Source organism: Ctenopharyngodon idella, chromosome 1 (assembly GCF_019924925.1).
Source record: "Ctenopharyngodon idella isolate HZGC_01 chromosome 1, HZGC01, whole genome shotgun sequence".
NCBI lineage: Eukaryota > Metazoa > Chordata > Actinopteri > Cypriniformes > Xenocyprididae > Ctenopharyngodon > Ctenopharyngodon idella.
Window position 1 is genome coordinate 25,980,371 of NC_067220.1, and position 125,168 is coordinate 26,105,538.

Sequence of the window (125,168 nt, forward strand, 5' to 3'; positions counted from 1 at the left end):
GTAGCTAAACAAATGCAATAAAACAGTAATAAACCTCACTTATAGCAATTTCTAGACTGTGTGTCTCTGGAGACACACCAATATATTGGGTGAGGTCATTTAACCTAAAAACCTGGTTCATTTAAAGTTATGTTTTAAGTTAGTGATTATAACGTTTTTATACATTAATAATTTACGATAAATACAAATATATTACATATACTGCTTTATATGTATGTATGACTCAAATTTATTGACATTCCTTTGAAAGATTTGTGAATTTTTATCCATTTTTTATTCATTTCTATTCAATTCATTCAAAATGAAAATTATCATAACATCAATGTTCAATATAAGGTAAAATATAATGTAATATAATGTAAATGTAACATTGTGTATAAAAAAATGAATATAAATATATATTTTATATATATAGTATGAAAAAATTATTTTTCTGAGACATATGAGAGCCATTTTCCATTACAGATTTCAGTTCGCTGCAGAAAGGCACACCTTTCTCTTAGCTGTATGGATAAGTTTCAGTCCAGCTAAACCTTTCTGCCCTTTCAAAATGAAAGTACGTCCATTCCTTACTTCTCCTTCAGTGTCTAATTTTGTACAAGATGAAACTTGCTCTCTGCTAACTTCTAAGAACTGTTCTGATCTGCAGAGGTGAAATGTTCCTGTAAATAAGACACTCTAAGCACAGTGATGGCCCTAAGAAATCACCCTCAAAACATTTCCCTTCATTAAACTATGCTTTTATTGTTGCCTTTGAAGCAGGAAATGTGCTTGGATTGAATTGATTGCACTTCCTGTTTTGCTCAGCTTTCTTTGGCAGCTGAACAGTGTGCAGTTCTTATTTCCTTTCCTGCTAAGTTGTATATCAAAGGTGAGGCTGAGATAAAAAGTGGAGTGTGTAGCATTTTTAACCATTAAATTGTGTGAGAGTGTGAGGGTTTAATTAAGACACATCTAACACATATTTTGTGAGTTGGTAATTTGTTCCCCTTACATTTAAAAAAAAAAAAAAACTACAATATATTTGCAGGTTCATTTTTTAATTTAGAATACACACACACACACACACACATATATATATATATATATATATATATATATATATACACACACACACACACACACACACACATATATATATATGAATGAATATATGAATATATATGAATGAATGAATGATATAAGTTAAGTTCCATTTTGCAGCTGGTTTATGAATAGAATCTAATGAAAAACTAACCACCAATAGCAGCTGCTCACCCACTGAGAGAACTACGTTTCTGGCAAACCTTTCTGGAGTGATGAGGACACAGCTCTGCCTTGTGTCCTCTTTTGTCCATTGTTCGTTTTCCACAAAGTAGAGCCCCTTAACCGCACGTGTGTCTGTCTGAATGCTCAAAGCAAATATGAAAAGAAGTACACACACACACCATTGCTTTCAGTCTTGCTTGGCTCTTTGCCCAGTTCTTTGCCCATTCCTGCCTTCTTTCTGCCATTGACACATGCCCAGCTCTGGCATCTAAGACCTGCTGTGTGCCCACTCATCTATTATGCTTTCATCAAGTGAAGGATGACTGATATATATGTTCTGTGCTTAAATACCAGAGTCTAACTGTTATCTTAATGGGCTGTTTGTAATTGATTTAACATTAATGTTACATTACTTTTTTGTTTCATCTTAAAAAATTATTTATGTATTACTTATTAAAAGGTCGATCTAAAAATAATGACAAAGTAAGCATTAAACTACTTTTATTTGGTTTGACCTATAACAATGGAAAGTTCTGAAAGCACAGAACTGCTTTAAGGAAGTTTGAAATCTGTTTTGCTACTGTATAACATTTTGTCCTTTGCATATTTAGGTGGTATATATGGATCAATTTTGAAATGAATAAAATACCAAAACAACTGAAATTAAAGTCTTTTGTTTGTTTGTTTGTTTTAACTATAGCTGCAAAAGCATGGAGTGATTCCAGAATCTTGAATTTGCAATTACTTTTTGTCATAAACATAACTGAGTACATTTAAAACAAAAATAGATAAAAATAGAGACATGCACACAGGTAATTTATTTCAGTGTTTATGTATTCTGTCAGGAAATTTTAATACAAGATAAAATTACTTTTGTGATATATTAAATGGACTTTTGACGACAGAGTGCGAGTACTTTTTACTCAGACAGAAACTCTGAAAGGAAATACCAATGGATTATGAGAGAATGAAAGTGTGAGGGAGGGAGATGGTGGACCCTCTCCAAATTCTCTACAGCCTTCCTTTCTTGCCTTCAGGCATGGGTCAAATTGAAGGCTATTTTCTGGAGGCCAGAGCATTTACACACAGAGTTTCAAAACAAAGCTTTATAAACATCTAGCTACTGTTGGACATTTGTCAACTTGACATCTGTTTTGGTTTATATCCTTACATGACTTATACTTTATCTTGATGAGCAAAGTATCAAAATATTATTATATTGCCTGTAATTCAGGTCAACTAAAATCAGGTCAAAAAAGTTACACCCAAACAATGTTCAAGGAAGGGTTGACAATTCCGTGCTTGACAGTTTTGAAGAGTTTTATAGCTTTGTTTGTTTGTCTGATTTTGTGTGAATTTGTTTTTTTTTTTTTCTAGAGTGCACTAAAATGACCCGGAAAAACTGGTGGGGGTGGTGTGAGGTCAAATTCCCATGATCACTTATGACTTAATGGGTAGAATTGTTAACCTCTTCCCTGGCCTTGTTTGAGATTATAGGAGTATTTGCAGTTTTATTCTAAAAATACATCTATTTAAAGACAATTTTGTGGCATTACGATGCTTTAGCAAGTTATTTAGGAGATTCTTTTTTTTATCCTAAAACAACTTACGATATATTATACAGACACTGTCCTTCAGGAGCAACCAGTTTCGGTGCCATGCTAAAGTGGATCATTTGAATAAGGGATTTCATCCAATCAATGAATTTTCCCTTCTGGGTAATTTCTGACCTATAGATGTTCAGCCACACCCTAAATCTTTAACCACATGAGTATATAAATAACATTAAAACATTAATTCATATACATAGCTTGAAGTGGGGTGACCTTTTCAATACCAATTTGTGTCTGTGAATTTTTACAATAACTGGTATTTCACGAGTTCACATGTACATATAATTCAATAGAATAAAAGTTGTGCGTATTTGGCTTGCTGTCTGGGGGGAGGGCTCCGAGCTTGGAATATTTGGCCCGAACCCAGAGTTCTCCCCCCGGTGTGGTAAAAATAGATAGAACTAGAAGTGAGAAGATGGGGTGGAGGAGGGATGCTGATAAACTCTCAGATGAACAGAGGTAAGTCTGCTGTATTTATACCTCTTGTTATTGGTTGAGTTGATTAACTGAATGCTCTCCACCTGTGCTAATTAGGTTAATTATCTGAACCTGCTCCTCCCGAATTTTGTTAATAAAACATCGTTTCATACTGAAAGCTGAGGCTCCATCTCTGGAAATGACTCACCACATCTTCATGACTTCATCGTAATGTACCAAGATCTTTAAATCACTTTGTTATGGTAGTATATGAACAGGCAGATCAGTATGTTACAGCTCTATCTTTAAAAAAATATTAAGTGCAAAGTAAAAACCTCTGCCAAATCGATGTGTGGATAATTCTGCTGTGGCCCCCTAATGGGAGCAGTTGAAAGAAAGAGCCGTATATATATATATATATATATATATATATATACCTCTTGTTAAATGAGAGATGACATGCTTACTTGCATCTTGGAGAACAAGTTCACTTTTCTGGTGCCCTGCTCCCTGATTATCTTAATCCCCACTTGCCCATGTGATAGGTAGCCCCTGCATGAGCTGTAGTGTTGTAGATAACACAGGATAGAAATATCAAGTTAGATTAAACAAAAAGCTTTTTCACATCTGCCTTCAAATTGATATCGGAAATGTGATCAGTCAGTGTCACATTCTAAGAGCTTAACCTCTTGATCCGCACTGTCCCGACTTCGGGATTGACGTCACTTTGTGTACTATGGTAGCCTATACATTTACTATATAGAATACTGTCTAAAAATATTGAGAATGATAAAACACTCAAAAACAAATAAACCCGCCTCCAAAGTTTATTTTTTTCAAAATAGTGTAGCAGTTTTACTTATAATATCCTAACAGTACAATCTGATTTTGTGGCGTCTTGAGAGGCATATTCTCCAGCCATTGTCGTTGTAGTAAATCTGATGGATAAAACTTTTAGTCAATGGCAATGTAACAGACGTAGGCTAATAAGAGCTGTGTAAATTTCACTCCCCTGATCTCAAGAGATGCTCTAGCGACTTTTGCGTTACTTTTTCTCACCTGAACCGGCCTTGCTTGTTTGTTTTTTAGTAACAACAAAAAAGTTATATTTTTGGCAAATGTTAAGGCCCTTTCATTTGATATTCAACAGTGTTTTGATCTGCCTGCATTGACACCATTGTATGCGAACTGAACTGAGCTGGATGATGACATCACTGTTTATTCCAGTGCTGATATAGATAAATTAACTAAATTAATAACTATTGATTCTTACAACGGAATGAATCAATACTGAATTTACTTAAGATGGATAATGACACCGTTTTCTTTAAGAGCTGCTGTGCAGCCAAAATTTACTGTAAAGCTGCTTTGACACGATCTGCATTGTTAAAAGCGCTATATAAATAAAGATGACTTGACTTGACTTTTACACCAAAAGTGAAATGAATAAGCCTCAGGATGAAAGTAATGCATATTTATGCCTGTACAGTAAAGGGTGCAGTTCAAACAAACCTTTCAGCTGTGCTGCCATTCTGCATTAAAGAAGAATATGATACAGAAGGAAGTTCAACACTTACTTCTAAATCTAATCTAATGTAATTTTTTGCTTATTAGTATTGTTGAATTGAATCATTGAAGGTCAGCAGCAAAGACATTGGTTAATAAAGTGAGATTAAATACATAAAGTATATTTGTGTAATTTAATATATTTAATTATTACAGGTTTGCGTAAAATTCTGAGATGGCATTTCACTGTTTTTATTCATTTTGAGAAATACTGAATGTTTTCGTGCAAGTGAGATGAGTAAATGCATGTTCACATTTAGTCTAGAGCTACAATAACCATCATGTTTACGCACACAACACCTCTGCACTTAACCTGTTTCTCTCACCATGGAGACAGAGCTGTCAGTCAATCAATGTGAAAACGTGTGCGTTACTTATTTGAAAAAGTAACTTAGATATTTTGTTGTAAATTGAAAAAGTAATGCATTACTTTACTAGTTACTTGAAAAAAGTAATCTGATTACGTAACTCAAGTTACTTGTACTGCATTACCCCCAACACTGGTCGCAAGTCACTGTTATTCTTCCGCTTCCAGACCTCGCTGTTTTTCCCTTCATTTGCTTGAAAAACAAATCCTTATCACTCAAAAATGTCTTATTTCCTTCATGATGACTTGTTAGAGAAGAAGCGAGAAGGAGAATGACTTGGAGAGTGAAGTCATCAGCAGAATCATAGTGAAGCTCTTCTGTATGTTGTTAAAATATTAAATATTAAAACTGTTTGAAGGTTGTAAAAAGGTCTCTTTTTTTTCTTTCTTTTGTATACAGCTAGGTTTTGTGTAAATTTAACAATGAAAACACTAAAATCATGAACACCAAATTTTAACATTTTTTTTTTTTTTACAATTATTTATTAATTATTTTACATTTTTTAAAGAATGGTACATGTAAAAATAACTAACAACTTTCTCTAGCCCTCAGATCATTTTTGTTGCCAAGGGGCACTTTGGAGCTCCAAGTGACCATTTTTAAAAAAGGCACTAGTCAGAGAAAAAACTGCAGGAACCTCAATTTTTGTTGTATCATCCTCAAACTTAAAACATAACATCTTAATACTTGTGGCTTTGGGCCCAGTGTATTTCTAGCTTTCGCAGACATCTTTATTATTGTTATTTTTAATGATAAAATTATGTTATGCAAATAACATTTTCATTCCATTCAACTTCAGCTTGTCTACATTTTTAAAAAAATGATATTAATTCTAACTTTGAGAATAAAGCTCAATTGTCTACTTTCAATGATATCACTACTATGCTTATATTTCAAATGGTTTGGGAAAAACAACCATTTGAGTTCAAGCATGTCATTTTCCTGTTTGGGGCTCAAAAAGAAGGGGTGCGCCTCAAGAGGTTAAAATAAACTTTCATATCATCCTTTATCACTGCTAAAGTTAAAGGGGACCTATAATTCCCCTTTTACAGGATGTAATATACATCTCTGGTGTCCCCAGAATGTGTCTGTGAAGCTTCAGCTCAAAATACCCCACAGATAATTTATTATAGCTTGTCAAATTTGCCCCCATTTGGGTGTGAGTAAAAACACGCTGTTTTTGTGTGTCCCTTTAAATGCAAATGAGCTGCTGCTCCCGGACGCTTTGCAGAAGAGGGCGGAGCTTTAACAGCTCATGATTCAGTTGCTCAACAACAACAAAGCTGGAGAATCTCACGCAGCCAAAATGACATTGTCAGTAATGGTGTTCAGCCTTATATTGTTCAAACCAGAGTCAGACACTGATGGAGAGACTCAGGAAGAAGTTACAACTTTTAGAATGCAACTGGACGTTTCTGAATGGTTAGTGGATAAATGTATGTAGTTGCTGTGGAGTTAAGTCAACTCATCAACTAGCATGTGCCGTCATGTTAATCTTTTGTGCAAATCCAGCGTTGAATTGACCCTTATTTGTGAAGCAGTCTGGCATAAAATGACGGCATGGCAGCAAAACTCTGCTACAACAACTCTTCCTCTTCTCTAAAGCAGCCCAACATGGCCTAGCCCCCTTTTGTTGCATGTTCTTAGGGGACACATTTTGTTGTAGTCCTTAAACAGTTAATTCTTTAAAAGAATCTTCCTTTGCATTGAACTTTGAGCATCATAACTTTGCAGATGTTGTTTATGCTCAAACAGAAAAAAAAAAAATCATAATCAGCCACCCCTTTAAATGAAGTTAATCTGTGTGTGTATGAAGAAGGTAATAGCAAAGAATTATTGCCATTTATAGCTTATTGTTATGGTCATGAACGTTATGACCTCACTCCTCAGTACTGCATCTTTATAGATTCACTAACACACACAGTGAGTGCTGCTGATGGGCATCACTGCTTTCTTGCCTCATCCTTATTTGATCCTGTCATCACACGCAGTGAGAATGCAGAAGTGTGTGTGTTGGCGTAATAGTGCTATGCAGAAACATGCAGAGGCAGCTTCCAGGCCCATCATTCCTGTTCTGCAGATTTTGACTAAGGTCGACATGATTTGGTTATGCAATAATCACAACAGATCCAAAAACCTTGCAGGCCCAGCACATGCACACACACACACACGCACGCACGCACACACACACACACACACACACACACACACACACACACACACACACACACACACACACACACACAGGTTTGTTTTTGTGAATTGTGGGGACATTCCGTAGGCATAATGGTTTTTATACTGTACAAACCGTATTTTCTATCGCCCTACACTACCCGTACACCTAAACCTACACATCACAGAAAACTGTGCACATTTTTACTTTCTCAAAAAAACTAATTCTGTATGAATTATAAGCCTTTTGAAAAATGGGGACATGGGGTAATGTCCTCATAAGTCACCCTCTCCTTGTAATACCTATGTCACACCCATGTCATTATACAAATTTGTGTCCTGATATGTCACAAAAACACACACTTCTGGTTCTGTTCTGTTTCTGTTCCCTTCATATATGTTGACCTAAGATGCGTCTTAATCAGCTCCCTAGCTTCCTAGGTCATGAATCAGTATATATCATGTACATGAATTCAGGCACTGGTAAAGACAGTAAGGATCCTGGCTCACTACACATTGGGACACTTGGACACTATTTCCGGCGACATGACAATGTCCTCATTATACAACATCATTACTGGTATTTAACAGAAGGTATTAGGGGTATTTAACATAACAACAGAAGAAGTGATATATTTCCGACATTTTTTGATATATACTTTGCTTGTTACATATACGTGCAACATTTCAGCCCTAAATAAATTATAAATATTATTTTGAATATGTGAATTACCTGTCTATATGCATGTTTATGCTGAAATATAATTAAAAAATGGTTTGTATAAAAAAAAAAAAAAATCTATCTATCTATGTCACTATGTGTAATGAGTTGGCTCATGTGATTTATGTTTCACACTTCAGAACTTCTGTTAAGGAAACATAGTGAGCATCGATGTTCCCTGGTTTTCACAGTGCATTGTGGGACTTTTTATGGAGCGAATGTTTCAGTGCACTGGTAGAATTTTGCAATTGAGACAGCCCTTAAAATGGCCGACTCCCTGATCAGTAACCTGACTATAGGGAGTTGATTGAGACACACCTTATGTTTCCTTGTGTGTGCCAGTTATTCACTAATTAAGTTTACCTGTAGCTCATGTATTTAAGTCCTCAGTTCAGTTGTCTGTTCTATTGCGTGTTATACCAGTTGTTCTGTTTCCTTGTTTTCTGAGTGTTTTGTTTTGTAAACTTTGATTTTGCTGCGATTAGATTAGATCTTTGCTGCAACCTACGTGACAATAACAGACAATAACATTTCTAAGCAAATAAAAACAATACATTTCCTTCATTACAGCACACAGTATTGAAAGTAGCATGAAGCTATGCATTCAAGGATCTAAAATACTACTGAACAACCATCTTTATCAAGCAATTCTGAATTTGTCAGCTAAAAAGTTGACTCTCTTTTTATGCCTAGAGCCCTGAACAATGAGATGATCTATAAATAAGAGCCCTGACATACAAATATATAGCAGATCAAAATGTTGATGTATGTGATAATATATAATATTATAGGGTTATAAATAACAGAGCAAGGTATTTGCTTATTTATCCCATTCCATTGCTTTTAAAATGTAACAACTGATCCAATAAATTAATCTATATTTGATCCTTTATGAATTTAATAAAATGACACCTTATGATTTATGAACCTTTAAACTTTGTTCACACATGGTAAAAAGGCACGTAGAAATTCCACTGTAGTTCTGAGATGAAAAAAAGATAGATAATCTTATCTTGTACAGACTTGAGAATCAGTTTTATGCAGAAGCTTTGGAAATATCGTACATCTGTTGTTAAGCAGCACAACGATCTGTACAGTCTCAGTGGAGGGAGGAGAGTAAAGGTGCTTTAAAAAATGATTTACTTGTTTTTACTAATGGAATGCAGAAACAAACATGTTCCTTAAAGATTTCAATTAGAAACAAAAAGGGTTTTACAGTCTGATGTCACCTTCCCACAAATAACATTTAATCTCTATTAACAAATGTGTGCTTTCAATCACCTATAAATTGTCCTGAAGTATTTACAATGAAACATCAAGTGTGTTTTAAAGAAACCGTTTGAAGAACATTTGTTTTCAAGAGTATAGCCATGGTGGTGCACATGACAAATGAGGCTCTCATTGTCTTCATATTATTGTACATGGAGGAAAACAAGATGATGTCTCCTTGCAAAAGTGCAGAAATAACATTTATATTAATTTAATCTTCCTTCTGTGGTTTAAGTGCCAGATATCTGCACTGCATTATGTAACATAATGTAACAAGATATTGTGGTGCAAAGTGTTTAGTACTTGTCTTGAAAGCTCAGTTGTCATTACTGGAACATTTTAAGTTAGAACAGGGAGGAAATTGCAGTGTGTGATAATGTTCCATTCAAAGATGAACAAAAAACGCTTTTAAAGCCCTACACACTGAAGCTGCGGGCTGCACCCACGAAATCTACGCACAAATATGCTCAGACTTGTCCATTGTAATCTCCCACTTTGTTTTGACATGCAAAAAATGCCAGCAATGCTGAGAGCACTACCAAAGTCTGTCAGAAGGTCAGAGCTGATGATGACATAGACAAGCATAATACAGTATTAGGTGTGTTTATGAGTGGAATAAGATTAATGTAGGTATAGTGGATTGCTATTGGTACAAAGAAACTAGTGCATAGTCTGTGCATAGCAAGCTGAAGATTTCAGATGTTGCTTTTTGTTTTGCTGTCAGTTTTTTCACTGAACGTGCTGTAAGCCACTCGGAATAAACACATCTACCAATTGCACAAATTTAGATGACGGTGTGACCATAAGTATTAAATAAACAGATTTATTTTGAAACCTTACATATTTAGAAAATATGTCCTAATTGTAATTCAATTAAAAATAGTTTTTATTATGTGAAAATTATGTTTCACCCACAATCCACCATAATTAACATAACAGATTCAAAGGAAGGTTCAAAGATCACACTGATCTGAACACAGATACACCCACTGTCCCTGAATAATCACTACTGACCTGACAAGCTGTTACTGCGGCCCTGTAAACAGGGCTTTAAGCCATGGAGCACATGACAGAGAAAAAGAGCAGAAGAGAGACAGCCAAATAGACAGAATGAAAGAGAGAGAAAAACTACATTACTGCACACCAAAACTTTTTTAATCCTTCAAATGAAATTTCATGCATTTCATAATGTTAAATCAACCAACAGAACATTTGCCTCTTAAAAGTGATACGTCTTCCAGTGGGAAAATGTTCTTATTAATTACGCTGGAACAAATTCTTAGAGGAACAACTGACAGCCTTCCAAAATACTCCAAATTCCATTATCACCATCAGTTTGGCCAAAATGATGCTGTCTGACACTTAAAGGCTTGAACAGTCAAAAGTGTGGTTACATAATAGAGGCCCTGAGATATTATCCTATGAAAAACTTTCAAATCCAGAACAGAGCTGCAGACAGAATTGAGGTTAGAGCCAGTGCTGACTATAATTACAAACATTCCTCAAGTGAGTCCTACATATTATAGAGACAGAGCATTCCACTGACGTCAACTCTACCTTCTCTCTTGTTCTCACTCGGTAGTGTGTGAGTGGGCTCTTACAATCCTCAGTGTGGTTATGTCACAAAACTAAATTTCCAACAAAGTGTTATGCATATTTATAGAGATTATGTGCCAGAAATTCTTCCATTACAACAAGTAACACTTCTAGTTTGTTAATTTTAAACAGATATAATGCCGTTTGGACTGTGTGGAGTATGTGAACAATGTTCACGCCCTGTAGTAGATTCTGGGCCCATATGCTTGTCTTTTCAAATGTAAATCAGTTGCCCTGTTTCCATTTGCCTCACGATTTCTATTATTTTCTCTATTTATCTCTTTCTACTTTTCCCTGTTGAAAACTTTACTGTTGAAAACAGTAACATTTTACAATATGGGTTCAATTCATTAGCATTCAGAATCACAAACTTACAGTGAACAATATTAAGAGCATTTATTAATCTAGGTTACTGCTAATTCATTAAAAAATACTATCGTTCACTGTTAATTCACAAGTTCGTTCAACTTAATAGTTGGTATGGTAATGGTAAACAAACTTGGCTTGCTGTCCTCGAAGGATGCTCAAACCCGAGGCTCGGCTCAGCTCGAGCTCCGAGCTAGACCCCCCTATAACAGTACTGCGCAGAGGGAAAATAAGAGAAATAGAGGAGGAGATGGGGAGAAGGAGGGATGCTGGAAGAATTGTCGCTGAGATGACGCAGTGACTGCTGCTTATATACGCTCGCAATGATGACTGACAGGACTGAATGTTTAGGCTCCTCCCGAAACTACATTTAATGTCTTAAAAAATACATATAGAAATTAAAATTAACCTAGATTAATAAATGCTTTAAAAGCAACAAAGTATTATTTGTTTTTGAGTTCATTATACCTGATGCATTGACTACAAATTGCACCTTATTGTAAGTGTATTGTAAGTGTAGCTAATTGCAGAAAACTGGTCACATGTTTATCAATATTAATGTAAGTTAAAGCACTAATCTGTCTGTTTGTGATTTTTAAGGAGAGAGAGAGAGAGAGAGAGAGAGAGAGAGAGAGAGGTGTGAACAAGTGAGAAAACTGACTGAAGAGAGCAGATGTCTATAAATGTCTTGGCAAAAATGCAAAGCCCCTTTTGGCGCCATCCTGGCAAACACAAAGTATGCAACAGATGGGCTATACACACAGAACACAGATTCAGCTTTTCAACGTTCTTTCAGCATTATTGTGGCTCTTCAACAATACTGCTGGGGGCCCAGAGCTAGCTGAATTGTGAGACGTGAAAATAGAAGAGTGGATTTTTGGATTCTTGTCTGTGGGAGGTCCGCTTTGTGCGCTCATAACCTGCATATTCAAAAAAAAAGTGACCCTACATTAGCAATGTCTTTTTCTCACTGCTAGATCAGTGCTATATAAGGATGTGAGAAACCATGAAGGTTTTTTTTTTGTGCAGAAATTTCCCTATTCAGTCTTATCAACCTCACTCACTCAGTAAGCTGATAACAGATCCCTTGTGACAGCTGGACACCAGACACAAGAGTGCATTTGTAGGACTATTTGTGCATGTGTATGTGTGTGTTTTACATTTTTGTGCAGCTCAACAAACGGAATGTTATGTGTTTTGGTTGTGATTACAAAGTGAGATCATGGCTGAATCTAAGTTATAGGCCCCCGAAAAACTACAGAAAATAGTGTTTGTTGTTTGGTCATTAGTTTTGAAGAGGAAGTTTTTTACAACAGATAATTTCACTGATTCATCCAAAACCACTGAATTTGTGTACGTGAAATGGTTTTTTAAAAATCAGTATTATGTCATTTTAAAGAGAAAAAAAAAACACTATATGGCAGACCCCAGCCTTTATCTTACCCCTAGTCTTTTTATTCAAACTGTGATTTCAGTAACAAAGAATGCTGGTCTCATTTAGTTCCTGTAAAGAATCTCTCTGATTTCAGGCAAAACAGGGACATATTATTGCCATAACCTCCAAATATTATTGATTTTTGATATTGAATATTATTGAACATTACAGTATCCATACTGTAACAGTGCAAGCTGAAGCAACAGAAGAGGAAGAAAGATACACAGTACCAAAAGAGTTCTTCTTCTAGTGAGTCAATTTCTCTTCAGTCACAAGGTTTGCTGAGAGTTGTACACTTCTGCTATAATCTCTCGGAAAAGGGAAGTGCAAGCTTATGTATACAATGTGTTTTAGCACTGAAATGAGTTTTAAAGCCTCACTACAATGGTTAAGAAATAGTCCCACTCCCAGGCCAGTGTAAAGTGGGGCCTATTTCATATTCACTGATTCTAAACAAAAGATTCGTAAAGCTTCGAAGCTTCATGAAGCAGTGTTTTGAAATCGGCCATCGCTAGACATTGTTGAAAAGTCATTATTTTGTTTTTTTGGCGCACAAAAAGTATTCTCGTTGCTTTAAAATATTAAGGTAGAACATAAAGCACTGTACTCACATAAAGTGTTTCAAATATGGTTTTTTTTATGGATCTTGAGAGGTTCGGTGGCTTTGCTCTCAATAGAGGCCTTACTGAGCCATCGGATTTCATCAAAAATATCTTAATTTGTGTTCTGAAGATGAACAAAGGTCTTGCGGATGTAGAACGACATAAGTTTGAGTAGTTAATGACAGAATTTTCGTTTTGGGTGAACTAACCCTTTAAATAGCATGTGATGATACTTTGTCTGGTCTCAGAAATGGACTCCTGTTGAATGAATGAATGCACAAATCATTACACAAGTCAAACTCAACAAGTATCTTGTATATCGTCTAGCAATTTTTGTACTTGTGGGACAAATAAAAACCATGTTTTTATTTAACCGTTTCATAGCAGCGTGTGTATGTTTAATAACTGTGTGTGCATGCGCATGGATAGAAATATTTATACTCGACTATCAGAATCTAGCTTTAGTCTAATAATAAATCCAAGTCTAATACTTTTTTTTTTACTCTCTATGAGATATTTTTGGTTATTTAAGACACTTTCACTTTATTTGTATATATCTCTGTTTCTTTAACTTCATACACTCATAAATTCAGACACAGTACAGGTCATGGCTGGTATTCTCATGATTCAGCCTTGGCTTTATAAAAACCTTGTGTGGAATTTGGCCTTACATCCCTTTCCTGCCTAATTTCTGCCACGCTCCCAAATATGGCAAACATCTTGCTACATCAGCTGAAATATAAACCTGACGTGAGGGGTATTACATTTTTTTATATCATAATGTATAGTTACAGTAATTTTGCATGTGCTTCAACATGTTTGAGAAAATGCAAAGTGTTTGATCAAAACTTCAAGAAATGACATCATCTCTCCCTCTTATTTGTTTCTTTCCTTCTTTTTTTTTGTCCTCCCATCCCCCACCTCCATTAACTGAAAAAGAAATTCAGGCAGGTCAAACCAACAGGGAATCATTTACTATGAAGGTGGAAAAAATTTCTTCCTCCACAGCTCTGGAGCCAGCTGTAACATTTAATCTGTGGGCCTTACTATGAATCCTCTTGTGCTGCTACAACACATTAAAACAATAAAGAGGAGTTATGTTATTTAATAACACAATGGTGCTGGATGATATTGTGACAATGACGTACTGAAAATAATCATGAAGACTTCTGATCAGGTCATAAATCCAGCACTGACTGCCTCAGATATACATCAGTGAACTAAAATGACCTGCATATCAGAGGTCATTTTACATGCTGAGTATGTGACTGAATGCCTACCTTTCACTGACAGGCTTTGTTACAAATAGGTTATGAAAATCATTTAGATCTGAATAAACTGTCACTCACTTCCTCTCGTCTCTCTCACACACTAATCAGTCTTTCCTCACCCTCTTTGCTGCTTTTTCTCTCCTTTTCTCTCTCTCTCTCCTTTTCTCCTTATTTCACTCTTCCACTCTCACAGTGAAGTAACTAATTCTGACATGTCTAATAACTCACTGATCAGACAAGATACAGACGAGGGAGGAGAAAAGGAGACGTGCAGACTGTTGTGAAATCTGGAGGAGGAGGGGAGACACCAGTACATTTTGAGAACAAAGTGTCTGAAAGAATGTAAGATTTGACACTTAAAATGAAACATTTAAAACATGCTGAATAAATAAAGGTCCTTAAAGATACCAATTCAGACTGATATAAACAAAATTCTTTTGCAAATACAGCCTCCTTTTCTGAACTTTGCTATATCAGTGCACCTGATCACAATGTTTTACTACCAGGCTAATTAACCCAGTTCCAGAAAAGTAAACAATCCCATCCCCCATGATTTTGTAACTATTTGTTAGTGGAAGACTTTTTTGGATGGAGCACATATACTTAGGTATGCGTAAGTGTGTAATAATTTTACTGTTGTATATGCTCAAAACTCACTTCTCACAGTCTGCACAGTTTAGATGTTGAGTTGACAATGTATGTTATTATGTACGTTAACTATTATTTTCTATTATATAAAAAAAACCCTAAATAAACAATGCACCTACACAGGATGTGATAAACATGAAACAATATGAGGTAACTCTAAAGATTACAGAACCTAAAAATAAGTCGATTTTAGAACGCCAGATGTCAACAAAATAAAGATACTTTTACTGTGCAAAGAGAAATAATGGATAACATGCTGAATAATGACAACAACAGTGGAATTATCATGAAAGATTTGCACCAAATTTCATGATTGCCCAATTCCCTATCAAACCAAACCTAAACAAGACTTTGTCCAGTCAAAACAAACATGCTTTTCCCTTGGTGAGGTTTCAGACCGAATGTTCGTTTGAAAGTATGTGTTTATGTTTTTGGCAGATGGTATGTTTTTCTGCAGAATAAACAGTACAGATACAAGCATGTACAACCAATTGAGACCTTTACAGAGGCAGGAAATGGCATTATAAACCATAGAATTACAAATCTCAGGCTAACAGTAGCCAGCAGTTATAACTATTGTCATTCACTGGGCCCAAAGCCTGAGTAATGAGTTGAGTAACTTTCAGCAATTTTTTTCTCTTACACTCAAGGTCACACTCGCAGCAGCATGGCTTCAGCCCACCCCACTCCCCTGCTCCGCCTGCAGAGAGTAACCCTGTATCATTCTGTCCACTGTGGAGAATCTTACCCTGTCTCACTTTATCTGCCTGCAAAAGTCTAGCCTTGTCTCACTCTGTCTGCCTGCAGGAGCAGAAGCCTGTCTCACTGTATCTGCCAGTGAAGATTTAAACCTCATCGTCTTCCGCCTGGCCCTGTCTTGCTCTAACTTAAAGGGACAGTTAACCCTCCCAAAAAAAAAAAAAAATGATGTCATCATTTACTTACCCTCATGTCATTTAAAACTTTATTAAATGCATTTCTTTCTTCAGTTACACTTTATTTTAAGGTATCCGTGTCACAATGTAATTGCACAAATGAGTACTGAGTAAAATTAATTAACAACATGTACTTACTATTAGGTTAAGGCTTGGTTTAGTGTTATTTGCTTATAATTATGCATAATTTATGTGTTATAACTAAGAACATGTAATTTGTAAAATGAAGTGTTACCCTTTCTAGGTATTTTGAAGAATGTTGGTAACCAAAAAGTTTTTGTGACTATTGGCTTCCATTTTATAGGAAAACAATGAAACAAACAAAACACTGAGACATTTCCCCACATTTTTTTATGTTCCGAAGAAAAAAGAAAGTCGTTTAGGTTTGGAACAACAGGAGGGTGAGTAAATGATAACAGAAATTTCATTTTTGTGAACTATCGCTTTGATGTCACCCTTGTTTCTATTGTTAACTGTGGCTTTCTTCTTCCTTTTATTAATGGTTCAAACGTTTTTTTCTGTTTCGCCAAATCAGGTTAATAATCACCTCAGTGCTTCTTATTAAAGCATTGCTAAGAGATCACATTGATAAAATGGCGAAACATACAAAAGGTGTATTTATTTAAATACACATATAGTGACAGAGATGGAAGAGGAGACAGAAAAATGTGAGAACACTCAATATGTTGGCAGAAGGAATGGAAGCCCCACCTCCTGGTTAAATAAGCCAGTTAGCCAGTCAGAAAAATACAAATTTTCATGTGATTTGAGCTCATTTAATTTAAACAAAATGTACAATTGTTTTGAGATTGAAAGATTGAGATTTCATTACTGATTAACAACTTTTTTGTCATTTTGCTATTTGGAGAAGAGGCGGTGGAACGTCAGATGTTCTAATCTGTGAGACTGTGATTCTAATGGTTAGAGTGGGTATCCATGTTCTCACACTTATCAGCATCATCAACAAAAACAATGGATTTACCCTTGTCTTAATCAGGCACAAAATCTAGGGCTAACTAAGGGATAAACTAGTTAGACTGTCTTATCTCACTTAATAAGGTTAAAGTCCACAGTATTTTTCCACCACATAGATGTGTAAGCACACACTTACAGTCATTTAGAAAACCAATAATCTTAGGATAGAGACATGAAAAACACCTAATCTGTGTAATACAAAACTACTAGTTAGTCTGGCTATTTGGTTAAGTTATATATGGCCTCATTTTTAGAACAATGACAAGACAAGATGAATAAATGTTATAGAATGGATGCTATTTACAATACAATGGAATAAACACAATTTGACAATATATTGATAATGTAAGAAGAATTCAAAGTAGCCAGTGCACAACACATACTATAACAGAATAAATAACAAAAAGGCAGTGTCCTTACATTTCTCATAAATATTTGTGGTTACTTTCTTTAAATATAATCCTGAAATGTACATCAAAGACCCAGATAGCTAGATCCAGGAGGAAATGAGAGTAATGTTAAAATAATCTGCAGGAAATAAATGGTGTGCCACTCTGTGCTCTTTCTGAACATTGCTGCGGAATGTTACTCGAGGGGAAAGGTCATGCAGCTTCATAGCTGTACGAATGTACATTTGTATGTATGTACATGTATGAACTTCTGCAAGTACAGGCATGTCAATACATGCTACTCTTTGTAGTGGAATGTACAACAGCTTTCTTTATCAGCATAGAATTTAGTTTGTAGACATCTGGTCCTAGATCAGCACTTATAAACCAATCTCTGGAATACCACATGAGAGCAAGCAGGAAATGACAGTATTTATTTTTATTTCCTTCTGATTCTGAACACAGAAGCATGGATAAAAACTAAGGCTTGATCCCCCTCTTGTGGCACATGTAAATAACTTTCAGCTCTGTAAATTTCCATTCAGTCTAGAAATTAAAGTTGAGTCTAAGTAAATAAATACCAACAACAGTGAGACCCCATTTTGTAATTTGTTAAGGGACCCCTGACTTGAGAAAACTCTTTCTGTCTCCCTGTAGGCAAATTAGGAATACATGGGAGTTGGTGCAGCCCCACCCAAAACTCTAGATACGAACACTGGGTGGGAAAGTAACAAAGAAAACAAGTTTGAAAGACTTCAGGTTCTTCTTTTTAAAGCTTTGCACTCTCATGTTACACCTGTTGTTAGGAATAATTTGTGGCTATGAACCAAATGTTTGTCTTATTCTATTATGTAAGCACCCAGATCGGAGCCATTCCGGATATCACAAAACCTCCTGTGAGAGTTTTCATTCCATTTTTTTTTTTTTTTTTTGGCCTGTGACCATTTTGTGAAAAGAATAAGCTCAATCATACATAAGGTAAGAAGAGAGAAGAGTTGTAAGGGTGAATGCATTTTAAATGTACACATATTCACAAAATGCATAAAGTGAAGTGCCTTCCACATCTCCTTCAGACAGAGCCACAAGTTAAAATCTTGTTAGTTAATCTATTTTAATAAAATGGGTGAAAATTGCCCTGCTGGGTAAAATCCTTTGTAGCTGTTACATCAGATCTAAGCCGGTCATTACATCTGGATCATAGAAGCTTAAGGTGGTGAGATTGTTTTTTGGAACACCCAACTAATGATAAGCTTTGACTAGAAAATGACCAGACTAAATCAGATAACATATTCATATGAGACACAAATACCAGTGTTTGACCATGCAGTGGATAAGAATAACTGTCACCGTCCGACTAGCGGGATGCTTGGCGCTCTCTTTTTTTTTAATTTATTTTATTTATTTATTTTTGCAGCATTTTTTTAATATAATAGGCCTATTTTATTAATCAACATAAATTGGGTATCATTCGAAAGCTTAAACACTCAAAATTCATCGTTTGAAAGCCGTTTTAAAATTGAAAATTGCATTACCATGGTCCAACTATTTTATAATCAAAACTTTTTATTACCTTGACAAAACACATATCGTCGGAAAGGTTCATATTTGGGGACTGTTTTGTGATAGAAGTAATACTGTGACAGAAATGTATTAATTTGTTACAGGAGAATGCATCAAAAAAAAAAAAAAAAAAAAAAAATCAAAGGAATGTGAATGACACCCTGTGGTTATTTTTAGGATAGCACCTAAACAAAATCTCATAGGAACTTCAATTTTTTTGTGGTATCAACTTCGAATTTGGAACACAACTAAAATATCTATTTTGTATAAAATATAAAATGTTTAGTATGGTATATTTGCTTTACAGTAAATTTAAACTTCTATATTTATTTTACACTTTCAAATTTTACATGTTTTCACTTCAGCAATAATCTGCTGAGTGTCTTCTCTAAAAAGAGACCAACCTTATGTCTGTAGTCCAAAGCATTCATGAATCACAACCATTTAATTTTGGATAGTGCATTTTCACGTCTATGCTCAAAAAAGGGGGGTGACAGTTAAGGGGTTAATAAAATGCTCTCAGTCTCAGGCATTATGCAACTCCCGGAAATTAGAATGAACTTGCAGTCCAAACAGCATCAAAGCCCAGACTATCATTGGGGAACTGCAAGAAATATGTGCATTCATAAATTTGCTATCTCTATAAGGGCCATTTATCAGAAACATAGATAATCTGAGCATATTTGTTTCAATTTCTTGTTTTAACTGTATAGTGGAAAACAGGAGAGGTAGGCCGATTTTTACATTCCCATTTGCTCCACTAGCAGAAAAATAAAAACATAGCATTTACACAACTTTGCAAAAGAGGGAGGAAATCAGACACATAGATTATGGTAGTCAGAAGAGAGAAAGATATATCCATCAAACCCTCAGCCTTGTTTTAGGAACTCCCTCATAGCACTGTTGAGTTTTTTAATTAGGCCTACTTTTGTCATTTAAAACCAATGTAGCCTACGCAATATAATACACAAGTATAGTGTTATATATGGATATTTAACAAATGAAAATATATTTTAAAAGCTTAGATAGACGATGTTGATAACTGTGAAAAAAAGTGTCCACTAAATGCGTTTCATGGCAAAATTTTAAAAGTTGAACAACTACGCCCTCTATAGGACGGTTTTGCTATGTATGTGTAAAATGTTATTGGATTATTTCAGACATGGCGGAAGGACTGCGAATTCTCCCTTTTAAAAGGCTTTTACTGCTGATTTTCTTACCGAGAATATACGTGTTTGTTTGAAGGTGAAGGCGTTGCATTAGTCTGCGATTTAGAAATTGATTATTTTATTCATATTTTGCAGCAGTTTATTCTTATAAACGAATGTAGCATGTAGGCTAAACGCTGTTGAAACCAACAACATTTTTTTGTACTAGATTAAGTACCTTTCTTGCTTTCTTGTCAGTTTAATGTATAAGAGGCCATGAATACTAAAGAGATAATTCATTATGCTATACAAATAGAAAAGTTGCACAGTGATGGCAGCTATGAAGATATTGTACCATTACTGACAGATCTGAATAACATTTCTGTCACATTAGAGCAGATTCAGACTACAGAAATTGTGAAGGTTCTTTATAAATTACTTAAGGTCTGTCCAGTTGTAAGTGCTAAAACAATAGCAAAGAGCTTGCTCTCAAAATGGAAGAAGTTATACAAGTTGTCACCTATGCTGAAAATTAATAACAAGGACACATGGGAAGACAAGGAACTAGAGACACATAACCTGCCAAATGTTGAGGTGTCTTTGGAAATTCCCTCTGTAACCAATGGATCTCAGCACTTAAATGAAAAGGGGAATGCGAATCAAGAATTTACATGCAACACAGAGCAACATGATATAACAAAGGATGTAAAACAGGACAAATGTGAAGACAGTAGTGTGGGCTCAGATAAGTTGTCTTCTGAAAAGCCTTGTCCAGCAAATGACGCTGCAGAATCTGTTCAGCTACAACATGAGGAAGAATGCTTCACTCCAGCCATAACGTCACATAGATCCGATAGAGAGGAAGATCCTCAAAACACAAATCAGCCCAGCACTTCCTCTGACTCCACGGCATTGAGATCCAAATGTATCTTGCTGATTCTCCAGGCTCTTACCCCAAATCAGCAAAAAGACTCAGATCATATGGACAAACACAAAGCCCTTGCTCAGGACATTGAAGCACATGTTCATGCTCTTTACGGAAGAAACCAGCTTAAGTACAAGTCCTGCATCAGGAGCAAGGTGGCCAACCTAAAGAACCCAAAGAACCCTCATCTACGCCAAGGCCTTATGTCAGGACAGCTGACTCCCGAGGCATTTGCCCGGATGTCTGCAGAGGAAATGGCAGGGGCAGAACTTCGACAGCTCAGGGAAGGTTACACCACTTTGGGCATCAGTGAGCATCAGTTACCAGAGGCGGTGGAAGGGACACCCACCAATAAAGTTCGCTGCAGGCACTGTGGCAGTTTGGACTGCAGGGTGACACAGATATCACGAGGGATGCTGTTCTTGCCCTCGTGGGTTCGGAGTGGCAGTGCAGATGATGATTTGATGACTTTTATGACCTGTGCTAATTGTGGAGAGCAGTGGTACCACAGCAGCTGGGTTTGCCTTTGAGCAATGAATTGATAACTGTAATATGATGAATAGCAGTATTGTTCTGTACTATTTGACCTTTCTGTGCAGTTAAATCAAGTAAAGATTTTTCAGTCATATTAACTTTCTTGTGGCTTTCAGTTTGGTGCAATGAACCCTCATAATGCATTCATGTCCGTTTTGAAAAGATTTTTTAGGAGATATTAACCATTAAAAAAAATTACACCTTTTGTGTGCATGTCCATTTTGACCCAGGTTTTACATATCATATGATGTTATGCAGACTTTATTTATCTATGAGTTTCTTTTTTATCAAAAATGCTTGGGTCATTCCATTTCAAATCAACCAGAGGTCCTTGTCTAAAAATTTTTATTTTGATCTTTTTTTTTTTTTTTTTCCTCTGGTGAAAGAAAAACATAAATGAAGAAGAAAGCCAAAATATTAAATGTCATGAGTGTATATTTACTGAGTAATCCAATTGTAGAGGGTGGTCAAAATGTCAATTTTCACATGTCAGTCTGTTGATTTAGCAATCTTTGTTGTATTATATGCCAACGGTGACAGTTCAAAAATTGGAAAAAAGCACTTTTTGCCCAAAGTTTGCATGCCTGTAACTCAAGAAGTATTAAAGATCTCTTAATAGCCTTTTAGATCCTGGTTCTGAATTAACTTTTTTATGGTATCGTAATTAATTTTAAGGTCCAATATGGTTCATTTTCAGAGATATGGGGATATCAATGTGGCTCATGAGTAAATTGTACACATTTTTAGGGGTCAAAAACCAAATGTGGGTCACTTTGCACACAGCTGATACTTATTGTGTTTAAGACGAATGTCTGAAGAATAAATAAAACTGAAACTAGATATGTATCTTGTTTCCTTCTATCAAAACAATTGCATACAACATACCTCTCTGAGTGCAAAAAACAAACAAACAAACAAAAACCTATCTGTAACTCAAGAAGGATTAAAGATATCTTAATATCATTTTAGATTCTTGTTCATGTGAAACTTTTCTTTAGGAATCTTCATTTTTAAGGCCCAACATGGTTCAGTCCCAGAGATGTTGGGATGTCAATGCGGTAACATGTAAATTTAACAATTTCAAAATAGACCCACATTGAGATCCCCAAATCTATGGAATTGAACGATATGGGGCCTTGAAATTATTTAAGATTTCAAAAGAAAAGTTTGCTAATAACCAGAATCTAAAATCACACTGAGAAATCTTTAATACCTTTTGAGTTACAGGCATGCAATATTTGGAAAAATAACAGGTAGGTTCTATGCAGTTGTTTTGATAGAAAAAGTAGACACATTTCTAGTTTAGTTTCTAGTAACATTATTTTCAGCTGTTCCTCTTTGAAAGAAAAAAAAAGCTGTATGAAAAGTGACCCACATTTGGTTTTTGATCACTGAAAATATGTACAATTTAGCAATTTACACTTGTAGCCATATTGAGATCCAAATATATCTGGAATTGAAACATAGGTTTTGAAAATATGGATACTAAAACAAAAGTTTGTTAAAAACTAAAATATAAAAAGATATTAAGAGATCTTAAATACTTGAGTTACAGGCATGCAAACTTCAGGCAAAAAAACACAAAAAGTGCCTTTTCCAATTTTTGAACTGTCGCCGTTGGCATATAATGCAACAAAGATTGCTAAAGTCAACAGATTTACAAATAAACCTACCAATCTCTGTGTAAAAATAAAATAATGATATTGCCATCTTTCTAAAGTCATTTTTACTCCCCTGTAATTTGGCTCAAAATCTCACAGTGAAAACTCATTTTGACCCCCTCTATGAAATAGTGGATTACTCAGTAAGTATAGTAAGCATCCATGACATTTAATATTTTGGCTTTCATCATCACTATTTATGTTTGCTTTTCTTTAGAAATTTTTTTGACAAAATCAGAAATTTGAGCTGGGTAAGTTTCTGAAATTTGGTTGATTTGACATGGAATGATCCTTTTGTAAAATATATTCAACCACTTTCCTATATCTCACACATACTTTTGGGACTATATTTAATTGATAAACATGAATATGCATACCTATTGATGAACCATTGCATAAAAAATATTTTTTTATTTGAAAGTGAAGGTTTATGCAGATAAAATATATTTTGTTTGAAAACATTCTAGAGTAATATTTATGATGTTTTGTTAGAAAAAGTTTTTTCCTCTGTCATCTCTTTCAGAGGTCAGGAGTTTGGTTTTTGCTACTTTATTAATTACTTTGACCACAGTCCTAAACTAAATGAATACATGAGAAACAGTAATTCTAGTTTCAGATCACCAAAAAAAGGAGAAGCACAACCCATGCAGCATGAACTAAATATGTCCTTGTGTCCAAGCTTAACAAACATGTGACAGAAAGTGTGCCACATGCAAAGAGCATGTGACCTGGTAATCTGCCCAAGATAGGGTCCAAAGGCTAGGCTGAATGTTTCAGTCCAATAAATAAATAAATAAAGCAACAGATATCTCACTTAAAAATATTGTTAATCTAAGTGTTGTTTTCTGATTTAAAGCATACACATTTGTAATGAAACAGACATGTCTCGAATGTGGAAAGATTCTTATGGAAAATATATTTTATATATGTATATACATATGTTAACCTGTTGAGACAGGGCTGCCCTTTGACAGCTATTTAGCAACAGGAATTGACTCTTGATATGTAATACAGATTTAACCTCATCTTGAACTTTCTGTTTGGTTTAGTGCTTCAAACAAGTTATACATTTAGCCAAACTCAGGGTAAACTGTTATCAAGGTATATGTAAAGCTGTTCATGGCAACATTCCATGATAAGGCAAACATTGATTGTAATCTTTAAGATTGCATTATGTCCTCTTGCACAAGTTTTAACAAGCTCAAAAGCTCTAAGCTTTGTGATATATGGCATGTTGATTTAATATTGATGTGTTTGTGATCAAGTGACATCATAGAATGTGTGCTGTAGAAATAGCAGGGACAGTATTTAGTTAGTGACTCGCTGATAATGCTGTCGTTAATCAACGACAGTTAATAATTAATATCCTATGCTAAACAAATATTACTGGGAAAATGCACTTCAAAGAGAATATTAAGTTTACACTGAAAGCATTTTGTTGCTGTATCAGGCTGCCCTCAGTTATGAAACTAATTCAGTTCATTTCCGTGTTGTTTTATTAATTGATTTCATGTTACGTATAAATGAGCAACCGGTCATATGAGCTTCAGTACTGAAGTAGCTTGTTTGGCCAGCCTAGGGCGCCATGTCTTGGAGACGCTCCATACAGTGGAGGATGCTGGTTGTACTTTAGGAATGGCGCTGCTAACACAGCACTTCGACACTCAATGCTAAATTCTCAACGGTATGTATTATTCCTGAGCTAATTAAGCGTATGTTCTTTGCGCAACGCATGTTTTTTACCAAGTGTAGAATTTGAGAGGACCTTTAAAGCAACGATGGTGCTGTTAAGAGAGTATCTGCCGGTTTTATCATTCGATTGAATGGAATGCCACCACTTCATTTTTTTTTTTATGTCTTGCCACAATATTACGTTTCCTTTGACTATTTGCTTTACGACGAGAAAACAGTCGCTTGTAACAGTCCTTCAGCTTGCCATTGATTAACTTCGAGTAAAAATGGGCTTGACTTCTTGAACCTACGTCGTATTCTAAAACGTTTTCTGTTGTAAATGCATGAACAGCGTTGTCGGGTTGTTAAATGAGTGCTATTAAAATACGCCACGAGTAGCCTAGGCTGGCGTTTCGTTTAGCTTTACATTGTAAAACTTTTATTTGCTACAGTTCTTCAGACTTGTTCGTTTTCATACTCATGTGATTCCGTAATGAAAAGCATATGGTTATAGCAATGTAATAAGTCAAACTGATACCTTGCATTATGATTTTGATTTTAAAAAAAGGTTTCTTTCATTTATTTTCCATATACTAAGTTATGAAGTGAGGACTATCCGTGAAGATATGTCTCACATGATCAGCGCTTCCGGGGCTCCGATGAATGTAGCTACTCCTGTCACAGGGCTGTACAAAAACTATTTTTATGACGAACAATGTTTTGGGCCAAAGGGTTCATCAGAACTTCATAGTAAAGACACTATTAATTAATTATTTATTAATTTAGGCCAGGCTGCTCTGAAAATGGGGCGTTTTCCAGGACCAGCCTCTACACACCTCACCTCTCACCAAAAAAAAAAAAAAAAAAATCAATTTATACTGAATTTTTATTGGCCTACTACCACTTTTAACAAAAACGTAAGACTGTCAACTTCAAAATGTCACATTTTCTTATATCTTCTATATTTGAATATAGATTTTCTTATATATATATATATATATATATATATTTTTTTTTTAAGCTTGCTAATTCTGGTTTTCATTTCAGGTCTATGAAAGCTCTTGATCATGACCACCAAATCGTCTTTGCTGAAGGTGATTCTGCTGGGGGATGGTGGCGTGGGAAAGTCATCCCTCATGAACCGTTATGTCTCCAACAAGTTTGATTCACATCTATTCCACACAATCGGTGTAGAGTTTCTTAACAAAGAGCTGGAGGTGGACGGTCACACGGTTACCCTACAGATCTGGGACACAGCAGGCCAGGAGAGGTTCAGAAGTCTCCGTACGCCCTTTTACCGTGGCTCTGACTGCTGTCTGCTCACATTTAGCGTGGATGATAATCAAAGTTTCCTGAACCTCAACAACTGGACGAAAGAGTTTGCATACTACGCAGATGTCAGGGACCCAGAGAAATTTCCTTTTGTTGTTCTAGGAAATAAAGTAGATGTGACAGAGCGTCAGGTGTCAATGGAAGAAGCTCAAAGGTGGTGTCAAGAGAATGGTGGATATCCATACTTTGAAACAAGTGCAAAGGATGCCACTAATGTCTCAGCTGCTTTTGAGGAAGCAGTTAGGCGTGTGCTTGCATCTGAAGATCGCACAGAACATCTGCTGCCCACAGACACTGTTGACCTTCGCAGAAAGCCGCGTTCTAACAGCTCGTGCTGTTGATGCTTTTTAATGAAATGAACACAACTGTCTGAAACACTCCTTATGTGCTAGCAAATAAATGCACACTCATCAATACTAAATGGCAGATGCCAGAAATAACATCTTGTGTGCAGTATGCTTACTTTGGTACAGCATTTCTGTCATCGCAGAGCTATATAATCTCGAACACTTGTCCAGCTCTATTAGAATTACATGCCTTGTTTAAACTTTAAAATAATCTCTTTGGTCCACATTCCTTTGTCATCCTTTCAAAGCACTGGATTACCTTCCTGTGTGATTTAGGTTGTCTAAATTATCAATGTTGGTAAACCAAACAGGGATCAGTGAGATCCTCCAGCTGACTAATTCTAATGCTGTTTACAGTTGAGAAATAAACATCAGCTATACTCATGAACACTAGAACATCTTATTATGTGTTTTTGTCTCATTTTTTCAAGTGTATATGTAATGTACATGCGCCGTTACTTTAAGTGCCTTTAGCACAGGTTTGTTTGTCTTATTTAACAATCTTGCATCATAAGACATTTTGGAATGTCTTGAATCATGACGTGTGATTTTGTAGCATATTTGTAAATATATTTTGTATTATCACTTTAGTTTGAATGGGCTAACAATTTATTATTGAATATGCCATAATGTAAAAACTGAATGCTTAACTTATACCATTCCAAGACATTTAGGTGTGAATTTCCTTTTACATGGATCAGATATCTGTGCATAATTTCTGTCACAAAATGATTCTCATTATGATCCTGCAACTGTTACTGAATTAAAAGTATTTGATTATAGATTATCGTTTTCATTATGTTTTTATATATTTTTATTTTTACCAAGATTTGTATTTTATTTTATTACTACTATTATTTGTAATTTTGCAATGAAAAGTTGAGCAATGTCGAGATATTTTTAATAACAAAAATAGGGGCACAGTATTCTTTTTCCCTCACCAGGTGGCGCAATTACGACAAAAATGCACATTTTTAGGCACAAGCTGCAGGACTTAAAATAGAAATGATGGTAGTTTCCTACACCTATGGTGTTTTCTGTGAATTGTTTTTATTAGCCGCTATAGGAAAATAATATCAAAGTGCAGTAAGCCGTAAAACTGTTTGCGCTACAAACCCGCGTGTTTATAATTAAAACAATAGCCTACATTAAAATAATATGGTAATAAATACCTGTTTGCATCATCAAGCAGTATAACGAGCTGTTTTGCCTACAGCTAAAAATAACTGGAAGCGAATGACACCGGAAGCCAGACACAATAAATTTAAAAATGGCCGCGCCCGCTCTTACCTGAAAAATAAGGTGGGTTGGCAGTAGGCGTATAGCAAAGATATGAAGATGATACTCTATATTTTGCACAGTTGCTTTAAAAAAAATAAATAAATAAACACAAAACAGTTCATATAGATCATAGAAAATATTTTACTAGAGAAGGTTACAAAAATCACTATACAGGATTCATAAAACATCTGACATCAAATAAAATGGACTATGAAACATCTAAGACCACAATTTCCATCAACATACAGTGGATTGTTTTGGGGGGAGGGGGGACACTGTCAATTGTAGTTCATTAGAACAATGGACTACACATCACTTAAAGTACTGCAAAACAAAATGAAATATCTTTCCTTCATGCAATAATGAGGGAACAATAGAACACCCAGGCACACATTTTCTTTTTCAAAAACAGGGTAAATAGATTAATGGACACATTCCTGTAAGCTGGCTTTAACAGAATTTAACATACAGCAAGAAATGGAATATTATTGGTAAAACAATTGTATATGTGGACAATAATAACATGCGTATATTTACAGAGACATTACAGAGAATAATTAATTTAGTTAAAAGACAGATCAATAAAAAGAGAGTCATATTGTAAAAGTAGTAATAGAAAGAGAGAGAAACCAGTTAGGAAAAAGATACACTGCAAAAACAAGGCTGCATTATTGACTGTAAATTCAAACCATTTTCAGAGTTCCACGCCCACATAGCAATAACTCACACAGAGGAGTCACAATCATTTCATAAATCTCATGGTAAACATTGATCTTGCCATAATAACAAATTCTAGAAGACTGAAAAATACCTAGATTTAGCAACAAAACTGAAGGAAAACCTGTATGGCTGACGAGGGCAGTTTCTGTTAGACATTATTTGGAAATCATTTTCTTCTTTTTTTTTTCTTTTTTTTTTTTTTTCATAAAACAAAGAGATCTAAATTGTTCTGCCTCACAGATATATATCAGTCAGCTACTGTTTTCTGGATATAATTTTGAGGGTTGAGTACTAGATAATACTCAAGACTGACAGATTTGAGAAAACGTCCTTTGAAGATAAATATTTTTACCTGTGTGTGTGTGTGTTAATATACCTGCTTTCTATTACAATATTAGTGCAATTTGTCAAGAACCTGTATTATTCCCCCACCCCTCAAAAAAAAAAAAAAAAAAAAAAAGAGAGAGAGTTGGAAAAAGAGGTGAATTCAGATATCTAAGATGGATAGAGCCCAGAGAACGATTCTAAATAAACAGACATTTTCAATACACAACCTGGCACTCATAATTAAAAAACAACAACAACAACATTCATTCACTTTCACACATTTATATATATTTATATATGTATAAAACACCAAAAAGGAAGTTCCTGCAAAATGTTTGTGAGGAGTTAGTGCAGACAGTCTATCATGTAAGCAGCGCTTCACCAAGACGATGCATCATAAAACCAAACATAACCCAGTTATAACCATGACTCTACACTTGTACATACACTTTCTACCAATTCAAAAATACTTGCAAAATGACAATACAATACTAGTATACATACACTGTTATACCAGTGGTCTTTTATACCATGAAGTGGATGAGCAAAACACATCATATCACTATTAATTGTATCAGGGATGATTCCATTCATCATTTGTTACAGATGGTAAATAACTTGCCTGGACGTGTTTCATCATGATTATAACCAACTTATAGCACTGTTATGATGTATAGTCAAGATAGCGCACTGCTTAGCAGTGTTAGTTTGCGCAGTGTTTCATCTGAAGGTGGCAGGTAATTGCAGCGGCTGTGTGTGTTTGTGTATGTGTGTGTGGGTGTTTTCTAGAGAGCAGGTTAGGTAGAGGTGGGGTAGAACAGAGCAGAGAGAACTGTTTATGAGTACGAGTTTAGACCCTCCTTGGAGCGCGACTGCACATCCTGCAATTCTTGATCATCCCTGGTCTTGATGTCCTGGTAGGCATGAGTCTGCTGACATGCTCCCTTTAGGTAGGCCCAGTTTGCTGCCAGGATCATCAGGTAGTGGATCTGTGAACAGTAGAGATGGGAAGGAGACAAACAAAATAGACAGAGAGACGGAGAGGGAGAGGGAGAAAGACAGGAAGAAACAGGTGGAGGGAAGGATTAGTCATGAGTGGGTTAGTTAGCCAAAGCCAGCTATAAGAGTTAAGACAGTATTAATTAGTTGCACTAAGAATCGTTTAAGTAACTAAATCTCAGTGAATTATTATAGCTGCACTACACAGAAATCAATATTAGTCCATCAGAATATACTGAAAAAAAAAATACTTTGGACCAACTTCAATTTTTTTTTTTAAATACTCTAATTTTGTTACTGTAATGTGTAGTTCTCTGTCTGTTTTGTTTCATTGTGTTTTGGTTCTGTTTTCCCTGTTATGGTTTGCCTGAGTTCCCTGTGCTTATTAGTTCCCATAGTTCCTAATTTACACACCTTTTCTGTTTTCCGTTGCTTATTCAGTCTGTGCATGTAAGCCTTCGGTTCATTCAGTTCTTTGTTTGGTCTCTTTTACATCTTTATGCGGTTATTATACTATTACTTCTGAAATCTCCTGCGTGTTCTTGTTGGATTATTATTCAAGACTGTTTTTGTTGTATACTCCTTTATCATGCACTTTATTGCAGCCACGTGACCTTTAAAGATACAGCCAAATTGAGTAGTTTTTTCTCAAATTATATTTTGATACAATATTAGAGCTGCATGATTCTGGATAAATTGAGAATCACATTTTTTTATTTTTGTTTGTTTGTTTAAAAGAGAAATCACGATTCTCCCACAATTCTGAATAGGCAACAAAAAAATAGTGTAATTTACTAGAGGTTCTGACAAAATGTTAATTGCTGCATAAAAATAATTAATTTGTAAATTAAATTATTTAATTAATTAAATAGTTTTGAATGAATGATTCAGTGACTCACTCAAAAAGACAGTCACATGTCGCCACCTACTGGTGTACTGATATTTACTGATATGTAATTGCTATAATCTTTATTTGATGCTTCAAGTTACTTTCAAAAGATGATTTACTCTATTTTGATCACTACCGTAGTTTATATTCGAACTATAAACGTTTATCCCAGTACTTCTGTGATAATTTGAATTATTGTAACACAGTCAGAAATAATGATACTGTGTAGTAAACTGTTTTATACTTATACATGACAACTGCTCTGTCTGGGTCAGCGACAGCACCAAAGCAGATTTGAATGTTTTGCTGTGATTGTACTTGTCAAAGGTTTAATAGACAGCTGAATCATCAGCTGATCATGTGGGTGTTTGAATCGAGACTGCGATCTTTTAACAATTAAACATGCAGCTCTATGTATTAATCAAAAATATTTATTTTCCCATAAACATTGATACAAAGTTTGATTTATTATAAAGACCATACCACACTCAGTCAATCCATATATTTTCTTTAAACAAAATGTTGCATTTTACATCATAATTTCACCATAGAAAAAGCTAAATTAGCTACAATATAATATAAAAGTAGAATTAAAATAAAACTTACAACAAAACTAAAAACATTATGTTAGTTCATGATTAATTTAGTTTACTTACTATAAATATAGACAACTTCGAAAGACTTTAATGTTTATTATGTCTTTTTAAAATATGCATCATATTTTCTGTTATGCACCAGAAAAATGAATAAAACCCAAAATAAATTCTGCAGTCAGTAAAGCTACCTAGACACTCTGGTGTCAAGTGAAAATACTATTTGAACAAAATTGTTTCTTTTAATTTTTTCTATGGGAAGTGTTATTTGCTTTTAGACAAACTGGACAAAACAAGCTTAAACCCAGAAACCATTATTTTCAATTAGATCAATATTGAAATGCACATTAAATGACCCAGTTGTTTCACTTTTTTCAGTGTATCCAGCATCACATGAAATACTATTATTTCATGTGTTAGCAGTTAGCAAATAAAAGATGATGTAAGAACTACTGATATCCAAAGATATCACGTCTATCAAATAAAGAGAAATGAACTTCTCAACAATAACTGTTTATTTCTGATTATATCTGAAAACAGGAACTATACTGATTTGAGAATAATATAAAAGGCACAGAAACTATATGCTGTTTGAATTCAATAATAAACAGAATACTAAATTAAGTAGTAGCTGGATGAATCTAACAATAAAGGCTCTAAAAGACAATGGCATTTTTTAGTCATTTCCATGAATGCAAAACATCACATGAGGAGTTAAATGTACAGTCACACCCTTCACAGGTACATGTAGCACAAGTAAAAGTTTCATCTTTTGAGCATTAACACAACATTCATATCTTTCATAACAGCAATAACTACGCTCTTCTCATCTACTGTACTTACCTCGCCTTTTCTATCTGACTAAATTCTGGACTACTGGTGCCTCAGGGCGAATATAATCCAATGGAGAGACATAATTATCAAATACTATGTTTTTTTTCTAGTTTTAATCCTGTCCATTAGGTGTTGTTGGACGGACAGAAGAGTTACATTCTCACTAGGCCTACTTAAATGTCATTTTCTCATAAACTAAATAAGCTACATTATTCTGGATTGGTCATAGGTGCTGTACTTAATAGGTGCTATATGAATTTGGTCCTAGATTAACACAGGTATGGAAATGTATGGAAAACATTAAGTTAGTGAAATGTATTGTCCTTGTTTGTCAAGAGATCACACCTTGTCAAACTAGTACAGACACACAAAGGTAAGCATTATTTTAACATTAGACTATAACAATAATAGGCACTACGTTGTCTATACAATAAATCCAATGCTATCAGAACTAACAATTCTCCATTTATTTCTCTATCTTACCTTTTTCCTGACCTCTTTTGCACTCTATCTCTTTTTCTCTCTATCTCTGAAAGCAACTTTCACAGACTTTGCAGTTGCCCTTGTACAAAAAGCTCAAAATTTAGTGGTGTGACTGTGGTCGTAGCTCTTAAACTTCAACACAGCAAAGTTATATGTTGTGGCCATCACATAGATGAGCTGAATGGAAGAGAGACAAACCAGTGGGTGAGACCAAACTTCCCCATAAAAGCAAGTACGGCTAGTCAATCTGTGCCTAAAGATCCTAAACTGATGACAGAATTTAAGAATATTGCGAAATAGTACCACGGCACTATATTGTACCGTTTTGTCTACACGTCAGAGCAATTCTTTACTAAACAATTATAGAACATTTCAACAATTATTCTACATATAAACAAGTTAGTTAAGAAAAAAATTAAATGAAATCTTACCAGCGCGATCACAGTGGCACCAGCTCCAGCACAGGCAACGATATAAAGATGGTAGGACAGATAGAACTGCAATGAAATGTTATGAAATTCATTACTAACATCACTATAAAACTAACACAAGACTACCTTGCCACACAAAATTTAATTTTACTCATTTAAAATAAAATGACATTGCCTAAGAAATATACCTGTCATACTTTTTTCTTAAAAAAAGTAATTGTCTTTTTTAAAGGTGAAAATTAACATGTTTTACACTGCTTGTCAAGATTAAAACAAGTCAACATTCCTTAAGAAGGCACACGAAAGTAAGTCTTTTACCCTCTACTATAACACTTTATAGTCTCTTTTTGTAAGTAAATGTAATAATAAACAACTTCATGTTAAAAATGTATCAAATATGATACAACAGTCTTCTGAGGAATGTACATTCCTGTACATACACAAACATTCTTGTACATCAATACAATAAAAACACTGTTGTATTGTATTGCATTATATGTTTTGGGCCTACAATAAAAACTACCGAGCTTTGATCATAAAACTAAGCATTTAAATATCATAAGATACATTATTGGAAGATAGAAAGAGATAGAAATGAGATAGAGATAGAAATCTCATTGATTTACATTACATATCTTATCTTATTATATAAATAACAGCAACTGCACCAAATGGCTTTTTTTTTTTTTTTTTTTTTGTAAACTGTACCCTTTTTTTATTGATTTTTCTGACTATTATTTCATGTCAGGCTTTACAGGGTTAAAAAACTTCCTTACAGTGCATATGTGGTGATCTTTAGGGACAAATTAGGTAAATCTTTACCTCACTAGTGTTGCAGATGTCGCTTAGTGTGGACCCACAGGCTTTCCCAGGGGTAGCGTTCCACGGGATTATTCCTGAAAATGATTACATACATTAATCTAAAATGTTATAAGGAATACCAAAGTAATACACTTGAATACTTACAGATTATTAAATGGAATGAAGGATTATATAATTTCCCACTGGAAGGGTTTCAGTAAATACCAGGGATGGAAACGACTGATTGTATTTGTAAAAGGAAGTGTACACTAGTTAACACTGACAGATTTATCTCAACTGCTACATTCTATTACAGTCACTCACTTCTTACATTGTAAATTGATGCTGATTTTGCAAATCAATATAACCAAGCATTATCTAATGATTCACGGTCAAGGTTTTTACCATACTGCCGCACATCGACACAGATGTTGTCCACAGAGGTGAGATTGGCAATAGGAGACTTCATGGCACCACACGTGGTCCACATGTTATAAAAGAGGAAAACAGGCACCGCAGAGAAGCCAAAGATCCCTAGCCATCCCAATCCCAGAATGTAGGTGAGAAACACAAACTTAAAAAATAGAAAAGAAAAAAGAGAAGTCTTGTTCAGGTTTTTGCAGTTAGCCCCTCATGCTAAATATCCACTCAATATCCATATATACCAGAATAATCTCATAGTTTTGATCCTGTTTAAATCCTGCAGGGTATACAGTATGAATGTGACCAGAACGATGACCTATTTACCACTGAATCACCTTGGATGTGCTGCCACTAGATTATCACAATCACTCATGTGAACATACACATGATTCTCAGCTTAAAAAACATCACAAGCGAAGACATACATACAAAGACACATTCATACAGGGCCTAAAGGTTTTAAAGATGGATCTTACTGGACATCTGCAGCAATTATAGGAATTCAGGTATATTGCACTGATCACGCCAGATCTGTCCTCAAGATATTGTTTATGGGGGGGAATAAGTGCATTTGAATGAGCTCGTACTGTATATATTCATGTAAAGCGTATTTGCCAACCCACGCTCATTGGAAAATCATGCCTGTGGCAACATTTCCACCAAATGATATTATGTTGCTTCTTGCACGTTTCATGACACATTACACAAAGTGAAATGATTCAATTTTACAAAGTGAAATGTCTGGTGAGTGGCGCTAAATGTGCATTCAGTTTTATCTGAAACCGATGACGTGAATCCGGCAGCACTGTAATACACTGGTTGTTGTATGCATCACAGCAGTTTGGAAATTTACTGTCTGGTGAGTGGCACTAAAAGGTTAATGCTCTATCATGTTCTACCCTAAGCTATGTAGGGCTGGTTAAAGGGTTAGTTCACCCAAAAATGAAAATTATGTCATTAATTACTCACCCTCATGTCGTTCCACACCCATAAGACCTTTGTTCATCTTCGGAATACAAATTAAGATATTTTTGATAAAATCTGATGCCTCAGTGATGCCTGCATCGCCAGCAATAACACTCCCTTTTTCAATGCCCATAAAGCTACTAAAAACATATTTAAATCAGTTCACGTGACTACAGTTGTTTAACCTTAATATTATAAAGTGACGAGAATACTTTTTGTGCACCAAAAAGAACAAAATAGTGAATTATTCCACAATATCTAGTGATGGGCTATTTCAAAACACTGCTTCATGAAGCTTTGAAGCTTTACGAATCTTTTGTTTCGAATCAGTGGTTCAGGGCGCCAAAATCACATGATTTCAGTAAACGAGGCTTCGTTGCATCATAAGTGTTTTGAAACTTCAATAGTTCACATGACTGGCAGTTTGATACACGCTCCGAACCACTGATTTGAAACAAAAGATTCGTAAAGCTTTGAAGCTTCATGAAGTGTTTTGAAATCGCCCATCACTAGATATTGTTGAATAAAGTTGCTATTTCGTTATTTTTGGTGCACAAAGTATTCTCGTTGCTTTATAATATTAAGGATGAACAACTGTAGTCACATTAACTGTTTTAAATATGTTTTTAGTAGCTTTCTGGGCATTGAAAAAGGGAGCGTTATTGCTGGCGATGCAGGCCTTACTGAGCCATCGGATTTTATCAAAAATATCTTAATTTGTGGTCCGAAGATGAACAAAGGTCTTACGGGTGTGGAACGACATGAGGGTGAGTAATAAATTACATAATTTTCATTTTTGGGTGAACTAACCCTTTAAGTTATGCAAATATCAAAATGTATTAGTTTACATATCATGCACTATGGCAAAAGTGTTTTGAGGTCAAAACATAGTATTGTCCAAGGAACGCTGGAATCTGAAACTCAATTGTATGTATGTCTTTAGAGTTTTGCAACAATGTAGGTAGAAGCATGTTTTTCCAATGTGCCTAGGTTTGTTGTATGTCCATTCTTGTATGTGCGTGCTGGCATTACCATTGCACTGATGCAGCGTCCACACACAGTCGTCTTGAACTCGCTGTGCATCTCTTTGACAGCACTGGTGGTGTAGAAGCCCTCAGCCAACAGGATGATGCCATACAGGAAGAAGAAGCAGGCAATTCCATAGATGATGTACTGCAAAATCTGAACCCTGTATAACAAAGGAAACATTTATCTATAGTGAATGTGCTAATGTGAGAGATCTATGGTGGGCAACAATCCTCTCATTATCAAATATTTATATTTATATGGAGAAACAGAGATTATTCAATTTCAATTCCTTAGTTCTAACTTGCATGCATGACAACAGATCAGTTTAGATAAAATGATACCAAAACATAAAGTCATGGTTTATTTAAGATCTCAATTTCCAGAGTTCCTGCTCTGTAAACAATTTGGCTGTGATTAATTGGATTTTGGTGTGGAGGCTGCAGATGTACTCTTGGCAGATTTTATCAGTGGTACAGTGTATACAGCACAGGGCCACTGACACTGAATATGTATACAGGAAATCAAAGGCCATTTGCTCCCAGTAAAGCTCAAGATGACATGATGGAACAGAAAGTACAGCCAGTTATTTGCTGGCACTCTTGAGGTCATTACTCACCACATACTCACTCTTGAGCATGTCACTGTGTTCATACATATGGACAAGCAGTCATAGACATGAATTCAAACAGGTAGATAATTATAAACTGTAACACTTTACAATAAAGTTGTGCTAGTTAGCGTTGGTTAATGCATTAACCTGTTAACTGTCATCACCCTTTTAGATCTGAACTTAAATGCTTGTGATTCATGAATGCTTTGGGATACAGTCCTAAAGTTTGATCTCTTTTTAAATTAGACACTCAGCAGATTCTTGTAGAAGTTAAATCAAAAATTCAAAAGTGTAAAAAAGCTATATAAATTTACTGTAAAGCAAACGTACTGAACTAAACATTTTTATTTGATATATAAAATACATATTTTACAAAATAATTTGGACTCTAAAATTACTAGAAAATCAAAACCATATTATGTCTAACCAAGTTATGTTCCAAATTTGAAGCTGATACCACAAAAATGGATTCTGCTAAAAACATTTAAAATACCATTTCCATGGTGAAGCAATGTCCAATTTCAAAACGGGTTGCACAGGATGAATTTGGAGTGTTTAAGCTTTCAAATGATCTAATTTATGATGATTACTAAAATCTGTGATAGGGAAAAAAATGCAATAAAAAGCACACCAAGTGTCCCGCTACCGGGACACTGACAGTTAACAGGCTACGTTAACATTTGCAACGTTCCAAACCCTTCGTTCATCTTTGGAACACAAATTAAGATATTTCTGATGAAATCCGAGAGCTCTCTGACTCCTCCATAGACAGCAATTTAATTACCACGCAGTTGACGTAGAAAGCACTGTGCAGTGCTTCTGTGTTTTACGTCAGAATGCAGGCTCAGTATTGGCCAACGCTGTACACGTGAGCAGCACGACGCATGCGTGTAATGCTGACACAAGACACGGCCAATAATTTGTCGCCGTTCTGACGTAGAACATGGAAGCGCTGCACTGTGCTTTCCACGTCAACTGTGTAGGAGACTGACATAGAAGAGAAGAGATTGTTGAATAAAGTTGTTATTTTTGTTTTGTTTTTGCGCACAAAAGTATTCTCGTAGCTTCGTAAAATTAAGGTTGAACTACTGTAGTCATGTGGACTATTTTAACGATTCCTTTAGTACCTTTCTGGGCCTTGACAGTGGTAATTAAATTGCTGTCTATGGAGGGACAGAAAGCTCTTGGATTTCATTAAAAATATCTTCATTTGTGTTCCGAATATGAATGAAGGTCTTACGGGTTTGGAACGACATGAGGGTGAGTAATTAATGACAGAATTTTCATTTTTGGATGAACTAACCCTTTAAAGATTAGAAATACAACTGTTCATTGATAGGTCATGTTAGCTCAGGTCCATTAAATAATATCAAGAATTGCTTTCTTTCATCTCTCTAAATACGCCCTTAATGAAACAATTATAACAGCTCAAGCACCTGACAGTAGCAATCTAAATATATGAACACAGCTATCATTGGGGAGTTACCATTATTTATGGAATTGCATTTTCATGGCCATTTATACAAACACACTTACACATCAACGAGGGTAGCATGGTCGGAGGTGATGCGAGAAAAGTGGTTTTCCACCATGGTCACAGTGCCCGTAAGTGCCACATGCCCACAGCCGCAGAACAGAGCCACGCCTGAAAAGCACAAGATGGTGGCCACCAAAGACGCATAGGGGACACCACCCAGACATTTGATGCAACACTCAAAGCAGCCTGTAGGAGGAGAAAAAGAGATTTTGTCAGTATTCGCTCCAGCAACTGCAACTTCCTAGTATGTTACTTTGAAGTTGTTTTATGTTATTAATCACGCATACATTTTAAGTATTGTTTTTGAACACTGAACATATTGAGAGTGCATTGTATTACTCTTATTGATACAGAATTAGATTTCTGAGACCACATGAAATACTTCAGACAGAGAATATTTTTATTGTTTTAGCGACAAAGCCTTTGACACCAGAGAGGTGTAGTTCATGTATTTGATGTTTTGACACCTCAATGTGACAGAATCATGTCAGTTGAAATCAGATGGCCATCCATGACAAGCTATCTTCACACTCACGTCATATGACATGAGGTGAGACTGTTACTGTAAGATGAAGAGATTAATTACAGCCATTTCCAAATGCATTCCTCTTTTTAAATAGTCAATGATCAGATAAAATTTTGATAATCATTTATTTTATACAAAACTGAATGGAAATTGGAAAATACTAGTATCTGTATCTACAGTGGCACTTTCTGACAAATAGCAAAAACGATCTCTTATAGAACCTTCGAATTACAACATTTAGATGATAATTTTGGAAATACATGGAAAATTGTCATTCTTTTCTATCTTAAGCACTGCCCTTCAGTGGTCGACCAATATCGATTTATTTGATAGCCAACGGCGATATCTTAGAGAGCAGGATGGCCGACATAAATCAAATACATAACAATTACTCAAATGAAATTTACATTAATTTTACTTAATATTTACTAAATTGAAAATAATTTGAAAATGAATTAAAAAATAAATCTGTAAAATAAACAGACTTATAATTTAGATGGCAACTTCTTGATCCTGTATTCCTATTACAGTATTTTTCACAAATAACGAAATTGTTTTAAAAAAAAAGAATAAAAAGGGAGTAAACGTAGTCAAGACCAAGACTGGTGTATGTTGAGACCAAGACAAGACTAAGACTATGAGAGGTTGAGACCAAGACGAAACCAAGGCAGGGCGATCTAAATTATTTATCTAAATTATTAGTCAACACTACTAATAATATAAAAGGAAAAATGCTATAAGACTATAATAACGTATTAGACAGAACTGTTAAACAGAGACGGAGAACAGGAGTGCTGTGTGCTCAGGCGCTGGCGTTCTCAGCACTGTCAAAATAAAAGTCCCGCTGCCGATAATTACAAAATGTTAAATGTCGGCCGATATATTGGCCTTGGCAATGTATCGTTCGACCACTACTGTCCTTTCAATATCTGAACATGTAATGTTCTAATTTCATAATCTATTCATGTCTTCTGAAGTGGATTCTGTGTACAGTGAAGTCACTGCTGATTCATTTTGTTCTCTGTCGATTTATCTTCTTCCAGAGACATTACACAACTCAAACTCCCCCACATGCATGAATAATGCATCGTCTCATGCTAAAGAGATGGACTGCAACTTATGATCTGTAGACATCTGTGGTATGCAAAAAAGAGTGTTGAGTGTGTGCCTGAGAAGCTACATTTTATTATTTTATTAATGATGGTAAACCAGATGTTAATATTTTAATGAATAAATAATTCATTTATTTGCATAGAACTTTTTATAGTTAGTATGATACTTTGATATATACCATAGTACTGAATGTTTACCATATTACCATGGTATGTCCAAAAACATTTACAGATGTTGGTCATACTTTGGTTTACATTACTGTTACTGCTTCCAAATGTTCAAAACTGTACAAAAAATAGCTAATGATTACTTGGGATTTTTAGGGATTTTGACTGAATAGTCCTTGGAAAGTCATGCTAATAGAAGAGCACACCAGCAGGGTCATTCCTGACATCAATGGGCCTTCTGACCCTCCTGTCACACACTCACATTAGAGATGCTAATTCATTTTTACAGTGAACAGAACTTGTCTGAATATGCATAACCATCTGTTCCACACTGCTACCTACTACAACAGCTGCTGCTCCGTTCATAATAGACCATTTAAAGAGAGGTAAAATGGTTTCTCAACATGAAGAGGATGATTGTAGCAGTTATCTGACAGCAATATGAAATTTAATTTAATGTGTGCCATGACTGGCTAGATCAGGAGTAGTCGTAAAAGAACATATGGCTACTGCAGTTAAGCTTGGGGATGAAACATGACTTAAGGAAGGAAAAATTATTTTAAGCACATTAGGAAATAGTGCTACTTGTATCCTATTTGTGTTCTCATGTTTTACTGATTCTGTCAACAAGAAATTACATTGTAAAATATAATACAAGTTTTTCATTGTCATTTTTGACAATCTGTCATCACGTGACATTCATGGCATAACATTCATCACTATTAAATTTTAATAGCATTAAAATACTGAATTAAATTTTACTTTTAATTCAATTAAATTATAATGTTTTCACTGAAGTTTTTGTTCTCTGAAAATGCTAAATTTGTTCCTCAATTTCTGTTCACTGCTATTATGTTGTTACACTTTTGCCTTTTAAAGATGTCACCATCATGTTGTTCTAAACCTGAATGACATCGTTTGAAACATAAAAGAAGATTTTGTTTGTTTTTTGTCCATATGTTGGAAGTCAATGAGAAGTCAAAAAGAAGCGCATCTCAATATTTGTCCCTCTGTGGTTTGTGGACACCCCGCAATGTGTATGTCAATGTTTAGTTGTGTTGTGGTTTCGTTTTCATTGTATTCCCTGTCCCTATTAGACTGAGTTCTGTTCGCAAATTACGTTCACCTGTTGTTCATTATTTCCCCTGTTTTCTGTATATATTTAAATCCTTGGTTTACGCCATTCGTGATTCGACCATCGTATGTTTGATGGTTGCATTCTGTATGTTTCCACCCACGGCGCCGCCATTTTGTTTTTGCAAGCGACAATGGTGTACCAGTAACACTGGTCCTGGAGTGCAGCTGTCCTGCACAGTTTAGCTACAACCCTGATCATACACACTTGAATGTCTTTAGGATTACTAAAGCTACGTGAAGGAAGGTGAGTTGGGTCGGAGCAAAACTCTGCAGGATAGCAGCACTCAAGAACAACCATCCCTGAGCTCTTGACACTGTATGTCTCAGCATTGTAAATATTACCACTGATCTGTTAACGGCTATAATAGTAAACATAACAGTCTCGATAAACTCCTGGCATCTGAGCCACTAAAGACACAGTTGTGTAATTTTATTTATGAAAAAAATGTTTCCAGATAAATTCATATACCAGTATGTGCAAGTCATTTTACACCAGACTGCTTTACACACGAGGGTCAGTAAAACACAGGATTTGCACAGAAGTTGATTCTCATGGATCGATACCATCTGTTCATGATCCAATTTCATATTTCGTGATGTTTGCAAATTTTCTTTCTGAATGTGTTTCGTTAGCACATTGCTAATGTACTGTTAAATGAGGCTAAAGTTACCATTGTTTCTTGCTGTATTCACGGAGAGTCATGTTGTTATTTTCATTTTTAACCTGAAAACGTTTGCAGTCTGTATAATTCATAAAAGCATCTCCATTCTTACTGATTCTCTCCAACAGTGTGTAGCTTCAGCCACGTTAGCCGTGCAGCACGCTATCAAACTCATTCAGAATCGAATGTTAGCAAACATCCACAAAATACATGCCATACCTACGTGATCTGATATGCTGCATCACAAACAGTTTGTAATGATCCATTTTGAGAGTTATATTTGCTGTGTGAGCTTCTCCTGTATTATTTATGCCTCAGTGTATTAGAATCGCGAGCTTGGGGGTGGGGAGCACAAGCTCATTTGCATTTAAAGGTACACACACCAAATCAGCACATTTTTTCTCCCACCCCAAAAAAAAGGCAGTTGAAATATGGTATAATAAAAAATCCATAGGGTATTTTGAGCTGAAACTTCACAGACACATTCTGGGGACACCTGAGACTTATATTGTATCTTGTAAAAAGGGCTGCAGCCTTTTATTACTGCAGCCAATCATTACAGTCTATGGTTTCCACCATAACTGGGCATTAGCAAGAATATAATGAGTTTAATAAAAAATAAAAATTCTTGATACTTTCAGGCATAAATGGCACTGTTTTCCTGTTACACAAGCAACTTAAGTTGCATCAGCCAAAGATTTGGAAATGTAATATTCTTTCAATCACATTTGTTATTATTCTCAATGCTTTCCATGAGTTAACTGCTTAAGTAAACCAGTAGTGTTAGTCGTAGGTCAGGCAAACCTGAAGAACAGAGACAATAGATAAAGGGGAGATACATGCTGCTTGTGACTTAGAGTGCTTATATAATGCTTGTTAAAAATAGCTTCAAACACATACACACACACACACACACACACACAAAGAGGAAAAAAGAAGACCGTAAAATTGCACACTCTTGCATGTGCCACTGGTGTTTCCATAGCAACCTAGTGCAATTGGTCTCCTCAACAGCTCATAATTGCAGCCATGTGAATATCTTTGGGATATCTATCTTATTGCTTTAGAAATTTTCTCCATAAAAAACAAAACAAAACAAAAAAAAAAACTGCAAAATCCTTTTCTTTTCTTTCCAAAAAAAAAAAAAAAGAGTTTTTAGTTCACTGACTTACTTCTTTGTATTTTGTATGCAACATACACTGTTACTGATTATTCCACTGCAGAAGAATATCAAAACCATTTACACTATAGTGATAATCCTGAGCATGCTCATCAAATATACAAATGTAAATGGTCTGTTTTGACAGTCAGTTCAAACCTGGAGGTCCTGCAGAAATAAGTGGTCAGGAACTTATTTCTGATTTGCCAGGGAGTTCTGAAAGAGGAGATGAAGCTCTGAGAGAAGCAGCTGTGCAATCGTGTTGCATAATAAATCTATCCCATTAATGTTAATGAGCTAATGACGTTAACCCAGAGGTGTTGAGATGCTGCCTAACACTGTAGATAAATTCTGTCTACACTAAAGCCTCTAGTTGTGCTGACAGAAGCCTCAGTATGACATGGTCAGACTGAATACAAATAAAGTGAACTACAAAACCTTTTGACTTTTCAAAATTCACTGGGCTAAAAAAGTCCACTCACTCAGAGCTTCTTGGGAGCCTGTGTTGAGCACCTCCAGTGGGCATCTGTGACAGTGCCTGAACCATTCTCCATTTATCAACAGTGTTTAAGAGCTTTAATGGACCATAGACAGGCAAAACAGGGCAGCCATAAAGGAAATCAATGAGCTATTCATTAGTATAGAATTTAGAAGGCAAAGATTACACAGGTCATCGCTCTCCTTCTCTCCACTCAGCTTTCATCTATTTAGCATCTGAGAAAATACATTTTGCAACTTCATATAAAAGTCATAAAGCTCTGCACAATATCATTTTATTGAGTTTGACTAACATTGCAAACATGTAACTTCAAAAAACTGTAGCACGTTCTATGTATGACGTTCTATGGAGATGAGCTCCTTAATGATAAAAACTGATACTTTGGACCAACTTACTCTAATTTGTTATGGCCAAAATTATTACTTTTTCTCAAATTATATTTATGGTTTTGTTCAAACCTTAGATTTTGATTTAATATTCATCAAAAATATTTATTTTCCCAAAGACAAAAACATTCATACAAAGTAAAAAGATTATTTATTATAAAGACCTACCATGCTTAATATAATTTTATTAATATATTTTAAGATATAAGCCAACATGTTGGTCAATAAAATACTTTTAGGATTTTTAAAACTTAATTTCATCATATGATATATGCTATACCAGCTATAATATGAATGAAAGTAGACTTTCACTAAAGATAAAACTAAAAACATTTTGTTAGTCCATGTGTAATTTAGTTTACTTAATTTAAATAAAGACCACTTCGAAATACCTTAATGTTTATTGTGAAGTCTTTTTAAAATATGCATCATTTGTTTTGTAATTTACTAAAAAAAAAACACCAGAAAAGGTAATAAAACCCACGTTCATTTCTGCAGTTAGTAAATACAGTTTGAAGCTCTGAGAGCTGACAGTTCCCAGTTCAGGATCATAGAGCAGGTAAGCTTTTATCTGTGCTTGACATCCAGCACTAAATGACTTAAAAGTGAGCACCAATGTTCATTTAGCATTTGGCATTGCTGCATTTGGTAAGTCAGGTCAGAGAGAGAGAGAGAGAGAGAGAGAAAGGCAGGAGTTTTAAGAGTTGAACAGACCTAGATGGGTAATGGTTTGGAATTGCTTTCGTCCACCCCCACCTCAGCGGCAACACCACTGCCAGATGCAGCTGCTATGACTGCAATTTGTTATATGAATTTATACATGTAGCTAGAAGGCAGCAACAGCTGTTAAAAACCAAGACTGGCCCTACATGATAGGCTTCAAATGTAAAACTTGCCAAATCTTGATGTTTATATGGTCAAATAATAAATCACTTTATTATTAGAAAGTTGCTAAATGCAGTATAGCTCTTCTGAGCATGCAATCGCATGAAATCCATGAATTATTCCATTAGGGTAAATAAGTTTTACACCCTTTTTCCAGAAATTTCCAAAGATGCAAATGCAAATGTGATTTACAATTAAAGATAAAAACTGCAAACCACTGCACAGTTTCAGGATAAAACAAAAGGCTCTCTGCACTACAAAGCATGCATTTGTATGCGTACACTTTTTAAAGGGCTTCTGAATGGGTTGTTGCTCCTCTGTGAGATGTTCTGCAGTGATGAGCAATCAGAGTGAGCGCTTTCCTCACAACCTCTTTTCAGAACATTACAGTAGATCCTCTGACAGAGAGTTTAGCAAGATTTTCTCAAATGAAACAGGGAGTGAGAGAGACGTAGAGATGGAAGACAGGAAAGAAAGAATGAACACACAATTTTTTGGCCCGGGGGCTGGTGAAAAGTGGTTGCCATGGCAGCATGCTACCCACGACCCAGTTGAGCGCACCCACATCTGACTGTCACGGTTTCTACACGCTTCCCACTCATACTCTACCCTAGGGGAAAGAGTGTGTGTATGTGTGTATAAACCTGACCTGAACTGTGATTACTTGAAGGAAAAAGACAGTGGGTATCGCAAGATTTGGTCTATTATTAATCGTTACATTTAATGGGATACTTCATTCAAAAATCATACTTCATTCCAAACCTGTATGAGTTTTTTTCATCTCCGAACATTCAATATTTTAATTGTTTTTTGTCAATAATGAAAGTCACTGGGTCCAAAACAACATTGAACCCCACTGGCTTTCATTGTATGAAAAAAAAAAATTACTGAAACATTTTTTTAAAATAACTTTTTTGTGTCGCACAAAAGAAATAAATTCATACAGGTTTGGAATGACATAAGGGTGAATAAATAATGACAGGATTTTCATTTTTTTTTAGTAAACTATCCCTTTTACGACCCTTTCGTCACTAGGGTCACCCCCTCCCACTCCGTCTCCTTTTCTGCTAAATGTGGAATATATAAAGAGATTCTATTTGTATTCATTAACCTACAAAGTCACACAGGCAGCTACGGCCCTGATAATGCTTTGTAATGTATTAAAGAGTGCTTTCCTAGATTCAACTGCTCTTCAAACAGCACTGCAACTTAGTTAAATGTAATCTTAATATTTAAGCATTTGTGGGGAAGCATTGACCTCCCAAGCGTATTAATTAACAACACAATTCTGTGGGGGGAAAAAAAACGTAGAACAAGAATCCGAACATCTTTATTTAAACATTGGTGAATATTTAAAGGGTCATGTGCATATTTCTGCTATAGGCCATTCCTTTTTAGGAGTGGCATATTAATTTGTAGGCCAATTTTCTGTGCACTCTGAGAAGAATTCTCTCTCAAGCGAGAAAAACACTGACACAATGTCAGTTTCGGTAGAGACACAGTCGATCTATTCAAGCTGTTGGAGCACTGCCATCTCTTTCTACCCTTATGGCTCATTATACATTTCTCTTTAATGTTTGCCACTGGCAAAATGTCCCATATTTGCCCTGTGCAAAGACTATATACTGTACGCCTGTATATTCACCCACTGCATTAAAGAGCTTTAGATCGAATGATGCACATGCTAAAACTAAGCACCAGAGAAGAGATCTATCATTTTATAGCCTGAATAAGATTAAGCTCAAGGTTACAAATAATGGCATGTCCTTTCAGTTAGAATCCTTCATAAAACCAGGTATTAATGTAAAATTCAAATGTAGTCATAAATATCATATTTATGTGTTCGGATCACATTAATGACCAGTCAAAGTCGTATTTACAAGTGAGAAACTATATTTTAGATCATACATGTTGTGATGAGGAAAGAGAGTGTTGATATAAAACATAGATACAAAACTATTGGCCCTACTTTAATGATCTAAGCGCATGGTCTAAAGCGCATGGCGCAAGTGCACTTAGAGCATGTCCAAATCCACTTTTGCTAGTTTAAGGACGGGAAAAATGGTCGGTGCACCCCGTGGCATGGTCTAAAAGTGTTGTCCCTATTCTCTTAATGAGAAATGGGTGTATTTTTAGCGTAACGTGCAATAAACCAATCAGAGTCTCATCTCCCATTCCCTTTAAAAGCCAGTTGCGCTCGTGCCATGGCAGATTCGCTATTTACATGGCAGAATTTGCAAGTGGAAAACCTGAACGCTTCTGTAGTGAGGAAACAGATCTGCTCGTGTGCGAGGTTATTACATCTACGGGAAAAGCCGGATTCCACTAAAGCATTTTTATCTTTATGCACACGATAATAATCTTTTACATTGTAATCCTTTTATTTTTAATATTTGGCATGTTTGTGTGCTGCTGCGTGTCCCTGTGTGTGTAATAAGCAGAGTGTATGCACGTTGTGCACCCGCATATAGGCGCATATTACTAACGCGCTCTTTAAATAACAAATCAAATATTGTGCCATTGACTTTAGACCAGGTTTCAGTCGGTCAATGGTGCAGCCTATTTCAGTTGCCTCAAAATAGTAAGGCACCTGAACAGTGCGCCGGAACCAGGGTTGCCAGGTTTTCACAACAAAATCCGCCCAACTGCTACTCAAAACTAGCCCAATCGCGTTTCAGGGGGGGTCCCCCAATAAAAATCGCGTTCCGGGGGGGAAAATTGGCATTAGTAAAATTTGCATTCCAGAGGCTAAATATCATGTTATGTGGGGTCACTTCAACCCATGGACATGAAAAATGACCCACGGCAACGGTGTAAAAGTAGCCCAATTCCATGGGAAAACTGCGGACTTGGCAACACTAGCCTGAACACACCTTGTTTTCAGACCAGTACGCCCACGGGCACACAAATGGGCGCATTTGCAAATGTATTTGCTATTTAAACAACGTGACGCAGGACATGAAAATGATAACTGCGTCGGGCTGAAACTAGCAAAAAACACTTGCGTCGCGCCTGGCGCCGCATTGCGCCACTTTGCACCAGGTGTATGATAGGGCCCAGTGTGTTAAAAAAAAAAAAAGAAGAAAAAAAAAAAAAGCATAATAGAACCCCTAAAATGTTGAACAATATTTTGACTTGATTGCGTGGCATACCATAATTACAAATGCACTTAGAAGTAGAAGCTTCCCAGAAGCATTTAAATGAAGCACAAGAACATCCAGGTAAACTTCACTAAGTAACCAATGATAATGCTGTTTCAATGGCATTATAGGAATTTGGATTATAGGAATTTGCATAGCCTCTGTCAAAAAAGTGTCAACTCCCACACATATTTACTCTTCTACCAACCTATTTTGTGGGATGCAGTTTGAATTAAGCTTGTTTTAGTGACTGATCAGAAATATGTTTAGATACGATAGTTAAGCAGTGATATTTGTAAGTAAAGCTTGTCGTGATCAGTGTGGAGGAGGTGATGTAGGACTGCTATGTGACCCTGCTGAGAGACAGACAGTGTTTAGAGTGAGTAAATGGCCATAATTAAGTGGACAGCTTTTAAGGTTGCCCCTCCTCTCAGCCCCAACAGACTGTGTTGATCAATGCTTGATGCTGTGGGTTTTAGACCCAGTTCTGCATGTGTTTTTGTGTGTATGTGCGGTAGCTGACTGTCCGTTCACATCCATCAGGTACGCCTTAAAGGAATTCAAGCGTAGCGTTTGCCTTGACCTCACCCCTGTCCTTTTTAACATACTCAAATGCTCATGTACACATATACAAACATTCACACAAACACATAAAACATATAGATGGCACATATTTTTACTATTCTGCCCTTTTCATCAAAGTATAACTCACTGCACACACCCACTCTAAACTCAGGCCTACACTACAAGCTTGTCTGTTCCTGAGCATACAGGGTGAGAAAGAAATGTACTGTTCAGTGATGCTTTATTTTACAGTGGATCATATTACACATATTACACATTACTATAATTAATTAAAATACTAATAACAAGAACTAACAGTGCATTCACATCATGTCATAATTATCGTAACGCTTCTGAACTGTAGAAGCCTTCAGGTGCTTGTAGAACTTGTAATTACAACGTGTAAACTCAACTGTAAGCTACAACTTGTACCACGTGGCTGCTGTACCACCTGACCATTGTAGATTTCCACCTGACCTGTGCGATTCGAAAGCATAAGGAGGTTTATTTACGGTAATTACGACATGGCATGAATGCAGCATATGTGTAAGAATAGAGGTTCTTTCATCAGTGGTTCCATGAAGAACCTTTCCATTCCACAAATTCTCTATGCTGGAAAAGGTTCTTTAGTTTGTTTTTTTTTTTTTTAAATGTTCTTCACACTAAGATAAAAATGGTTCTCTGTTTACTGCAAGGTTCTTTGGGTAACCCAAAATGGGTTCTTCTGGAAAAAAAATAAATAAAAAAAAAAATTTTTGGAACCTTTATTTTTAAGAGCGTTGGCTGTAACTAGATGTGAGCATTATTTTTTGTTTAGTTCTTGTTGCATGGCAGATGGTTTGTAATTGTAAATGATTTTCTCAATTAAGTTCAATGAACACTCTATATTTTTCCATTGTATAGAGATTCTATCCAAGATGAAGCCTACTTTCATCTTCAAGAGAGATGGCAGAGGTGGAACTCGCAATGAAACACACAGCAGGGGTCATAACATAAGGGGCCCTATCGCAATGCGGCGCCAGGTGCAACACAAATGTTTTTTGCTAGTTCAGCCCGACGCAGATAACATTTTCACGTCCTGTGCCCATTTGTGCGCCCACGGGCATGCTGGTCTGAAAACGAGGTGTGTTCAGGCGCATTGTTGGCACATTACTATTTTGAGGCAACTGAAATAGACTGCGCCACTGACCAACAAAAACCTGGTCTAAAGTCGCGCAGTATTTGTTTTGTTATTTAAAGAGCACGTTAGTAATATGTGCCTATATGCAGGTGCACAACGTGTGTACACTCTACTTATTACACACACAGGGACACGCAACAGCACACAAACATGCCAAATATTAAAAATAAAAGGATTCCAATATAAAAGATTATTATTGTGTGCATAAAGATAAAAATGCTTTGGTGGAATCCGGCTTTTCCCGTAGATGGTCTGCTCGTGCGCAAGCAGATCCGTTTCCACGCTAGAGAAGCGTTCAGTTTTTCCACTTGCAAATTCCACCATGTAAATAGCAAATCCGCCATGGCGTGGCTTTTAAAGGGAATGGGAGAAGAGACTCTGATTGGTTTATATCACGTTATGCCCATATCACGTTATGCCCAAAACACACCCGTTACTCATTAAGAGAATAGGGACAACCCTTTTAGACCATGCGCCGGGTGCGCCGACCATTTTTCCCATCTTTAAACTAGCAAAAGTGGATTCAGACATGCCCTAAGTGCACTTGCGCCATGCACTTTAGACCATGTGCTTAGATCATTAAAATAGGGCCCAAGGAATCTAACTGTTCTTGATCCTTTAAGGTAAAATGATAAAGACAAAAGCACTTGATGAAATATTGAGTATACTGTAATTTTCATAAAATTTAAAATTTCCTAACTCAAAAATGACTTATTTTGAACTTAAACAACTTTGCACTTCAGCAACTTCAGCACTTCTGACCTCTCACAGGTGAATGAATCAACAATAACCATATCATCAAAAGAACTAACTATAAGAGTAACATGATGTTCAAACCTGGAATTACTGGCTGATAAAGCACCTGCAGCTCTGTATATCTTTCTGAAGGATCCTAATGTAAGGGCGGGACAAATAGTCACTCACATGAGACTATAGCAAAAGCAAACCACAATGATCCAACGATCCAATCAATTTCTGATGGACAAAAGCACCCGCCCTACATTTTTCTTGTTTGAGAAGCCGTTTCACTGGGACATACATCACAATAGAGAAGACTATCGCAACTTCCGTTTGATTCTTATCTTCATTATATGCAGGATAATAAATATTTATTGTTATTGTGGCTTCAAATATTCCTCTAGAACTGGACAAAAGTTTAATGCATAAATTATAAATAAAGTGTAAGGCATCACAATACATATGTTTTCTCTCTCTCTGATAAAGATATGATGAAGAAAGAATGAGAGAACAGCAGATTGCGCACCAGTGGGCAGAGTGGACAGGATCCATATAAAGGAGGATGAATGGCATCATGCAGGATCAGGACATGCTGTGCCAACCTGCCTGTTAGTGTTGTTCATACCTATACACAACACACACATACACATTTACACAAGCCCAAGCCATTATTCATACACAGGTATATCAACACACAGAAGCATGAATGCACAAGCACACTTCTACATGCTTATGAAAGCACTCGCCCACACACTCTTACACAAAAGTGTCTTAACAGACTTGTGAGTTTGTGGTGGCAGATGGAGGCTGTCAGCATGCCCTGAGTGAGTTGTTCCAAATGAGAGGCACATGAGGTTGTCTTCCTTCTCTGTGATTACTCTCACATGCTCACAGTACTCTGCAATCTTGAGAAAGGCTAAGCTCACATATCAGCGTTTGAAATTGAGAACCGTATTAGAGTAGCCTAGGTCAAAAATTGTCCTGTTTATTTAACAACACAGGAGCCTCAAGCCCCTTTCTACTGTCACAATAGCTCTGAATAACACCTGCAACCACAGTGACAGTAATGAAAGAGTGTTAAAATTGACTCAGTGTTATTTAGTAAATGGGTTCAATCCAGGTGCAAGTAAAATCCCAATTAACTGACAACATCTCTCAATGGTTCAAATTCAATTTTTGTCCGTATTTAGACTACAAACCTCATGATAGCAGCTCCGCTGGAAGACAGATAACAAATGGCTCTGTGAGCTACTAGAAGTACCTGGAACCCCAGATGAAACAACACAAGAGTGTGTACACTTTTGCAGTATGATTCTGTTCACACAGGATAGGATAACCGAAATGTTGTTTCTCAGAACATGTGGACATGTTGAAAATTAAAGATCAGAGCAGATCAGTTATAGAATTCAGCAGTCACTATTTAAAACCAAACTGTGAGTAAATTAAACCATATAATATATACTTTGAAAAAGGACTGACAACCGTATTCTGCTGTTGAAGTAGAAAGAGAGAGGGAGAATTTAAATGGGGGGAGATGGAGGAAGAGATAGACAGAGAGAAAAGAATGAAAGTGGGAAGTAGTATGGGAACAGAGATCAGGGAAACTGATACTGGGTAATGAAAAGCCCAGTGTATAGACTTCAGACAGCACAAACACACACAGCCCTCATACCTCAGGAGAGAGATGTTTGGGGGGAAAGGGGGGGGCATTCTGACTTATTTACACTGTTAAAGAGTTGGATTATCTTGCTAAACATGGCCAACGTTTCAAAAGACGAGTTGGACGTATGACAGGGTATTTCTGTGCCAAATACACTCCTTCAGATTTCCCACGTTTCTGAAAGTTTTTTTCGAGTATGGCCCTGTATTACGTAATAAAGGGTGGAATTCCTTGTATGGGCACTTCTCCCGGAAGAGCGCGTGAGCACACATCAACCAGAGCGAGAGCAAGAGCACGCCCCTCAATGCGCTTCGTTCGGTTTATGGAAGTCATCGGCAGCCCTGCACAGGACTTGCTCGAGAAAGAATGTATCACTTTGTTTTTAGACCACGAAACCAACAATGTCACCAAAGAAGTGTGTTTTTGGTTGTGAGGGAAAGATAACCTTGCTTCCCAAAGAACCCAGCATTAAGTGGAGATTTGTGCTAACTCATTACATCGCTCTCAACATTTGTCATTAAAATAACCATAGAAACCGCCTTAAATTAACTATCAAAATAAGGATAAAGTCGTGTCTGAAAGTTGCAATCACTTTTTTATTGATTAAAATGAATGGAGAATATCTCGTGTTTTCCGTGACTGCTCAAGCCCTCAGGATCGGCGCTTATGGTTTTATCCAGTTCGACGCTGGATTTACAGATCATTTGAAACTGAAAGATTGAGCAGTCACAGCGATAATGATCCCTGTCATGAGTCGGAACCGCAGGTGGTGAGTAAAACTGCTTCAAATGTCTGTTTTGTTGGCAGTCGGCGCATATAATGTAAACAACACGAACGTATAATGAATCAAAAGTTATCCAGGGATAATGTGATGGTGTATTGCGTGTGTTTTAATACATTTGTTTAGCTGACCATTGATAGCTTCGCTACGCAAAAGCTGCGTGTGCTCGTCACTCTTTAGCTTCGCCCACGGCACACCTCCAGAAGCTCGGCTGTTTTCGGAAAGACTCTGTAAAGCATATCTTTCTTTTATAAATCTGATAAAACTAAAGACTTTTCGGAGATATGAAGGATGCTACACTACTCTATAGGTACTCAAGATTAACATGAGATTGGCCGAAACTGTGTGTGTTATGTACCCTTTAAAATACACTGGATCAAAAAAAAATAAAAAATGAAAGAAAGAATGACACCAATCGGTACGAACCAGCACCCTCAATGTCTCATTTCAATTTTAACTTAAATATGAAAAGGGTATGTCTATATAAATATGTTACAGAAATCAAAGGGGTCTATATATATTTAACCAGTATAAATTGTTCACAGTGCCAATTGTTCTTTTTCTGTCATATGTAAGCTATTGAACTGACTACATAAGCATAAACATTAGCATAAAAAAATTAATTGTAAATTGCTGTAACTGGATAACAGTTACTGATATTCAATTACATTATATTACTTGGTTTACACATATTTGTACAATTTTTAAAACTATTTTGTGTGTGAAATTCATCTAAAATATTAATTACACTCTTAAATACTAATTATTTTGTAATCTATTTGTTTTGGTACCTCTGAAATGTATACGCCTTATTGTATATGAGATATGCATGGTACTGCGTGTATTTATGGCTTATGATATGTATAGATAAAGAAGAATTTAAATGTTTTTACTGCTTGATAAACATGCTTGTCCTCTCCTAATTAGGACCCGAAATAGATAAATATTAAACCTGTTTGCATGGTTAGTACGCGACAACAATCAATGGGAAAGTCTATATCGTGCAGTGTGCAAGTGTCAAAAGATCAAATCCGATATGAAGCTTGAACGTCAAAAAGCATTTTGAACAGGAAAATAAAAACTGTAAAAAAGTACAAAAAACATAAACTTTCCATTAAAGAACTTTCCACCATTGTAAGTTTGACAGTGATGTGCAGTTTATTGGAGACTCTCATATCAGGTACTCACACACATTAACACAAACAAATGCACACATGTAGATGCACACAAAGACGCACAGGTTTTACAGTAAATGCTATTGTCTCTAGAATTTAAAAGTCTCACTACAGAGGACTTAGAAATTTAAAAAATACTTAAAAGATCATTTTTTTTTCGGAGTAACTTCCCCACACTGCTATTGAACACAAACGCCAAATAAATGTGTCAGTCCCAAGATATGTAAATATCGTTGTCACAGTTGTGAACACAACGGCATTCTTCTTCTACGAGGGGGTTTGGAGTCACGGCATTTGTTTCCAGGCGGACCATTAAAGAACGCGACACACACTTCTCCCGGACATCCTGTACAATTCAACCAACCAGATGACGACTTCGATACTCATGAAGTGTTTCCAGATAAGTGTGCCATATGCATCAGTCGTTCAGCCAACGCTCTGTGGGCGTGACGTCTGAGGCTGAGACTACCTTAACGCCAACAGGCAATATTGGCCCAAAGGCTAAAAGCAAACCACAAAAACTATTTCCCATTATTTACAGTAGACAATAATGGGAAAAAAAGAATGTTATTTCCATCAGTTATTTCCATCTTTCTGTGAGTTATTACTTTATTGTTACTCGTCCTATATATTTCCTGATCGCAATACCAGATGTAAAATATACAATGACTCTTACAGTGAAAAGAGATTATTGCAATTTTCATTTTTATCTTCCCCACCTTTAGTAGCCTATATGCCCCTCCCCTTTCATGTCACAGGAATGATGTAATCCTTTTGATGTGGAAAGTGCAGGAGTTATGTAAAAAGAGAAGAGCGTGCATGCCACCTCTTCTGTGCATGTGAGATAAAAAAGAAAGAGCAACAAGGAGAGAGAGAAAGACCTTTTGCCTTTTCTCATTCCCTGTACATATTCTCTCATCATTGGATTATGTGTACTCATTGAGAAACATACCCAATTAATGGCCCAATGAATTGGTCGAATGATAATCAATGCTCAGAAAGCTTTGAAGGACACTGAACATGGTGTACAAAATAAGGAATGAAGAGAATTTCCGTTTAATTCTGTTGTACAAAAAGACAAGCATATTAGCCTCTAAACCTCAGCAATGAGGCTTCAAAACCACCTGTTCATCTGGTCTCTTCCCATGCACAATCTTTGTAACTATCCAGTTGAGTGTGCATATTCTGATTTAGTCAGCAATTAAGAAATATGTATGCATGTTGGACTGTCATTATTTATTTTACAGAAATGTTAGAAAATATAGGAACTATTGCACACTGCAACTGTAATGCCAATTATTATTATTATTATTATTATTTGTCTAAAAGTTGTAAAACAAACTCATTTTAAGGAATTAAATTCCATTAAAAAGACTGACTTCACTTCCGTATTGTGACACATTTTTGAGTAAAATAGCTTGTCAAAAAATAAAAAAATAAATGAAGGGCGGGACTTCATCCATTGGTTGTTGATTTGATTGTGATAAGAAGGTGTTGTGTACCAGGAGGCAAATTTGAATGGAAAAGTCACCATAAAATCTAAATTGACAAATCTTTGTATGCAATATTGCAGTATTTTTTATAAATGATTTATCTGTGCACATAATTTTTTTTAATTCATGTGCCCTCATAATCTTTAATCAAAATAACTTCCTGTCCCTTTATAACAAATAATAAACTTTATTTTTATATAGCGCCTTTAAAAGTTGCATCTCAAAGCACTTTACAAGAACATACAAATAAAATACATTGAAATAAAAAATAGAATCATACATCAAAACAAATTTAAGAAACAAGATGTATTAAAAAACAAAACAAAAAAAAAAAACAGAATATTCACTTGTATGCTAGCCCGAAAAAATGAGTTTGAACTGAAGATTTAAAAACACTAAGCAGAAAGATCTCTTCTCTTCTCTGATGACGTGTTTATTGGTGAAAAGGAAATTGCAAACCCAACGATCCACATATTTTTGATCTATTTTTGTAGGCCAAAACCCAGAAGAGTTAGCATTTTAGCACTTCCAAACTGGTTCCATTGTCCTGGACAATAGGTTTTTTTGAATGCGTTTTTGATTAAACACTCGAAATAAGGTATGTGGTGAATACGAGCTCAAGATATTTTCATGTTTTATTCTGCGAAAAATACATCAGTAATTCCCTCTTCTGATTGAATTAAAGTTTTTACTTGTCTCAAAAAACGTTGCTAACAAGTGGCTAAATGGGACTACAGAGGTTGTCGGGACATTAAAAGAGATCAGCCGAACAGGTAAACTCATCTACTCCCTAGTCCACTTTCCACAGTCTTGTTGTGTTTATAATCGCATGCTTGCAAACTATAATAACTCAAACTTTCAGGAGAAATGTTTTTTGAAAAATGGACCGTGGCATAGTTTGTTTATAGCCTACATTTAGCTTTTGACCTTTTCCATTTGTGAAGACTATTACGATGATCAAAACAAGTAGGAATCATAAGCTTTTGTTAGTCACAGACCATATTTTCTTGCAATATTCCAAAAGCCAATGGAAAAAATCCTACTGGTTTTTCGTTTTGTTTTTTTGTCGAGGGAACAAGGGCAATGCTAACTTCCGGGTTGGCCTACAAAAATATGTCATCCCTGCACCACTCTACTCCCGACTGACAAAAGTCCCGCCCTACATTTTTTCCTTGTTCGGGAAGCCATTTCACTTGGATATGCATCACAATTGGGAAGAAAAGACTATCGCAACTTCCGTTTCATGTCGACTTTAACTGCAGAGCTGTTAAATCACAGGAAGGACAAGGAGTCACGTCACAGGAAGAACAACTTGTGACATTTTGATTACACGTACTAGATCAAAAAATTTATAAAATAAGTTATTGCTCTTAAATGGGGAATTCACAACTGGCAAGATGGGCTTTTAATAAAAGTAGAAAAGTGAATCGGTGCTAGAGAAAACAGAGAAAACAGAGAAAAGGGGCTGTGATGTTCTCTTAATGCACCCATAATGCACTTTTGATTTTGACACCACCCCCCCTTGATCTGACTGTCTGTGGGCTAGAATACAGTAGTTTTATCTAAATTCATTTGATGCATTTTGTGTCATCCGGCAGACTTTTGCTGACAAATAAACATATATCTGGGTACAGGTAACACAGAAATGTACACACATTGTTCATTTACATAAACTACCAACAGTGTAACAATACAAAACCAGTTAAAAATAGGTGAACTTATTCTTTCAGTAAACAAATGATGTGTACTCTGCCTCCAAAGCTCAACCTCTCATTGAAGAACCATAGAGAAACATCTACAGAAAGATGACCTGGCAGAGACCAAGAGTTCTTGGAAATGCATCAAATTTTCATAAAGACTACTTTTCTCTGCATATTTTAGTTGCAACACATATGGTACCATTAGGTCTTCCTTTCCATAATGCATTAATCTAATCACGCTGATGGCAAAATTGGTCAAATTTTAATATGGAAGAGAGGATAAGAATTAAAGAATAAGAACGGTAGAAAGAATAAAGACATATGGAATTATCTGCTTGAATGTCATGATTTTTTGGTTTTATGAGCAGTGGAAATTAACATAATCATTCAAGGCTTGAAAGTTGTATGACATAACCAGTGGGTGTAGTGGAGGAGCAGCCTCCTTGTTGCTTAGATGCTTGTGGAGAACCTGGACTTTACTGCAAATCCACAACTCAGTCAGCATAATAATATTACACAAAAATAGTCCAGAAGCATGTAAAATGCCAATTCTGGTGGGGGTCAAGTGGGGGGCAGGGATAGTCCTCTTTAGAGCACTGCTTATGCTAAGATGGTTTTTATTATATAAAAAAACCTTGTTCAGATAATCCTGCACCAATATCATCACTAAACTCTGTAATCGCTAATAACCTGTATTTAAAGACACACACGATTTATGAAGATTTTATTACATGTTTTCTTCAAGGGATCAGGTGTTGTAGGATACACTACAGTGCTCAGAGTTTACATATTCAAAGCATGCATTCTATTTGCGTATCTGATGCTTTTATTTTCTACTAGTCAGCTGTAAAAAATAATAATAATTTCATGTTTTTGGATTTTGTCAAAAACTGATTATATAGCGCAACGTTGAACAGCAAAGGAATTCATCAAATGTATTTATCAAATTTATCAGAGAAATTTGTCCATTGGTTTTAGCAGCGAACACTACAGCAATGTAAACAACACCTTCAATACAATGCGACACCTCCACCTCGTCACCATCAACAATACTATCGACACTAAGACAACACAACATTTAGAATATGCTCGAAATATAATCAATATAGTATAGTATTTCATATTTATGAATCTATATGGTCCGAACAAATAAATGTTCTTCTTTATTATTGCTGAGGGGAAATCACTAAGGTAACAGGAGCAGCTCTTATTCAAATCATCATGGAAACTGCTCTCCAAAGACGCAGAGGAAAGATTTGGCATCACCAGCGCTCCAAAGGTGCCTAGATAAAACATGCGCATTCCCTAATCGAATTAACGGCGTAAAAGCATTTTAATGATAAGTGAATGACACGATGAGGATCACAAGCACTTCAATCAATAAAATATTCGATTCATTCGCAATGAACGGCGCGCAAGCGAAGCCTTCGCAAATAGGTTAAGCCGCTCTCTAAACATCTAGCACAATAAATCCGAGTCGAAGTACAAAACAGAAAACGATTACACACAGTTACAAACCTTTGCTTTCTTCTCTTTCATCCTGATTCTCCTCAGCCGTCGATTCTGGCTTCATCCCATCCATTTGGAAACGAGTATTTTGAATATATTTCCCTTTGCCTGGTCTCTCTCGCTCCAATATAGGAGTATATCACAGTCCACCTCAAATATAGCCTATAAATATTTTGTCAGATCGGATTTCGCATAAATAACTTGCTCATAAACGATACGAGCTCAGTCGAAGAGGGTCTCACGTAAAGGCTTAGAGAAGACTATATGCTAACCTACAAGCAGCTACGCTGAGGAGAGAGAATCCGTAAGAGGCTAGGAAAAACAGCCACTCCACTGGCAGTCAGGTTGACATAAACAGATAGTCCCAGCTGTAAACAGTCACACATGCTCTCTCTCTCTCCATCCCCCTCCCTCTCTCTGTCCTCCTTCCTCTCCGAATTGATGGGAGGACAGAAATGTATGAACAGTACAGTATTAGGACAGGGGTCACATAGATATGAATTAAAAGTGATGTGTGCTATGAGAGGCGCAAAAACGCTTCAACAATTATTTTATTCCAAAAATCCACATTTAGATGGCATGCTTGGGTTTTCTAATAAAAAAACAATGGTCCAACAAAGAAATACCATCTGTCTGGAATCCTCTTAAACAGTATTAATTCTCATGCACATGACCTTCTGCTGCATTCAGCTAAACAAAAGACTTGTACGTACTGGTAAAGTACAACTGTCCAGAAAAGAGAGCACACTAAATACCATCTCTGTCATTACCTTTTAAGGAGCCTTAAAAACCCAGAGAGTATATATGAGGTCGTATTTCAACAGTCCCCTGGTAAAAAGCAGACACTCAGGAGTATCACATTAAATCCTGATCCTGAAAGAGGTGGCACCCCATAGGTTATAATAATGAACATATGCTTGCTTGGACACAACATGACTGGTAGCAAAGCAAAGTTAATTATGTAGTGTCCGCTTGATAATGCAGTCGTGTTTTACTTCTGTGATATATGTAGTAAATTGACTCTAAAATGTCTCTAGTGATGGATTTTGATGTGTCACCCAAGATTTTACACCAGTTAATCCATTGCTCCTATATTAAAACAATTGGCATTATAATTTTCAACCAAAATGAAAGAATCTGTTTGTTGCACATTGTCAAAAAAAACAACAACAACAAAAAAACAATCTAAACCCTTTGTTGTTTAATGTTGAAAAACTGGAAAAAAGGGGTGTGAATACTTTTTATAGGGACTCTAGCCATGCCAAGTTTTTACTGCAAAGTCTTAAATTATTTCAAGCATTTTTTAAATATACTCTAATTGTATAAATGACCCATGAATGTATCAAAAATGATTTTGATGTATCACTCAAGATTTTACACAAGTTGCTCCTATGCTGTGTTTGTTAAACCTTTAATCTTCAGCTTATCTTAATGATTATTTATTTTACAGTATTGTGGAACCAAATAGTTGTCTCCTCATACTGATGTAGGACACATTATGCTTTTAAAACACTTTCCCAGACCATTACCATAAAAAAGTGAACTGAAAAAGGCGTAAAGAGATTACTATCCACCACATTAAAACACCTACCCTCCCCAGGCATCAAAAACACAGCAAGTAAAGGAATGCGAGTAGTGGATGTGCTGTAAACAATCTCATACTTCTGGAAGCAATTTAGAGTTCTTACCTCCTTTAAAGTGTCACATTTTACAAGCAATTTTAGAATGAAATATACAGTTTGTATTAACAAATTTGAGCTCAGAAAGTTAATCTTTAACTTCCTGGAGGGAAACAACCTTGGTTTGGTGATTGAGAAGAGAAGATCTACGCCTCTGACTGACACTAGTATAGTGTATAATAGACTGTGTCACACTATGGGAACAAATCAGGAACAGAATTAATGTGTATTTCACATTTTAACTGAAAAATATGTGCCATAACATGAATTAGTTTATATTCATGCTATATGTCATCACAAGTGACATTTAAGACTATTCGGGGGTGGAACCGAAGACAATAGGAACCAATTGGGAACTTGTCATGAGGCGGGGCTCTCTTGAGAATCTCAGGGTTGGTTTTGCTCTGACATACTACAATAATCTCTAAATTTGTAGGTCACTGTCACAGATTAAGTGTTTGTCTGGTAGATGAGAGATGCTGTCTGGCACAGTTTATCTTCTCATCACAATAAAATAAAATAAAATGCACATACACAAAGCTATTATTTGTATCAGAGAACTGGGAGTTATTATTCTTTATTTAGCAGATGGCAACCACAACACACTTTGGCCTAACTGGTCCCTAAGCATTATCATAAGCAAAAAATCATTATTTATTGGCCATGATGTCAAAGTTGCAAGAAATGAAAAAAGGATAGTTTAACAGTATTTGTATTTAAATAACATAAATTAACATAACATCAAATCATCTTACATAAACATCTTATAGTGTATGTGTTTTCCATGTTTAAAATCAACACTGAACTTAACATTTATTTTCTTTATACACACGTTCCTGTTTTATTGTGCATACTTCATCGGTCCAAAGAAAAAAATGTCTTCACAATCATTCATAATCATAATAATAATTATTAATATTCTAACCTTTTCCTTTTGGATGATGTTAATAGCTTTGTTAGGGGCACTTTTCTCACCTTTATTAAGTAAGGACAGTGAATGAGAGACAGAGATCAACTAGGACGTCAAGCTGGGAATCGATCTCAAGTCACCTCTTATGCTACTTAACTGTGTGTCAGAGCACTGAGGCTATGGCTCTGAAGTTAATATCTATTTTAACATTGTTTCAGGATGCCGTTGTACATTACGTAGATTATTTTTAAAATTTTGCAAATAGATAATGCAGTAATGTAGCCACAAAGATTTTAGAAATAATAGCAAACAACATTAGATTTGAAAAATACGCATTACCAGATGCTCTAAAAGGTGAACTTGACCTTTAGCCTTCATAATTGTCGGAAAACTTGCATTTAGGTTTGGCTCCATTCTGGTATGGAACATCTACTTTTTTCAATTCAATTCCTGATGTATAAAATGAAGTGCTGCTTTAAATTTTTTATCTTTACATTTATGTCACATTATGGAAGTAAAACGTAAATGTTGTTTCATGTTGACTTTTATACATTACTTATATATAATTCCTTTGTTCAAGAAATAATTATTTATTTGTTTTTGTAATCAAAATTTATATATATATATATAAAGAAATATTTGATATAGGCCTGTTTTCAGTTATTTAGATTTTCAGTGGCATAAACACACCTTTATCTGAAAGGTCCAACTTCTGGTTAGTCAGTACTGCAGCAGAACTTACACCATAAAGGAAAAAAGTAGTTAAAAAGCACAAGGTGTTGGATGAATACAAGAAGATTTCCAAGTCATTGAATATCCCTTGGAGCACAGTTAAATCAATAGTTAGGAAATTGAAACAGTATGGCAGAATTGTAAAGAGCAGGCTGCACTTGAGATTTTTGGCCATCAGACAAAATGCAATCATCAGAAGCACACCATTCACACCATTAAGGATGGTGATGCTTCTCTTTAGCAGGCCCTGCCTGGAAGGCTGGGTAGAGAATAGGATAAAAAGAATGCTGCCAAAATAAAGGGAAACGGTCCAATCCATATCCATCAAATCCTATACTGCAGCTTATACTTCCCAACAACCTATTTAAACAGGAATATTAGTCTGTCTGACTGATATTTGGGAGCAACTTTATCTGAAATATATTATTAAACCACAATTGGCCGTTATAACTTTCAACCAATTTGAAGAAGTTTGTTTTCACTTTGACATAAAAGAATATATTTCTGTTGTTCACTGTCAAAAAGGCCAAATTAAAATTCTTTATGGTTCAATGTTGGAAAACCAAAAAATGTGAAAACTTCCAAGGGGATGAATACTTTACTGTAGCTCTGCCAAGCTTTTACTGCAATTCTTAGACCTTTTTAAGCCATAGAGATTTTTTTAGAGATATTCTCTCTCTCTCTCTCTCTCTCTCTCTCTCTCTCTCTCACTCTCTCTCTCAGGTCAATGTAAAACTGAGGCTGAAAGAAGGAAAGTTTGTTTTATCTATTTATCTATAAGAGTGGAATTATTCTCTATACACCCACAGAGCATCACAACAGCCCACCCATCCCTCACCTCCATAAAACTACATAATCCTTTATGGCTTATAGTAGCTATAATTACTCTGTTCACTGTTTATTATTATTGAAGAGGGACAATAGCTACATTTGGGGTTTCCAGAGATGCTCAGAGCATGAGCCATTTAGCGGACAATAGAGAAAACAACGGATAAAGATTGCCTGTAATTTATGTCGCAGAACTTCATAATGCCACCAAACTGATGACCAATAAAAAGGCCTTTGGTTAGTTTGAACAAATCTGAGTATATTGTTTGTTTTAATTCATTGTTTTAGACCTCATTAATCATTCATAACAGCAGAGTCAACTGTGAGTAAAACAAAAGATAATATTGTGCTTTATCATAATATTGAGGAACATTTTGAGGGTACCTACTACCTAATGATTTTCATGTACTGAAAACTGTAATAAAAAATCAAAAAGGAGAATTTGATGACTAACACTGAAAAGTGCACATTCCAGCAGTGCATGGACAAGACAACTACAGTATAACAGCAGAAAGCACTAAAAGTAACAATAAATTACATGGAGAGTTAAACATCAAACACTAAATCAGTGGTGTGTTTCCCAAAAGCAATAGTTGCCAACTGGTCGCAAGTACCGTCATTACAAACAGTTCAACGACTCTGTATTTCCCAAAACCGTGCTTTCAATGAACATTAGCAAATAGCATCATGGAACTACAGCTATAGTGATTTGCATAATTTACTGTTATTACTATAATAAGTACATGTGTAACTACATCACCATAAAATAAAGTGTTACCATCTTTCAGTTTATTAGCACCACCAAATGCAAATACACAGATTGTATCTGCAGAGGTTTAAGACAAGTGACCCAAAGCTCAAATGTTTTTGGTTAGTCCATTTTCATCGTGAGACAAAGAAAAAATCTGACACACTCACTGACCAAAGAAAAAACAACTTTGGTTTGTTACCAGATGGATTTTTGTCGTCGGTGTGAAGAGGTTTCAGAGGAATAAAATGTTTCTATTCATAATCTTGAATGCAGCACATATTTCTGTTTAGTTAAAGCCAAGGCCTGCTCACACAGACAAAATGCAAGGCACAATGCATTGGAGAGGTCTATTTACACCAAGACACAAAACTATCCACTGAGCTAAAAGAAGATAAAATTCTCTCCCATACGATAGGTGGTACTGTTCGACAAACACACCTTCAGCAGGCCTACCATCCAGCGCTTATGATGAGAGAGAAGAAAAGAAATACAATGCCACTTGACAAAACAGCAAAACATATGCAATGGAAATTAGTGGAACAGAAGCAGCAGCACATGTACAGTAACATGCCTCATTAAGCAAGTTTACGGCAAGTTTTCTTAAAAATCAGAAGAAAAAAAGAGAATAAACTGAATGAGAGACTGAATGTGCAAATATTAGCATTCAATGTGAATAGGTCTTGATAAACCCCTGCCCTAAGCCCATGATTTCCAGATGCATAATAAATACTTTAAGATAATGTGTATAGTTGCCTTTAAAAATATTGTCTCACTGGGGGTGAAAACATTAGTGCTTCTCAAACTTCAACTCACAGAGAAGAGGAGGTGAAAACTAGGGCAGAATTCTACTAATGTTTCTGAGCTTGTCATCTTTTCACAACTGATATTAGCTACCATAAATCAAATCAAACCAACAAACTGCACACAATAATCTTGTATTAGGGCCCATTCACACCAAAAATATAAGCACAAGCTGCCATTATGTTGTCTGCAACTTTAAATGCTCAAGCTCTTTAAAGTCAGGTAGATTCTAATTGGCTTTCAATGTTTTTATCATTCATCAGCTGGAATAAAATCATTTTGAAAGTATCTCCAGCGATATTGTTTGTCTGTGTCATTACTGTTATAGCTGTGGTGTGGACCCTATTTACTTTTCCCTGATAATTTGATTACATTCTGTTCTCCTACGAGTACGTCAAAAAATGTGGAAATTTAGACATGATCAGACTAGTCTAGTTAATATGAGACAGAACAACCCAGTGGACACATCTCTCCAGTAATGAGCCCATTACTGTTCTTTTATGTGCCCTGACTAGAGAGTTAATGTGGAAAAAGGGGATACAGCACACAGAAAGGTTTCCTTTTGAAGTCCTGTAAACAAAGAAGCAATTAAAGTCCATAGACAGGGCCTAGTCCTGTCCCACTTAGGAGGGAGGTCTGCAGTGAGGGCAGAGTGATGTATTCGATGTCTAGTTTAAAGATATCACAAAATAAAACAGAATTGTGAGATAAGTCTGTGTATTTTTGCTAGGAAGAGTAATATGTATAAGTTAAAGTGTGAAGTGTGAATTTTTTTCGATGTTAAACTTCTGTCAGCTTATATGCCAAGACAACTATAAGTAATCCATTGGTAAGTTGATTTTCTCCAAAAAGTGTGACTCTAAACTCTGTGGCTGTTACAACATTGCTTTACTTGTTTGAGCAGCCCAACATAGCAACACTGATGGGGTTGGGTAGCAAATACAAAAATGAAAATTTCAATGGAACAACAAAAGAAAGACACAAGGCAATCCACTTGGCCAATTTGAATAAGTACTTTAGTCCTGTGGCCCATTTACACAGAATACTGCTGTTTAATGCCAACAGAACTCATGACAGTGTCTCTATAGCAACATGTTGACATGGCTGATAGACAAAAGTAGGAATGTTAGGAGAGGTTTTAATCATTGTAACTGCTGTAAATTAACATTCTGGTATTCCATACAGTATCTATATTTTTTTACTGCTTTAAGGACTTAAACACTGAGCATCTTAAGGGTAGTTGAGTTTCAATAGTTCTATATGCTTTTACTATGTCTTTTGTTACGTAATTGATCATGATTGAATATGGTGAGAGGAGGACTGACTTGTAAAGTGTGAGGTAAAAAGTTTGTTTGTTTGTTTGTTTGCTTGCTTTGCTAGGCAGAGCGATATGTAAGGTGAAGTGCGTAATTTTTTTGATGTAAAACTCTCCTATCCCTCTCCTATCACCTCACCCACAAATAAAACAAAAAATCATTACAAGCATATACAGAGATACATGTACAAAATAGTGTTTGTAGCTGATGCCTTAAGCTAATCTAAGCGATTCAAACAGGGTAAATAGGCTAACAGCTTGGGTGGGTCTTATTCCTTGGAAGCATTCATGTTTATGTACAACTTTACAGACTCACACCAGCCTCTGTTGTCAGTTGGGGTTCTGTCCAAACTAGTGGGACACAGAGACAAAAGAGAGCATGGTGGGAGGTATATGAACTGGGGCACCATCTTCTGTAGAAAAAAATTATTTGGTCCATTCTGATAGCTTTTTAATCACCAACTGATTAATAACAACTAAATTATATGATACTAATAGGGCTACCTGTGTAAAATAGCCAGATCACAAAATAGGCTAAATTAAGTAATAATGACTGTTGGTGAAAATGTTATAAAAACTACATATATCTGCAGAACTTTACCACAAAGTTGGCATTAACCTTTGATGCTGCCAAAATACTAACTGAATTACAAGAAAACACACACCACAAAAATAAACAAAGAGTGTCAATAGCCTGATGATCTTATGTCCTTTAAACAGATCTCCTGCTCTGAGAAGGTGCACGGTGAGAATGAAAGAGATCATTCAGAGTGCATCAGCAATGATGATTATATATTATCTCATCACAAGTTAATTCAAACCTAAGTAATTCCTGACATTCACCATCAGTTATCAGTTTACCTAAAAATACACCAAGAAATAAAGGTGAAATATCTTTCTCACTCCCTCCAAATTATCTGTGTTGTTAGGTTTAAATTCCTCTTCACTAACCCATAATCCTTTTGGCCCAGATTCTCTAGGGCGGGGTCTTAGGATGACATCACAGCAGCAGGCAAGCTGTTAATTCCCAAAGTTATGTGATAAAGGACTCTATCTCAGTATGTCCAGAAGCAATGCATAATTTTGATCACAATCGCAACAAAATCTTTGCTGTCACAAAATAGAAGCGGTTTATATGTTCCATATGCTTGCTTTCTTTCGCATAGAGCTGCATGGCATTTATCTATAACCATTATGGAAACTAAACTTGAAGTTACCAGTTGTTACATAACAATAGTCATCACTATGAATTATGATTGCTGTTATGAAATTTTGTCATTATTTACTTACCCCTATGTCATTCAAGACCCCTATGACTTCCTTTCTTCCATGGAACGCATAAGGTAATTTTTTTTTCCATATGAAAGTGAATGGTGATTTGTTATCATTGGGTTCTCATGCCATGTGAAAGTAGTGTATCCTCCAAATTTACTTGTCTAGTGTAGGGGTAAAGTGAATGGAACCAAAAAAGCAAACAAAAAAATCCTCTGAAAATTCCATTCAAATTAGTTTTCTCAATCTACTGCCTTATGTACTCGCCTGATACTCCATGATAAAGCTGCCCATAACTGTTATAGAATCACTTTCTACCTAAGTCCAAACTATTAGTACAACCCAAATTCCGGAAAAGTTGGGATGTTTTTTTAAATTTGAATAAAATAAAAACTAAAAGACTTTCAAATCACATGAGCCAGTATTTTATTCACAACAGAACACAGATAACATAACAAATGTTTAAACTGAGAAATTTTACAATTTTATGCACAAAATGAGCTCATTTCAAATTTGATGCCTGCTACAGGTCTCAAAACAGTTGGGACAGGGGCATGTTTACCATGGTGTAGCATCTCCTCTTCTTTTCAAAATAGTCTGAGGACGTCAAACTGATCTGGACTGCAGGCAGGCCAATTCAGCACCCGGACTCTTCTACGACGAAGCCATGCTGTTGTAATAGCTGCAGTATATGGTTTTGCATTGTCCTGCTGAAATAGACGGCGTCTGAAAGGGAGCATATGTTGCTCTAAAACCTTTATATACCTTTCAGCATTCATAGTGCCTTCCAAAACATGCAAGCTGCCCATACCGTATGCACTTAAGCACCCCCATACCATCAGAGATGCTGGCTTTTGAACTGAAAGCTGATAACACGCTGGAAGGTCTCCCTCCTCTTTAGCTCGGAGGACACGGCGTCCGTGATTTCCAACAAGAATGTCAAATTTGGACTTGTCTGACCATAGAACACTTTTCCACTTTGAAACAGTCCATTTTAAATGAGCCTTTGCCCACAGGACACGACGGCGCTTCTGGACTATGTTCACATATGGCTTCCTTTTTGCATGATAGGGCTTTAGTTGGCATCTACAGATGGCATGGTGGATTGTGTTTACCGACAGTGGTTTCTGGAAGTATTCCTGGGCCCATTTAGTAATGTCATTTACACGATCATGCAGATGAGTGATGCAGTGTCGTCTGAGGGCCTGAAGACACGTGCATCCAATAAAGGTCTTCAGCCTTATCCCTTACGCACAGAGATTTCTCCAGTTTCTCTGAAACTTTTGATGATGTTATGCACTTTAGATGATGAGATTTGCAAAGCCTTTGCAATTTGACGTTGAGGAACATTGTTTTTAAAGTATTCCACAATCTTTTTACGCACTCTTTCACAGATTGCCCATCTTTACTTCTGAGAGACTCTGCCTCTCTAAGACATCCCTTTTATAGCTAATCATGTTACAGACCTGATATCAATTAACTTAATTAGTTGCCAGATGTTCTCCCAGCTGAATCTTTTCAAATTTTCTTGTTTTTTCAGGCATTTGTTGCCCCCGTGCCAACTTTTTTGAGACCTGTAGCAGGCATCAAATTTGAAATGAGCTCATTTAGTGGATAAAAGTGTAAAATTTCTCCCTTTAAACATTTGTTATTATCTGTGTTCTATTGTGAATAAAATATTGGCTCATGTGATTTGAAAGTCTTTTAGTTTTCATTTTATTCAAATTTAAAAAACGTCCCAACTTTTCCGGAATTCGGGTTGTAAGATAGAAAAGCTGACTCTAGATAAAGGACAAATGTCCTACATTGTGCTTTTTGCTGTGTGCATTAAAGTCACCATGAAATCAAAATTGACAACTCTTATTTTGTTATGGAACATTGCAGTATTTATTATAAATTATTTCTCCGCACACGTCATTATATTTATATAATTCATATACTCTCGTAATCTTTAATCAAAATAACTTCCCTTCCCTCTTGGAATGTCATCTCTTCTCTTCTTTGATGAAGTGTTTACTGGTGTGAGGGCAGGACAACCTGTCACTCACATGAGATCACAGCAATTCTTGTCTGAGAAGCCATTTTATTCAGATATACACCACAAAAGGAAAGAAAAGATTAATACAACATCCATTTCATGCTGGCTTTAAGCAATTTTGAATAATTATTGGTTTGTAAAGTATTGAATGTCTATTTGAATGTCTCTTAAAATTAGTTAGGTAAAGTTTGTATAATGTTTATAACAATACCTGCATGGATTATGATTACTCACAATGACTTGTATAACAATGCCTGGATAACAATCACATCAAGTCAAATTAATTTTGTATGCACTTTTCACAATACACATTGTTTCAAAGCAGCTAAAAGTCTTACTGTAATGTCTATAAGAGGTTTAAATGTTAGTCGGTTCTGTTCTAAGCAAGAGTAAACAATTCTCAAAAATTATTAATGAAAATGACTTGTAGTCGTAGGTGAAAAGTCAGAAAAGGTCTAAAAGTCTAATGCTTGGGCAATAGCCTGAGTGTTCAAAAGTAATTAAGGAATTTAGATAATGGTTAGTTTTGTTCTAAGCGAAAGTAAACAATTCTCAAAAAGCATCAATGAAGATATGGTCAGTTGTCCATATCAGTGGTCAGTGAAAAATAGCTAATTGTCAAAGAGTCTGATGTGAGTTTAACATTTTCCAAACTTAATTAGAGCAATGATGTTGAGAAATTTAAGATATGACTTTAAGATATGGTTTCAGGGAGAATTACTATATTGTGATGTTGTTCCTTACTGTGGTTGTACAGTAAATTACTTTTACTGTGGTACAATGCCTGGATGACGATTCTCTAAATATTTTATTTTAATGTCTTTTAAAATTAGGCAAAATTTGTATAATGTTTATATAACAATGCCTGGATAATGATTACTTCTGATTTTAGCGCTTAAATTATTACATGAGGTTGACATTTTTATTATAAGTATGCTTATCACAGTAGTGAAAACACATTTTATGGCAAATCCGACTGTGTGTGACATCAGGCCTTAGGAGTTTTTGTCTACCTAAATCTACCTGTTAAGGATTAGACCTGACAAAATTCTTGGATTAATGAAAAAGGGCATCTCCAAGAAATAAATTCAGTTATTCCCCTTGATAACTGTAAATGTCACTGGAGTTTCTGTTTAAAATTAAGTTTATAATTGAAGACTGTGGTGTTATCTACACTGACCTTTTCTTTTATGCTGCACAAAATGAGGCTTTACAATGGCCAAAAGGCACAGATCTGTAGTTATGGCAGAAGCAGTGCTTTGCATAATGGAAACAGAGGTGTTGCAGATAGGATAGACAAGCTGTCATTCATACAGGATGAATAAAAATGCAAAACAAAGTCAGCACACTGTTTCTCCCAAAAAACAAAACAAAAAAAAAAACACCTATAATACTAAAACACCAGAATACTACAACATGACGTTTCGAGCAAATCAGCTCTTCATCAGACTCAATCATACAGAATGAGCTCCACGGTGATGGCACAGGTCGGTGAGGTCTGAGGTGCATTTATGCGAGCAAGATTATGTAGAAAGGGATGCTGTTGCTTGGAAACAAATGCTGCAAAGTAGCTAAATGAAAGGTGACATTACTTTCACTGACTTCACTTAAGCTGCAGCTTTGGAGCTAAGCAGTACTCAGTTTAAAGGCCCATTCACAAAAATGATATTGATAAAAAGATAACACAGAGATAAGCACAAACAAATTCCTCACTTAATTTATACCAGGGTCAGAAAAAGCAAGAATGTGATGGAAGCTGAGAAAATTTGTCGTCTCCAGGCTGTTTCCATTCAGTTGGCCTTTTACCGGTAAAATGGCCATCTCCAGGCTGTTTCCATTTGCCGTCTCCAGGCTGTTTCCATTTGCCGTCTCCAGGCTGTTTGGCCTTTTACCAATAAAATGGTGTGCGTAATGATGTCATCCCTAAAAAATGCATTGTCGCATAAGTTTTGTTATATCGCTAAAAAAATCTGCCCTTGAGCCGTTTCCATACATAATTTGCGTATATCGCAAATTTGTATATTTTGCATCCAATTTGTAAAATGTACAGAGTAATGAGACAATTGAAATTCACCAGTAGGCCTACTGCGTATTTTCACATATAATATTATGAAATAGGAAATATAAGAAGACGACGTCGAAGTCTTGTCAGACGATTGTCTCTATTTTCCTCATCCTTGTGATGCACCATTGAACTAGAGAAATGGTGCTTTAACAGGAGCACCACGAACACAGACGCTGCATGTAGGCTATAGGCTAATTCTGTCATGTGACACCACATTTATTTGCGTTAAAGCCATTTTTCTCGACAAAAAGTGTTTCCAAACCAATTTTTGCGACATTTGAAGTCTCGACCAAGAATTCATGCGCTAAAAATAAACTGAAAAAGATTGTGTCGGCATTTGAGAAATTTTATCGACAAATGGCATTTCCATCAGCTATATCACTAAACATTTTGAAGCGCTATACGTTTTTTCGCAAAAAAAGGAAACCTGGCTACTGAGAGCAGAAGGATCCATATACAGAGATTTATTAGAAGCAAAAGGGTAAATCACAGAGTCATAAGCTACGCGATAAAGTCCAGGGTCAAAAACCAAGAAAACAGTCCAAAGGCAATCAAATCCAAGAGAGTAAATAGTAGAACAAGGCAGATAATCCAAAATCAAGGCAAGACACAACAATGGGAAAACGCTTAGAATTGCAGACCAGGCAAACAATACTTTAGCTGTGTCCCAGTTCAGGGGCTGCGTCCTCCGAAGGTCGCATTTGAAGGCTGCATACGTCATCGAGTTGGTCTCATTTAAGAAAAGTAACCGTTAGATTGCAAAGTAATAAAGAAATTACAGTATTTTACACCTCACAAGGAATAACAGTCAAATTTATTAGTTACTTTTCTTAAATGAGACCGACTCAATGATGTATGCAGACTTCAAATGCAACCTGCGGAGGACGCAGCCCCTGAATTGGGACACATCTTGCGATGAACAAAGGGAATCAGACTCCTTAAATAGGAAAGAGAAACCATGTGACATTAACAGAAGATAGACTTCAGTATACGGGAGAGGGTGCCATCTGGCGGTAGGAGGGGGAACTTCAGGTTGGCATGTTACAGAATCCCCCCTTTTATGGACAACTCCTGGAGTCTTACCTGGCTGTCCTCGTGGACTGGGAGCTGGGCTATGAGGGTGATCCCTATGAAAGTCATTGAGGAGAGAAGGGTCAAGGATATCATTGATGGGAACCCAGGAATGTTCCTCTGGCCCATATCCCTCCCAGTCAACTAAATATTGTAGTTGCCTTCCTCTACGTCTGGAAGATAAGATTTCCTTAACCAGATAAGCTGGGCTTCCATCAATTTCTATTGGTGGTGGCGGTTCTGTATAGGTTGCAGGGTAAGCAGGCTTGAGAAGAGAAACATGGAACGTAGGTGAGATCCTGTAAGAAGCAGGGAGTTGGAGATGATATGCAACAGGGTTCATCCTTTTGATGATTTTGAATGGGCCAATGAATTTAGGACTTAGTTTCTTACAGGGAAGGCGAAGCTTGAAATCTAGAAAACCAGACCATTTGACCAGCTTGAAATGACAGGGCTGCTTGTCGCCTGCGATCAGCATTGATCCGTTGTTGTCGGATAGCTTGTTGAAGTTTTACATGGGCAGCATCCCAAATCTCTTCGCTGTGTCTTAACCAGGCATCCACTGCTGGAACATCAGATAGTTCTCCAGTCCAGGAAAACAATGGAGGTCAGTATCCTTGTACACATTCAAAGGTGGTTAAGCCGGTGTAGGAATGAATGACTGAATTCTGTGCATATTCTGCCCATGGTAGGAATTTGTTCCATTGGTTCTGTGATATATGGCAATACAAATGTTGATTTCTTTTTATCTGCCAGTTTCTTGATTAAATCTTTCCACGTGTCCTTTGGATTGAGGGTGGTAACCCAAGATTAAACTTATGTTGATGTTCAGTTTTTGGCAGAAAGCTTTCCATACTTGGGAAGTAAATTGGGGTCCCCTGTCTGAGACAATGTCTTCAGGTAGGCCAAATATTCTGAATACATGGTTGAAGACTGTCTCAGCAGTGTCAATAGCACTGGGCAGTCATTTAAGGGGCACCAACCTGCAACACTTAGAGAATCTGTCCATTATAACCATGACAGTGGTATAGCCGTTTGAGAAGGTCAGATCAGTAATGAAGTCTATGGCAATATGGGACCAAGGCCTTCTGGGAATGGGGAGGGGTTCTAGGAGTCCTGTGGGGAGTTTTTGAGGTGTGCAGGTTTGTGCATAAACTTGACATCCTTGGGCATAATTGGTGACATCGGTGGCCAGGGTTGGCCACCAGAATCATTGTCTGACCATAGCACTGGTGCGGTTGATGCCAGGGTGTCCGGAACTAGGTGAAGTGTAAATCCACTGAATAACTTGGGTGCACTGGTTTTCAAGCACGTTCCTGTTATTTCACTGACCAGTTTAGATTTAGTCTGGCGGTGACATGAGTCATAACATCCAGAAACTCCTCATTTGTGACATCTAGTTCCTCTGAACTAGAGCGGCCAAGCAGCATGCTCTCCACCGGACCGGAAGAAGCCGGTGAATGGGCTTCTGGATTCGGCCTGAGAGCATCGGAACTGGCAAGAGAGGACTGGGAAAGGAAAAGACCTGTCCCAAGCTCCTCAGCCAGATCCATCTGAGAGCCCCATGGCTTCAGATGCTGCGCTGCCTTGGCACACAGATTGTGTGTGTCATATAACAATCACATGGAAGCACACAATTTCTGAATCACTTTCCTGCACTTTTCCTGACAACAATGAAACTGATGACGTGTTCTCTAGCCACCCCTTAAATAGTCTCACGTATCCAGACCTTCAGACTGACGGAAGAAGTTCTGGACTCTATCGCAGCTTTCATTGGTCAAGGACCGCCCAAGAAGACGTTTGACTGACATGTAACGCAACCAATCACAGTTTGCAAATGCAACAATGGAGCCGCAAACTTCACATACATTTGAAAATCCAGCGTTTATTTTTATTTTTTATTTTTTTACCTTTATTTATATAGCGCTTTTTACAATGCAGATGTGTCAATCTTATAGTGTCATCTTATCAATGCAGTGTTGAGTTCCACTTTGAAAAGGAACAGATACCTAATGGGGGGGTGGGGTAAAATTCGCGTTTTTGGCGGGGCTCCCCTGGTAAAATTCGCATTCCAGGGACTAAATATCATGTTATTTGGGTCGATTAAACCCGCGGACATGAAAAACAACCAGCGGTAAGTGTAAAAGTAGCCCAATTCTGTGGGGAAACTGCGGACTTGACAACACTGACTATAAGCACTATCCTGTTCCTCTAAATAATTACATTCTTTTATCAAGGAATACAAAACTAATATTAATCTCTAGAGGGAATTTGTACAGCAGAGATGTGCCAGTTAAGCACAGCTATTAAGCAGCAGTCTCGGTAGATGCAGACAGCTGGCACAGAATGTGCTTTATAACTAACCATTCCAAGGACACAGCTGGGACAAATGAAAGAAGGAATTCTTTCCCATGAATTAGCTCTATTTTGCATGCTGGATAAGAGCAGGATAAACAAGCACACAGATTCATAGCAGAGCTCATTAATAGCACCCCAACTGATTTGATGCATTCAGAAATACACAAAGCAGAACTTGAAATAACTCAAATGAGATAAATATTGTTTTCTTATGATCCTCTTTGTCTATTTATTACTATTTATGTCTACTTCAGCTAAAACAAAACTCAGCAAAAAGAAAATCAAAACACCTAGGCCTAAATAAATATTACAAATATAAAATACTAGAAATTAAACAAACCTATAATTGTATACCTGTATAGCTAACAAAATGGGCTAACAAATATCTGTTGTCATTAAATGTAAGACAATCTGTAAGAAGCCCTAAAAGTGGCTTTTAAACAGGCGTAAAATAAATTATAAAAAAAGTAACATTATAAACTTAAGTTACACACAACAACAGGGTAGAAAACTAACTGCATATGAACTCTATCAAACGTCCCATGCATGTTAAAATTTATAAGCAGTAGGAGTGTGACAAGAAAAACCAAAACGCGTCTCAAAACGAGCAAAATAGAAAGAAACGTTACAGCGGAGTAAACGCTTATGTAAGAAAGTATGGAGAATGCACTGACCATCATTCACTCACCCATGTTGCGTTCTCTGCGTTCGGGGGGCGTTAGTGAAAGTTCGGCCAGTGTTTGGGGTGGAAAGAGTTTCGCTCAACTGAACAAATGTGTCGCTCCAGGTCGGGACCATTGCTGCTGTGACGTCACTAGTTTGGGGTACCAGCACGGGGCCACTCTTTCTTCCACCAGCACAAATGAACTTTGTATTGCTAGTACCAATCAGTCATTAGAAACATATGAGTGATAAACCGTGTTACTCTCGCAGTGTACACTACACACTGCATAGGCTACACTTAAATGTAATATGACTTAGCCTATTCACTACATGTTCCACATTGAAAGGAAACAATGAAGGGAAAACGCTGTATTTTTTTCTTCTTCATTAGTAAAGAAAATTTACATTATATGCACACTAAACAACCGCAATTTTTTAGCATTACATGTTGTCGTAAACTTTGATACTGAACTTGGGTGTAGAGCCCAATAAGTACAACAGAATATAAATTGCGGATGCTCAGAAAAAACCACCATGGCAACCAGAAAGCAGGCTGGGAACTCTATTCAGTTTTGGCCATTTGGCATTATGCCAGCACAGCTTCACTAAATGGGCAAACAGAGAAGCTCCAAATTTCTCAGATCCTGATGCCTGTGGAGAAAATGTCGACACTTTTGAAAAGCTACATGTGGGGGTTATTTTTTAAAGCACTTTTCATGTTTTAATAGCTAATTTTGAGTGCCAGAGTGTACCATTGGCTATTTTATTTTTTTATTTTTTAAGGACAATAACAGAGTTTCTAGGTCAGGAGACCGATAGTTAGTTCTTGACCAGTGTTGGGTAAGTTACTCAAAAAAAAAAGTAATTAATTGCTAGCTAGTAATTACATCTTCAACTGAGTAATTAGATTATTGTACTAATTACTATCTTTAAAAAGTATTTACTAATTACTTTCTAAATCCCATATAAACCTCATCAGTTGAACAATACAAGGATAAACATGAAACTGCTCTTTTAATTATTTCAAATAAATAATATCAAACTTCATAAATTATTCTTAAACTGACCAAAGTTTTTGAAGGGAGAAGGTTACATTAAAAACATACATTTTAACATTAGATTGAATTTTGAGGATAAATCCACTATTGTTTAATATAGAGTTGTTCTATAGTCTATACAGTATTTTATGCAATTACATCAGAAATAACTGTAATTAAATTACAGAACAATTAAGAGTAACCCCTTACTCTACTTTTTCAAGGGAAGAGTAATTAAATTACGTTAAATAATTACTTAGTAATGAATTACACCTAACACTGTTTTTGGATAAGTTAAGAAGTTCTTGATTAATTTAAGAACCTAGTTCTTAACTAATGATTAACATTATGTGAAGTACAGTAAAGTTCTTGACAAAAATAATGAGCAAAACATCAACCTCACTTAAAACGAAAAACAGAAAAAAAACAAAAAAACACACATTTTAATTAATTGTTTTAATTGATTTCGGAAGCAACCACATATAAACTTTTTTTACTTTTTGAACTTTATCAACATGCAGTAACTTAAGTGATGTTTGTAGCCACAAAATCAGAGGCTCTTCCCTCAAAATCTATTCAAAAGTGGTCACAGGAAACAGCAAAAACGGCAATCTTTTTAATTTGATCTCCTGAGATGGATGTTAAAAACAAGTGTAAATGGGCAAAAGATCTGTTGTTTGTTTTTTATTTGAAGAACTGTCCGATACGAGTATCATCTCTAAAACACAACAAGCATTAAATACACCATACAAACTGCCACACCCACACATATTTAAATGCAATACATTTATTAATCAATCAAATCTCAATTAACAATGCATTAAAAAAAGAGAATTCTGCATGTAAAAACTGCACCAGAGAATAAGCCAGCAAGCACGCTCTCAAGTGCTCATCTGAGATGCAAAAAGAAGAGACAGACAAAACACATTAACCAAAGACTGTGGGGGAGGCAATGACCTAGTTAGGGAGAAATGACTACATGAGAAGAACGGCACTGAAACCTAAGCAGTGTCTCCATCGTTTACATATATGAGAAACTTAAAGAAAATAGAACCGTGTCATCTGTGGATACCACTACATACAGACAAATGTACAGATACCTCAAAAGAAAGTGAGTGTAAATGACTTTTACTGATCATGTCTGAATATTTGAACCGAATTGGATATTTATTAAATGTACTCTCTGAGTGCTATATTTGTTTGTAAGGACCTAACAAGTGTTTGTGTTATAAATGAGAAAGGTATCAAATCAGCATCCTTGAGGACAACACTGCAGTACAGTCAGTACAACAGAATCCAAACAGTCTCTGATCAGTTCAGAAAACAGGTTCATCATCCTGTCATGTCAGGCATACTATTGATGGAGTCTGATCATCCTACAGGTTTAGTGGTATAACAGGCCAGTACTTGGGCTGCTTTTTGTCACAGTTGCGATCAAAGGTGAGCTGCATGGCTGTTTCCATCCCCTGAATCTTTGCTGCATCTTTACCATACAGCTTCTTCATTTCTGAGGTCCTCCTCTCTCCTGGACGCTCTGAGGGAGGCAGGCTGCTGCGCCAGGAAACTCTGTGTAAGTCTTGGTCAGCCAGTACATAAGAGTCATGCTGCTCTGCCTCCATCTGCTGTTGTTTCTCTACATAGCAGAGAAAGAAGTATTGTCATGACTAGGATCATTTAAAGGGATAGTTCACCCAAAAATGACATTTCTGTAATCATTTACTCACCCTTAATTCATTCTAAAACCTGTATAAATTTCTTTATTCTGCTGAACACAAAGGAAGATATTTTGAAGAATGTTTGTAACCAACCAGTTGTGAGGCACCATTGACTTCCATAGTATTTTTTTTCCCATACTATGGAAGTCGATGGTGCCCCACAACTGTCCTGTTACAAACATTCTTCAAAATATCTTAATAGCAGAACAAAAAATTTATACAGTTCATTAATGATGACAGAATTTTCATTTTTGGTTTTATATCAGACATTAAGTGGCAACCAAAGATAGTACCAAAATCATAAAGTAAACAAAAATGCCCTAAAAAAAAAAATAAATAAAAAAATAAAAAAAACACTGAAACTTCCTGAAACAGGAATAATACTAGGAAAACTGGCAACTTAGCAAAACTGGCAGCCACTAATTGTGGCTGGCACAAACATGCTTATTTTAAGTGAACCCTTATTTAATGTGGACTAGTTTGTATGTTTATTTCGTATTAAATTATTTTAAGACTTCTATTAGGTCCCCTTTTGAAGTTCACAAAGGCCCCCTTGTGGCCCCCATCCTCCTGCTTTAGAACTGTTTTAGACCTCATTAACTGGGTTTCCATCCAAACATGAAACGAATCTTTTCAAAGTTAAAAAAAAAAAAAAAAAAAAGAAAGAAAAAAAATCCAAATTAGCTGTTTCCATCAAGTTGTTCAAGCAGATTACGGTGGTATTGGTAACCAACAGTAAATGAAACACTGTGACCGAGCGTTCGTGAAGGGTTCGCCTAAACACTTAAGAATAAGAAAACAATAAACAAAAGCTGTCCAGACAAGTAACTTTTTTACCTGGACAAGCGAATGGCAGAATTTACTTGTCTGAAGGACAAGCACATAACAAGGCTTAAAGGGTTAGTTCACCCAAAAATGAAATTTCTGTCATTAAGTACTCACTCTCATGTCATACCAAACCCATAAGACCTTTGTTCATCTTCAGAACACAAATTAAGGTATTTTTGATGAAATCCAAGAGGTTTTTTATCCCCCATAGAAAGCAACATAATTACTGTCATTTAAGGTCCAGAAAAGTAGTAAAGACATTGTTAAAATAGTTAACGTGACAAAAGTGGTTCAAGCTTAATGTTATGAAGAGATGAGAATACTTTTTGTGCGCAAAAACAAAACAAAAATAACGACTTTATTCAACAAATTCGTCTCTCCCATGTCATTCACCTATGCTATTTACATTCAGCGTTTACAGGTTCTACGTCAGAACGCCGGCTCAGTATACCATCAGTTCAGTATTCAACAATGAATAATCCCACAATTATTAAAATGAATTATTAGGGCGCATCTCTCCTTTAAGCAGGCTTAGTGAGTAAAACAGATGGCCAGGGTGCAGAGACTGCATGACAGTGGGGACATTCTGGTATAATGAACCTGGCACAACACTACTGCTCCTCTCAAGCTCTCATCCATCAGTTCCTCACATAAAAGAAACATCTAAGCAAATCAAATTTGAGAAGAGAAGACTTTGGGTTTTCTGTATCTTCAGTCTGTTTTTCTAATATTTTGCAATATTTTCTAATTTTCACAAATTGTTGCTGCCTTCTTGACCAGGTCACTCTTGTAAAGGAGATTTTTATTATATCAATGAGTTTTCAACCTTGGTAAATAAATGATAAAGGATATCCTTTGTAAAGCAACCTTTAGATCCTCAAAGGCACCACATAAACATTAATTATTATTATTATTATTCAATAATGTAGCTCAAAAGAGAGGACCCATAGTCAGTTTTAATAAAAGTTTCCACATATGCTGTTAAACACTTACTGAGCTCCTGCCTGTGTCGCTCTGTCTGGGCAAAGTATTGTCGCAGCTCTTCCGAGATGTCCATGTTGCTGATGTCACACTCAATCTGGCTCTCATCCGAACTCTCCTCCTCCATCTCACTGTCTGAATCGGTGACCTCATTCTCCCTTTTTTCTTCTCTACCGGTCGCTCCATCTCTGTGATTGTTCCTCCATCTCTCATCTGCATGCCAGTCTGAGTAGCGCTGCATGGCAGGGGGGTACATGGAATACAGTGCCTGGAAGTAGCCAACCTCCAAAGCTTTCCTGTATGCCCGCTTGTGCCTCTGGTGCCAGTTCATGGCCTGCTGGTAGTGCTGCCAATAGCGGGCATAAACTGGATGGGCATACCACACCTCCCCATCACCCTGACTGGCCTGTAACATAACAAATGCTGTTAATGTTGACTTCTTATGAGTATACAGAGTTCTTGGAATGGTCACTCTGTGTTAAATTTAGAACCAATCATACAGCCTTGAATGACTGTATCATAATATTGATGAAATTCTGAAAAACTTTACAATAAGGTCTTATTTGATAAAATTGGTTAATCCATTAACTAGCATGAACGAACAATAAACAATATATTTTTTGCAGCACTTAACCTTTGTTAATGTTAGTTAATGTTAGTTAAACATTCATGTTAGTTCACAGTGCATTAACTAATGTTAACATATACAACTTTTAATAATGTATAAGTAAATGCTGAGATTAACATTAGATTAATAAATGTTGTATAAGTATTGTTCATTGTTAGTGTCATGTTAACTAATGTAGTTAACTAATAACAAATGCAACCTTATTATAAAGTGTTACCTGAGATACTAGTAACAGAACACATAAGTGTAAGACGTACCATTATGAAGCGGCGACTAGTTAATGGAATCTATTTCTGTACCTGTTAATGAGAAAGGTTTATTTCAATCACGAGTAAACATTTATGTATTCATATGCAGCAGTGGATAGGAAGTGAATAATTTAGCGATAATACATGTAAATGAAGTACGTTATCTAGTAATTTCAAAGAAAGGAGCAGGAGTACTCTTTAAACAACAACATGCGTACTATAACCAATAATTAAACGTATTATACATTAAAACGACAGCATAGTTTAGTTGCACTTCTCACCACTCATACCGTCCCCTAACATGAGCGTCAGTAGAATCAGAGATTGTTTTAAGGAGGAGATGGCAGTCTTTCGCGACTCGACCACGTGCCCCTTGTAAGCCAATCATATTCTAAGACCCTGGCGCCATCTAAGAGCTTGACTACAGTCAGCGATCGTTGGCAGAGAGTAACAGAAAACTATTCAATTGTACAGGCATTAATCTCCTCTCATGTCATTGTGTAATACTGTGTAGTCTATCTAGAAAATGTATTTATTTATTTTTCATTTTGTTAAAACTCTTTATACATGGTTATATAGTTCATGTACTTGCTATTCTATAAAAACCATTGGCAGAGTGTGGATAGTGCCTAAATAATTCATAAATCATAACATAATCGTACTGAGGCATCTCCTTTACTAACTTCCACTGAAACAGAACAGCATCGGGTCTCCTGTTTGGATCTCGCTGTGCATTGCTGAGCAAGATTGAAGGCTCCCGTGTGTGGCAGTGGCTCTGGTAACATCTATCATGCTTTCAGTAGGTGTAGAAGAAAAACAACTGACAAATTAAGAGACATTTTAATGTAAGTGCAAATAAGATTGGATTATAGTAATAAATTGACGACTGAGCAGATGGATGGTTTCTGAATAATGTTGAGCAATAATGTTATTTCTCGTGACATCTACAGGTGGACATGTGTGCGCGCTCGCGAAGCCGGAAGTTCAGTCATAATGACGTAGATCGCAGATTCGTAGCCGAATTGGGCCGTTCGAGATGGCGGAGTATCTTGCGTCCATTTTTGGTACAGAAAAAGACAAGTAAGCTATATTGAATTATTTTGTTCCAGCAGTGCAGTATTAATTAATTTGTAATATAACACACTTATACGAACTGTCTGCTGAGTGTTTGCATACGTACTGAACACAAAACAATGTTTTTGTGTGAGACATAAAGCATCCGCAGTGCTCATGCTGCAGGTTAAAGCAGTGAAACCAGACACTGGCGCCAATTTCATAAAGCGTTCTTTAAATAAATATCTGATGTACAAACAACATTCATTGAATGGAAAAAATTGGTTTATGTAGGGTTTCAATAATTGGGATTGAAATATGAATATATGTGTCTTTTATAATGTTAGAATCTGACACTGTCTGATCTTGTTACATTTATGTCATTGTCGATACATACATGTACGTGTCACAGTTTAAACAGTCTGTCCCTTTTCTTATTTCCAGGGTCAATTGCTCATTTTATTTCAAAATTGGAGCTTGTCGTCATGGAGATCGGTGCTCTAGATTACACAATAAACCAACTTTCAGTCAGGTATGTTTACACCTCAAACTTTACTTTTTTATGTGTTAGTTTTCACCTCTGTAGAATTGTTTTTGTTATGTTTAAAGTGAAACAATACTTTATTTGTTTCCAATGTAGAATGTTAGTATGAAAGAAATATATATTTGAATTTTGTGTTACATTTACATTACATTAAATATGTAAATTAATTAAAAAATTACTCTCACAGGGCCGTTTCTAGCCATAGAGGAACTAGGCGATTGCCATGGGGCCACCAGCTGGAGGAGGCCCCAATGAGTGCCTCAACCACTTTAATTTTAGCAAAAATTCACCATGTGTTAAGTTAAGCAGCTGAATATTGGTATTAAATAGTTTTATAGTTTTTAAATATTATTTTAAAAAAAAATTGTTTTGTTCACAGAATTATAAGGAAAGGTTTACTAAATGCATATTTGTGTAACGAAAGGCATTAGTAGCCTATGTGATTTGTTTTTTTATTAATTTAATTTACAGACCCCCGGTTTCACAGACAAGGCTTAAGCTAGTCCTAGACTAAAATGCATGTTTGAGCTGTTTCAACTGCAACAAAGCAACTTGCACTGACAAATCTTAAAATATGCCAGTGTTAATGTTTTGTCTCAACATGCGCACCAGTAAAGTTTTTTTCTAGGGTACGTTTATAAAAGCTACTTAAATGTCCTAATTGAACTAAGGCCTAATCCTGGCTTAATCTAAGCCCTGTCTGTGAAACCAGGCCTTAGAATGTCAAGTAATATTACAAAACAATAATTTAATATTGGGCTAATTTGAGTGTTATAATATTGCATGTTTACATTTCATTGAAAAATAATAGGCTATTTTTGCATTACTGAAAGTGAAAAAACCAATGAGGATCTTGCCTAGCATGCGAAAATGGTCAGAAACGGCCCTGCTCACAGTCATTTCTTGGCACACTTTTGATGCAAAGTTCAGTTTAACTGAAAGTAGCCCTGTATTTGCATGTTCAATTTTACATGTATGTTGCTCTTGGTATTTGATATAGTGCTGCATTGTAATGTAACTGACACGTAATCAATTTTACTTTGCAGACTGCCTTTCAGTCACGCAACACATTCATGACATTTGATGTACAGAGTAATTTGTAGTTCATAATTCATTCATGGTTTCAGAAGCGTTTAGGACTGTTTTGTCTTAAAGCGCCTGAGATCTGATCTATGAGTGTTGGGAAATCTATTGTAGTATCTCAGACTTACCAAAGGAAGTGCATCTTGGCTTAATAATAAGATGACTATATCATCTAAATGGTCTGCTTTTTACCAGGCTTTTTTTTTGCCACAACAATTCCTCTCCAGTACACTGGTTGTAGTCAGCAGGATGTTTTCTGTTTTGTTTTGTTTTTTTGGGGGGTGAATAGTGGTCCTTCCAAATTTCAGTCTATTGGATGCACAAAGACAACTGCCTCAGCCGTTTGCATGTGCAGCTCTTTTTTTTTTTTTAAATAGCCAATTGGGAATTATTTATATACATATTTTAATTTCTCCCTTTGCAGACCATCTTGATTCAAAACATCTACCGTAACCCCCAAAACAGTGCACAGACGGCCGACGCCTCTCGCTGTAAGTCCCGCTTTTCCATGAGATAATGCTAGCTTGTGGGGTAAGCAAGAAATCCCCATTTTAATCACAGAAAAATGAGATAAAACTCTTGCAGTGTTGATGAAGAGGCAGCCTCAGCACTGATCCTCTGGACCACTACTGTACTTTAGTACATTACACACAAAAGTAAAACCTTATTGTAAACCTCAGTGCTATTTCTATCAAACAGTAATTGTGTTTTAGATTTGCTGTTTTGTCCCTTAATATGCGAATGTCCAGGCAAGTGTTTGATGCCCCTTTTCCACCGACATGATTCCCATTTTTTAACATTTTTATACGTTTCCACAAAAGAAAATGCAGTTTTGGTTTAGAAAAACTGGTACTGCACCATCCTTAAAAACTTTCTGATCTGGAACCAGAGGTCTCATTATTAAAGTGCATAGAATGATCCTAAACCTGAACGTACAACAATTTCCTAAATAATCCTATGAATGATTTATTTCACAAATATCCCTTTATAGTTCAGAAGAAGTATGGCACTCATCATCAAGCATATATACAGTGTTTCCCATTAATTACCTAGACGGTGGCAGCCCTGCTATAGTCTAATCTATAAAACTTGATTATTATTATATTCAAATTGGTTTTGCTTCCTAAAAACACCAGTGTAAGTGTAATGTGGGCTACACTATATCACAACCAAAGAGAGGTTTGAGTCCACTAAGTCCAGGTACAAATCAATCCAAATACTTTTTACTCTGTTCAATTTGGTCACTGAAATTGGGTTTAGGCTCTTAATATTTCTCTCAAAAAGTGCACCAGATGCATTTAACTTCGAAATGTACAAAATTTTCTTTCTGTGGACCCCCATAGAGACCATCATTTTTTCAGGAAGTCATTATAATTAAAGGATTAACTCACTTTAAAATGAAAAATATCCATATTTAACAAGTTATGAAGTAAAATATCTAGCTTCTGCCAGACCGCCTTCCGTATTCAACTTACGAAGAAAGTGTAAATATCTCACAGTTCAAAACGCTTACGCTACGTCCTATGGCTTCCCTTTTCAAATTACGGAAAAAACGTAGCTGACGTTGCGTAAGCATTTTGAACTGCAAAATGTTACACTTTTTTTCTTCCCAAGTTGAATACGGAAAGCGGTTATTTATAAATATAACTCCGATTGTGTTCTTCAGAAAGAAGAAAGTCATATACACCTAGGATGGCTTGAGGGTGAGTAAAGCTTGGGGTAATTTTCATTTTAAAGTGAACTAATCCTTTAATGAATTAATTTGTTTGACATAATTTATTACAAAGCAGCTGCTCATTTGTGCATATGCTTATATTAATGCATATTGTGATTGTCTATTTAACTTTACATTTTTATATTTACATTTTAATAAACAATGTTGGACTTGGACTATATTAATTCCTGGTATACATGGATGCAAAAAGTTATACACATACTCTTCAGTTGCCGAAGGCATACGAATACGTCATTTTTTGCCTTTATAAATCCTGATTTGTTCCTCACTTTTGATGTAGGATGAAATCCATGGAATTTAGGATAAATGCGTGTTTTATAAATGAGGCCCCAGGAACCAATTACATCAGGGAGCCACAGGCAGGGAAAATGTTTTCTCATTAGGTAAAGTTTCCTAAACAACAACAAAAACATCAATAAGTTGTCTAGCTACTGCGTTAATGCTCGCGGTATGTAGCAGCTTGTAATTGTGCATGCAATAAATAAACAAAAATGTCTGATAGCAAAAGCGTTCAGCAGTGATTTGCGTAGGTGACGTGTGCTGTAATTGCAATATGTTCTTCTACAGAGATACAAGAGAAATTAGAGAGCTTGCAAAAAACAAAACAAAAAAAACAAAGAGTAGGAGTTATGGACAGAAATGCTGAATGCCCAGCCATATAAGACCCATTTCGTCACATTTGACTTTTGGGCTAGTTTGTGACAGGCTCCCAGATTGCACGAAAACCAGCAACATATTGATGGAAAAGGGGTAAAAGAGGTGATGGGTTTGTGTTGATTCCTGCCTAGCAGAGCTGATTTTTTTGTTTAATGTCAAGGTAAGTATGAGTGCAGACTCCAGTGCCACTCATATTTATTTCCCTCCAGAAAAGGACTCAGTACTTTGAAAAAAGCAGATGTCTTGGCCCTTGTTTAAAATGTTTTAAATAAGCTGTATATATTTACATTATTGTTTACAGAAGATACTCTTCTGCTTCATCAAAGACCTGAGACCTTTACGTACAGGTTCTCTTTTCATTTTGGAAGGATCTCTGACCTGTCCTGCTGACCCCACTCTTCCCAATTCACTTGTTTTCATTAATTGCCTAATTTATAATGTTGATATCCCATGTGGTCTATAGACCTGGATGCTAAACAGTCTTAGAGTTTGTTTTTCAAAAATGCACATTTTGTATTTCAGACTATTGTCCTCATGAACATATACCGTAACCCTCAAAACTCTGCCCAGTCTGCTGATGGTTTACACTGTAAGTTGTCCCCCCACTTGCTTGCAGGAGTCTGCGGCATTGATTATTTCTTTACGACTGGCACATATCAAAAGCATCCATAACAATGTGCAATTATTTAGTCCCTTTTCAGAAAATGCACTTTTCACAAATACTTCTAAAATACTGTGGTTATTGTTCCATGGCCGTATGTTTAGACGTATAATGAAGGTGTATTTTGTTCAGGATTTAGATTTTGCAGACACTTTATATCCCCAAGTATACAACACACTTAAAAACATTTGCTTGGGAATTTTATGAGTAATGTATAACAGTGAAACCTATAATCAGATGTAAAGTTGTTTATCAAGGGAACAAACTTGTCTTTGACCTATATTATGATTAATGAAAAACTAACAAATACAAAGGCTTACTGTGCCTGACATGAATTTGCTTCCTCTCTGAATTCTCAGTTCAAAATGTTAATAAAAGTAATAAATAAATGTCATAGTAAATTCAATATCAAGTCTGATGATCAACAGATCATATATTATTATGTAATTATTTCTTATTTGCATGCTATATATGGGGGCTATATATCAAAATATCTTGCTCTCTGATACACTTTGCTGTGTTCTAATTGTATTTTAAAAATTGTTGCTAGGTGCTGTTAGTGATGTGGAAATGCAGGAACATTATGATGAGTTTTTTGAGGTGAGTTCTCATCATGGGTGAGCTTTTTGGCTTTATTAGACCAGTGGACCTGATTTAGAATTGACTTGATGTTCCAAGGGTCAAAATCCCACACATAAGTAAACAAACACATTTAATATTAATGTGCACATCTAACATCTCCTTAATGCGATGTCCCAACAAGGACAAGGCTAATATTTACACTTAGATGAAGCCATTAAAAGCCATGCTGGTTGGGTGATGGAGAAGACCTGGCAACACAAGGTTTTTAGTTGTAGAGCTCTGAGTGGTGTATTTTACAGTAGGTCTTCCTTATTATTTTTTTTTTTTTTTTTTTTTTTTTTCCAAAAATCTTTTTACATAAAACATTTTTTAAATTATTTTGTCAACATTCTTATGTTGTTTATAATATATTTTATAATACTTCGTAATACTTGATAAGAATCAGTAGTTAAATGAAAGTGAGAGTTCACCCAAAAATAAATTGTAATCGTTTACTCACACTCATGTCCTTCCAAAACTGGAAAAAGAAAGACTTTATTTCTTCTGTGGAACAAAAAAAGACTTTTTAAAGAATGTTAGATATTTTCTGTTAGATATCTACAAAGAAGAAAGTAACTCATACAGGTTTAAATGATGGCAAAATTTATTTTTTGAATGAACTATCCCTTGAAGTAGTTACTCCTATATTTTGTAATGCTCATTGTTTATGATTTCAACAGGAAGTCTTTACAGAAATGGAGGAGAAATATGGAGAGGTCGAGGAGATGAATGTGTGTGATAACCTTGGTGATCATTTGGTTGGAAATGTTTATGTGAAGGTAGACTTGAAAATGTGTTTATTAATGTTTTTTGTGACATTTTCTTGAATTAAGGGGCCACTTTATAGAACATTTAATTTCAGTATTTCGTATGGAACTGTAACAGCCTGCGTTCAAATTAGGCTAGGAAACGTTAAACCATTTATTCTGTTTTATTGTCTGAACAGTTTCGGCGGGAAGAGGATGCTGAAAAGGCTGTATTGGACTTGAATAATCGCTGGTTTAATGGCCAGCCGATACATGCAGAGCTTTCTCCAGTTACAGACTTCAGAGAAGCCTGCTGCAGACAATATGAAATGGGGTCAGTGTCTCACAAAACATTTTACTATAATACGTCACTTTTTAAGGCATGACTGATTGAATCTTTTTAAGACTGTGTGTGTATGTTGGGGGGTGGGGTGTCTTTATTAATTAAATAATTCATAATTAAAGCATTTAAGGGAAAATGGAACTGTAACAGAACTACAATTTTCACAAAGCAATCAACTTGAACTTTTTGCAAATATATTTTAAAATATACTCTTATCCGCGTCAATGTCTATGATGGTTGTGGTCCTGTTGTCATTCTCTCACTTTATGTGCCTAAGTGGGTACCTTAGTGATGTAACCCTAATACTAGTGTTTTCCTCAACAGTAAAAGCAAAACTGTCTACATGAATTCCATGAAATGGGAAAAAAAGAGGTTTTATGCTCTAATAACAATGTTTTGTGCTCTACTTCGTCTCACCACAGGGAGTGCACTAGAGGCGGTTTCTGTAATTTCATGCACTTGAAACCCATTTCTCGAGAACTGAGGAGAGAGCTTTATGGACGTCGTAGGAAAAGGTACTGAAAACCTTCTTTATCAAAGACCAGACCAGTCCCTTTAATTGTAGTTGGCATTTTTGTTGTAACAGAAATGAATTTTCTTTCCATTAGACATCGTTCTCGGTCAAGGTCTCGTGAAAGACGTTCTCGTTCACGGGATCGTAGCCGTGGAGGTCGTGAACGTGAGAGGAGGAGATCAAGAGATCGGGAACGTTCTGGAAGATTTTGAGCCATGACACAGTTTTGATGCCTATGTTTTATTGTCTTCAATCAATGACCAGCACTTGTTTGAAACATCAGATGTCATCTTGTTACATGCTTGAAGCCCTTTTGTTTGTCCCTTTGTGTTTCTTTACATTTTTTTAAGTGTACAATTATAAATTTTGTTTCTCAATAAAAGTGAATTTTTATAAATTGTCTCTGTCACAAGTTTACTGTTTATATGTTTTGGACTGTTAAAAGCTTAGTCATCATTATTCAGTCCTGCAGGCCATCAGTGAAATGTTGTGGGTGTGAAGGGATGTGTCACACTGAAGTTCATTATTCATTGGTTATGTGTTTGTCCATAAAATGCAGTGGTATCAGTTTGGAGACAATAGCACTACATCAAGGTCAGGAAGTATGTTTGTTTTTGTAGTATAGGTATGGATAGTGTTGCAAATCATGAGTGTATCGTAAAAAAAAAAAAAAAGTCATTATTGTATTATCTCAAACATCATAAAACCTGCTGCCACGATTCATGGTGACAGTAGCTAGAATGCATCACATTTTAATAAAAAAAAAAAAAAAAACGTAAGTTTTGTCAATTTATCATTCTCACGTGAGAGAAGTTTGCCTTAAAATGTAAGATATTTTACATTTCAGGTGTTTTCAAACACAAAGCTACCTTGTGTAATAAGTTGTTTCCAAATGTTTCACTCAAGATGTTTGTATAAAATGTTGGACATGTCCCAGCTTCTGATAGGAGAGCAAACGACAGACGCCCTCCTTCCAGCCAATCAGATTGAGCGCCAACACATGGCCAATTCCCAAATAAGTGATCAACCCACGTTCATATAAATGACGTGACACAGGTACTTCTGTATGTACAGCTGTTAAAGTGGACGATCGGCGCACTTATCAGCAAGGTAAATGTGTATTTTATTCGTTGGATAGCTGTAGTAGACTTGTGCAATATTCCATCAGCGATATATTTGTGACAAAGAGACAGAAAATAAAGTTTATATATTTGTGAATATAATTTAATGTATATTAAAATTCTGTTTAAATATTAGGGTTTGTTTGTTTTTATTAGTATGTAATTATCAAAATCCCTTGTGCTTAGCAGACCAGGAAATGAGATTTGATAATAACTGCGAAAATTTCTTTATAACACAGTACGCCAGTTCCATCAAAACCGACAGTGTTTTACGAATTCACTAAAATAGATAGTCTGATGATAAATCACAAAAACGGTCACAATTATTAAAGGTTTTTTTTTTTTTTTTTTTTTTTTTTTTTTTGCAGGTAGCCTACATGAATGGCTGCCTCGTGCTCGAACAGATTTGTATTTAAAGTTTTTTTTTTTTTTTTTCTGCAAGTCCTATAGGAGTGTTTTGTGGAAAGAGAGCATATGCAAGAAACTCTGCCTGGATGGGGTCTGAAGTGAAAGTTTTTAGTTGAAAGAGTTACTAGGCTTATTTCTTAGAGCACATGGACACACATTAAACTTCCCCATACTCGTCGCTCGTGCGTCTTAGGTTGCCAGGTTTGTGTGACAAAAACAGCCCTGTGACATAAAATGGATTTAGGATTTTTTTTTTTTTTACATAGTAGCAAAAAACAATACATTATTGTTATTAGTCTTTACACAATATTTCCATACAGGGCAGGCATGGATTATATATACAGAACACTTTTTTTTTTTTTTTTTTTAATTAATTAATGTGTCTATTTCTGCTGACACACTTATGTAAATATTGTAATAATAAGCACGACTAATATTTCCATTAATCATAGTATCCAGTATACATGTTTAGACTAGCAGAATATTGGCTTTTGGTTGAACCATTAAAAAAAAAAAAAAAAAAAAAAATCACTTAATTGAAAATTTGTGCTCTTTAAAAATAGAGGAAGGCTGCACATTTGGCAACCCTAGTCCTGTAGTGTCCTATTCTGGGATACCCATGCAGTACAATTTTGATCAAGCATAATGGAAGATGTTCGATAATGCTAATGTTCAGTAATTTCTGTTTAACATTTTGAGAGAGGAATATTCATATATGGGTGCCAGTTCATGTTTGAAAGTGATTCTACACGCTTCCTCCCAACCATTCTTTCACGGTTTGAGCCTTATGAATCTTGACATTGTCATCCTGAAATATGGCCATGATGTGTGATCCTACTACCTGTTTGTTTAAGAAATGAAAAACTACACACTCCATCAATTAGGATTAGAAGAACTGTTGCCAAACATACAACATGCTAGAAACATAAATCCAAACAGCATCTTTTTTCTTTTTGGCTGAGCAGTGTATATGAATATGACCTGAAACTTACTGCACTTTTGTGTGAATGGGTCAACCTCAAACACATTTTTTTCTGGACACACAAGACCATGTTAGCTTGCATGCATTGTATTGTGGTCATTTCGCATTAAAGCAGTCAAGCATGCTTTTCATCTTGGAGATGCTTAAGTTTTAACAGCTGGTATATTATATGCATGGCTTGTTGGGTTATCTATTAATCGTTCTCATACTCTGGAATTACCTGATGGTTAAGCTCTGTGTATTCAAGAGGTCAGATTTGTTTGGTATTTTCTAATTTCAAAGAAGTTCATGCTATAAACTGTTATAATTATCTGGGGAATTAGAGTGTATCAACATGGCCTGTACCCCTTAAAGGCTGAAATCATCATGGCATTGTGGTGATGTTGCTTGATTAAAGTGATATAGGCCCTGTTTACACCTAGTATTAAGATGCGTTTTGGTTGATCGTTTCACAATTGAATGACGCTACATGGGGTTTAAAACGTTTTGAGCTTGTCCATTTTTGCACTCACAGTGTTCGGTGTTGTCTTGCGGCTATTAAAGCAGAAACGAAAGCTGCTGCTTTCTGTGTGTTTTTCCATCATTTTGCCTATTTAAAATACCCAGTCACGTTCATATGTAAATTGTGTGAGCTTATTTCGTCCATTAGATCAGGAGATCTGAAAAAGCCCATAGATTTACCTGCCCATAGACCTTCCCCTCAAAGAAATCAAGACAGAAGTAATTGAAAGTGAACAAAAGAGACGGATTAAAACAGCAGGTGTAGACGGGAATGTGTCTTTCTCATCTACTTATGATCCAATTGACCAAAACGCATCTTAATACCAGGTGTAAACAGGGCCATATAGAGTGGTGCAGGAATCACATATTTTTGTAGAGGCCAAAATCCTGAACCGAGTTCCGGTTCCACTGTTCCAAAGTCAGTAGTCTTTTTGATTGGGTTTTTGGTTAAATGAAGGTCTGTGGTTAACATAAGCTCAAGATATTTTCACATTTTATTCTACAACATAAAATACATCAGTAAAACCCCTTGTTTTGAAAAAGACAGTTGCTAATAAGTGGCTAAATGGGACTACAGAGGTTGTCAGGGAGATTAAATGTCATCACGTCGAACAGGAAAACTCATTTACTGACTAGTCCACTTTCACAGCCTTGTTGTTTTTATAATCGAGCTCTTGCAAACTATTCTTACTCAAACTTTTAGATTTTTTTTTTTTTTTTTTAAATAAAGACAAAAAGAGTTAGGAATAGTAAGGAAGCTTAGTGATGGTGGCATTCGTTTATAGCCTACGTTTAACTTTTTACTTCAGGTGATTGTATTTAGGTTTCAAAATTCAAAGTTGTGTTCATTTCTGAAGATTATCATGATGAATAAAATGTTGGCCACAGAGCTTATTTTCTGCAATAATCTAGAAACCAATGGAAAAGTCTTATTTGACTTACAAAAATACGTCATCACTGCATCAATCTGTTGCTTTCTTGTTAATTCTGTGGATTATGTACTTTATCATTGTGGGGTTTGATGTTTTGGTCATATTCCACAGCCTGGAAGTATGCCAGCTCCAAAGTCTTTGGACATTTGACTAAATAAATGGGTGATAATGTAGGAACTGTAACTACTTTTGATTAAGATTAAATTATCATGTCTCCATCATGTATCTTGCATATAATCACATTTATTATGTTCATTCCCCATGTAAAGACAGCAAAATCGCTTAATCTGCAATATGTAAAATCTATTGTGAACAAATTATCCTGGGTTAAACGTTAAAACTCTTCACAGGGAACTATAGAGAAATCATGCCTTCAGTCCCCTCCAACAAAGAGAACGACACCCCTGCCTGCCCTTTTGCTGGCAAGAAGACCACTGGCAAGAATGGCGTAGAGAACAAGTTGGTTTCGGATGCTGTAGACAGACCCCTGCAGCTGAATAGAGAAACTGGGGCCGCTGACTCAAAATGGATTCGTCCTGACGTGCCAAGCAGATGTACCTGGAAACTGGGAATGTCTCATGAAAATTCCCCTCACACATACTTTCCCAGGTGATGATCACTCACTTTGGCATTCTAACCTAAAATAACAAGATTTCTACTTTAAATCAAGTGACAGGGAAATAACAAGTGCTAAGAAGCCGAGCCTAACAAATCAAGCATTTATTTTTACTTCTCAGGAATACTTCCATATTAGGAAACTTATCAGCAAGATAAATGTGTTACATAAATGCATCCACTGTAATGGACTTTGCAATATTCAATAAGCAATATATTTGTTACAGGAAAAAAAAAAAAAAAAAAAAAAAAAAAAATATATATATATATATATATATATATATACACACACACACAAATTATATTTATATATATATATATATATATATATATATAAAATTATTTGTGTGTGTGTGTGTGATATCTCTATGGATATTTCAGGGAATATACATTTTTTAGGTTTTAGAACTGTGTCCACACAGTGAAGCAGATGCGCTTTCATGCATGTATTCATAAGCACACATAACTTTAATTATTTTTTGAGATATATAGAAACTATAATATTATTTCAAATATATATTCCTTTTATTATTGTTTTTAGTAACAGTCTCCTACTATATATTTTAACAGGCTCTAGATTTTAACCAGATGTCAAAGAACTCACAACAGAAATTTGACAGCATACTCCTTTAAGTGACTTTGAGTGTTTTTTGTTTGTTTGTTTGTTTGTTTGTTTGTTTGTTTGTTTGTTTTTACCTTTGGAGGGCAAAAGCTGAGAGCATTCTGCCCAACATCCTGGACAGGATTGGAGACACACCAATGGTCCGCATAAACAAGATCTCTAAGACTTTTGGACTAAAGTGTGAACTTTGTAAGTGATTAATTCATATTTTTTACTTTTAAAGTTGTAAATCAATTAAATTAAAAGTCAATACCATTTAATCACAGAAGGAGTGTTACAAATGAGAAACTTAACAAACTTGGAATCCTTGAAAGATAAAAAAAAAAATTGAAAGACAAGGGAGTATAATAAACATACACTTGTGTCAACTGAAGTAGTTTCCCCTGCTATGTGGCTTTAATGTTACATAAAACAGTCATTAAGTTCTGTTTGCATATGTGTCTGCAGTGGCCAAGTGTGAGTACTTTAATGCTGGTGGTAGTGTGAAGGACCGTATCAGTCTGCGTATGGTGGAGGATGCAGAAAGGGAAGGCATCCTCAAACCTGGAGACACCATTATAGAGCCCACCTCTGGAAATACAGGTAATCACACAGGGCAATTTATTACTTACAGTCTGATATTCTGTTTTGAGACTTGATGTTTTTTTTTTGAGACTTCATCTTATGTTACCTTTTTTCTACATTCCTATTGCATTGCTCAATGTTACAGTATGTTCTTTTCAAAATCTTCAACATTTGAACTTCGAACTCTAGTTCATAAATATGGTTAAAATATGAGAATTTTTATTTTGCTTCAGTCTTGGTGTCCATTGTAGTGGACATGAAAAAAATGTCTAATAAAAATGAGTTGGCACAACTTTTTTTTAAGACTCATTTCTACATTGCAGAAGAGAAAATATTAAGTGGGTAAAAAATTTTGCTCCGTAAAAAAAAAGAAGAAATTCAGGTCTGAAGGTCTTTAACAAATATGTGCATTCTATGCAGGTATTGGTCTTGCACTGGCTGCAGCAGTGAAGGGATATCGCTGCATAATTGTTATGCCTGAGAAAATGAGTATGGAAAAGGTAAGATTTATTAAAAAAAAATATTTTTCTTAGCCCACCAAGAATGTTAAATGTGATGAAGTTAAACAAGTGTCTCATCATAGGTTGACGTGTTGAGAGCTTTGGGTGCTGAGATAGTCCGAACTCCCACCAGTGCGCGGTTTGACTCCCCAGAGTCCCATGTGGGTGTGGCTTGGCGCTTGAAGAATGAAATTCCTAACTCACACATCCTGGATCAGTATCGCAATCCCAGTAACCCCCTGGCTCATTATGACACCACTGCTGAAGAGATTCTGGAGCAATGTGATGGTAGTAATTGTATAATTTCTCTCGCATTTTCTGTGGGACTTTCTATTGGATTGGCTGTGGGGGGTGGGGGTTGGGGGCTTGCAGCCATGTGAGGTTTTGCCACAGAGGCCCCTGAAAGCGCAGGGCCCGGTGCAGTCACATCAGTGGGATGGCCCTGTAAGTGCATAGTTAATTAATATTACTCAGTAGTCAATACTTAAATGTATAATTAATTACACTGAAACAAGGACACTTTAAAATAAAGTGTAACCGACATTTTGTTCTTCTTCGGAACATAAATAAAGATACTTTTAATAAAATCTGATAGATTTCTGTCCCTACATTGAACGTCTATTCACCCAAAACTATGATGATTCTAAAAATTCATAAAGAGATAGTAAAAGAAATTCATATGAATCGAATGGTTTAATCCAAGTCTTCTGAAGAGACACAATCGCTTGATCAACAGATTTAATTTAGGCTTTTTTTCATGTACATAGAGCACTCAAATTTGAGCCGTATACTTGCTTGACGCTTCTCTTCAGAAGACTTGGATTAAACCGCTCGATTCATATGGATTCATTTTACAATCTCTTTATGTCTCTCAGACTTCATTAAAAATATATTAATTTGTGTTTCTATGATGAATGACAGTCTTATGGGTTTGGAACAACATGAGAGTGAGTAACTGAGGTGAACTGTACCTTTAACTCTCTACCTGCCTTAACTGTGTCAACAGGAAAAGTAGATATGCTGGTGGCAGGAGCTGGCACAGGTGGCACCATTACTGGCGTTGCTCGCAAATTGAAGGAGAAATGCCCAAATGTTAAGGTAGACACTGATTGTCCCTGAAACCTGATGAACAGTAATTTTTTTTTTTTTTTTTAATTCACCTGTTTTGTTACAAAAAACAGAGTACTAGTTTATTTTAAAATGTCAAGAAGCCAGAAAAAGAATAACTGGAAGAGTAAACCACATCATGGGAATACCACCGAGTCTGCATGCATAAGAAGTCATATAAATTGCAGCTGTAAAAGTCACTAAGGCATAAAGTTACAAGACAACACTGAATATGAGTCTTCACTCATCTGAAGTCTGTCTGTGTTTTGCCAGATTGTTGCAGTGGACCCAGAGGGCTCGATCCTCGCTGAACCTGATGAGCTGAACCGGACTGATAAAACCCAGTATGAGGTGGAGGGCATCGGATATGACTTTATACCCACCGTCCTGGACAGATCTGTGAGTGACTCTACATAAGTGTTAGATTATGTAGTGTTATTCGAATATAAGTCTAATGTCCTTTAAAATTAATGTATTTGTCCATAATAGGGCTCTTCAACTGGTATCCTACAAGATCTTGACCATTTTTATGCAGCCCTCCAAATTATTTTAGTTAAAATCTCTGCACTGCTGCATACGTTAAAGCATTCTATGTGCAAAACCTAATGATGAGATCAACAGTGAGAGAGTCTTATCAGACGTGTTTATGTATAACTTGGAAAGAGACATAAAGATGAGGCACTGCAGTTGATAGTGGAACATCAAGAAAAAATTAAACCAATGATGAAAGCTCATCCTTCAAATTTAGACTTGCTGTTAAAACTTTACAATAAGGTTCCTTTTGTTAACATGTTAAATACTGTATAAAGAAGAAAAATAGATATTAATTTATTATTAATGTATTTTTATGTAAATTGACAGTTTTTTTTTACTAGATAGACAATTCTAATGTGTAAAGCTCTAAATAGTTAAACTGATCATTTATTTTTTATTTTCAAAGTAAAGTTTAACAAAATCTACTTGTTAGTTGAGGGTGAAGTCATGTTTGTTTTCCAACCAGTCATTTTTAAGGGATTCATAACCCTGTAAAGCCTGATATGAAATGGATTTTAAATGGATCTCTGTTTATTGAATCTTTATATATATATATATATATATATATATATAATTAATATTAAATTAATAATATTACATTTATGTATCAAATATAATACAGTAGGCTTTATGGGGTTAAAAAGCTTGATTACATACTTATTTGATTAATTTATTTTTCCTATTCAAATATTTATTAATATATAAATTAACACATTATCCAAGGTATTTAGTTTTGTTTTCGTTTAACATGTTACTTGCAGTAAAAGTTCTAAAATCAAATATTATACAAACTATAATCCCCTCATGTGTTCATCTGGATAATCTGACCCTGGAAAGGAGGAACCCTGTTCTGTGACATCCGAATGTTTGTTGCAATAGTCCACTCATTGGTTCCATTTGTTGCTATTTTGTCCTTCTACCAGTAGATAGCAGTAGAAGTATAGGGTTGGTTTACAGCATCCTATTGGTGGGAAGCAGTCATGTACAAATCATGCAGGACTACATTGAAACTCTTGTGTGTTTATTTCAGTTGGTTGACAAATGGTACAAATCCAACGACGAGGAATCATTCGCCATGGCCCGAATGCTTATAAGAGATGAAGGGCTGTTATGTGGTAAACACATTATCTTTTATTAAATTGCACCTTTATATAAATGTCTATGAATTTTTCAACATGTTAAATTGTGGCTTAATGTTTATGAGAAGTAATATCATTATTGTAGAAGGTATATGCTACATTGTTTTTGTTTATCAGTCTAATGCTCTGTTTCTTGTCAGGTGGTAGCTCAGGCACTGCCATAGCGGCTGCAGTTAAGTTTGCCAAAGAGCTGAAGGAGGGCCAGCGCTGTGTCGTGATTCTACCAGACTCGATTCGAAACTACATGTATTGAGAAGTCTGAGAAATTAATTTGAAGATTTGGCTGCAAGCTTATTCAGTTTCAGTTTGTTTCTTCAAGGGAACACAAACTGATAAATTTGACCTTAAAGGATTAGTTCACTTTAAAATGAACATTACCCCAAGCTTTACTCACCCTCAAGCCATCCTAAGTGTATTTGACTTTCTTCTTTCTAATGAACACAATCAGAGTTATATTAATAAATATCCTGACGCATCCAAGCTTTATAATGGCAGTGAACGGGACCAAGGAGTATGAAGCTGAAGAAAGTGCATCCATCCATCATAAACGTGTACTCCACATGGCTTCGAGGGGTTAATAAAGGCCTTCTGAAGTGAAGTGATGCGTTTGTGTAAGAAAAATATCCATATTTAACAAGTTATAAAGTAAAATATCTAGTTTCCGCTAGACTGCCTTCCGTATTCAACTTAGAAGAAAGTGCAAATGCCTCGCAGTTCAAAACGCTTACACTACATCCTACGCCTTCCCTATTCAAATTACGAAAAATAATTTGAATACGGAAGGAGTAGGACGTAGCATAAGCGTTTTGAACTGCGTGAGGCATTACACTTTCTTCTAAGTTGAATACGGAAGGCAGTCTAGCGGAAGCTAGATATTTTACTTTATAACTTGTTAAATATGGATATTTTTCTTACACAAACTAAGTTGAATACGGAAGGCGGTCTGATGGAAGCTAGATAGGAAATTTATTAAAGGTGCAGTATGTACAATTTGGGAGGATCTATTGACAGAAATGCAATATAATACACATAGCTATATTTTCAGTGGTGCATAAAAACCTTACATAATAAACCGTTATGTTTTTATTACCTTAGAATGAGCCATTTCTATCTCACACACCGTGGGTCCCCCCCATGTCAAGTCTACAGTAACCCTAAACGGACAAAGTGCTCTACAGGTCATGTTTTGTCACTATGTTCGTTGGTGTTTTTAGAGGCAGCTTGCATTGTCACTACGTTGAATACGCACGAAGTAGTAGTAGTAGTCGTCGTCTGGTTTATTAGAAGCAGAGACTGTTCTTTGTTAGCAGTAAGAAGAAACCTCATTGCTTCACTGGCTGATGTACTCTCTGCTGTCTCAGACGATGACATCTTTGTCGTATCAGCCAGACGGCCTCCATAGCTTCTCCGAAAGGGAGGTGTGCGAGGGGTGTGCGCCATTAGTTGCAGTTCGCAACTTCACCACTAGATGCTGCTAAAATGTACACATTGCACCTTTAATATAACTATGATTGTGTTCATCAGAAAGAAGAATGTCATATACACCTAGGATGGCTTGAGGGTGAGTAAAACTTGGGGTAATTTTCATTTTAAAGTGAACTAATCCTTTAAATGCACTTTTAAGTTGTTTTAGTTAAAAGCATCTGCCAAATGCATAAGTGTGTGTGTGTGTGTGTGTGTATATGTGTATATATATATATATATATATATATATATCTATATTATTATTTTATTTTTTTTTTTCAGTTTTTGATATGAATGCTAATCATTTTTTGTGTTTGAAATTTATTCTAAAGGTCCAAGTTCTTGAGTGATAAGTGGATGTTCCAGAAGGGCTTTCTGACGGTGGAGGACATCATGGTGAATAAACCTTGGTGAGGAGAGAATTGTTTTGTCAATTTAAGATTTAGTGGAGTGTATAGGTGAGACTAGGGCGATTTGTCATACTTTTTATTTGTTGAATATTCATTAGGGTATATTTATTTATTTATTTTAAGTTTAATTAAATTTCTCTATAGACATATAAATCACAATGTAAAAAACTTTTAAAAGATATTGAACATTTCCACCATCATTGCCACTTTTTTGACAACATGTCATAAAAACAGAACATGATCAGGACATCACACTATATGGGGTAAGTTGTTTCAGTGCATTTTATTTTATTAAACCGTAAAACGATTATTAAAAACACAAAATAATTAATGTAACAGCAAAATATGTACAATTTATTATACAAAAATATCAAACCATTAATTTGAATAACAAATATTGATATTACTAAATGTGTAACATTTTAAACACAACTTGCCCTTGTCCTTTGAACACTTTTTAACTTATGAGATAAAATCTGTCTCAGCTATGACCCATAACTGAGGTTTTATTTTGATGATATTGAAACATTTAGTTTACAGAAAAGAATTAATCTATAATCTCATTTAAAAGGGTTTTGAGCAGGTTGTTTGAAACCATAGAAAACACATTTCACTTTTTTTAGATATTGTGGATATGACAACTTCTCTGTTTGAAAGCTACAGTAGCACCATTTTTCACTATTTTAAATGTATACTTAATTTATTTACAATATACTTAATTTATATACAAAGTCTAGGTATTTAGAACCTGGGCAGCCTCTCATTTGTTTATGGTTCTGTGTTCATTCTTCATTTTTCTTCATAAATTTCTTCCAGGTGGTGGAATTTAAAATTGCAAAGTCTAAACCTCTCTGCTCCGCTTACTGTGCTGCCCACAGTCACATGCCAAAAAACTATTAAAATCTTGAAAGAAAAGGGCTTTGACCAGGCACCTGTCGTAAATGAAGCTGGGTGAGTGAAAATGCAACAAAGAACATTTTAATTTGTTAGAATAAATTCATATTACAATGGTGACAACCGCACCATAATTTTCACCAGTACCTATTGTATTAAAACATTTGTCAATGTAAATGAAGCTGGTTAAAACTGTATTACACCACAGTTGAGTGAGGACTGGGTTACAGTTGTGTTTGGCTTCCTCTCTGCAGGTTGATTCTGGGTATGGTGACCCTGGGAAACATGCTTGCTTCTGTACTTGCAGGAAAGGTCAAGCCCTCTGACCCTGTCAGCAAAGTGCTCTACAAACAGTTCAAGCAGGTGGGTCTTGTGCAGGACTTTGAGATAGGATGGTTTTTGCTCTATCAAACCATCTGACATTACTTTACCATTTTGCCTATTTTAGATTCGTCTAACTGACAATATGGGAAAGCTGTCTCGGATCTTGGAAACTGATCACTTTGCCCTGGTGGTCCATGAGCAGATTCAGTGTGAGTGTTTCTAATGGGCAGACATATTGAGTAATAATTCTTTATTGACTGGATAATGTGCTCTTATGTATTTTTTTTTTTTTAATACAAAACCGCATTAGCTATGCATGCAGTTTAACCCAGATGTAAGAAATTCTGATTTACGCTGCTTAAACTTTTGACTTTACATTAGTCTTCTTGTCAGGATTTGCAGACAACTCAAATACAGAACAACCAGAGAAACTCAAAAGATCTGTGACAAATAAAAGGCAATACAAAAACTGGGCAAAGACAAACCCAGACATCAGTCAACCATTACGCAAAGAAAATATATATGAATGATCAATATATTAAATTATTTAACGGTATATTTGAAAATATACAGAATATACAGAATTATATGGGAACGTGCAATATATGTACAAAACTTTATGAATATTACATGTAATGCTATTTTTGTCTTCATTTGTAAATATTTTCTATGTATCAATATATGGTCAATGCACATATTGCAGTATATTGAAAAATATAAGCACATGGAATACATGAATACAATAATACATGGAAATGTAATAGATCGCATTATATTTTGAAGTATATTCCCATATATTTTGTTCCGTAAGGGTAACTAGTAATATATGATTCCTCCTGTTGTGACCCCTTTAAAGGATTTTTCTTCCGTGTAAAAATGCTTTTGTCTTTTTGCTTTGACCTAGAATTGTGAATGCAGCCAAAGGCATTTTTTTAAACCCCGTATCTATGGGGTCTTATTCTCCTGACCCCATATAGCCCATATAGCCACTGAGAGGATGATGAGCAGTTTTTTTTTTTTTAATTGCTTCTTTTTTTCTTGTATTTTTTTTCTCTCTCAGATCTCACAGATGGATCCTCCACTCAAAAGCAAATGGTGTTTGGAGTGGTGACAGCCATTGATCTTCTCAACTTTGTCACTGCTCGAGAGAAAAGAGAGAGATCTATGTCTGAATCAACAGATGAATCCTGAAGGCATTTGAGCACTTCCTGCCTCAATCTGAATGTGATGCACTACAAAGAATCATACTTTAAAGTTATAGATATCGTATAGTTATTACATCTAAAACTTGGGCGGTAGGGTTGGGTGGGACTGCTTTTTACAATCATATTTTTTGCAATCTTTTTTGCATAGCCAATAATTATGTACAGGTTTACAAATGCATGTAAGCAAATTTACAGTGATGTTTAAAAGGAACAGAACAGGGTTTAAAATAAAAAAAAAAACAATTGCCAATGGTTGGTAAATTGAGTAAATTTACTGGCCAAAAATAGTTTGTACTGGCCTTGGCTGTGTATTTTGCATTGTTGTTATTCAATATATTTGTTTAAATTACTATGACAATGGAATTTGTGCTTTGTTTTCCTTGCATATTTCTGGCAAACACTGCTGACAAAAAGTCATTGTTTCACTGTGTCCTTTGACTTGTCATGTTGCAGTTCCTAATAAAAGTGTTGGCTAACTGGCTAGATTTTTTTTTTTCTTTTTCCTGTTTGCATTTGCTGCTAGCTTGCTTGGTGGTATTTTGTTCCCTGCATCAGATTTTTCCTCTGTCTTGGCTCAAAGGGTTAAACCAAATTTTTCAGGGTTTTGGTGTAGTAAAAATCAGCATCATTATTGTATGTTGTTTTTCAACTTGCTGTAATAGCTTTCTACTGTATTATTATTTTTTAAAGTTTGTATACTGGTATTATCAGCTTAAACATACTCACAGACATATTAGCAAACCCAAACAGAGTAGTATATTGCACAGATGAAATAATGGGACAATGCAGGTGAGTAAATGGCAGACAACTTGTGATTCTCTTTCTTGACAGGCAGGCGGTGAGTGGTAATGATGACTGAAGAATCTGGATGAAGCACACACCTCTGTCAAGCATGGTGAGTTTACACTTTTCCACAGTAATAGTCACAAAGACGAAGGCGATCAATGAAGGAGACATTCAGGATTTACAAGCTTCACCAACAAGTTAAGGTAAGGAGTCCGTTTGCACATTCAAGGCCAGACAATGAGTGACTGAGATGTGTGTGCTTTTATACTGGTGCCGAGTGCCGGGGGGTGAAAACTTTTGAACGGATGAAGATGTCCAAATTTTTCTTATTTTATTGAAATCTTTTTTTTTTTTTTTTTTCATTTAGTACTGCCCTTCGGAAGCAACAGAAGATACTTGCATGTTTCCCGGAAGACAAATTAAGTACAATTTACCTTGATCTTCAAATTCAAAAAGTTTTCACAGATTCTGCAAGTGGTTCCCATACTTTTTCATGCAACTGTAAAATAAAGAACATCTGATAGCCAATGAGAATGTGAAGGGGGCATTTTGGACTTCTAATTCATCCTAGCCAGCAGAGCGACAAAGGCAATTGCATCTTGTTTAAGAGTTGACAAGGATGGTACTGCGGGGCAAACTGTTGCAAACTGGGCAAAGCAGCAAGAGCATTTGGTTCAATTCTTTCCCCCGTAATAAATGATAAAGTTTCAAAAATATTGTTCCAGTAATTATAAAGTGAAAGGCAAAACCAAAACATACAAATCAGGTTTGCTGGAGTTTGCAATAAATCAACAAATAATGGATGAAGGCCATAAACAGCATCTAGACAGATTTTTTTTTTTTTTTTTTTTTTTTTTGAAGATACTGATGCTTGTAAGATACAGATGTTTGCACCTTCTCTCCAGGCCTAACATAAAATATCCTTTCACCTCAAGCTCTTGTAATAGTTCTGTTCATGGTACAGTCCACTGAGAAATGCTTTAGACAAAAGCTGCTGACTGAGCTGAAACCTGTCCAAAGATTACACCACCCATCCGGTGGCCTGGTCGCCCATCCTCACTCCATTGGCCGATGCACCCCTCCCATGGCTGGGGTCTGTTTGCCAAGGCTGTTGAGTATGTGGTATGGAAAAAGGGCCTTGCTGGTGGTTTACAGTTAAGCCTCACCAGCGTGCCAGGTGAAAGCCCCTGGGGATTACCCTAATGCTGCCCCACAGACCAGAGGGGAAGTCATCACGTCTAGGATCGGAATTATGGGTTGAAAGCTGCACTGGTCGGACATACAGTAGATGAGTTAAATATTCCACACCTAAAGCCTTTGTTAAGCCATTTCACTGTACAAGTGTGTGTGTGTGTGTCAGTGCACTTACTATATGCAGTATTAACTTATTTCCATGAAAAACAGCAGTTCTGCTACCAAAAAGTATATAGAATGTGCATGTTGATAATAATTATCATGTTAAAATCATGTAATAATTTGTGTAATTTGCATTATTTCGATATTTACTACTATTTTCTATACAGTATTATCCTGAAAGGAATAGTTTGCCCAAAAATGAAAATTCTGTCATCATTTACTCACCCTCCAACCATTGACAACTTGTATGATTTTCCTTCTGTGTAAAGATATTATAAATAATGTTTCAGCTGCTTTTGTCCATACATTGAAAGTCAAAGGGGTCCAAATATTTCAATCTCCAAAAAGGAGCGTAAAAAATAATCCATACAAATCTGAATTTGAAGTGTTTATTCAATCTGAAATCAAATCAAATCACTGATCAACTCATGTATGTAGAGATCAAATATAATGGCACTTCACTCTAGTAATGATATGAGCTAGTGACACAAACAGTTTTCACAAACACCTCTCAAAGCTTTTCAAACCTTATTAAAACATTTTGATCTATTTTGCAGTGTATGTGATATTCATCTTGTTTGTTTGCCCATGGTTCTGAATGCTTAACCCTAAAGCCTGCTGTATCATATTTGATACGCACATTTATAAGGCCTCTAAATTATCAATGGTCAAAAGAAACTTGAAAAACATGTTGTATGCAATCTACTACATGCCTTCTGTCGCCTTTTACCATAATTGTAAAAATGTCCACTTTTAGGTCGTGGTACTTTTTGCGGTGAAATTCTTTACAGATTTTTGTAAAGTAAATGTAAGAATAACTTTTTTTTATTATTATTGTTAGTGATATTTCAAGATTAACACTGAACTGAAGCAACTTAGATTTACTTGATTATCCATACATTTTTGTTTATATAAAATCATGTTAAAATGTTATACAAATATGATACACCAGGCTTTTGAGGAACGTTTATTTGTACATCTCTCAATCATCATGTATTGCTTTACATTATATGTTTTGCCCCCCACAATAAAGAGCTTTGTTCACAAAACTAAGCTTTGATTATCATCTTTCTAAGACATATTATTAGGATTTATAGACTGACAAGTGGATTTTATGTGAATAGTCTGTTATAAACATTAATTTACGTTAAAGAACATCATCTTTTTAACCATATAAATATGAGCAACTGCACCAAATTACTGCACAAAATATTTTTGCATAATAAAACAAATCTTTTTAGTGTAAGCCTAATATTATTATTTTGTTAGGCTTTAAAGGTTTAAAAATATGTACATGATACTTATGTTTAGTTTCATTCTGCAGAGCATGGAATTTCAGTCATTCACTATATTCCCTCCACTAATCCCTCTCTTTACTAACTAGTGCACATGCGATTCAGGATGTTATGTAATTTGTATTCTGAAGTAACGTGGTGTCAAAAGAGGATATTTTAGCATTGGTTTCCATAGAATTTTGCAGACTAACAACTTTTAAAATGAACTTTTTTTAGTGAAGCTTCAATTTTAAGGATGAAACATCTGGTGAACCAAGTGGCCATAACACACCATTAGTAAAGTTCTGCAGCAACTCTACTTCATCTGTTGGTCTGGTTTGTTTTGGCAGGCACTTATTTTCCGGTGATAGCTGGCCACCAGGGTACTGCCGGGAACCATTCAGGGCTAGACTGTCATTCTCAGGTCAGTGTGCACCCCACAGATTCTGCTGACAGCACTGTTCCCACCATGAGATAATGCCATTCCAGAGGGATCCACTTGTAAGCCCCTCTTTCTGAAGCACAGGTATATAACCAGGGGGTTTTCTCCATTGAGGACGGCACACATCATTTAGGGATCTTTGTCTACTGTACCAGTCTCTATCAGCCTCCTACTCTCCTTCAGTCCACATCTTGTCCTCCGAAAATTTCCTCGACATCAGGAGCAAATAGCCACAGTCAGGCTCAAATCGCTGAGATTTGCCAGTCCACTTTTAGCTAATCGAAGTTGAGAGTTTCCAAGCCTGACATTATGGATATTGCCATCCAACACCCCTGGATCAGACGCACCATGGGCTACCCCACCCGGCTCTTCGATCAGTTCTTTGGAGAAGGCCTGTTCGATTATGACCTCTTCCCCTTTGCTGCCTCAACTATCAGCCCTTACTATCGACACTCACTCTTCCGCAACTTCCTGGACTCCTCCAACTCAGGCATCTCTGAGGTATGAATTGCTTTATTGCGAATTGAGAAGATTTAGAATTTCATAATGCCACTGTTGATGCTAAAACCCAATACAGGTTTGATTATCATTTCATCAACTCAAAGTCTTTTTCTTCTTTTTTTTCTTTCTTTTTTTGTTGGGCATATAGAATATACAGTATTAGGATCACCTCAAAGTGAAGATATATGCTGGACATGAAACTTCTTTCCAGAAAATACATTTCAAGACTTTTTCCTTACAGACTCCAGGAATTAAATCACAAATAAAACATAATCTCTGGAATTATGCACAAACTTTGACAGAAGACAAAACAGAATCAGGCTAAAATTTAGAAATTAACAAAACTGATAAATGCAGTGCTGTAAGAAAAAAAAAATCAGTAGAAAAATGGATAATGTTCTACTACAAAATTACCTTTCCTTTAACCCAAAAACACTACACAATGCATAATTCAAAATACAGGTAAAATACCTGTGAAAAATAAATGCAAAAAGTCCCTTCATATTTATATGGTACATTGTGCCCTATTTTACGGACTTAAGTGAGTGAGGAATTAAGTTACATACTGTTCATTTAAGGTAGAGGCATGCTAAATTAATGAGAAATTATAAAGAGACACAAGGCCTTTCATATTCATATTCTAGCATTCCTCCACCAACCCAACTTCTGGGGGGATACTGGGGAGTACTTTGGGTTCGGGCCAAATCCCAAGCCTGGAGCCCTCCCCTCAGACAGCACACCAAATTTGCATAATCTTTACTCTATCTGATTATGTGTAAGTGTGAACTTGTGGAACTGCAATTGACACCACATCAATGTAACCACTGCCTGACCATTTTTTTCAGGTGAGGTCTGACAGAGACAAATTCACAGTGTACCTGGATGTGAAACACTTCTCTCCTGATGAGCTCAATGTCAAGGTGACAGATGACTATGTGGAGATCCAGGGCAAGCATGGAGAAAGACAGGTGAGGTCATAACTCATTATTGACAGGACAGGGAATGTATTCTTCTCTTCTCAAGAGAGGTTAGCAGTTAGAAACTCGCAATTAAATTAAATTAACCATCCATTGTTCTCATCAATTGCTGTGCTGATTTCTCTGATAGTGGAAGAAAGTTGGTAGTTGTAGTAGTGAATAATTATTTAATCCAACTCTAAAGTTTAATGCTTCATTTACAATGATTTAGCTTGTATTTCAACAAAATGTTGAGTGTGCGGTGAACTATAAACAGTACAACAGTATAATACTAGTATACTAGTGCATATGTATGTGTGTGTTCAACAGTCTGGAAGAATTAAATAGTGCAAATGCAGTAGCCAGTGATAAATTCTACAGACTGCATCATATGTAAACTAGCATCATATGTATAATAAAACATCTGGAACAACTATAGGAGTGAGTGTAATTCAACAAGACTTATGAACTATTCTCAGACGTTAATGCATGGGAAAATATAATTCATGATTTCATGAAATCACATTGTCTAAAATAAAAGACATAATTCATACTGAGGTAGACTAATTCAGTACCACAGTGAAATGGTTTTAAGCAAAATAAATAATTTAAAAGTAATGAAGCAAGTTAAATTTTTATGTGATAAATATGTATATAATATGTATAAAAATAAGAAATCTTCTGGATTATTTCAGCTTTTATGAGATAATTATTTTAAAGCTCATCAGCCATTCCAAGCACATTCATGTTTGCATTGCTCTCTTTTACCACCTCACATCTTCTCCTCCCTTTTTCTTTCCCAGTTGTGTTTTTCTATTCAGTTCCTTTTCTATTTTTATCTCCATCCTCCCATCCCCTTAGCCAATTTTTCAGCATGGTGGGTTTATTCATGTTTCAGTAGCCTTAAGGGAGGCACAGATGAGGAAAAAGTAAGCAGATCTCTCAGAATGCTTGTGTCAGATTGACGTCACTTCTGCGTCATAGCCAGCCTCCGTATTTGGAGTTCCAAAAGCCAGTAAAGGGCTTGTGGGTAATCTTTTCTAGGCTTTACTGGTGGAGTCTGGTGTCTACTATGTTTCAGCAGTGCTTGTTGAACATAAATATACACAAGTATATCCTTGTGGTCTATTTTAAGCTTTCCTGGAAATATCTCTAATCATTTAAACTCAAATGAATACAGCTTTACTTCAACAGAACAGGCACCTCTTCAGGTCAGCTAATACATGTTTGCTCAGGTCATCTCTAATGAGGTAAAGTGTTAATAATATCTGTGCATGATGGGTTTATGAACGTGGCCTTTTTTCTAAATTTTTTTTCTGTTTCTGTTGGTTGACTCCTCAGGATGATCACGGCTACATCTCCCGTGAGTTCCACCGTCGCTACCGTCTGCCTTCCAATGTGGACCAATCTGCCATCACCTGCACACTGTCTGCTGATGGCCTGCTCACTCTTTGCGGACCCAAGACTGGTGGCCTAGACGTTGGCCGTGGAGACCGCACCATCCCCGTTACCCGCGAGGACAAGAGCAACTCAGGCTCCTCCTCCTAGACGGGCCGCACCCCACAGCCAGGTGGTGGTTTGGAGGTGTGAGTGGGGCTCACAGGGGGGTCTAGGCTTTAATTTCAGAGGGCATCTAAAGGTGGATTTAAGCAAATCCTTTATTTGTTTGTCATTAAACAAGCCCTTCCTCCCACTTCCACCTCAAAGGGTGTCAGTGTATATCTGGCCTAATACCTTCTTTCATTAGACTACACTAGCTAAAAATCTCCATAATCCACTATGATTGTTTTCATTTTTTTCATTACATGCTACTCACACAGGGAATGGATCAGGATGATTGGCTGGGGGTCTTAAAGAAAGAGGTGAAAAGGTTTCATCACTCAACCCTCTACCCTCCTCTCTAGTCAGATGTTAAGCGACAAGCAGTCGTCATACTGGCGATATATTATGGGAGTAATTGTTATTTAAAAGCATAATCCTTTACTGTATAGGATCAATTGAAGAACCAAATGCTCTGAGGAAGGTTAACAAGGGGAGGTAGAGAGCTTGGTTTAAAATCGCCCTGTTTGAAGATTTCTGATCCGAGAGAGATTCCATCACTGGCACCAGTCAGACCTCCGTTTCCTCTCTTACCTGTGTCAAGACTTCTTTTCTAGATCTCTCTTGTCATTGACTCTTTCCTGTTTTGTAGGTTCTACTGATTACAGACTCCTCGGGGGTCTACTAAAAAGTGATTAAAAAAATAAAGTTGTACCATTAACCATTAGACATACCATGTTTGTCTTTTTTATGCTATGTAATACAATACAAGTCACACTACACATAATAGTAATTAAATGTCTAGCCTATGACTAGCCGATTTAGAATTATATTATTGTGGAGAAGTTGAATGATGCATATGTAAATAACTTCCAATAAGACCCATCCAAATTCTTAATGAACTGGTGAGAACTGGAACCAAAATGTTCTTTCTCTTTCTTAAACACTTTGCCATCTGCTCTTTGCCATGAGAGCTACTGATTGATTTTCTATTGACTACTGGTGTTTTCCTTCAATTGGGACTACAGTAAAAATATGTTTTTAGTGTAAAACTGTGTTGCCAGTAGACTAATTCTTTAAATATAGAACATGTATGGTAACCTACAGTATAAATGGTAACTAATAGTATCTAAATTAACTTAGGATAATTTAGATACCACCGCAGGTTACCACTTTGTAATGAACTGGTAATATGCAGGCAAATAATTTTTAAAATAAGTGATAAAAACATCTGAAAATTATTTGGTTTGAAATAAAATATGAAGACCTCACAGACATATGTATAAATAGACTCATAGCCCCATACATGAATTAGTATTCCACTATTAAAAACAGCAATGCCCCCTAAATTTCTGCATAATAAAGGTCATGCTCTAACTAAACCAATCACAGTAGGAACCACAACTGAAGTAGTCTTCAATTATTAATACTTTTTGGTAACAAATACAACAAGACATCCATCATAGTAAAATGTTTAATTGATGTATAACAATATGTATATACATACCACTTTCTAGAGATTAACTAAGCAACTACAATTATGACAAAAACGATCATGCAATATGATGTCTCAATAAAACTATTCGCCTCTATACAAACACACATCTAGCTAAACCAGATCTAGAGAGTTAATTAGTCAGGTCCAGTCGCTCGCTCTTAAATTGTTAAGCACTGCTCCATTGTGGCAAATACTAAATTATATGTTATTAATGATTAAAATCAGGGTCACTTCACTGAGGGTGATCCAATGTGAATCCCATCCTGAGGCAGAGGCTGAGATTGTGGACTAATCTGCAGTCGAGTCTCAAGAAGCTTTGTGGCTGGTTCCACGATGGAGGAAGAAGAGGAGAGAGAAAATTGAGAATGCCGAGGGTTCTGCGAGCAGGCGGAGTGACTGATGGGATTCCTCTGATGCTGTGGGGGAAGAGGTGGAGTGAAAAAGCTCTTTGAGTCTAGGCCTGTGGTTTTTTTCAATTGAACATAAGAAGTAGAGGTTACTGGGAGAAGCTGCTGCAGGCTCTGATGGTATTGAAAGGGAACAATCCTAAAATACAAAGATACAGAGGTTATAGGTATTTTATTTCAGCTGTTTGAAATTTACAAATAAATTTGTAATGGCTGAAAGTACACTTGTGAAAAAGTAATACACTTACTGAAAGAGTAGCTACTTATTACCAAAATAATGTACTTTAAAAGAATACTTACGTGCAAACTGAATGTAATGTTTTTGGACACTTAATTTCATATAATTTCCAATTAAAGGAAAATGTATTATAGCTTACATTTATATTAAACGCAATTAGTTGAAATTAAGAGTGCTTTTTTGACTCACTTAAGAAGGACTTAAGTACATCTTTATATCTTTTCATAATTACTTCTGTCGTCTTTGAAATATAAGTGTACTGCTGAATGTACTGACAAGCATTTATGGTAAACTAAAATATAATTTTGATTTCTACTGAAACTTGTATGTCATGCATTTAAGTATATTTGTAATTACTCATTGCTAATGATACAGTTGCAATTTAGTACAAATAAAATATATTAACTTTAAATGTAATATTGAATAACACTACTACACAATTAAAATTAGAATTAGAATCCAATGCAATTAAACACTTTTTTTTTTTTTTTTACAAGTGTAAATCATTAATCACTGAATTTTCACCTTTTATTTTCTATAACATTCTTCTGGACACCACTGTGGAGCCCCACTGGAGAGTATGGAGGGCTTGTTAAAACCGCCAAAGTACTACTGCTTTGGGGACTGTCATCTAGGATACACATGTGTCGCACAGGCCCCTCAAGTTTATTCCAAAGCTGGCCCTTAATACGGACATTCTTTCTCAAATGAGTTGGGAAAGCCTTCACACCTTAATAAAAAGAGGAAATATTGTTTAATTCATGTTGTTTACTTTTACAATGATAGAATTTGCTATGTGCACGATGTACTGTTTCCCTGACCTTGTATAAGAGAGGTATCTGAGGATCTCCTTCCCTCCTGAAAGCTGGGTAAGGGCAGACAACTCTGGTGCCCAAGGGTGGATGAGTGAGTGCCGGAATTCCCTAGTAATATCTGTGAACATGGATGTAATCCCTGAGTCGTGCGGCCATAAGTGTCAGTGCCCATCTCTAATGGGGTGCAGAGGGTGGTGAAAGAAGAACTAGTAGAAGCAGAGGAAGAGGACCTGAGGCAGCAGTTTGAGGTGCCCCCATCTACATGATCTATGACTATACCTGAAGAAAGAGACAGGGAATACTAATAAAATAGAGCCAGATACACTCTGAAACAATTTAATATCAATGTGTCACAGTATGTTTGGCCAGCATAAATGGACTAATCATAATGAATAAAATATCTATCCCTTACATGGTAAGCAGGAAAAGTTCTGGGAGGCACAGGCATCTGAGGGAGTTTGTCTCTGTGACTTTCTGGACCCCACAGAAGGATTGATTATGGACTGATTGTCCTTCTCCTCATCCTTTTTTAGATCCCCAGGCTGTGACTCTTGATATCCTGTAGTCTGTAGCTGGCAGGTAGCAGAAGCTGAGCATGTATACACCAGTGTGCTAAGATCGTCCTCCAGAGGCAACACTGCTGAAGGATTTTGCCCCGGTACTTTCAGCCACTCAGTTCCCAGTTTGTTTTGTTGCAGTGATTGATGCTTCATCACTCTTTCTAACAGCAGGCAGTAGATAGCAGAAAAGTGGTTGAAGCTACTGTTCTGAAGAGACTGAATACAGAGGCATGTTTTAGTCAATAAAGTGATGCACGGTAAGTACATTGACATGCGTATACATATTATAATCAAGCTACTGTATAGTGTCCAGCTACAGTCTTCATCTGTCTGCCCCAGTACATGACACAATAAATGTATAACCCAATATATGAAGGATTAAATACATGCATCACGTCACATCACATCTGTCTTCAGAGCAAATGCACAATGGCGAGGTATTTTAGTCCAATTAATGTGTATGCATGCAGGACAAAGCCAAGCTTATCAAGGTCTATGAGTCTGACTTCACAAAAATCAGACTGGTATTAAAAAAAAAATCACATTATATTTTACAAAGACAAAATATTGTTTTAGTCAGACTGAAATCGAAATTCAGACAGAAACATTTAGGAATTAGAATTGTTTTAATGGCATGTTAAACAGAATTTTCTGAAATTTTTAAAGAGGATATTCCTCAGATCTTTCTGTGCTTTTGTAAATAAGTTTGGGTTATCATTTAGACCAGGGCTGTGTCGAAATCACCCCCATACCCTTAAACAGGGCACTATTTGAGGGGACAGCCATTTGTAGTGGTGTCTGAAACCATAGCTGATGTTATTGAGTGCACTCATTCAATCCCATAATGCACCACAGTAACGGGCGTACAACTAATGCACACTCAACGGCTAGAGAATACCCATAATGAACTAATTAGCTTCTTCAGGTATGTTTGATTAGGGTTGGAGCTGAACTCTGCTGGACGGTGGCTCAATCAGTTCCCTAGTTCAGTAGTCAGGGAATCTGCCATTGTAAGGGATGTCTCAATCGCAAAATCCTACCAGTGCACTGAAATGTTAACTCCCTAAAAAGTCCCACAATGCATTGTGAAAACCAGGGAGCATCGATGCTCACTATGGGTGTGTCTCAATCAGCTCCCTAGTTCAGTAGTCAGGGCACTGATCAGGGAGTCAGCCATTTTAAGGGCTGTCTCAATCGCGAATCCTTCCAGGGCACGGAAACGTTTGCTTCTTAAAAAGTCCCACAATGCACCGTGAAAACCAGGGAGCATCGATGCTCACTATGCTCCCTTAACGGAAGTTCTGAAGCGCGAAACTTAAATCACGCGAGCCGACTCACTACACATAACGACGCGTGATAGATGATTTTAAAAATACAAATTATTTCATTATATTTCAGCATAAACATACATCGCTAGACAGGTAATGAACATAATTTAGCTAATATTTATAATTTATTTACAGCTGAAATGTTGCACGTATATGTAACAAGCAAAGAATTTATCATAATGTACTTTAAATAACATTACAAGTAATGTCAGAAAGATATCGGCTCTGCTTTTGTTCATAAATACCAGTAGTGATGTTGTACAATGAGGACGTTGTCACGTCGCCGGAAATAGAGTCATAAGTATCCCAATGTGTAGTGAACCAGCGTCCTTTACTGTCCTTACCAGTGCCCGAATTCGTGTACACGATAAACTGATTCACGAGCTCGGGAGCAAGGGAGCTGATTGAGACACACCCTATGTTTCCTTAACGGAAGTTCTGAAGCACAGTCAGAACATAAATCATGTGTGATAGATGTTTTTTTTTTTTTTTATCATGACACGTAATAGATGTTTTTTGTTTTTTTTTAATTATATTTCAGCATAGATATACATCACTAGGCAGGTAATGAACATAATCTAGATAACATTTATAACTTATTTATGGCAGAAATGTTGCACGTATATGTAACAACAAGCAAAGTATTTATCATAATGTACTTTAAATAACATTAAAAAAATAATGTCAAAAAAATATCAGTGAGCCAGGGTCCTCACTGTCCTTACTAGTGCCTGAATTCATATACATGATATACTGATTCATGACTGAGGAAGCTAGGGAGCTGATTGAGACGCACCCGGTAACTCTCCAGGAGCAGGGTTGGAGACCCCTGATTTAGACTTAGATTTAGTCAATTCTATCATAATTTACTCACCCTCATGTCATTTCAAACCTGTATAACTTTCTTCTGTGTAACATAAAATTTTGTCTCAGTGTGTTTTTTCACCATATAATGGAAGTCAATAGTACTTCCATTTGGTTACCAGCATTCCTCAAAATATCTTCTTTTGGGTTCCACAGAACGACATGAGGGTGAGTAAATGATGACAGAATGTTCTTTTTAGGGTGAACTATCCCTTTGGCTTTTTCCCACACAGGCCTTGATCTCTGGGCTCCTCACCTCTATTGTTCTCTTCCTGTCAATGCCCACTGTCTGCATAATACTCAGAACTGCTTCGTTGTAAGTCCCTTGTTGGAGATGAGTCTCAAGGCAGGAAAGGGGAAAAGGGGAATTGCAGATAGCAGAAGGATCAGCCTGCATCCAATGATGCTGTTTGATTTGTGCCACACTGAATCTCTTGGCAGGGTCAACAGCCAACATCCTCCGTATAAGGCTTTCACAGCCTGTGGAACAACAGACAGCAAGGATGAAAGAAGGGCTAAAGACACCAAATTTTAGCACACCAAACCATGAGAAAAGTCCAACTAAAATATTGAAAATGAATACACAGTTAAGACGACCATGAGAATGGTGTTGGAACTCTATATGTATGCAAAAAACATAGTTTCAAGGCCCCTCTATATATAGGAGGAACCTTTTATATTGAAGCATACCCTGTGACATGAAGAAGGGCACTCTGAAGCGTCCATCAGTGACTCTTCTTCTTAAGGCAAGGAGAGTGGTGCCATCAAAAGGTAGTGTTCCACAAACCAATACATACAGCAATACTCCCAGACTCTAAGAAGCAGTAGGGAGACACAATTCAGATGTTTCCTTAATGTCAAAGAGGACATTCTGGAAATTTGAGGAGGGTCAGAACAGTTATACAAAAGCTGATTATACAAAATCTTACCCAGATATCCAAGGGTGGTCCCTCATATTCCTTCCCCTCAAAGACTTCGGGGGCGGCATAGGGAGGACTCCCACACCAGGTAGACAAAGATTTACCAGGCAGATAGAAGTTCCCAAAACCAAAGTCTGAAGTAATACAAATAGTACATTAGCCTTTAGATGTATCTAAATATGGGCACTTTAAGTAACAATAAAGGTGATGATACACGGGGCAACTTTTTGAGCAATGTTGCCGAGCGATGATGCTTGGGCAACTTTCCCATTGAGAATGGCCAACAAATTTCGATCTAAAGTATCCAGATAGAAATTTGTTGCCCATTCTCAATGGGAAAGTGCCCAAGCATCATTGCTCAGCTACATTGCCCGGTAACATTGCTCAAATGCCCGTGGGCAACTTTTTGAGCAATGTTGCTGGGCAAAGTTGCCATCAGCGGGCAACCTGGTGAGACACAAGGCAACTAATTAGGGCAACGGACAGTTGACAGCAACCAATCAGAGAGGAGCAAATCTTTTGCCAACCCAATAAATACTTTATTATAAACACTTGTTAGGCACTTTATTTCATCTTTTCAACTATTTAGTTCATTTTTAATAAATATAAATTCCTTTCTGATTTGATTTGTGATAAAAAAAAGGGAGAAGAGCGAGTTTGGCAAAAGGCGGATTCAAACCAGAGTCAATCGCGTCAAAAGCTACTTTCGCGTGCCACACGCCCTACAGCCTACATGACAACTTGCCAGCCTAAAAAGATATAAGTTCACTCTCATTTTCTTCGCTCCACTGCCGCTGAGAGACTACCATCTTGTTTGAATTTTTTCTGAAATCTTCAAGCCGGTCACGTGATTGGCTGCTAGCATTCAGGATCTCAGAAAATTGCCCATGACCGATCTAAAGTATCCAGATAGAAATTTGTTGCTCATTCTCAATGGAAAAGTGCCCAAGTGCCCTGTGTATCATCGCCTTTACAACACTTTTTACACTCTCATTAGTGCAGAGGTTCTCAAACCTGGTCCTGCAGCTGTACGCTCCTTTCGTATTGAAATCTCACTTATGCGAGATGGGGGGGTGAAGAAACGGGATTGAGAACCACTGCATTAGTGTAATCTGTACATGACGCTAAACATTTTTGGGATAAAATGTCAGCCATAGTTTGCATTCCCAAAGACACAGTTAATTACTTTCTCATATTTAATCTCAAACATGCTTTTCCATGATATGATTGTCTCCTTGGTTACCATATATACCAGCATATGGTTATTGGCTGTGGTGGAAATGACGCTACAACTCATTGAAAAAAAGTTTAAATTTGTAATTATTTTTACACCATAAATAAAAATGGGTATTTTTATAATGGAATTTCATATTTTAATAATAATAATAATAATAATAATAATAAAAGTAATAATAGTGCCACTTGAGGAATTTACTTTTTTAAAAATGTGTGAAAATAGAGATAGGTTACTTTTTTTCTTACCTGCCAGTTTTATATTCATGTTACTGTCCAGGAGTAAATTTTCTGCTTTCAGGTCTCTGTGTACAATGTGATGCTTGTGACAATATTCTACAGCATCAAGGAGTTGCCAGAACTTACTACGAGCTTCTGCTTCACTTAGATGACCAACTGAGGTAAGATAATCTTTGAAAGAGAAAGATAATCGCAGTATTAGTTACCAGCATGAGAGGCAATGACATAAAAAGCCTAAAAAATACAGATTTGCAGGTAATTAAAAGATTTTCTTTAGGCTCACCAAACATCTCTCCATTTTTTGCATACTCTGTCACAATATACAGCATGTCTTTGGTCTCCATAACCTACATGATACACACAAATTCTTCACACTAGTGACAAACAACCATAAAAAAATCATTAAATGCATTTTTTATTTGATATAGATATTTATAAAGTGATGAATCAAAATTAAAGTTACATCCTGGAGTCATAGGTAGTGCACATGCGTGACACAAAAGAGCTGCTTCTCAGGGGAAAACAAATTGGAATCCTGTTTGATTAAAAGGGCTAAATGCCCAAACAAGTGATATCTCTAAATCAAATTACATGTGAATTTTCTGTCTAATTTCAGTTTCAACTCAGTTTACTTTTTAGTTCATGGCTCATTGTTTTGTTTTTGTTTTTTTTTCTCTCCGTTTTGCTTTTTTACCATGTCATGCATCTATATGGACTTGGAACACCAATATTAAATAATTATTGAGAAAGCAGTTGTATCACGACCTTTCCATTGTGAGGTCATTGTTTTCCCCCTTCCACATACTCCTGAGAGAGCAGTATAGAGGAAGTAGCAGCCATGGGAAAGTCATGGTGCATTAGAATATACTCACTGTAAACTGGCTTCAGCCAGTTTAGTGAAGTGAAAAGTCAAAGGTTATACAGATTTTAGCTGGAAGATATCAGCTGATATTGGGGGTTGAGATTTAGGAAAATATAAGAAATATTAAACTCTAATTTAATCTAAGTAAACATGGATCAATAAGGGTATAACTGACACTTTGTGTGCCTAATTAATGTATATGTATATGGGTGGTAATCAACCCAGTGACTGAAAAACACAAGCCTACCTGGTAAAGCTTGATTATGTTTGGGTGCTTCAAAAGCTTCATAATCTGAACCTCCCGGTTAATCTTCTCTAAATCAGATTCATCCAGTCGAGTTTTATCAATGATTTTAATGGCAACCTGTTAAAGTACAACCAGAGAATACGTTTGTTTATTAAAGGAGGTTTCCAGAGGTAAATTAATTAAACTTCTGATAAAAATAATAGAAATAAATAAAAATGTATTTTAGCATAAAATAAAAGTAGCAATAATCCCCCTTATATTTATCTCAATTTATGCTAAGTAATGTAATTGTACATTGCAGGTGAATAGACTTTGTTAAACAATAACAAAAAACCATAACATACCTCTGTTTTGGTGACTTTGTGTCTAGCTAGTTTTACCACAGCAAAGTTTCCTTTGCCTAATGTCTTGATGATCTCGTAGAAACCCACTTGCAGTGGTCTCCCGGACTGCCTCGCTGCCTTTTCCTCCGACAAAATCACCATTGTGATAAAGGAGGACTGAAACAGTGATCAAGACCAGGTAAACTGTAATCACATAATTTCCTAAGTATAACACACGGATTACATACTGAAATAAAGTGTTTACTTTACATACATTTGACCTAACAATGTGCGTCATTCAAGCTTATCATAGAGAACTGCCAAACCTAAACAGACAAATGAGCTTTTAAAACGTGCATTTCATGTGTAGATAAATAATAATAATTAATGAATCAAAATAACAATTGTCCTTTGTTTCATATTTACAGCCAGAAAGAAAAACGCGATTCCCTTTGGCTGATTTAATTAGGCTACCTCTTGGAGCTCCAAGCTTAATCCATTTTTTAAGTTATCTTCGTATGCTAAAAATAATCAATAAAATCAGTAAACCGTTTTATTAAATCAGTAATTGAATCATTTTCTTGTTTATCTCACGAGTAGTCAGTTAGAGTAGTCGTCTCGCGCTGTCATCTCTCCAACAACCGGTACACGTTTCGACCATGCATATTCCCAGAGTTCGGGCGATGAAGTCGGTGAGATCGGTTCAGCCTCCGCCTCATGCAAACATACCATTGCAAACTCATTCTTACTTTATTAACGTCACTTTTGCGTCAGAGAGCTGATACGAAATTTCATGTTGCCCAGCAACTTAACACAGCATGCGTGTACACTGGATTGCAAGTTGCCAGACAGTTACTTCGATTAACGGGGTGTAACACTAGCGTCCCTCCTAGGGAAGTGTTTACAAGTAGTCTACTAGTTCAGTGCTCAATTATTTTCTCCAAGCACGTATTAGTTATTAGTACGTGCTTGGACAAAATAATTAGCCTTCTCCCTAATCTGCCCTATTTACTCAGAGTTTCAGCCTACGCCCTTAAAAAAAAGAAGTTTATTCAAGTGTGTTAGTACACTTCTTTTAAACTAAAAATAAAGTATACTTTCAGTCTACTTTTTATGTACTTCTCAGAAATATACTTTATGTACTATATTTAAAATTACACTTAAGTATATTTCAGTGTTTTGAAAATCAGTTTTTTGGTCATATAATCTACAATGTTGCTCACAGTCACATGCCACTTCTCCTGTGAACTCAAAAAGGTTATTGGAGTGTATGATATTAATGACATTACCACAGCTCTTTTCTGACTTACTAGTGCATATAGGAATTTACTACAAATTTACTTAAAGTACAAGTATAAAAATTAACAACTAAATAGGAACAGTATACTTAAAGTGCAAAATATATAAATAGTAAACTGATGTTACGTTCACTTAAAGAAAACTTACAAGTAGCCTATACATGCAGTATAAAACTACTAAACTAGTAGTTTACTGAGGGTATACTTTAAAGTTTACTTTCATAAACTAAAAAATGTGCTACAAGTAGTTAACTAAACTATAGTACAGTAGCCTATAGTTGTATACCTAAGTTCACTTGTAGTACAGTTGCTGTACAAACTAAAAATGTAGTTGTTAACTAGTTGTGTGCTCAAAGTTTACTGCTGTTACACTTAAACTTGATATTCAACAATGTTTTTCATCTGCCTGCATTGACACCATTGTATGCGAACTGAACTGAGCTGGACGATGACATTACTGTTTTCTCCAGAACCGATGTATAGATGAATTAACTAAATTAATAACTATTGATTTTTACAAAGGAATGAATCAATACTTAATTTACTTAAGCTGGACAATGAAAACATTTTCTTTTAGAGCTGCTGTGCAGCCAAAATTATTTGCCAGTTATCACTGTAAAGCTGCTTTGACACAATCTGCATTGTAAAAAGTGCTATATAAATAAAGGTGACTTGACTTGACTTAAAGTATTAAAGTACATTTTTATACATTAAAAGTGGGCCAATTTAGTCCCAAGTAGCATTAAAATAGTAAAGTATACTACTAGTACATTGATATTAGTATAATTACTACATAAAGTATACTTAAATATATACTTGAACTTAAAGATAGCAAAACAAAGTTCCTTGCTATCTTAACTATGCATAAGTTAGTTGCATTTCATTATTTGCATTTAGCATTGTTTTTCCCTGCTGTCTAACACAATATCAACTCATTTCTGACCTACCAATTGAGAAACTGCACAATACAGCCAAGCATTATAGGGAAGCTGCTATAGTCACACACCCTTACACAGGCATTCACTTGCATATTCTCTTTTTTTTATTAATTTAATTTATACTACAATTAACTAATATATTCTGTCACTATGTGCTATAATCAATAAAATTATGAAAATCAAAGGTCAGTTTTCAAAATGTAAAAATCTTGTGGGTGACAGTTTTGACAAACAGTTGCTTATTTATATAGCAGTGTTCAGTTATTAACTTAGTTGATACAACTTTAGCAGACAACAGCAAAGTGAGATAATTAATACATTTAGAAGTCTAGCACAATAAAAAGAAATTTTAAGAAGAAAACAATTTTCACAACTCCATTGCTCAAATGATTCAGAGTACAGAAAAACTGTAATTCAAGTAATTCAAGTACATCTGCTTACACGAATGAACACAGTAAAACCACACATTTTTTGTGGATTTACTGGGTGGACTCTTACTTGGGCATGGGTGTGACCTCATACACCTCACAGGGGCAGGAAAAATTTGATGCAAGTAGAAAACTGTTGGGTAAACTAGTTACAATGAACTAGTCACTTTTGTGCACTAAAATTGGATGATAAAATGATTTGCGGGACTTCCACAAAATAGATATCAAAAAATAAAATACCTAAAAACAAATAAATTGTTATTCATCTTTTATACAAAAGCAAAAAGAACTACAAAAATATTAAATAAAAACAGGAGCAAGCACAGGCGGAGTGTGTGTAAGGCTAGAAAAGGCTTTGCCTTCCCCTGCTGCTTCTGATTACTTTTAGAGGGAAAAGCTGCCCATAACTGCTGGTCTAGGATCAGTTTTCTCCGTAATAGCATATTGGCGAAACAGATTTGGCAAGCTATCCAGTGGATATCTGTATTTGCACTCAAAGGTTTCTATTTACAACACGTTTTTTGCAGCGTTGAGCAAAGAGGCTTTGATTAGTGTTTGGGGGCCTAACTTGAAACTATTTAATGAAAATTTCATGGATACTGAAAAAAATAAAAAATAAAAAATTTTTACTTGCGGGCTTTTGCGGGACAAAACATGAATGTTGCAGGTGGGAGCGGGACAGAAAAATGCAAAAAAAAAAAAAAAGAAGTTCGGAGTACCCCTATCTGAAAGGAAGAACCTCAGTTTGTGATTTACACTAGCAGCAACACCCGGCCTCCTAGTGTCTTTCCACCCTTACTGGATTGGAGCATCCAAACCCAAACCCAAACAGGTCATACATACAATTACACCAGCCTGCGTCCTTGTCCTGCTGTCTTACACTCATGTCTAAGTGCGCATCCAGAATATCACTCCCCAATTCCCTCAGATTCCTCCACCCAGGCAGCCCTAACCAAAAATAAAATCATAGTAGAAATAAGATAATAAAATGAAACACAATAAAGTAGATCCAAATGAGTTTAGTAACTCTGTGCTAAGTTCGGAGTAGTGGAAGTGTGAGTTACACTAGCAGCAACCCCTGGTTGCCTAGTGTCATTCCACCCTTACTGGAGTGGAGCATCCAAAAACACCTGCAGTCATACTGGTGTACACTAATACCAGCCTGCGTCCTCGGTCCTGCTGTCTTACACTCTTCATCTGAGTATGCATCTAAAAATCACTCCCCAATTCTCTCAAACTCTTCCACCCAGACAGCCCTAACCAAAAATAAAATCACACAATAAGAAATAAGATAATAAAATACAACAATAAAATAAATCAAGAAAAGGCCCTAGTGAACAAATGTGTTTGAGATACTTTTTAAAAGTGCATAGTGTGTTGATTGCTCATAAATTGTCAATGACTAAAGATTAACGAAATGACAAAAGGCTGACTCACCCATTTTTAGATGTGTTCTTGGCACAACTAACAAATTACTATTTGCGAGGTGGAGCCGTCAACGATCAAACTTGTTGGTCCAGCACATCCCACAAATGCTCAATTGAATTGAGATCTGGGAAATTTGGAGGCCAGGGCAACACCTTGAACTCTTCATCATGTTCCTCAAACTATTCCTGAACAATGTGTGCAGTGTGGCATTATCCTGCTGAAAGAGGCCACTTCCACCAGGGAACACCATTGTCAAGAATGGGTGTACCTGGTCTGCAGCAATGTTTAGGTAGGCGGCACACCTCAAATTGATATCCACATGAATGCCCATTGTAGGTGCTTTCGGCGGTGGACAGGGGTCATCATAGGCACTCTGATTGGTCCATGGCTATGCAACCCCATTAACATCAAAGTTCGATGCTCTGTGCGTTGTGACACATTCCTCCCACAACCATCATTCAAATTTTGTGTGACTTGTGCCACAGTAGACCTTCTGTTGGCTTAGACCAGACGGGCTAGCCTTCGTTGCCCTCGTGCATCGATGAGACTTGGGAGCCCAACACCCTGTCACTGTTTTTTTTTGGTTTGTCCCTCCTTGGGCCACAGTTGGTAAATTCTCACCACTGCTGACCAGGAGCAACCCACAAGCCTTGCTGTTTCAGAGATACTCTGACCCAGTTTCCTTGCCATATCAACTTGGCCCTTGTCAAAGTTGATCAGATCTTTATTCCTGCCCATTTCTCCTGCATCCAACACATTGATTACGAGAACTAATTGTTTGCTTACCATCTAATCTACCTAGTACTTACAGGTGCTGGTCATATAATTAGAATATCATCAAAAAGTTGATTTATTTCACTAATTCCATTCAAAAAGTGAAACTTGTATATTATATTCATTCATTACACACAGACTGATATATTTCAAATGTTTATTTCTTTTAATTTTGATGATTATAACTGACAACTAAGGAAAATCCCAAATTCAGTATCTCAGAAAATTAGAATATTACTTAAGACCAATACAAAGAAAGGATTTTTAGAAATCTTGGCCAACTGAAAAGTATGAACATGAAAAGTATGAGCATGTACAGCACTCAATACTTAGTTGGGGCTCCTTTTGCCTGAATTACTGCAGCAATGCAGCGTGGCATGGAGTCGATCAGTCTGTGGCACTGCTCAGGTGTTATAAGAGCCCAGGTTGCTCTGATAGTGGCCTTCAGCTCTTCTGCATTGTTGGGTCTGGCATATCGCATCTTCCTCTTCACAATACCCCATAGATTTTCTATGGGGTTAAGGTCAGGCGAGTTTGCTGGCCAATTAAGAACAGGGATACCATGGTCCTTAAACCAGGTACTGGTAGCTTTGGCACTGTGTGCAGGTGCCAAGTCCTGTTGGAAAATGAAATCTGCATCTCCATAAAGTTGGTCAGCAGCAGGAAGCATGAAGTGCTCTAAAACTTCCTGGTATACGGCTGCGTTGACCTTGGACCTCAGAAAACACAGTGGACCAACACCAGCAGATGACATGGCACCCCAAACCATCACTGACTGTGGAAACTTTACACTGGACCTCAAGCAACGTGGATTGTGTGTCTCTCCTCTCTTCCTCCAGACTCTGGGACCCTGATTTCCAAAGGAAATGCAAAATTTACTTTCATCAGAGAACATAACTTTGGACCACTCAGCAGCAGTCCAGTCCTTTTTGTCTTTAGCCCATGCGAGACGCTTCTGACGCTGTCTGTTGTTCAAGAGTGGCTTGACACAAGGAATGCGAAAGCTGAAACCCATGTCTTGCATACGTCTGTGCGTAGTGGTTCTTGAAGCACTGACTCCAGCTGCAGTCCACTCTTTGTGAATCTCCCCCACATTTTTGAATGGGTTTTGTTTCACAATCCTCTCCAGGGTGCGGTTATCCCTATTGCTTGTACACTTTTTTCTACCACATCTTTTCCTTCCCTTCACCTCTATATTAATGTGCTTGGACACAGAGCTCTGTGAATAGCCAGCCTCTTTTGCAATGACCTTTTGTGTCTTGCCCTCCGTGTGCAATGTGTCAATGGTCGTCTTTTGGACAACTGTCAAGTCAGCAGTCTTCCCCATGATTGTGTAGCCTACCGAACTAGACTGAGAGACCATTTAAAGGCCTTTGCAGGTGTTTTGAGTTAATTAGCTGATTAGAGTGTGGCACCAAGTGTCTTCAATATTGAACCTTTTCACAATATTCTAATTTTCTGAGATACCGAATTTGGGATTTTCCTTATTTGTCAGTTATAATCATCAAAATTAAAAGAAATAAACATTTGAAATATATCAGTCTGTGT

At 36.2% G+C, this 125,168-nt stretch overlaps 8 protein-coding genes across 19 annotated transcripts; 5 read left to right on the forward strand and 3 right to left on the reverse strand.

The window, feature by feature from the left end:
* The first annotated feature begins 19,756 nt into the window (after nucleotides 1-19,756).
* Nucleotides 19,757-22,598, forward strand: LOC127519970 (transcription elongation factor A N-terminal and central domain-containing protein). The gene has a single exon (XM_051907645.1). It carries the CDS (start codon nucleotides 20,576-20,578, stop codon nucleotides 21,752-21,754), a length of 1,179 nt encoding a protein of 392 aa, XP_051763605.1. The 5' UTR covers nucleotides 19,757-20,575; the 3' UTR covers nucleotides 21,755-22,598.
* A 2,257-nt stretch (nucleotides 22,599-24,855) lies between these two features.
* Nucleotides 24,856-27,551, forward strand: LOC127520232 (ras-related protein Rab-9A-like). The gene is made up of 2 exons (XM_051908177.1): nucleotides 24,856-25,103; nucleotides 26,138-27,551. The coding sequence occupies exon 2, from the start codon at nucleotides 26,158-26,160 to the stop codon at nucleotides 26,761-26,763; it is 606 nt and encodes a 201-aa protein (XP_051764137.1). The 5' UTR covers nucleotides 24,856-25,103; nucleotides 26,138-26,157; the 3' UTR covers nucleotides 26,764-27,551.
* Nucleotides 27,552-28,173: 622 nt separating this feature from the next.
* On the reverse strand, nucleotides 28,174-75,837 carry gpm6ba (glycoprotein M6Ba). 4 transcript variants are annotated; one of them, XM_051899674.1, is made up of 7 exons: nucleotides 75,675-75,837; nucleotides 38,692-38,878; nucleotides 36,549-36,705; nucleotides 34,533-34,701; nucleotides 34,149-34,222; nucleotides 33,327-33,392; nucleotides 28,174-30,086 (listed from the first exon to the last, which is right to left on the reverse strand). In XM_051899674.1, the coding sequence occupies exons 1-7, from the start codon at nucleotides 75,676-75,678 to the stop codon at nucleotides 29,934-29,936; spliced, it is 810 nt and encodes a 269-aa protein (XP_051755634.1). In that variant the 5' UTR covers nucleotides 75,679-75,837; the 3' UTR covers nucleotides 28,174-29,933. The 4 variants fall into 4 exon arrangements, with proteins under 4 accessions (XP_051755634.1, XP_051755654.1, XP_051755625.1 ...); XM_051899694.1 differs by having other exon boundaries at nucleotides 75,661-75,784; XM_051899665.1 differs by lacking the exon at nucleotides 75,675-75,837 and adding an exon at nucleotides 59,176-59,533.
* Nucleotides 75,838-77,355: 1,518 nt separating this feature from the next.
* On the reverse strand, nucleotides 77,356-81,481 carry gemin8 (gem (nuclear organelle) associated protein 8). The gene is made up of 4 exons (XM_051889837.1): nucleotides 81,368-81,481; nucleotides 81,096-81,137; nucleotides 80,223-80,616; nucleotides 77,356-78,319 (listed from the first exon to the last, which is right to left on the reverse strand). Exons 2-4 carry the CDS (start codon nucleotides 81,096-81,098, stop codon nucleotides 78,063-78,065), a joined length of 654 nt encoding a protein of 217 aa, XP_051745797.1. The 5' UTR covers nucleotides 81,099-81,137; nucleotides 81,368-81,481; the 3' UTR covers nucleotides 77,356-78,062.
* LOC127510243 (splicing factor U2AF 35 kDa subunit) lies at nucleotides 81,431-89,443 on the forward strand. 6 transcript variants are annotated; one of them, XM_051889835.1, is made up of 10 exons: nucleotides 81,431-81,554; nucleotides 81,784-81,931; nucleotides 82,037-82,166; nucleotides 82,584-82,671; nucleotides 84,191-84,257; nucleotides 87,370-87,419; nucleotides 88,121-88,171; nucleotides 88,387-88,520; nucleotides 88,952-89,044; nucleotides 89,138-89,443. In XM_051889835.1, exons 3-10 carry the CDS (start codon nucleotides 82,123-82,125, stop codon nucleotides 89,253-89,255), a joined length of 645 nt encoding a protein of 214 aa, XP_051745795.1. In that variant the 5' UTR covers nucleotides 81,431-81,554; nucleotides 81,784-81,931; nucleotides 82,037-82,122; the 3' UTR covers nucleotides 89,256-89,443. The 6 variants fall into 6 exon arrangements, with proteins under 6 accessions (XP_051745795.1, XP_051745794.1, XP_051745792.1 ...); XM_051889834.1 differs by lacking the exon at nucleotides 84,191-84,257 and adding an exon at nucleotides 86,681-86,747 and having other exon boundaries at nucleotides 81,432-81,554; XM_051889832.1 differs by having other exon boundaries at nucleotides 81,438-81,554; nucleotides 88,121-88,219.
* Nucleotides 89,444-90,017: 574 nt separating this feature from the next.
* On the forward strand, nucleotides 90,018-102,846 carry cbsa (cystathionine beta-synthase a). Its single transcript, XM_051889812.1, has 15 exons — nucleotides 90,018-90,153; nucleotides 93,338-93,596; nucleotides 94,307-94,413; nucleotides 94,672-94,806; nucleotides 95,209-95,288; nucleotides 95,372-95,576; nucleotides 96,295-96,386; nucleotides 96,669-96,794; nucleotides 97,960-98,044; nucleotides 98,209-98,314; nucleotides 99,865-99,942; nucleotides 100,759-100,893; nucleotides 101,091-101,199; nucleotides 101,285-101,369; nucleotides 102,221-102,846. Exons 2-15 carry the CDS (start codon nucleotides 93,355-93,357, stop codon nucleotides 102,349-102,351), a joined length of 1,716 nt encoding a protein of 571 aa, XP_051745772.1. The 5' UTR covers nucleotides 90,018-90,153; nucleotides 93,338-93,354; the 3' UTR covers nucleotides 102,352-102,846.
* Nucleotides 102,847-106,427: 3,581 nt separating this feature from the next.
* cryaa (crystallin, alpha A) lies at nucleotides 106,428-109,940 on the forward strand. The gene is made up of 3 exons (XM_051897816.1): nucleotides 106,428-106,724; nucleotides 107,570-107,692; nucleotides 109,022-109,940. The coding sequence occupies exons 1-3, from the start codon at nucleotides 106,533-106,535 to the stop codon at nucleotides 109,226-109,228; spliced, it is 522 nt and encodes a 173-aa protein (XP_051753776.1). The 5' UTR covers nucleotides 106,428-106,532; the 3' UTR covers nucleotides 109,229-109,940.
* A 739-nt stretch (nucleotides 109,941-110,679) lies between these two features.
* On the reverse strand, nucleotides 110,680-119,596 carry LOC127519411 (serine/threonine-protein kinase SIK2-like). 4 transcript variants are annotated; one of them, XM_051907121.1, is made up of 12 exons: nucleotides 119,349-119,596; nucleotides 118,776-118,931; nucleotides 118,432-118,548; nucleotides 117,606-117,669; nucleotides 117,332-117,493; nucleotides 115,859-115,983; nucleotides 115,620-115,743; nucleotides 115,186-115,409; nucleotides 112,590-112,953; nucleotides 112,184-112,456; nucleotides 111,888-112,092; nucleotides 110,680-111,263 (listed from the first exon to the last, which is right to left on the reverse strand). In XM_051907121.1, the coding sequence occupies exons 2-12, from the start codon at nucleotides 118,914-118,916 to the stop codon at nucleotides 110,945-110,947; spliced, it is 2,118 nt and encodes a 705-aa protein (XP_051763081.1). In that variant the 5' UTR covers nucleotides 118,917-118,931; nucleotides 119,349-119,596; the 3' UTR covers nucleotides 110,680-110,944. The 4 variants fall into 4 exon arrangements, with proteins under 4 accessions (XP_051763081.1, XP_051763092.1, XP_051763084.1 ...); XM_051907132.1 differs by having other exon boundaries at nucleotides 118,776-118,958; XM_051907124.1 differs by having other exon boundaries at nucleotides 118,776-119,080.
* Nucleotides 119,597-125,168: the final 5,572 nt, after the last annotated feature.

Coding starts and splice junctions, on each gene's coding strand:
- LOC127519970 (XM_051907645.1), top strand. CDS start 20,576: ATGAATACTAAAGAGATAATTCATTATGCTATACAAATAGAAAAGTTG.
- LOC127520232 (XM_051908177.1), top strand. CDS start 26,158: ATGACCACCAAATCGTCTTTGCTGAAGGTGATTCTGCTGGGGGATGGT.
- gpm6ba (XM_051899665.1), bottom strand. CDS start 59,239: ATGGATGGGATGAAGCCAGAATCGACGGCTGAGGAGAATCAGGATGAA. Junction 36,706..38,691: donor CATGCTACCCTCGTTGATGT/GTAAGTGTGTTT, acceptor TTTGTTATACAG/GGTTCAGATTTTGCAGTACA. Junction 34,223..34,532: donor TGTCGATGTGCGGCAGTATG/GTAAAAACCTTG, acceptor AATCATTTTCAG/GAATAATCCCGTGGAACGCT.
- gemin8 (XM_051889837.1), bottom strand. Junction 78,320..80,222: donor GCGACACAGGCAGGAGCTCA/GTAAGTGTTTAA, acceptor TCTGCTATGTAG/AGAAACAACAGCAGATGGAG.
- LOC127510243 (XM_051889832.1), top strand. CDS start 82,123: ATGGCGGAGTATCTTGCGTCCATTTTTGGTACAGAAAAAGACAA. Junction 88,521..88,951: donor TGCAGACAATATGAAATGGG/GTCAGTGTCTCA, acceptor GTCTCACCACAG/GGAGTGCACTAGAGGCGGTT. Junction 89,045..89,137: donor TATGGACGTCGTAGGAAAAG/GTACTGAAAACC, acceptor TCTTTCCATTAG/ACATCGTTCTCGGTCAAGGT.
- cbsa (XM_051889812.1), top strand. CDS start 93,355: ATGCCTTCAGTCCCCTCCAACAAAGAGAACGACACCCCTGCCTGCCCT. Junction 93,597..94,306: donor CCTCACACATACTTTCCCAG/GTGATGATCACT, acceptor TTACCTTTGGAG/GGCAAAAGCTGAGAGCATTC. Junction 96,387..96,668: donor AGAAATGCCCAAATGTTAAG/GTAGACACTGAT, acceptor GTGTTTTGCCAG/ATTGTTGCAGTGGACCCAGA.
- cryaa (XM_051897816.1), top strand. CDS start 106,533: ATGGATATTGCCATCCAACACCCCTGGATCAGACGCACCATGGGCTAC. Junction 106,725..107,569: donor CCAACTCAGGCATCTCTGAG/GTATGAATTGCT, acceptor CATTTTTTTCAG/GTGAGGTCTGACAGAGACAA. Junction 107,693..109,021: donor GCAAGCATGGAGAAAGACAG/GTGAGGTCATAA, acceptor TTGACTCCTCAG/GATGATCACGGCTACATCTC.
- LOC127519411 (XM_051907121.1), bottom strand. CDS start 118,916: ATGGTGATTTTGTCGGAGGAAAAGGCAGCGAGGCAGTCCGGGAGACCA. Junction 115,410..115,619: donor GCCCTTCTTCATGTCACAGG/GTATGCTTCAAT, acceptor GTTGTTCCACAG/GCTGTGAAAGCCTTATACGG. Junction 112,093..112,183: donor AGATACCTCTCTTATACAAG/GTCAGGGAAACA, acceptor CTTTTTATTAAG/GTGTGAAGGCTTTCCCAACT.